The 139,093-nt window shown below is 32.3% G+C and overlaps 2 protein-coding genes across 13 annotated transcripts; both read left to right on the plus strand.

The window, feature by feature from the left end:
- The first annotated feature begins 63,029 nt into the window (after positions 1-63,029).
- Positions 63,030-71,827, plus strand: LOC112294259 (uncharacterized). Of its 6 annotated transcripts, none has more exons than XM_090244006.1 (8): positions 63,030-64,688; positions 65,722-65,808; positions 66,142-66,339; positions 66,504-67,229; positions 67,465-67,661; positions 68,058-68,184; positions 68,410-69,693; positions 70,222-71,827. In XM_090244006.1, exons 3-8 carry the CDS (start codon positions 66,181-66,183, stop codon positions 71,278-71,280), a joined length of 3,552 nt encoding a protein of 1,183 aa, XP_090100132.1. In that variant the 5' UTR covers positions 63,030-64,688; positions 65,722-65,808; positions 66,142-66,180; the 3' UTR covers positions 71,281-71,827. The 6 variants fall into 6 exon arrangements, with proteins under 6 accessions (XP_090100132.1, XP_024400315.1, XP_024400316.1 ...); XM_024544547.3 differs by having other exon boundaries at positions 63,030-63,423; XM_024544548.3 differs by having other exon boundaries at positions 63,030-63,325.
- A 2,052-nt stretch (positions 71,828-73,879) lies between these two features.
- Positions 73,880-119,926, plus strand: LOC112294715 (dynein-1-beta heavy chain, flagellar inner arm I1 complex). 7 transcript variants are annotated; one of them, XM_090244007.1, is made up of 73 exons: positions 73,880-74,495; positions 74,882-75,282; positions 75,439-75,555; positions 75,719-75,964; positions 77,082-77,201; positions 79,475-79,750; positions 79,888-80,202; positions 80,369-80,587; positions 80,939-81,076; positions 81,283-81,528; positions 81,673-81,816; positions 82,239-82,361; positions 82,635-82,724; positions 84,470-84,811; positions 85,060-85,224; positions 85,393-85,680; positions 85,923-86,068; positions 86,622-86,700; positions 87,451-87,551; positions 87,817-87,876; positions 88,208-88,358; positions 88,518-88,676; positions 89,010-89,108; positions 89,223-89,485; positions 90,564-90,732; positions 91,590-91,736; positions 91,883-92,050; positions 92,478-92,609; positions 93,552-93,755; positions 94,012-94,185; positions 94,706-94,821; positions 95,381-95,546; positions 95,982-96,122; positions 96,455-96,645; positions 96,847-97,049; positions 97,268-97,449; positions 97,599-97,958; positions 98,078-98,278; positions 98,687-98,881; positions 99,042-99,194; positions 99,599-99,894; positions 100,935-101,079; positions 101,244-101,420; positions 101,703-101,813; positions 102,034-102,210; positions 102,528-102,737; positions 103,123-103,257; positions 103,379-103,594; positions 103,741-103,884; positions 103,991-104,173; positions 104,307-104,533; positions 104,901-105,110; positions 105,340-105,562; positions 106,895-107,200; positions 107,480-107,584; positions 108,282-108,397; positions 108,526-108,631; positions 108,879-109,079; positions 109,442-109,615; positions 109,945-110,010; positions 110,410-110,544; positions 111,548-111,892; positions 112,311-112,522; positions 114,027-114,141; positions 114,356-114,538; positions 114,923-115,063; positions 115,298-115,436; positions 115,965-116,086; positions 116,917-117,117; positions 117,363-117,554; positions 117,698-118,377; positions 118,523-118,841; positions 119,452-119,926. In XM_090244007.1, exons 2-73 carry the CDS (start codon positions 74,968-74,970, stop codon positions 119,686-119,688), a joined length of 13,653 nt encoding a protein of 4,550 aa, XP_090100133.1. In that variant the 5' UTR covers positions 73,880-74,495; positions 74,882-74,967; the 3' UTR covers positions 119,689-119,926. The 7 variants fall into 7 exon arrangements, with proteins under 7 accessions (XP_090100133.1, XP_073396123.1, XP_090100134.1 ...); XM_073540022.2 differs by having other exon boundaries at positions 73,880-74,450; XM_090244008.1 differs by having other exon boundaries at positions 73,880-74,450; positions 74,885-75,282.
- Positions 119,927-139,093: the final 19,167 nt, after the last annotated feature.

Below are 139,093 nucleotides of genomic sequence, written 5' to 3' on the forward strand. Positions count from 1 at the left end.
ACATTGTTTGAAGTTTAGATTTTTTAATATATATAACAAATAGATATCTTTTAATAATATTTTAAAAACTCAACATCCTTATAAATTAAGTTCTAATATTGCAATTATAGTAAAAAAATAAATTTAAAAATCTTGTATAAATTTAAAATTTTTGAATTAGAAAATGTTTTGATTTTTTAAGTTTTTTTAAATATCATTTTCATGTAACATACGTGATTCTTTGTGTAAAATGTCAAGATTTGTTTTTTTTATTTTTTTTATTTTTTTGAAGTTATATTTAATGTACAACATTTAAGAGCTTGTGACTACTTTATTAATAATATACATTTATTCAATACACTTATTATATCCCTTGAGATATTTATATTAATCTCAAAGTTTAAATATTTAAGAAAAGAAAAATAAATATCTCTAATATAATTTGATGGAATGTTTTTCTATCGCTATAATATAGTCTTTCTACTTCAGTAGCAAATCAGAGTTTAGAGTTAATATGTTTGGTAGGTATTTAATATAAATAAAAATCAGTACATACAAAATTTCTCATGTCAATAAAAATATTGAAAATCACCACATAAAATTACTATTAAATTAAAATATAGTACTTAAAACTATTATATGCTAATTATTTCTGATTATTATTTATTCTACATTTTTTATTTACAAAAGAGTCCTATTATGTGCCTTTGTTAAAAATCTATTAATTAGAAGTATGTGCATGTTTCTTATTTATCCACATATTATTAGAAAAAAAAATTATTTTTTTAAATTCAATATATAAGTTTTTAAAGCTTATTTTTAAAACAATCTACTTTATAAAAGTCAATATTTAATTCTATTCCATCAAAATCTCTTCTTTGTAATGTATGTAGAACTTGTTCTTAACATCTAAATCTTTTGTGTTTTTTTATAAAAATGATCTTATAACTTTTAAGATTAAAAGTATGACATTTCAAGGCTTTATAATCTTTTTAATAATGTTAATAGTTCTTTGGGCAATATTCTTAAAGTATATAAGTAAATATGAAAATAAAATAAGTAATATTGTAGAAGATATTACTTTAGATAAGCTGCTATTGATTAAAGAGTTGGCTCTTGGTATGTAAGAAGGCCAAAAGATAAAGTAGATGAATAGATAAAAGATCTTGAGAGTATAAAGAATATGCTAAAGTCATATTTTTATTGTAGATAAGATAATAATGGATAGTCTCAATAGAATGTTGAATGGATGTATTTATCAAAAGATAGAAATTATCTATTAGGGCAATAGCCACCACCTATAAGTAACGGATATTGGAAGTGAGAGATATCTTACTCCATACTTTCTTTGTGAGCAACCTTGCTCATATTATGTATTGATGACTTCAAAGTTTTTTTTCTTCAATAGGTTATGGACCCACTCACCTTTAGTTTCGAGTTTTGAAGTTCTTTGAAGTCTTTCTTGTTGAGAGGAGTAGATCTTTTGGTAGTTGCTGATATTAGGATTTGATATCTTCTAAACTTCCTTTTGCATCTAGTTATTGATGTAGTTTTGCTCTTACAAGTTGTTAAGTGAATTCATTATTTTAAAAGATATCAATCACCTTAGGTTGATGTTATAGAACATTGGTGATGTGTTTTTTTGCTATGTTATATCATTGATGCATTAATATTATGGTTTTGTGAATTAAATTTCTTAAGAGATTTTTTTACAATAATAAAAAGATATTTATGAAATTAAAAGTATTTTTGTGAGTTTTGAGAGTGATTAAATAGTAAAATCCATTATTAATCCACAAAAGAAGCATTTTAGATTTCTAAGGCAGTAAGACCTTCTTGTTTATTTAGTGAATTTTATCTTCTTTTTTTTTTTGATTTTTTTTTACTCTTCTTTATTAGACATGGCTTTAAGTGAAGGTGAGAGTTTGAAAGTAATTAAAAAGTTTAGAAGTGACAACTTCTACTATTGGAAGAAGAAAATAGAGCTTTTGTTAGCTTCATTGGACGTTTGGAACATTGTGGATGAAAGTGAAGAGCCTTCAAGTGACAATGCTGATATCAAAATGAAGAAGGAGTACAAATGTTGTAAAAAAAAGACTTTTGGCATGATTTCATCAAATTTGGATGATGCTAGTTTTTCATATATAATTGCTTATAATGGACTAGCAAAAGTATAGAAGATTCTTTGTAACATCTATGAAAGTAGAAACCTTATTAATATTTTATAGATAAGGAGGAAGTTCTTAATGGTAAAGATGGAAGAAAGAGATGACTTCATGACTCATGTTAATAAGGTAAAAATACTTGCAAACTAACTAATAGTTATTGACAAGTGAATTGAAGATAACGACATTATGTTTACATTATTCATGAATCTTTCAAAATCCCACAACTACCTTATTGTGGCATTGGAGTCTATCAACATGAACAAACTTACAATAAATTATGTCATATTAAGGCTTATCCATGAAGTGACCAAGAAGAAAGAAAAAGATCTCCAAAGTGATAATTTGGTTCTATTTTTAAGACAAAAAGTAGCTATTTTCATCAATGTGATAATTTAAAAAGTAACATAAGAGATTATCATATTTATAAAAAATTAGGTCATTTTTTTAGAAATTACTACAAAATCAAGAAAAGAGATAGAGAGAATACAAATAATATTTGTGATAACTTCGATGGAGATGACTATGCTTTCATGGCAAGTGAAGGAGCCTCCATAGATTCTATGTCCAAGTGGATTAAAGATTTGGGTGCTATTAAGTATATGATACTATACAAGTGTTCATTTGACACTTATAGAAAATTTCAGCAATCAAAATTTAGTTGGGAGACGATGGCATAGTACAAGCCATTGGAATTAGATTCATTGTTGTAGAAGTTTTTGTGAATATTAAAATCAAGAGAATTAAGTTGAAAGAAGTCTTATATGTGCCAAAAATGAAGAAGAACCTCATTTTTGGTATGTAAACTTATATCACATGGTTGTAAGATTCAATTTGATAAGAATGGATATTTTATAAAGACATTAGATGGACAACATGTTGCCAAAGGCCTTAAAGATGGCAACCTCTACTTCATCAATTATAAAAAGGTGAATGGAGTAGAAGTAATAGCATTTGCTGATTTTTCTCAAGATCAAAACAAGTTTGGAATTTCACATCAATGACTTGGTCATTTGAATGCCAAAAGCATGAAAGAACTCCAATCTATAATAAGTGGCTTGGATCTTGGTCAATTTAGCTAAAATGCCTTTTGTTGTTTGCCTTGTATACAATCTTCAATTTAGCCATAATACCTTGTAAAGGTTGTATATAAGGCAAATAATAAATGGCTTTATTTCTAAGAAGAGTTACAAAACATGCTACCAAATTATTAAAAATTGTATATTTTGATATTTTGTAGACCAATGAAGATACCATCAATAGAAAGAATAAAGTGCTTTATCATATTTATTAATGACTTTTTTTTAAAAAAGTATGGATTTATATCATTAAAGCCAAGAGTGAATGTTTTTCAAGGTTTAAGGAGTTTAAGACTCTTATAGATAAATAATATAAGTGCAAGCTTAAAGTATTGCACACAAATAATAGAAATGAATATATATCAAAATATTTTGATAAATTCTTAAAGATTCAAGGTGTTACAAGATAATCCTTTACTTCCTACACTATACAACAGAATGGAGTTGCTGAAATAACAAATTATATCATTGTGGAAATGACAAGGGGTATGCTTTATTCACAAAACCTTGGACATGAATATTAGGCAGAAGTAATGGTAAATACCTTGTGTACAAAGAATAGGTGCTCAACAAGTGTATTCACATCAATGACTCTATAAGAAGCTTGGAGTAGCAAGAAACCTTATATTTTACATATGAGATTTTTAGATGCATTGCTTATGTAAAGATACCAGATTATATGAGGTCCAAACTTAATGCAAAAGATACAAAATGAGGGTTTTTTGGATATTGTAAAGGTATCAAGGCATATAGACTTATGTGTTTAGAAACTAAAAAGATTATTAAGAATCGTGATATAGAGTTTTTAGAGCATAAGAGTACTTATGAGTACTTAGAGATGTATCTAAGAAAGAGTAATAGTATGTATGTAGATACATCTTTAAATTTAGTAAAAAAGAAGAAGAAGATGATGATGTTGATAATGGTGGAAATTTAAATTAAGATGAAGAGCTAAAGAAGATAGTTCATAGTATGCCTTCAATTCATAGAACTAGCAATAAAGACAATGAAAATGTTGAAGATGATGGTGATAATGAAGAGTACTAATCTTTGAATGTAAAGAAACAAATTTTAAGAAAAAAAAAGCTTACAAGAAATCTTAGAGTAAAAAAAAAGGTGAAACTTCATCTAGTAAAAAGAGATATCTTTTGAGAGATAGAAAACAATTTGGTGCATGATAGAAGAACCATAACTTTCTTCAAATAAATGAAGAATATGCCAATGTTGTACTCTTTACTGATCCATTGAGTTTGTATGTTAGAATGAAGTCTACAAATGCTATAAAGTAGAAAAATGCTATAGAAGAAGAGTAAAAATCACTCATAGACAATGGAATATAGGAATTGACTCAACTTCTATTAAATCAATCTTTAATTGGTTGTAAGTAGGTATTTAGAACCAAAAAAGATGTAATGGACAATGTTGTGAGATACAAGTCTAGATTAATTGCTAAAAGCTACTCGTAAGTTGATGGTATTGATTTCAATGAGATATTTTTTTTCTATGGCCAAATTTACGACCATTAGAACCATTATTACAATTGGAGCAACAATAGAATTTGAAATGCATCAAATAGATGTGAAGATAGCTTTTTTCAATGAAAATCTAAAAGAAGACATGTACATGGATCAACTTCAAGGATTTGTAGAAGAAGGCAAACAACTTCTTCTTTGTAAGTTGAAAAAAGCCTTATATGGGCTCAAACAATCTTCAAAGACATGGTATCAATGTATTGATATATTACTTGTAAATGAAGGATTTGGAAGGAGTGAATTTAATCATTCTTTGTATATGATGTAATTATGTGAATTCATATTAATTAATATCTTTTATATTGATAATTTGATCATCTTAATCAATACTAAAAAAATGATGGATTGATTGAAGGTAAAGTTAGAAAAAAAAAATATGAGATGAGTGATTTGGAAGAGCTTGATTATTATTTAAAAATGGAGTTTGTGAGAGATTGTGCTAAGAAGACTATTACAATGAGCCAAAGTAAGTACATTGAAGAAATATTAAAATGATTCAATATGAAAGAATATAATCCTATTGAAACATCTTTAGAGGCTAATTTGAAGTTGATGAAGCTCATAGATAAAGAGTATGCTAAAGTTGAAGGTCAAATACAAGATATTTCCTACAAGATAGTAGTAGATTTACTTATGTATGCAATAGTTGATACAAGGATAGATCTTACATATACAATGAGTATTTTGAGCCAATACATGTCAAAAGTTGGACCAATCCATTGGACAACCATCAAAAGAATCATGAGGTACATAAAAGACACTTTGTATTTCAAATTGTGCCTTAGAGATAATAACATTAGTTTGCATGGTTATTATGATATAAATTGAGATGGAGATGTAAATGATAGAAGATCAACAACGAGATATGTATTTTTTTTTATTGAAATGGGAGTTATCTCATGGAATTACAAGAGAGAACCTACATTTGTAAAATCAAAAATGGAGATGGAGTACATGAGAGCAAGCTATGATACAATGGCGGCAATATGGCTAAGATAACTTTTAGAAGATATTGAAGTAGTATAAATAGAAGCACCTTCAATGGAGTATGATAATTAAGGATGTCTTATATTTGCAAAGAATCCAAAGCATCATTCAAGGACCAAGCACATTAACATTCAACATTACTTCATAAGAGAGAAGATTAAAATGTGAGTGATTGATATAAAATATTATGCAATAAAAGACATGCTTGTTGATTTGTTGACAAAGGTACTAGTAAAGAATAGACATCACATGTTAACAAAGGCATTAGGATTAAAAGCCTTTGATCAATAGCAAAGTGAGAGTGTTAAAATATATAAGTAAATATGAAAGTAGAATAAATAACATTGTAGAAGACATTACTTTAGATAAGTTCCTATTGGTTAAAAGATTGATTCTTGGTATGTAAAAAGGCTAATAGATAAAGTAGATGAACAAACAAAAGATCTTTAGAGTATAAAGAATATGCTAAAGAGATATTTTTATAGTAGATAAGATAACAATGGATAGTCTTGGTAGAATTTTGGATGGATATATTCATCAAAAGATGAAAATTGTCCATTAGGGCAACAGCCACCACCTATAAGTAATGGATGTTGGAAGTGAGAGATATCTTATTCCATAGTTTCTTTATAAGCAATCTTACTGATGCTATGTACTGGTGACTTCAAAGTTTTTTTTTTTTTTTAATAAATGTAACTTTATATCTATAAAAATGAGTCATAAGTAATTTTAAACTTGCATCTTAATAAAGTTGTTTAATATTTATTCTTTTTAATACAATAAAATAATCTTTTATGTATTTTAAATATTTTTAATAATAAATAATATACTTTTTTTACTAAATATATAACATCTATAAACAAAATATGTTCAATTTGGATTTTTGTGTGATATCATGTAAAATAAAAATACCTTTATTTTTCTTTAAAAATAATTTTATAAAATTTTGTGTAACTTCCAAATTTTTTGACTTTTCTTAAATTTAAATTACTCAAGAATTATACAAGAAGTAGCATAATTATCACCATTTGTTTATTATTTTTAACAAAGTTAGATGTACTATACATATATTTTATATTATTAAATATAAAATTTATTTGTCTTATCTTTTCTATTCCATCCATACTAAAAAGAAATGTTATCTTTATATTATTAAAATATAATTTTATAATTCTTGATAAGTATTATTTATTATGAATTATTAGTATATTCTAAAAATATATCTACATATATAATCAAAGGTATTAAAAAATTAGTATTATAATATTAATATATATAAATATATATGTAATTTAAAATCATATTTATTATTTTTATTATTTTTATTTTTTTAATATCTTTTAGTCCAATTAATTTCATATTTTTTGAATTTTTTTTAGCAATAGTATGTTGTTAATATTGTACAAAAAGAAGCACTCATAATAAAAAGAGGGGACTCCATATAATAAAAGATAGATGTCTACACAATAAAAATGGGATATCAAAAATTGTAGTACTATATATATTATATCTTATTATCTATTCAAGAAAAACATGTCTCTCTTAAAGATCTTTATTTCAATTTTGATACTATAAAGGTTAATACAACTAAAGTGCTTCATTTGATAATTTGATAATTAACAATTCTTGAGATAAATTTTTTAGTTTTTATTTTTTTATATTATAATTTTTTTCTAAAAATTAATTATTCAACTTGTTTCTTCTTAATTTATACCACCTTATTGCTAATAGTTTGATTCTTGGTTTTGATAGAAGTTGCTTATAAAACACAAATTATAGTACTAACATATTTGCTAGAATTTTAGATGGCTTCTGTATATATATATATATATATATATTCAATAATAATATTTTTATATCAATGTATGAAATATTCCAATTTATTTCATTGCATCTTCTATCTGAAACTTCTTCACTTTAAATATTTGATTATTAATTATTTTAACAACAAGTGCTGATAAAATAATTAGTCTTGATATTACAATAAAGTAATTATAACTCATTAGTAATATTAAATAAAGATTATTCTTTTCTAAAAAATTTTGAATTAATTTTTTTTAAAGTTGTTTTAGTTAAATTTTATTATCTTATGATGATATATTATTTTTCTTATAAAATCTCTTTTTTGGATTTAATATCTTTTGAAAATTATATATATATATATATATATATATATATATATATTTTGAATACAATAATTTTTCTTATTATTATATAATTTTTTTATCAATTGCAAGAAAGTTATCTAATTATCTTGATGATAGCAAATAGTATGTTATAAATATGATTTTAATATTCTATTTATAAATTTTTTTTCTGTCAATATGAAGATGAAAAAAATAAATAAAACTTAATATTAAATTTTAATATTTTAATAAATATATTTTCAAATCTTAATATGAAATTAGAATTTTTAATTAGATATTATATTAAATAAATTTTTATGATATAAATAAATGTTACCTAAGAAAAATCACATATATCTTTATAAGTAATAATGTCTTTATAAAATATAAAACATATTATTTTGGCTAAATAATTAGCCATTAAAAATAAAAAAAATTTGAAATTAATATATTTATAATAAAATCCATGATATGTGTAATTGAATTTATTATAAATATATTAATTTCAAATACATCCATTTAATACATAATCAAGACCACTATCATGAACATACATATTGATATTAGTAATAACTAAGATAACAAGAATTAGATAGAAATAAAAATAAATAATTTAAAAAATATCCTATAGAAAAGCTTCTTAGAAGATTCATAGATGCAAATTTGGCTTTACAAGTATTTGTAGGTGATTGATAGGTTGAAAAGTTGATCAACAAGTTGGCCATATATTGCACATATTGGCTACTTGTGGTATAAATTGGCCATGTTGTACACATATTAAAAACTTTCTTTGCAAGTTAGATATGTGTCCCACAAGTTTAACATATATTGGATAATGTATAAAATATTGCCATATAACTCTTTATTTAGATAGTATATATAAAAGCAAAAATAAGGCCTTTTTCATTCTCTTCAATATCTTCTTTGTATTCTTAACTTAACTTAAGAATCTTTAGTCACTTTTAATTTAATAATAGCTATTTTAATTTCTATCTTATATCTATTTTTGATTTTTTTACTTTCTTTAGTTAAGTGTTGCAAGAGTGTATTACTATTTGGAATTTTTTTATGATTCATATCTTTCATAGTTTATTAAAAATACTAATTTTTATAACTTTTATTTTAGAATTAATTAAATTATTTTATATTTTATTTTTATGATTCAAAGATTTCAAACTATCTATCTTTGATTTTTTTTTTTTTTTTTTTTTTTTTTTTTTTTTTTTTTTTTTTTTTTCTAATATTGATTCTATTCTTAAAGAGAATAGACTATCTTTCTTTATAGAAATTTTTATTTGGTGTTAGAAGTTATAAATTATCTTCTTCTAATTTGAATAGAAATTCCTTAAACTTGTATATTATATAGATAAAAAAAATTATATATGACATACTTTGTCAAAGTAAAAATAGATTTATATCTATTATAAATTCCTACAAGCTTTTTAAGACTTATATGATAAAAATTTCACATATTACTAATTTCAACTACAAAAGTGTTATTTCTAAGTACATGGAAGAAATTAATATTAAAATCTAATTTCTATTCTAAGAAATTTTTCAATTGAAAGAAGTAAAAAAATCTTATAAGTGAATCTAAAAAGTCTTCTTTGTATCTTTAATAAAAAAAATCATAATTTTTATATAATCTAAAGTCATATATAAAAATATTTATAGCTAAATTTAAAAATATTATTTTAAAAAATATAGATAATTCCTACTTTTATAAAAAATAATTAATAATTAATTACCATTTATGTTTTTGAATTCTAAAACGTAGCTTTGAATGTGGATTAAAACCATAAAATTCTTATTAAATAAATTTAATATGGATTAAAAGATAATAATATATATTTTCTTTAAAAATATTTATAAAAAAATATATTAAAATAATTTATTACTCAAGCCATTACATGCAACAATTGACTTTTGAAAAGACATCAAGAATAAAGATTTTGTTGAAAAAGAACAAGTCAAATTTTGAAAATAATTTCTAATTTTTTAGAAACTTATTTACTAAGGCCAAAATCTATGCAAATTGATACAATATATTTTACATCTCTTGTGAATCATCAAATTAACTCACTAATTATTTTAGGAAAAAAAGATGCATTTAGAATGCTTAAAATCATAATATATGATGAATAGTGTAGAAATCCTTAGACAAATAGAAAATTAGAATGTTAGTTGTAGAAATAGAGTCTTAATAAGACTTAGAGGCAATTATCTTAGTTGGTTTAGTATTTTTACTTATTATTGAGTATTAAGGGTTATTTATTAGAATAAATATTTACATTTTCCTTCTATTTATATGTATTACTTATAAAAAAACTATAAATATTAGTTAGGAGTTAGAAAAAGCATCAAAAAGAATTTCATATTTTTTTAATTATTTATATAAAAAATAAGATTTATAGTGGACTTAAATTGGTTTTACTATTATAAAAAATTATTAAAATAATAAATTATATCCTAAAATTATTATTTATATTATAAAATAATTACAGAAACTTTTAGAATTTATTTAGAATTTATTTAGAACTTTTAGAGCAATTTTTAAGACTTTGGTAAAAATGAGTTTTATTACCTTAGGAGCCATTATGAAGAAATGGAGAAATATTTGAAGGCAAGAAAAAGTCAACAAGCTAATTGGATGTTTTTAAAGACCATGGTGAAGTCAAAAATACAAAAATATTGGATCTACTAGTAGAAAAAAGGAGGACTGGCAGTTAGTGTGGTTGTTGTAAGAAAGAAGGTGCTCAAATCCCATATAGATTGTAGCACCTTAAAGGTAGTTAGGAAGATAAGACTAAGGCCTTGTGGCCTCTTTTAGATATCCATATACATTACATGTGAGCCTTGGTGAGGCTCAAAACCTTGATCTATAAGTAAATTATGATTGAGATAAAATATTTTTATTTATTTATTTATTTATTAATTTTAAACCTTTACAACTTATTCATATTAATTTAGATTTATATGTTTCTTATATCATTAAAAAGATAAGAAAATTATTTTTTTATTTTTATTTTTTATATTTTAAATAAAAATTCAATAAATAGACTATAACTAAGTTTTAGATTGTGTAATTACTTGATTTTGTTTATTTCATTTTTTTTTTAAAATATTTGATCTTCTTTTTTATTACTATTTTCTTCTTTCACTTTAAAGCACCAATTACAAATAATTCTTAATTAAATTCATCTTGTAATTTAGGTTGAGGGATAAAAATTTACCTTCACATCTCTCACTGAGTAAAAGAAAGATTCTAAGTTATCTAAAATAATTGTGTTTGTATTTCGAAGAATCAAAACACACTATTTAAAATTATTCAAAGAAGTAATGCAATCACAAAATAAGAAGTATGGTTGCCAAAGAAGTCAATGTATTAGTATTTTAATACATATTGTCTTGTTTAGAAATGCATCAAGCACGTGGTTGTCGAAGGTAATGTTGTGCTTTACAAATATCCAAGAAATCCTAATAGATTTCACCTATATAAGAAAAATAAAATTTTAATTTTATTCAAAAGTACTTAAAGAAAAATATTTTTCTCAAAAACACTCTTTTTAGTAAGTTAAACCACACATAAATCCCAATTGCCATATTACATTTATAATTAGGTAATTTTGATTTTTTCTTGCAAGCCCTAATCCTACTTAGTGAGCTTTGGCGAGCTATAACTCTTAATTTGATTTTCTACTTGATTCAAAATTTTGCATACAAATGTCACTATAAGCCTTCTATATACTCAAAAAAATTCAATCCAATCCAACTTAAAAATTCTAAGAATAAGTCCAAAAACCACACTAATGTTACTTGGCTGCCAACTTAAAAGTTGATACAAATGTTCCAATAGCAATTTCTCCTTTTCCAACTATTAACTTCAATTCAAAATTGGTATGTAACTTAATATTGAAGTCTTCTAGTACCATGCCAAATTTTACCTTGATCTTTAAATATCATAGAAATCCTATACAATTCCAAACTTCCAACTTCTAATATCCTCTTGTACCAAAATTCACATATCTCTCAATTTCACCATTAAATTAACACAAAATTTTACATACTTTTAGAATATCCAATTAACCAAATACTATCAAATTTTGAATTATAAATGTGACATCAATTACATAAACTAGCCAAGAATGCTAGCACTAATTGTATTTCATAAATCCCAAATCACTAATATAAACCTTGACTTTGAATAACAATTGCAAAGTCATTCTAAATCTCCTGAAAACAAGCCTTATATCTTTGAAATTAGCTTGAATTTAGCTCCCAAATTCTAATTTCTAAACTTCAAATGCCCTCCTACTTTGTCCTAGGCAATCATTTTAGTAGCTAGTGATTTGATCCACAAACAATCAATCCTTAGGTATCAATCTAACCTATTCTAGGAATTTTTTTAATCCACCCTTATTCCCAATTTAATCTTAGTATCAACCATACTAATTATTTATCTCTTTTAACTTGGTTTTATCAATTTATGGCCTTTTTAAGGTAGTAAAAGAGTTTCTATAGCCTAGAAGGTAGAATTATTAACCAACCTTTAATCTATCAGCAATTAAGACAAGAAAATGAACTAAGAGATTTTATAAAAGCCATGTTTAAATATTTTAAATTATAATTGAACCAAGATGATCAAATATTAATTAAAAATTTATTTTTTGATTATATTTTTACCATATAGTCATGTTACAATATGACATTGGTGTCATATTACTTGAAGTCATATTTGAAAATACATCAAGTACTTGGGTTTAGAAAGTAAATTATTTTTGCAACAATAAGTCCTAACAATTCTAATAGAATTATATATAAATTACAACTAAAGCTAAGAATCATTGATTAAGCCCAATTAAATTTTTAAATAAATTATAAAATAAACAAAAAAACATCCTAAAGAACTTCTAAAAAAATTATAACATAATAATAATGAAATATTAAAGAAACCTAAATAAAATTAAAAAAATAAAAAACAAAAACCTAAAAAAAATCCATAAGAATCTTAAAAAATATTTATAAAATCTTAAAGAAATCCAAAATAAATTAAAAATAAAAAATGATCCTAAAGTAATCTTAAATAAATCTAAAAGAAATCTAAAAGAAATCTTTAAGAATCTTAAAAAATCCAAAAAAATCCTTAAGAAATCCAAAGAAATCTTTAAAAAATTCTAAATTCTAAACTAACTTTAATTAGATTATAAATCTTAAATAAAACCTAATAAAATTCTAAATTCTAAATTCTAAATCAAATTATAATAAATTCTTAAATAAATCCTAATCAAAACCTAATCAATTCAAATCAATCCTAGTACACTTCAGAACCTCAAAATCTATTGATTAAATTCTTGAACTTCTTTAAAATTTTATATATCTCTCATCTCTTATTTAACAATAAACACAAAAAATTTGAATAAAATTGAACCTATGAAATGGAAGAAAAACGTCATAATCTATTCAAGTATTGGTTGATCTCCATATTTGACTTTAATATTGATCTTTTAGTAGCAATAATTCCTAATTGAAGTATTAACTTGCTCTCAAATTTTGCAAAAGTCTTTGAAATCAAGTCAACTATTAGTTCCAATAAAAATCACCTCAATCCAATAAGTAGATTATTACAAATCTTAGATTATCTTACTAGACCTAAAAATCCTATTTTAGAGATTCTAATCTACTTGAACTTTAATAACTTCTAATCTACCATCTAATTAAGCTCAAATTGATAATATATATTAAAAAACTACATTTATAATTTTACAAAATTTTACTTGTAGATCTCTTACAAAACTCATAAAATTATCCAAATTATTAATCCTATTTTATTTTACAATATTCAAAGTCATCTAAAACAATACTAATTTTGTAAAATTCTTATAAGGTTATTAGAAACTCAAATCAATTATAATCAATACTTTGAGAAATTTTATAAATTCTTCTTCCAAATTCCACTCTTTAATTTGCAAAAGAACCTTGAAGTTGCCATAGGTATGTGGTTTTGTGTCTTGGAATTTGATTTTGACCTAGATTGATAACTGGTCCTTTTTAGGTATTAATTTTTATCTTCTTAAGATATTTTTTATTAAAATCAATTCCTAACTTCTTCCTACATATATCTATATCTTTTATTTTTCTAATCTATCTTATTTTGCCTTATTTATGGTCCTATAAAATAAATAAAAGTCTACTTTCTAAAAATAATTTATTACAATATTTTGAAATAAAATCTTCTAAAATATATATATATATATATTTTTTAATTTTTTACCTATTAATATCACGAATATATACATTTATTCCATAGTTATTTATATAACTAAATAGAAGTAGATGAATATAGATTAATTTCATAAAGTCTTCTAAGAAAGCTTTATAGAAGCTTCATAGACACGGTTTTGACTTTAGATGTGTTTATAGGATAGAAACTTGGCCAATAAATTAACCACGTGTTGGTAGCTTATGGGACAAGTTAATTCCATGTAGTAGCTTACAGAATAAGCTAACTATGTGGTGGATACATAAATAACTTGCCTTGTAAGTTAAGACATGTAACTAATAAAGTCAACACGTTTTGGAGGTCCTATAGGACATCGCCATGTAGCTGTCAAGGACAAGAACTCGATGAAAAAATAGTTCAGATAAGTAAGCCTTCACTCAAAGAAAAGTAACAAAATATGAATAATAAGTATGTATATTGAAAAGAGAAACTAGAATGGCTATTGCCAAAAGACAAGAAAACTAGAGACCCTTGAAACTAGACTAGAAGCAAGAAAGGAGTTGACAAGAGTGAAGAAGCCTTCACTCTTGTCTCTATATATACTATCTAACTAAGGGCTACGTGGCGACGTTCTATAGGACCTCCAATATGTGTTGACTTTGTAGGACACATGCCTTGACTTACAAGGCAAGTTTTTCTACGTGTGGGCCACATAGTTAGCTTGATCTTCAAGCTAACAACATGTGTGGCACATGGCCAACTTGTTGACCACGTTTCTAATCCAAAAAGTCAATTAAAGACACCTATGAAGTCAAAGTAGCGTCTAGGAAGTTTCTAGGAAGCTTCTATATTAAATATTATAGAATTAACTTACTTTTATCTATTTTTATTTACTTCTACCTATTTCTATATGTAATTGTTAGCTTACATGATTATGGCCATGACATTACCCCCCCTTCTAGAGACGAGTTCTACGAGGAGCGGTCATCATATGTTGAGGAAATCTATGATGCGACAAATTGTATTCGCCACATACTCTGATCTCTGTTCTCTTCGAAGATGATTGATAGGGCCTCTCAACCATCGGTAGTGTCCCATACCAGGGCGGGAAGACCACCCAGTTATTTGATCATTGTTGAGGCCTTCGTAACTTCCTTCGAATAGAATATTTGGAACACCATCAGGAGTTGTTCCTACCTCTAGCAAAATCACCAAACATCGGGAGTCCCTTCCCAAATCGTGATACCAAACGCGTTGTATCTCACCATCTATTCGAGGAAGAACATGTCGTTCTTGAAGATGTTCATCTCGATTGCGTCGTCTTGAAGGTTGTGACAATCGTAATGTCTCATCCGACAGGTCAGCAAACAAAGGTTCTTGAGTTGAATCCGCTGGTTGTTGGCTCTCCATCTAATTAGCGTCACAAATGTAAAGAAGTTACAAACAAGGATAGGAAATTGAATGTTATCTTGCCTCAATCTTGTCTCTTTTATAAGAGAGATTTTCATCTTGGTTTCGATGGATGTCGTTGATGAAAAACTTTGACTTTAGCTGATGCATTTGCTAGATTCCTGGATGGCTCCCATGTGCGTTCACTAATATCATATCCGTGCCAATGAACAAGATATTCCAGCTTATTTCGGCGCCGCCTTGAGTCTAATATCTCTTCCATCTCAAATTCTTCATTATTATCTACTTCTATAGGAGGCAGTGGCATTTGTCTTCTTCCTTGTATATCCACTGTCTTATATGGTTCAAGAAGAGACACGTGGAATACAAGATGGATCTTCATTGACTCCGGTAGATATAACTGATATGCAACTGGGTTGATCTGTTCAGAAACAGAAAAGGGGCCAAGCCTACGATAGTCCAACTTGTCACAAGGTCGAGTAGTCTTGATATTGCGATGAAGTAGCCATACCTTATCACCCACATTGAGTTGTGGTTGCTCCTTACGATATAGATCTGCATTTATCTTTTGTCGTTCTTGAGCTTCCTTCAATTGCGTCTTCATTATTGAATGTAACTCTGACAATCGATTTGCCATATCTTCTGCTACAGGATTATCAACTTTTGAAAAATCAAAAGTATCAAGTCGTGGATGATAGCCATAATTGGCAAAGAAAGGTGTTTGTTGCGTGGAAGAATGTACCGTATTATTATAAGCAAACTTTGCCAATGGCAGAAGGGTTGTCCAATCATCTTGTTGGTAGTTGATAGTATACCGTAAATATTGCTCCAAGACTTAATTTACGCGCTCTGTTTGTCCATCAGTTTGAGGATGGAAAGCCGAAGATAGCTTTATGTCCACTTTTAAAATCTTGAAAAGGATCCTCCAAAATCTTGACACAAATTGAGTTCCCCTATCCGATCTGATATCTTTAGATAATCCATCATAGCGATAGATATTATCAATGAAAAGCTTAGCTGTTTCTTCACCTGTGATAGATTTTGTACATGGCACAAAATGTGCCATCTTGGTGAAACGATCTACTATCACAAATATAGAATCATGAGATCTTGAGCTTGGAAGATCTGTGATGAAATCCATAGAAACAGAAGACCATGATTGTTCTAGTATAGGTAATGGCTGAAGAAGTCCGTAAGGTCGATGACGAGGAATTTTTGATCTTGAACAAATATCACATGATTGTACAAAGTCTTTGACTGACTTGCACATTTGTGGCCACCAAAAATCTCTTGATATGAGTTCCAAAGTCTTATTATATCCAAAGTGCCCTGCTGTTGGAAAGTCATGACGTGCTTGAAGAACACGTAAACGTGCTTCTCCTTCTGGAACATATAGGCGTCCTTCAAAATATAATAGATTATTCTTGAACTCGAACTTAGAAGGATCATGAGACTTGGAAGAATTATTCTCGATATCATAAACAAGAGGGTCTGAGGACATACTGGACTGGATTTGCTTGAGAAAAGTTGAATCAACAGTCAATGTTGATTTCATTGCTCGGAGATGAAATTGCTCCGGTTTCAAGAGGACCATTCTTTGTTGCTCAAAAGCTGCATCTCTTTCTTTTGGTGCAAAATAAGAACGTCTAGATAGGGCATCAGACAAACCTTGTTGTTTTCCTAGCCAATAAGTGATAATGAACTCGAATCTTGACAAAGACATACTCCAACGAGCTTGACGACGATTCAACACGCGTGCTGATATGAAATACTCGAGGTTCTTGTGATCTGTATACACAGTGACTGGACTAGAAGCGCCTTCTAGATAATGACGCCATTCTTGAAAGGAATCCACGATCGCAAGAAGTTCTTTATCGTGGATCTCATAATTGATCTCGGCTGCTGAGAATTTTCTTGAATGAAAAGCTATCGGATGAAGTTTGTCATCTGTTCCCATTTGTGATAAAACTGCACGCAAGGCAAAATCTGATGCATCTGTTTCCATAAAAAATGCCTTGGAAAAGTCAACACGATATAAGACTGGTGCAGAGACAAACGATGTCTTCAAGGCTTCAAATGCTGCTTCCGCTTCTTGATTCTATTGGAATTTATCTTTACTAGTCAAGCGTGTAAGTGGAGCTGCAACTCGTGAGAAATCTTTGATAAAGATTCGATAATAATTAGCAAATCCCAAGAAACATTGGACATCTCTTACTGTCCTTGGAATCTTCTAATCCATGATTGTTTGGACTTTCTTAGAATCCATCATGAGACCATCATTTGAAATGATGTATCCTAAAAAGTCAACTTGAGTAGTGTGAAATACACACTTTTCCATCTTGGCGTACAATCCTGCATCTCTAAGTTTTTGTAATACTTGACGAACATGTATTTCATGTTCTTCGACGTTCTTAGAATAGATCAGGATATCGTCTAGATAGCAGACGATAAAATTGTCTAAGAATTCACAAAATACATCATTCATGAGATGTTGAAAAGCAGCTGGTGCATTCGTGAGTCCAAAGGGCATGACATTATATTCGAAATGTCCATACCTGGTTCGAAATGCAGTCTTCCATTCATCTCCTTCTTTGATCCGTACTAGATTATATGCTCCTCTTAGATCTATTTTTGTATAGATCTTAGCTTGATTCAACTGGTCAAGGAGTCCTGATATCAAAGATAATGGATACCTGTTCTTGATTGTGATCTTATTGAGTCCTCGATAATCAACACACATTCGTAAAGATCCATCTTTTTTCTTTACGAATAGAATTGGAGCTCCTGCTGGAGATTTTGAATGGCGTATGAAATTCTTCGCTAAATTCTCATCAATATATGTCTTGAGTTCAGCCAACTCATCTTGCGATAAACTGTAAATTGGTCCAAATGGTGGCTGAGTTCCTTCCTTGAGATCGATTGAACAATCATATGGACGATGCTCAGGAAGAATATCTGCATTCTTTTTCTCAAAAACGTCTTGATACTCCTGATATTGACTTAGAATGCTACTTGAAGTCTTTACGTTTTCAGAAATAGGTGCAGCATAAATAGCAAAAGTTGATCCTTCTTTTTCTGCGTGTATAAATGCTTTTGCACCTATCAGTACGGGTTTTACTATACTAGACTTATAATTTTTTACTTGGTTGGTAGAGCTATTAATAACACTTTAGAAAAAGTCAAGTTTACGCGAATTCCAATCTATTCGAGGGTTATATTTTTCTAGCCAGGATAAACCTAAAATAACTGAATTGGACGGGGATTTAATTATGTTAAAAGCTATGTAGCTATCATGACCGTCTATTGTTACTTTTATAGGATGAGTTTCATGAGTGACATCTCCAGAAGACAAGGGACGACCATCTATGACTTCTACATGTACTGGTTTAGGTTTCTGTACAAAGGGTATTTTACGACTTTTAACAAATTGTTCATCTAAAAAACATGCTAAGGCTCCCGAATCTAATAAAGCAGAGGCTTTGTAATTCTTAGGTCCTAAATATAAGTCTATTATAAAACAAGGAGAGGGTTCTGAGGAGAGGATAGGACCTTCATTAGGAATTGTACAAGGTTCCAGCTGCACGGTCCCTATTGTAGCTGGACGAATCCGTTTTCCGACATGTTGTTTTCTTTGACCGTCGTACCCCTCATTTTATAGTTGCGTCTTTTCTTTGGACAATGTTGAGCAGTGTGCTTAGGTTCTCCGCAATATAAACATAATCCTTCTTGACGACGACGAATCTTTTCTTGCTCAGTTAAGGGTTTAAAACGTACCGCGTCAATTTACATGTCTTCTACTTCCAAATGTACGTTTGGCAAAGATGTTGATGTTGCCATTGAGTAATAACGTTGAGGTTCTCCTGAATGATTCTCGGATCAAAATTTGAAAAGTCGATTATCACATTTTATCGCAAAATCGATTGCTTGACTCAAAGTTTGAGGATCAGGTAAGTTGAGCATCAATTTCTTTACTTCGTATTGCAATCCATAAAGAAATTGACTGATGAATGCAGCATCATCCCACTTGATGTCAATTACAAGTTGTCGAAATTATGAAGCATACACTGTTACTGAGCGATTTTCTTTTCGCAGAATTTGGATCTTATTTGTTGCAACACGAGTTGCATCGTGTTCACTATACATAGATCGAAACTCCGCCAAAAAAGCTTCCAAATTGTCCAATATTAGATTTCGTTGTTCAAGAAAAGACGAAAACCACGATAATGTAGAACCAGAAAGTAGAGTGCCAATAAACCTGACTTGTGATCCTGGAGTTGGATAGCTTTGTGGTTGAAGTTCAATTGCGAATTGTACTTGATTGATGGACCCTCGAAACTTTGATCTCGTACCATCAAATTTCTCAGGTAAGGCAATTCTTGGTTCTCTAGTGCTTATAGGGTGTTGTACAATTGGAGAGAGAACGTGATTTGTTGTAGATGTTGAAGCAGCTCCGATCATCTCTATATCCCCACTTTCTGCTATTCTTGTTCTTTCCTGTGTTGGTGAATTGAGTTGATGCATCGCAAGCATTAACTCCCTCATTTGCTCTTGCATTTGTGCCATTGCACTCTTCATTTCAACAAGCTCTGCCATAATGACACTAAGAAGAAAAATTTGTTTGATATTGCTCAAGACAAAAGAAAAGAAAGACTTGATAACAAAGAAGATACTAAGAACAATATCAGTTTAGAAGTGGGTAATCCGCAAACTTCTAATACGCTTATGTCTTGTCAAGAGAAAGGGGTAATCCACTCTTACTCAAGAAAAAACAAAGCTCTGATATTGTAAGTGTACTCTTGTCAATCTGTCAAGGACAAGAACTCGATGAAAAAACAGTTTAGACAAGTAAGCCTTCACTCAAAGAAAAGTAAGAAAATATGAATAATAAGTATGTATATTGAAAAGAGAAACTAGAATGGCTATTGCCAAAAGACAAGAAAACTAGAGACCCTTGAAACTAGACTAGAAGCAAGAAAAGAGTTGACAAGAGTGAAGAAGCCTTCACTCTTGTCTCTATATATACTAACTAACTAGGGGCTACGTGGCGACGTTCTATAGGACCTCCAATATGTGTTGACTTTGTAGGACACATGCCTTGACTTACAAGGCAAGTTTTTCTACGTGTGGGCCACATAGTTAGCTTAATCTTCAAGCTAACAACATGTGTGGCACATGGCCAACTTGTTGACCACGTTTCTAATCCAAAAAGTCAATTAAAGACACCTATGAAGTCAAAGCAACGTCTAGGAAGTTTCTAGAAAGCTTCTATATTAAATATTATAGAATTAACTTACTTTTATCTACTTTTACTTACTTCTACCTATTTCTATATGTAATTATTAGCTTACATGATTATGGCCGTGACAGTAGCTCCTAGTTAAGAGTATATATGGAGGCAAAAGTGAAGCCTTCTTCACTCTTGTCAACATCTTTTTAGTCCTTAGTCTTATTTCAAGATTTTCTAGTCTTCTTGACTTTGGCAATAGTCATTTTATTTTAATAATATATCATTTTTGAGTGACTTTCTAGTTCTTTTTAATGACACATGAGTGCATTGAAGATTTTCTTTCTTCGAGATTCATGTCCTTGATAGTTAGACGAGAATACTAACATATTGTTTTTGTCTTGTTTTAGAAGTGAGTAGATTACTTCACTTCTATTGTTGTATTTTGAAGGTTGTAGACTATCCATATTTATATATATATATATATATATATATATATATATATATATATATATTTAACACTAATCTTTTTTTTAAAGAAAGTAGATTATTCTTTTTTGTAGAAATTTTTATTAGAGGTTGCGGATTATTCTCCTCTAATTTAATTTTTTAAATTTATTTGAATTATCTATAGAAGAAAAGATTATGGATGCTATTCTTAGCAGAAGTGAGAATAGATTTATAACTATTGTGGAGCTTCATGAGCTTTTCAATATTCTTAGGGCAAAAATTTCAAGCATCATCAATGTCAATCAAGGGAGTACTACTTCTATATCTATGGAAGAAGTCCAGAGTCTACATCAAGAAGTTGTACAGTTGAGGGAAACAAGTCAATCAACCTCACAACCAAATTCAAAGAATCTTGCATCTATAAGGTCAAGAGAGACAAGAATTAGTATGCTTGAAAAGTTTGATGGAACAAGATCAAAATTACAAGGGTTTTACAACAAATTAAGCTCTACTTAAGGTTACATCCTTTCCAATACGTAGATGGATTTAGTTAAGTCAGCTTTATAGACACACTTCTATCTAAAAGTACTCTTTTCTGATTTGCACCTTTGATGGAAAAGAATTCATGACTTCTTTATGATTTAAATTTATTCTTAGAAGTATTTATAAGTATATTCAGAGAAAATAATCAAGAATGAGTAGCAAAGACCAAACTCTTATCTTTACAATAAGAATCATAATTAGCTACTACATATGTTGTTCAATTCCAAAATCTTGCTTGGGACATGGATTAGAATGACAAAACGCTTATCAATCAATTTTAACATGGATTGAAGGATAACATCAAAGATTTGTTATTAACAATGCCGAAAGCAAAATCTTTGGAATAATTTATTGCTCAAGCCATTACATACAATAATCAATTATTTAAAAGGTATTAAGAACAAAGGCATTGTTAGAGAGGAACAAATCAAATAATAGTGGCAACTTCTAAGTTTTCTGAAATATATTCATCAAGGTAAGAACTAATGCAAATTGATATGATATATTTTAAACCTCTTATAGAATAAGAAAAGACTCAATGTCACTAAAAAGGTTTATGTTTATATTATGGAGAAGCCAAGCACAGTGCTCAATATTGTCCAAAGAAGCATCTCAATTACAAAATAAGGATCACAATTACCAAAGAAGATAATATGTCAAAAAATGAGTTTTTTCAGCTACAATAGGAATTATGTGGCTGGAATCATGTCTAATATCTAGTAAAGGTTCTATTTTTTTTCAGTCTGCTGGCCTTGTTTTATAATAAATGTGTATTTAGGACCTAAAAATCACAAAATCTTTGCTTTATTAGATTCAAGAGCATCAGCCTATTTTATAGATAAAGATTTTGTCAAAAATCAAAAAATATCTTTAGTCTAGAAGTCATAGATGGTCGTTTATTGTCTTTTGAAAATATTATGTATGAGACTGTTCTTTTAGATGTAACAATTAAAGATCATAAAAACATAGTAATATTTAATACAATAAGATCTCCCTCCAATCTGATTATTTTAGAATTATCATGGCTAAAAAAATATAATCCTCAAATAGATTGGATTTCTCATAATCTTAATTTCTTTGGTAGTATAATCTAAGATCAGATTAGTAAAATAGAAGTACATAAGTTTAATAGATTCAAACCTTTATTAGTAGGTGCGAGAGCTTTCATGCATACTGTAAAAGAAGGATCATCTTTTGTTATATATACTACATCTATTTCTAATGATAAAAAAATATTAAGTAGTATTCTTAGCCAATATTAAGAATTTTAAGACTTTTTGAAAAAAAAAATGCATATATTCTTCTAGAGCATCAACCTTATGATTATTCAACTGATCTACAAGAAGGAGCTCAATTACCATTTGGACCAATCTATAGCTTGTCGCAGAATGAGTTGGATGTATTAAAGGAATATATTGATGAAAACTTGGCAAAGAACTTAATATGTCATTCTAAATTTCCAACCAAGGTTCTTATCTTATTTCTGAAGAAGAAAGATGGATCTCTATGAATATATGGATTATCAAGGACTCAATAAGATCACCATCAAAAATAGGTGTATTTTGCCTTCGATTTTAAAATTTTTTGATGAACTCAATCAAACAAAGATCTATACCAAAATAGATCTACAAGGAGCATACAATTTAATTTATATTAAAGAAAGAGATGAATGGAAGACTACTTTTCGAACTAAGTATAGATATTTTGAATATAATGTTATACTTTTTGGACTCATGAATGCATTAGCTACTTTTCAATATCTTATGAATGATTTTTTTTGTGAGTTTCTAGATGATTTTCTCATTTGCTATTTAGAGAATATTCTAATCTACTCTAAGAATAGAGAAGAATATGAAGTTCATATTTGTCACGTATTACAAAAATTCATAAATACAAGATTATATGCCAAGTTAGAAAAGTATGTATTCCACACTACTCAAGTTGACTTTTTAAGATATATCATTTCCAATGAAGGCCTTATGATAGATCCCAAGAAGATCCAAATTACCATAGATTGGAAGATTCTAAGAATAATATGAGATGTAGAATATTTTTTAGGCTTTGCTAATTACTACCAAATCTTCATCAAGAATTTTTTTCAAATTATAGCTCTACTTATATGTTTGACTTGTAAATACAAACTTAAGTGGAATAAAGAAGTAGAAGCATTATTTGATGGTTTAAAGAAGGATTTTACTTTTACACCAATCTCGCATTGCATCAACTTTTCTAAGGCATTTTTTGTGGAAATAAATGCATCGGACTTTGTTATGGATGTCATATTGTCACAAATAAGAACAGATGTCAAAATCTACCTAGTAGCTTTCTATTTCAAGAAATTTTTAGTAGCCAAGATTAATTATAAGATCTAAAATAAAGAGCTCTTTATAATTGTGGATTCATTTGAAGAATAATGTCATTATCTAAAAGGCATTTGAAGTCCAGTCACCTTGTATATGGATCATAAGAACCTAAAATATTTCATGTTAGCACGTGATTTTAATCATTGTCAAGTCCATTAGAGCATGTCTTTATCCAAATTCAATTTCAAGATCTTTTATTGACCTAAAAAATAAGAAGGTCTATCAGATGTCCTTTCTAAATATTCTTATCTTACACAAAAAGAAGGAGATGCATCTTTTGATCAACAAAAAATAATTCTCTTTAAGTTCAAGCATTTTCATCTTTAAGTAATAAAATCAACATTTACTATTGATTCAATCTTTATCAAGAAAATCCAATTAAGTATGTCCTCTGATCCTCTTGTTCTTCATATTAAGAATCTAAGTCTCATGATATTTTAAAGTTTGAGTTCAAGAACAACCTTCTCTATTTTGAAGGATGCTTATATATTCTAGAAGAGAAGCACATTTACATGTTCTTCAAGTACATCATGACTATCGAGCAACATGATATTTTAGATACAACAAGACTTTAGAGCTTATATCTAGAGATTTTTGGTGGCTAAAAATCTGAAAGGTGATAAAAGACTTTGTACAATCATATGATACTTATTCAAGATCCAAAACTCTTCGCCATTGATCTTATGGATTTCTTCAACCATTTTCAATTCCAAAACAACTATTGTCTTCTATTTCTATAGATTTTATCATAAATCTTCCAATCTCAGGTTCATATGACTCCATATTTATAATCTTAGATTGCTTCACCAAAATAGCATATTTTGTACCATATACAAAATTCTATTTCACGTGAAGAAACATGTAATTTTTTCATTGACAATATCTATTGCTATCATGGATTGTCAAAGGATATTATCTCGAATAGGAAGATTCAATTTATAGCAAGGTTTTGAAGAAACCTATTTAAGATTCTAAAGATACATATAAAGCTTTCTTCAAATTTTCATCCTCAAATTGATAGACAAACAAAACGAATGAATCAAGTTTTGGAGCAATATTTGAGGTGTACCATCAACTATTATTAAGATGATTAGACAACTCTTTTGCCATTGGTAAAGTTTGCATATAATAATTTGATACATTCTTCTACTCAACAAACACCTTTCTTTGCCAATTATGGTTATCATCCACGACTTTATATTTTTAACTTTTCAAAAGTTGATAAACTTGTGGCGAAAGATTTAGCAAATCATTTGTTAGAGCTACATGCAAAAATGAAGATACAATTAAAAGATGCTCAAGAACGAAAAAAGACCAATACGAATGCTTATTGCAAGGAGCAACTACAATTCAATATAGGTGACAAGGTATAGTTACTTCATCAAAATATCAAGACTATTTACCTTTGTCATAAATTAGACTATTGTAGGCTGAGACCTTTTTCTATTTGTGAATAAATCAATCTTGTTGTTTATTGATTACATCTACCAAAGTCTTTGAAGATTCACCTTATATTTTATGTATTTCTTCTTGAGCCATATAAGATAGTGAATATTTTGGAAAGAAGAAAAATGTGACTTTTCTTATAGATAATAATCAAGAGTTTGAGGTGGAAGAAGTCTTAGTTTCAAGATGGTGATGAAATAGGTTAGAATATCTTGTTCATTATATGGTGTCGTAATGTAATACAGATAATAAGTGAAAGGGTGAAAAAAATATCATATTTTGAGGATCTCACTTCAAAAATATTTTAGCAAATTATCTTAGAAAAATAGTTATTAGTCAAAGGATAGAAAATTTAAAGGTGCTAATACTGCCTATTTGCAAATTATGCTTCTATTTACTTTGTAAGGCCATAAATAAGGCAAAATAAGCTAGATTGGAAAAATAAAGAATATAGGCATATGTAGGGAGGAGTTAGGAGTGCAAATTAGTAAAAATTACCTCAAGAAGACGAAAGTTGATACTCGAAGAGGACTTGTTATGAATCTGGATCAAAATCAAATCCCAAGGCACAAAACCATGCTGTGATAGTGATTCAGGGACTCTTTGGCATATTGGAGAAAGGAATTTGATAGAAAATTGAATAAGGTTTTTATAAGTGTTGATTTTGGGTGATTTGGAGTTGTTATGACTTTGTAAGAGCTTTGCAAAGTCAAGGTTTGTTTTGGATGATTTGGATTTTATGAAATAAAATAGAGTTTATATTTTGGATAATTTCAAGAGTTTTGAAATAGATCTATAGGTGAAATTTTGTGGATTTATGGTTATAGTTGTGTTTAATATGTATCGTGAATTTGAGCTTGATCTAACGGTTGAATTGAGGGATATTGAGGTTTAAGTGGGTGAAGGTCTCAGAAAGTAGAATTTTAGGTCGAGTGGGGGTTTTTGAGATTTCTTGCAATCTATTAATTAGATTAGAGTAAAACTTACATGAGAGGATATTAGACTTATTTTTCTATGCATATAAGAATTTTGAGGTCAATCGATTGGTACAAAAGAGAGATATTGGCTCTAGAAGATTGGCATCAAGTTTGGAGAAGGAGGCCGGCCAATATCCGAGCACATTTTTGAGAATATCGTCAATTTTGTAACTCCGATCCTTATCAATTTTTTTGTGCTTGTTTTTAACTTAATTTTTTAGAAGTGTGCAAAATTTGAGTTAAGATCGACGGTTTATTCATTAGTTATTGAGGTTTAAATCTATTGTAGGAATTATTAGGGTTTGGTTTAGGATTTGATTAGGATTTGGTTTGGAATTTAGGGTTTAGATTAGGATTTGATTTAGGATTTCGGATTTTTTTAGGGTTTGATTTAGGATTTAGGATTTGGATTAGGGTTGGAATTAGGATTTAAGATTTGAATTAGGATTTGATTAGAATTTGATTTAGGATTTAGGATTTAGTTTAGGGTTTAGGGTTTGATTAGGATTAGGATTTGGTTAGGATTTAGAGTTAGGATTGAATAAGATTTGACTAGGATTTTTTTAGGATTTGGAATTGATTAGGATTTATTAGGGTTAGGATTTGTCTAAGATTTGACTAGGATATGTTTAGGATTTAGGATTTGTCTAGGATTTGATTAAGGTTGGATTAGAATTAGGATTTGGTTAGAATTTAAGGTTTATTTAGATTTTTGTTAGGGTTTGACTAAGTTTTCTTTAATATGATTTTATATTTTTTTAGGATTTCATTTCATTTCTTTTATAACTTCAATAAAATTTAATTGAGCTTGTTTAATATTTGATTATGATTGTTAATATTTAATTATAATTTTTCTACAATCCTATTGGATTTTTAGAGCTTTTGCTATAATTTTCTTTAATCTTCCACAGTCAAGTGCCCAATGCATTCTTAAGCAAGACTTCATGTAATACGATAACAGGTACGATATTAGTAAATACACTTGAAAGATATCAAAGAATCTTATTAATGCAATAAAGAGAGTTGAAGCCTTTCATCAATAAAATCCATCAAAATCAAGATAAAGAATAGTAAATTTTTGCTATAAAAGAAAGAAGATCAAAGAAAGATAATATTCTATCTTGTATCTTTCTTTGAAACTTATATGTATTTGTGATGTTAAGAAGATGGAGAACCAACAACTAGCAGATTCAACTCAAGAGATTTTATTTGCAAACTTACTAGATGAGACATTGCATTTGTTACAACTTTTAAAATGATAAAATTGAGATGAAGATCTTTAAGAATGACATGTCCTTCCTCGAATAGATGGCAAGATACAATGTGTTTGATATCACGACCTTAGAAGAGACTCCCATTGTTTGGTACTTTTATTAGAGGTAGGAATAATTCCTGATAGTGTTTCAAATATTTTCTTTGAAAGAAGTTACGAAGGCCTCAATAACAACCAAATAACAGGGTGGTCTTCTTACCTTGGTATGAGACACTATCTATTACTGAGAAGGCCTATCAACCATCTTCGGAGAGAACAAAGATTGGAGTATGTGGCAAATATAATTTGTTACATCTTAAACTTCCTTAACATATGAAAACCCCTCGTCGTGGAACTCATCTCTAAAAAAGGAGGTAATATCATGGATATATACATTTATTTCAATAGTTACTTATATAATTAGGTAGAAGTAGATAAATATAAATTAATTTTATAAAGTCTTCTAGAAAAGCTTTCTAAGAGCTTTATAGACATGATTTTGACTTTAGATATATTTATAGGATAGAAACTTGGCCAACAAGTTAACCATGTATTGATAGCTTATAAGACAAGTTAACTCCATTGTCGTATTGTGACACAATTATATAGTAAAAATATGACTAAAAATATTTTTTTAATTAATATTCTATTGTATTAGTTCAATAAGAATTCAATATATTTTAATAAGGCTTTTATGAAAGCCTCTTAGGCTATTTTCTTATCTTAATAGCAAGTAGATAAAAGTTAATAAGTATTTTTACCTTCTAAGATATAGAAATTCTTTTACTACTTTAGAAAGGCCATAAATTGATAAAATTACATTGAAAGAGATAAGTAATTAATATAGTTGATACCAGAATTAAGTTGAGGATAAGATTGGATTAAAAAATCCTTAGGATAGGTTAGACTAATACTCAAGGATCAATCATTTGTGAGACAGGGTCAAAATCAAACATATAGCTACTAAAACAATTGCCAAGGGCAAAATAGGGATTCATTCAAAGATTGGAGATTAGAATTTGAGAGGTAGGTTGGAATTTGTTCCAAAGAAATAGGATTGGTTTTAATAGGATCTTCATAGGCTTCGAAAGATGTAATTAATAAGCAATGGAATTGATTTGTTCACAAATAAGAAAAAGTCTTAATTTACAATAGTCCAACTGTCACAAATTTAAAATACTGACTAAAAATCTAAAAGAGAAGTTCAAGAAGAGTCGGCAAGAACTAGATTAATCAGATGAATATAAAAAAAATACTAGACAGGTGAGCTAGAGCTTCAAGAGGTGTATTGTCGAGTCTATGGATTCCCTCAGTCTCGGTTCCTATATATACTATAAGCTAAGAAGCTTCTCAAGCAGCTTCTACGAATTTAGAAGCTTCTCAAGAAGCTTCCACGAGCTTGAAAACTTCTCAAGTAGCTTCTACAAAGTACAAAGCTTTTCTAGAACCTTCTAGAATCTTTTACAACTTTCTAGTGTATGTCCTTGACATCACTCCCCCTTTTAGCTTCGAGGTTTCTAAGAAGCACTCATATTGCAAGTCAGTACCAATGTAAGAAATTAAAATTTTTTCGCATAGTATTTGTAATATACTCCAATTATTGTTCACACGGCAAGTAATTCATTGGTCCTTATAACCAATGATAGTGTCCTATGCCTTTGATTTTCGACCAGGCATGAACTTTCGTGTCTTCATTGTAAAAATGCCCTACAAACATTCCTTTGGGAAGATCACCATAAGCAGGTTTTATCTCAAATACAATCACTAGTGACTTATTACTAAATATCCTCTGTCGTCTTCATGGTACAAGTGGTTCTTCATTTCGGGGTCGTCTTCGTGAGATACTCGATTGAGAGGACATAATTGGTATGATATCTATCTCTTGACTATCCATATCAGACCAAAAAAATAAGTACTAAATATGGAAGAATGGACTCAGGTTATAGATTTATAGTCTCTAATTATGTCTTTTAGAGGTTCCTTCTCCTCCTTCTTTGTAAGGCTGAGGATAAGAGGCTTCAAGGAAAAAGGACTTCACTGAAAAACTTTCATCGAAAGGATTTAGATTTCTGAGGATAGTGTTGATGAAACTCCTGTATCTTTTGCGATGCATTGATGAGATTTTCCGCTGGTTCTCATGTATACTTATTGATATCATAGCCGATCCAATGCAATAGGTACTCCAATTTCTTCCACTTATGCTGTGAATCTAGTACCTTTTCCACCTCATATTCCTCATGGTTTTCAATTTCAATACTAGGTGGCGGACATTGCACTCTTCCAGGAAAAGATGACTCTTGATAAGGCTCCAACAAAGAAACATGAAAGACTGGATGTACCTTCATAGCAGCTGGTAAACCTAGACGGTATGCCACTGGATTGATTTGCTTATGGATAACAAATGGTCCCAATCTTCGATAGTCCAACTTATCACATGACCACTTAATTTTGATATTCCGTCGAAGCAACCATATTTTATCTCCAGTTTTGAAAGTAAGTGCTTGATTTCAAAATTTATCTATAGACGCCTTGTAAGCTTCTTGGGTGGTTTACAATTGAAGTTTCAATGTAGTTTAAAGCTCTGATAGTTGTTTCACAAATCCTTCAGCTGTCAGATTGTTATTGGTTGATGGACTCAACAAATCAAGCTTTGGATGATACCCATAGTTGAAAAAAAATAGTGTTTGTTGAGTCGATGCATGAAAGGTGTTATTATATGTAAACTTGGCTAATAATAGATATGTAGTCCAATCATCTTGTTGATAGTTGATGCTGCATCGTAAATACTATTCCAAAGTTTGATTCATCTATTTTCTTTGGCCATCAATTTGAGGATAGAAAGTCGAAGAAAGCTTGATATCCACTTTTAATATCTTAAAGAGAGATCTCCAAAACTTTGATAGGAATTGGATTCTTCAATCTGACATGATATCATCTGATAAACCATGATATCAATACACACTATCAAGGAAGAGCCTTATTGTGTCTTTGCTTGAAAATATTTTTTTGCAAGGAACAAAGTGTGCCATCTTTGTAAGCCGATCTACCACAACAAAGATGCTGTCAAATGAATTTGATGGTGGCAGGTCTGTAATGAAGTCCATGAGAACTAAAGACCATGGCTGACGTCGACTAGGCAATGGCTGAAGAAGACCATAATGGCCATGCCGAGGATTCTTGGATCTTTAACAAATGTTATAGGAGAGGAAAAAATCCTTGACATCCTTTCACATTTGGGGCCACCAAAAATATTAAAAAATAAATTCCAAGGTCTTATTGAATCCAAAATGTCCTGCAATTGGAAAGTTGTGTTGAGATTAGAGAACTTGGACTCATGTTAGTCCCTTTGGAATATATACAACTGCTCCTCAAAGTATAAAAAGATCTCTTTTCACCTTGAACATGTAATTATTGACACGTTACATGATATCGAGGGCTACAAAATCTCCTATAGTTGTAGTAAGTACTTGATTGAGGAGGTCAGCATCAATTTGTACTATAGCACAACAAAGCTTGAATTGTTCCGACTTCAATAATATTGTACATTGTTGATCAAATGCTGCTTCTCCAGCCTTTGGTACTAGATATGATCTCCTTAAAAATGTATTAAATAGTCTTTGTTGCTTCTCAGGCTGATAAGTAATAACAAAGTCAAACTTGGATAGCAACATATTCTATTGAGCTTGACAATAATTCAAAACCCGAGGCGACATGAAATACTCTAAATTCTTGATATCCGTGTATATAATTATCGGATACGTAGCTCCTTTGAGAAAGTGATGCCACTCTTGGAAAGAATCCACTATTACAAGAAGTTCTTTATTCTGGATCTCATAGTTGATCTCGACAATAAAAAACTTCCAAGAGTAGAATGCAACCAAATGAAGCTTCTCGTCTACACCTATCTGCAAAAATACAGCTCTCATAGCAAAATCTAAAGCATTAGTTTTTAAATAGAAGGCCTTTGTAAAGTCTGAATGTACCAAGATTGGAACCATAGTAAATGCTATCTTAAGATCTTCAAATACTTTTTCCACTAGAGGTCTCCATTTGAGCTTGTCTTTACATGTCAACCAAACGAGTGGAGCAGCAACTTGAGAATGATTCTTGATGAAGATCCAATAGAAGTTAGCAAAGCCAAGAAAACATTGTACATCTTTAATCATCTTTAGAACTTTCTATGATACGATTGCTTCCACCTTCTTAGGATCCATCTTCAAGCCTTTCGTAGTTGCAATGAATTCCAAAAATTCCATCTTAGTTTGGTTAAACAAGCACTTCTCCAACTTGGCATAAAATCTTTGCTTGCGGAGTTTTTTCAAGGACCAGACAAACGTGTTTTTCATCTTCTTCTATATTCTTGGAAAATATCAAAATATCATCTAGATAGATGACAACAAAACTGTCAAGGTGCTCCTGTAAGATGTCATTCATCATGTGTTGAAAGACTGCCGGAGCATTGATAAGACCGAAAGACATGACATTATATTCAAAATGGCCATACCTTGTATGAAAAGCTATCTTCTATTCGTCTCCTTTCTTGATTCGCATAAGGTTATAAGATCTCTTTAGATCAATCTTTGTAAAGATCCTTACACGCTCAAGTTGCTGTAGAAGACCTGATATCAAGGATAATGGATAACGATTCTTCTTTGTCACCCTATTGAGACCTCGATAATCCACGCACATCTACAGCGAGCCATCTTTCTTCTTCACAAATAAGATTAGTGTCCTAGCTAGTGACTTTGAATGATGTATGAAGTTCTTGGCTAGATTCTCATCAATGTACTTCCGCAACTCCACTAACTCCATCTACGATAAATTGTAGATTAGGCCAAAAGGTGGTTGTACTCCTTCTTGTAAATTTATGGCACAATCGTATGGTCAATGCTCCATTAGCATGTTGACGTTTTTAAATAAGGGTTTTTTGATTCGAGATCTTCTAACAGGCTTACTCTCGAAATGTTCTGTAGGAAATGTCATCCTTCATAACCTCCAATCTATGGATGGATTATACATTTATAACCAAGAAAGACCAAGAATAATAAGGTTTGATGGAGTTCTAATAATATTGAAAATAATATAACTACTATGGTCTTTAAATGTCATCTCTACAAGTTCTGATTCATGGATGTCACTACCAAACAATAAAGGTCGTCCATCTATTACTTCTATATGAACAGATTTAGATTTTTATACTAGAGGAATCTCATGACGCTTAGCAAATTCTTTGTCTAAAAAGTAAGCAGATGCTCTTGAATCTAATAATGCTAAGGTTTTTAGTTTCTAAGGGCTAAAAGATAGAAGAATGGTAAAGTAATGGACAGGCTAAGCGAAAAGAGAGGAACCTGATTGTTATTGTGGTATTGAATTATTCAGCCACACAATCCCTATTATAACTAGACATCTTTATTTTCTTGAAAAAATGTGCCTCTGGTCTTGACAATGCGTCGATTTTGCTTCTTGGGATAGTTTCTAGCTCTGTGGCCTTCTTCACCACAATATAAGCATAATCCTTCCTCTATACGTCACTTTTTTTCTTCTAGAGTTAGGAATTTGACACGTATCGCGTCAATTTGTATGTCTTCTACCTTTGAATGTGAATTCAGGCTGCTTACTGACATAGTTGGAGCGTGGTGAACTGTATGTTATCTTAAGCATTGATCTAGGTGGCGTTGGAATAGATAGTAATTGTACTTCATAGCTTGGCTAATGGCTTTGTTGAGCATTCGTGGATCAAGAAGAAATAATAAAAAATTCTTTACGTCGTTCCTCAAGTTTCAATAAAATTGATTCATCAATGCTTCCTCATCTCAGTTGATATTGCACGCAAATTATTTGAAATCTGATGTATAGCGTGTCCCTTGTCATAGCGATTGGATCTTTGTTATAGCCCATCGCGTCTTGTCATGTTTGCTAAATGCTTTTGCAAACGCATCCAAAAAAGTTTCAAAGTTCTTCAAAATTGACGATCTTTTTTCAAACAAAAGAGCAAACTATGATAAAGCTTGCTCTGTGAGCAAAGTTCCAACCAGTCCAACACGTGACTCCTCCATCGGATAGCGTTTGGGCTGTAAAACTATTATCAATCTAATTTAATTGACAAAACCTCGAAACTTGGAACGCGTACTATCAAACTTATTTGGAAGGCTAATTCAGGACTCCTTTCATTGTAAGACCAATAGTCCTTGTTGAACTAAAAGCAAAGCTGCTTCTCTTGGTGTTGAAGCTTGAGGCTGGTGAATCCTCGATTATGCCATTCTAGATGTTCCATCATTATGAAGTCTTACAATGATTCCTTCAATCTCTACAGTTTTCTGTGATAACATAGCAAGAGCATTCATAATAGTGTCCAACTTGGACTCCAAACTTTCAGTCATACTAATATCTTGACCTCCGGCCATTCTGACAGAAGGAAAGAAATGGCTCTATAAGAAGGCAGTATTGGTTTAGAGGAGGGTACTCTGCAACCTCTAAAATGCCTTAAAATCTTCAAGAAGAGGAGTAATCTACTCTCTCCAAGAAAGATAAGACTCCAATATTATAATAGAAGAAATATCAGTTTAGAGGAGGATAATCCGCAACTTTTAAAATGCCAGCACCTTCAAGCAGAGGGATAATCCACATTCTAACAAGAAGAAACTAACTCTGATAAGAAAGATGAGTGTAGTCTCGACAAACTATCACAAATTTAGAATACTAACTAGAAATCTAAATAAAAAGCTCAAGCAGAGTCGATAAGAACTAGATTAATCAGATGAGTACAAGAACAATACTAGAGAGGTAAGGTAGAGCTCCAAGAGGTGTGATGTCAAGACTGAGGATCCCCTTAGTCTCGATTCTTGTATATACTACAAGCTAAGAAGCTTCTCAAGCAGCTTCTATGAATTCGAAAGCTTCTCAAGAAGCTCCCATGAGCTTGAAAACTTCTCAAGTAGCTTCTACAAAGTACAAAGCTTCTCTAGAATCTTCTAGAATCTTCTATAACTTTCTAGTGTATGTCCTTAACACTAACTTATCACAAGGATTAGTAGTCTTGATATTGCATCAAAGTAACTATACCTTATCACCTATATTAAATTATAATTGCTCCTTACTATAGGCATCTGTATTGGTCTTTTGTCATTCTTGAGATTCTTTTAATTGTATCTTCACTGTTACATGTAGTTGTAATAAATGATTTGCTAAATCTTCTACTGTAGGATTATCAACTTTTAAAAAGTTAAAAGTATTAAGTCATGGATGATAACCATAATTGGTAAAGAAAGATATTTATTGAGTAGAAAAATGTATTGAATTATTGTATGTAAACTTTGTTGATGGCAAAAGAATTGTCTAATCATTTTGATGAAAGTTGATGGTACACCTCAAATACTGGTCTAGAATTTGATTCACTCATTCTCTTTACTTATTAGTTTGAGGATGAAAAGCCAAAGAGAGCTTTATATCCACTTTTAGAATCTTGAATAGGATTCTTTAAAATCTTGATACAAATTGAGTCTCCCTATCTAATATAATATCCTTTGACAATTCATGATAGTAATAGATATTATCAATGAAAAACTTAGCTGTTTCTTCACTTCAAATAGATTTTATACATAGTACAAAATGTGCCATTTTGATGAAGCGATCTAAGATTACAAATATAGAGTCACATGAATTTGAACTTGAAATTAAAAGATCTATAATAAAATCTATAGAAATAGATGACCATCATTCTTCAAGTATAAGTAATGGTTGAAAAAGTCCATGGGATCGATGATGAGGAGTTTTTGATCTTGAACAAATGTCACATGATTGAACAAATTCTTTTACCACCTTCTATATTTGCGGCCACCAAAAATCTCTGAATATAAGCTCTAAAGTCTTGTTGTATTCAAAATATCTTGTTGTTGAAAAGTCATGATGTACTTGAAGAAGACGTAAATGTGCTTCTCCTTCTACAATATATAGGTGTCTTTCAAAATAGAAAATAGTTTTCTTGAACTCATTTATATTTTTAGAATAGATTAAAATATTATTTAAATAATAGATAAAAAAATCATCAAGAAACTCACAAAAGATATTATTCATTAGATGTTGAAAAGCAGTTGGTGCATTTGTGAGTCCAAAAGGCATGACATTATAGTCAAAATTTCTATACCTAGTTCAAAAAACAATCTTCTATTCATTTGCTTCTTTGATGCAAACCAGATTGTATGCTCTTCATAGATTTATTTTTGTATAGATCTTTGCTTGATTTAGTTAATCAAGAAGTATTGAAATTAAAGGTAGATGATACATGTTCTCGATGGTGATCTTATCAAGTCCTCAATAATCCACACATCCACAAAGATCCATCTTTTTTCTTCACAAATAAGATAGGAGCCCCGACTAGAGATTTAGAATTGTATATAAAGTTCTTAGTTAAGTTCTCATCAATATATTCTTTGAGTGCAACAAATTCATTTTGAGATAGGCTATAGATTGGTCTATATGGTGGTTGAATTTCTTCTTAAAGATCGATAGTACAATCATAAGGACAATGCTCTGAAAGAATATCTGCATTTTTTTCTTAAAAACGTCCTATAAATCTTGATACTACTAAAGAATATGACTTGAGTTTTTTTCACCATCAGCAATCGGCATGGCATATATAATAAAAGATGGCCCTTCATTTGTAGCATGCATGAAAGTTCTTGCACCTACCAATAAGGATTTGGATATATTAGACTTATGGATTCCTACTTGTCTAGTACGACCTTAGGCTAAACTATGCAAAAAATCAAGTTTGTAAGAAATCTAGTCTATTTGAAGGTTATATCTTTCTAATCATGATAATTTTAAAATAATTGGATTGGAAGGAGATTTAATTATATTAAATATTATTAAACTATTGTAACCACTAGTTGCTACTTCTACATGAGTAGTTTTATATGTAACATCCTTAAAAGACAATGAATGTTCATCTATTACTTATGCATGTACAAGTTTGATTTTTTTAGTTAAGGACATATCTTGTTTTTTGACAAAGTCTTCATCTATAAAATAAGATGAGGCTCTTGAATCCAAAAAGGCTAAGACTTTGTGATTTTTTGGTCCTACATAAACTTCTATTATAAAATAAGGTGAGAGATTAGAGATGAGAATAAGACCTTTACTAGATGTTGTATATTATTCCAAGTGTACAATCCCTATTGTAGTTAGAGCAATTCGTTTTTTGACATATTATCTTCTTTGGCAATTGTGCTTTTCATTTTGTAATTGCATTGTTTTTTTGGACAATGTTAGGTAATATGTTTAATTTTTTTATAATATAAATATAAGCCTTCTTGACATTGTTGATTCTTTTCTTGTTCTATGAAAGATTTAAAACATACCGTATCAATTTGCATTGATTTTGATGTTAATGAATAAATTTCTGAAAACTTAAGATTTGCTATTGTTATTTGATTTGTTCCTCTCCAGCCATATCTTTCTTCTTTACATCTTTCAAATAATTGATTGTCACATGTAATAGCTCAAGCAATAAATTATTCTAAAGATTCTATCTTTGATATTGTTAATAACAAGTCTTTGACCTTATCCTTTAATCCATATGAAAATTAATTAATAAGGACATTGTCATTCCAATCTATGTTGCATGCGAGGTTTTGAAATTCAGCAACATATATGGTGGCTAATTGTGATCCTTACCGTAAAGATAAGAATTTGATTTCTACTACTCTTTTTCAATTATTTTCTCCAAATGTGGTCGTAAATACTTCTAAGATGAATTCAAATCATAAAAGAATCGTGAATCTTTTTCTATTAAAGGTGAAAACCAAGACAGAGCTTTTTTTAATAGAAGTATACCTTTAAATCCAACTTGAGTAAATCCATCAAGATATTAGAAAGGATACAATCTTAGATAGAACTTGATTTGTTGTAAAAATCCTCAAAATTTTGATCTTGTGCCATCAAACTTCATAGGCATACAAATCTTTGTCCCTATCATACTTGTAGAAATAAAACTCCCTGGATTTGGTTGTGAGGTCAATCTACTTGTTTTTTTCAATTGCTTAACTTCTTACTACAGATTCTGAACTTCTTTCATAGGCATAGGAAAAGTACTTCTATGATTCACATTGGAAATATGTGAGATTTTTACTCTTAGAGTATTGACAAGTTCATAAAGATGTACAATAGTTGTAAATCTATTCTTACTTCCACTAAGAGTAGCATCTATAATCTTTCTTATAATAGATAATTCAAACTAATTTAAAAAGTTAAATTAGAAGAGGGTAATCCAAAACTTTTAATAAAAAATTTCACAAAGAGGGATAATTCACTCTCTTTAAGAAAAATTTCAATATTAGAAAATAAGATTTTTTTTTAAAAGATGGATAGTTTGTAACCTTCAAAATATAATAATAGAAGTGAGATAATCCACTCACTTCTAAAATAATATAGAAACAATATGTTAGAACTCTTGTCAAACTATCAAAGATATGAATCTTGAAGAAAGAAAATCTTCAACACACTCTTGTGTCACTGAAGAGAACTAGAAAGTCATTCAAAAAGTGATGTAATATTAAACTAAAATGGATGTTGTCAAAAAACAAGAAGACTAAAAAGTCTTGAAACAAGACTAAGAACTAAAAAAGCATTGACAAGAGTGAAGAAGGCTTCACTCTTGCCTCTATATATACTCTCTAACTAAGAGCTACATGGTAATATTCTATAGGACTTCTAATATGTATTGACTTTGTAAGCCACATGTCTTAACTTGCAAGGCAAGTTGTTTATATATACTCCATATAATTAACTTGTTCCACAAGCTATTATATGGTGTTAATTTGTTCCACAAGCTATTATATGGAGTTAATTTGTTCCATAAGCTACCAACATGTGGTTAACTTGTTGGTTAAGTTTCTATCCTACAAATACATCTAAAGTCAAAACCACGTCTAAGAAGCTTCTCTAGAAGACTCTATGAAATTAATCTATATTTACTTACTTCTACCTAATGTCATGGGATAAGAACTCGATGAAAGCTAAAGAGTAAGTGAGACTTTTTTCAAAAAGAAATAGGACAAAATAGAAATATGTATATTAAGAAAGAAACTGGAATGGCTATTGCCAAAATACAAGAAAACTAGAGACCCTTGAAACTAGACTAGAAGCAAGAAAGGAGTTGACAAGAGTGAAGAGGGCTTCACTCTTGCCTCTATATATACTATCTAACTAGAAGCCACGTGGCGATGTTCTATAAGACCTCCAATATATGTTGACTTTCTAGGCCACATGCCTTTGCTTGCAAGGCAAGTTTTCTATGGATAGACCACGTAGTTAGCTTGTTCTTTAAGCTTCCAACATGCGTGGCACATGGCTAACTTGTTGACCAAGTTTCTAACCTAAAAGTCAACTATAGACTCCTATAAAGTCAAAGCAGCGTCTATAAAGCTTCTAAGAAGCTTCTCTAGAAGATATTACACAATTAACCTACTTTTACATACTTTTATCTATTCATATAGGTAATTATATGTATGTCCGTGACATTACCCCCCCTTCTAGGGACGAGTTCCACGAGGAGCGGTGATTATATATTGAGAAAATCTAATATGCGGCGAATTGTATTTGCTACATACTCTGATCTTTGTTCTCTTCGAAGATAGTTGATGGGTCCTCTTAGCCATCGATAGTGTCCCATTCCAGGGCGAGAAGACCACCCTGTTATTTGATCATTGTTGAGGCCTTCATAACTTCCTTCAAATAATACATTTGAAACACCATCAAGAGTCGTTCCTATCTCCAATAATATCACCAAACATCGAGAATCTCTTCCAAGGTCGTGATACCAAACGCGTTGTATCTCACCATCTATTCGAGGAAGAACATGTCGTTCTTGAGGGTCTTCATTTCGGTTGCGTCGTCTTGAAGGTTGTGACAATCGCAATGTCTCATCCGGTAAGTCAGCAAACGAAGGTTCTTGAGTTGAATCCGCTGGTTGTTGGCTCTCCATCTAATTAGCGTCACAAAATGCAAAGAAGTTACAAACAAGGATAGGAAATTGAATGTTATCTTGCCTCAATCTTGTCTCTTTTATAAGAGAGGTTTTCATCTTGGTTTTGATGGATGTCGTTGATGAAAAACTTTGACTTTAGCTGATGCATTTGCTAGATTCCTGGATGGCTCCCATGTGCGCTCACTAATATCATATCCGCACCAATGAACAAGATATTCCAGCTTATTTCGGCGCTGCCTTGAGTCTAATATCTCTTCCACCTCAAATTCTTCATTATTATCTACTTCTATAGGAGGCGGTGGCATTTGTCTTCTTCCTTGTATATCCACTGTCTTATATGGTTCAAGAAAAGACACGTGGAATACAGGATGGATCTTCATTGACTCCGGTAGATGTAATCGATATGCAACTGGGTTGATCTGTTCAGAAACAAAAAAGGGGCCAAGCCTACGATAGTCCAATTTGTCACAAGGTCGAGTGGTCTTGATATTGCGACGAAGTAGCCATACCTTATCACCCACGTTGAGTTGTGGTTGCTCTTTACGATATACATCTGCATTTATCTTTTGTCGTTCTTGAGCTTTCTTCAACTGCGCCTTCATTATTACATGTAACTCTGACAACCGATTTGCCATATCTTCTGCTGCAGGATTATCAACTTTTGAAAAATCAAAAGTATCAAGTCGTGGATGATAGCCATAATTGGCAAAGAAAGGTGTTTGTTGCGTGGAGGAATGTACCGTATTATTATAAGCAAACTCTGCCAATGGCAGAAGGTTTGTCCAATCATCTTGTTGGTAGTTGATGGTACACCTTAAATACTGTTCCAAGACTTGGTTTACGCGCTCTGTTTGTCCATCAGTTTGAGGATGGAAAGCTGAAGATAGCTTTATGTCCACTTTTAAAATCTTGAAAAGAGTCCTCCAGAATCTCGACACAAATTGAGTTCCCCTATCCGATATGATATCTTTAGGTAATCCATGATAGCGATAGATATTATCAATGAAAAGCTTAGCTGTTTCTTCACCTGTGATAGATTTTGAACATGGCATAAAATGTGCCATCTTGGTGAAACGATCTACTATCACAAATATAGAATCATAAGATCTTGAGTTTGGAAGATCTGTGATGAAATCCATAGAAACAGAAGACCATGGTTGTTCTGGTATAGGTAATGGCTGAAGAAGTCCGTAAGGTCGATGTCGAGGAATTTTTGATCTTGAACAAATATCACATGATTGTACAAAGTCTTTGACTGACTTCCACATTTGTGGCCACCAAAAATCTCTTGATATGAGTTCCAAAGTCTTATTATATCCAAAGTGCCCTCCTGCTGGAAAGTCATGACGTGCTTGAAGAACACACAAACGTTCTTTTCCTTCTGGAACATATAGGCGTCCTTCAAAATATAATAGATTATTCTTGAACTCGAACTTAGAAGAATCATGAGACTTGAAAGAATTATTCTCGATATCATGAACAAGAGGGTCTGAGGACATACTGGACTGGATTTGCTTGAGAAAAGTTGAATCAACAGTCAATGTTGATTTCACTGCTCGGAGATGAAATTGCTCCGGTTTCAAGAGGACCGTTCTTTGTTGCTCAAAAGCTGCATCTCCTTCTTTTGGTGCAAAATAAGAACGTCTAGACAGGGCATCGGATAAACCTTGTTGTTTTCTTGGCCGATAAGTGATAATGAAGTCGAATCTTGACAAAGACATACTCCAACGAGCTTGACGACGATTCAACACGCGTGCTGACATGAAATACTCGAGGTTCTTGTGATCTGTATACACAGTGACTGGACTAAAAGCACCTTCTAGATAATGACGCCATTCTTGAAAGGAATCCACGATTGCAAGAAGTTCTTTATCGTGGATCTCATAATTGATCTCGGCTGCTGAGAATTTTCTTGAATGAAAAGCTATCGGATGAAGTTTGTCATCTGTTCCCATTTGTGATAAAACTGCACCCAAGGCAAAATCCGATGCGTCTGTTTCCATAAAAAATGCCTTGGAAAAGTCAACACGATATAAGACTGGTGCAGAGACAAACGATGTCTTCAAGGCTTCAAATGCTGCTTCCGCTTCTTGATTCCATTGGAATTTATCTTTACTAGTCAAGCGTGTAAGTGGAGCTGCAACTCGTGAGAAGTCTTTGATGAAGATCCGATAGTAATTGGCAAATCCCAAGAAACATTGGACATCTCTCACAGTCTTTGGAATCTTCCAATCCATGATTGTTTGGACTTTCTTAGAATCCATCATAAGACCATCATTTGAAATGATGTATCCTAAAAAGTCAACTTGAGTAGTGTGAAATACACACTTTTCCATCTTGGCGTACAATCCTGCATCTCTGAGTTTTTGTAATACTTGACGAACATGTATTTCATGTTCTTCAACATTCTTAGAATAAATCAGGATATCGTCTAGGTAGCAGATGACAAAATTGTCTAAGAATTCACGAAATACATCATTCATGAGATGTTGAAAAGCAGCTGGTGCATTCGTGAGTCCAAAAGGCATGACATTATATTCAAAATGCCCGTACCTGGTTCGAAACGCAGTCTTCCATTCATCTCCTTCTTTGATCCGTACTAGATTATATGCTCCTCTTAGATCTATTTTTGTATAGATCTTAGCTTGATTCAACTGGTCAAGGAGCCCTGATATCAAAGGTAATGGATACCTATTCTTGATTGTGATCTTGTTGAGTCCTCGATAGTCAACACACATTCGTAAAGATCCATCTTTTTTCTTTACGAATAAAATTGGAGCTCCTGCTGGAGATTTTGAATGGCGTATGAAATTCTTCGCTAAATTCTCGTCAATATATGTCTTGAGTTCAGCCAACTCATCTTGCGATAAATTGTAAATTGGTCCAAATGGTGGCTGAGTTCCTTCCTTGAGATCGATTGAACAATCGTATGGGCGATGCTCAGGAAGAATATCTGCATTCTTTTTTTCAAAAACGTCTTGATAATCCTGATATTGACTTGGAATGCCACTTGAAGTCTTTACGCTTTCAGAAATAGGTGCAGCATAAATAGCAAAAGTTGATCCTTCTTTTGCTGCGTGTATAAATGCTTTTGCACCTATAGGTGTGAGTTTTACTATACTAGACTCATGGTTTTTTACTTGGTTAATAGAACTGTTACTAATGCTCTGAGGAAAATCAAGTTTACGAGAAATCCAATCTATTCGAGGATTATACTTTTCTAACCATGATAAGCCTAAAATTACTGGATTAGAGGGAGATCTAATTATATTAAAAATTACGCAACTACTATGACCATTTATTACTACATCTACAGGAAGTGTTTCGTGAGTTACATCTCCAGAAGACAACGGACGACCATCTATGACTTCTACGTGTACAGGTTTAGTTTTTTGTATTAATGATATTCTATGACATCTAGCAAATTCTTCATCTAAAAAACAAGATGAGGCTCCTGAATCTACCAAGGCAGAGGCTTTGTAATTATTAGGTCCTAAACGCACATCTATTATAAAACAAGGAGATGGTTTTGAGGAGAGGATAGGACCTTTATTAGAAGTTGTACAAGATTCCAGCCGCACGGTCCCTATTGTAGCTGGACGTACTCGTTTTCCGACATACTGTCTTCTTTGACAGCCGTACTCCTCATTTTGTAGTTACGTCGCTTCTTTGGACAATGTTGAGCAGTGTGCTTAGGTTCTCCACAATATAAGCACAATCCTTCTTGTCGACGACGAGACTTTTCTTGCTCAGTAAGAGGTTTGAAACGTACCGCATCAATTTGCATATCCTCTACTTCCAAAGGTATGTGTTGAGGAGACGTCGGTGTTGCCATTGAATTGTAGTAACGTTGAGGCCCACTTGTGCGACTCTCGGATCGAAATTCAAAAAGTCGATTGTCACACTTCACAGCAAAGTCAATTGCTTGACTCAATGTTTGAGGATCAGGTAAATTAAGCATCAATTTCTTTACCTCATATTGTAATCCGTAGAGAAATTGACTCACAAGTGCGGCATCATCCCACTTGATATCAGTTGCAAGTTGTCGAAATTGCGAAGCATATAATGTTACTGATCGATTGCCTTGTCGCAAAATACGGATCTTGTTGGTTGCAACACGAATTGCATCATGTTCTCCAAACATGGATCGAAACTCCGCCAAAAAAGCCTCCAGATTATCCAATATTGGATCTCGTCGTTCAAGAAAAGATGAAAACCATGACAATGCTGAACCTAAAAGAAGTGTACCAATGAATCTTACTTGTGACCCTGGAGTTGGATAGCTCTGGGGTTGAAGTTCAATCACTAGTTGGACCTGATTGATGAATCCTCGAAACTTGGATCTGGTACCATCAAACTTCTCGGGCAAGGCAACTCTCGGTTCTCTAACACTCGAAGGGTGTTCCATTCTGGGAGAAAAGACATGGTTTGGTGCAGATGTTGAAGCAGCCCCAATCATCTCTATATCTTCACTTCCTACCATTCTTGTTGCTCCTTGTGGTGGTAAATTGAGTTGATGCATCGCAAGCATTAACTCCCTCAATTGTTCTTGCATCTGTGCCATTGCACTCTTCATTTCAACAAGCTCTGCCATAGTAGCACTTAGAAAAGAGAAGATGTCTAACAACGCTCAAAACAAATAGAAGAGAGGAATTGATAACAAAGAAAATACTAAGAACAATATCAGTTTAAAAGAGGGTAATCCGCAACTTCTAATGCGCTTATGTCTTATCAAGAAAAAGGGGTAATCCACTCTTAATCAAGAAAAGACAAAGCTCTGATATTGTAAGTGTACTCTTGTCAATCTGTCATGGGACAAGAACTCGATGAAAGCTAAAGAGTAAGTGAGACTTTTTTCAAAAAGAAATAGGACAAAATAGAAATATGTATATTAAGAAAGAAACTGGAATGGCTATTGCCAAAATACAAGAAAACTAGAGACCCTTGAAACTAGACTAGAAGCAAGAAAGGAGTTGACAAGAGTGAAGAGGGCTTCACTCTTGCCTCTATATATACTATCTAACTAGAAGCCACGTGGCGATGTTCTATAAGACCTCCAATATATGTTGACTTTCTAGGCCACATGCCTTTGCTTGCAAGGCAAGTTTTCTATGGATAGACCACGTAGTTAGCTTGTTCTTTAAGCTTCCAACATGCGTGGCACATGGCTAACTTGTTGACCAAGTTTCTAACCTAAAAGTCAACTATAGACTCCTATAAAGTCAAAGCAGCGTCTATAAAGCTTCTAAGAAGCTTCTCTAGAAGATATTACACAATTAACCTACTTTTACATACTTTTATCTATTCATATAGGTAATTATATGTATGTCCGTGACACCTAATCATATAAGTAACTATTGGGATAAATGTATATGTTTGTGACATATATTCAAATATACACCTTCTTTCTTTGTTAATATATTAGTATAAAAATTTATATCCACATCATCTTTTAAATCAATCATATCTTTTTTATTATAATACCTTATTCTTAATAACATATTTGTGACTTAATTTTCTTTCTTTGAAATATATTTAAATTTTAGATTTATGGATTTGATATATGCTATCTAACTTAACATAATAATATCAGGAGTTGAACAACTTATAATCATGTCCAATAAATATAGGCAATTTAAATCTATAACTATCAATGCACCAATGAAGTACATTTTTATTTTTATTTTTTACAGCCATTACTACATCCCATAAGTCTCTTTTGATTTTTGCATACATCTTTTCTCTAGCATTCAAAACCTTTGCTCCAAATCTTACTATATATCTATTTCTTTATTCATCATCTTATCTAACTGTCTAACCTATTCCAATTGGACTTATACCAATTATTAATATCACAAGCCTTCTACATTTATAATTTATTTTCTTCAAAAATAGAGGTGAAAAAAGAATTTCTTTTAATTTTTTCATAACTTTTTTTTCTTCTTCTTTCTGTTGAATTTTTTTTCTTTTTTAATAATTTTTACAATGGATTTGTTACATATATAAAATAAGGTATTTATATATGATAGAAAATACATGCTCTCAAAAAACTTCTAACTTTTATTGCTATCATACTATAATTATTTATAATGTAAAAAAATTAACTAATATTTATAAATATTGATATATATTAGAATTTTTAATAGGTTAATTTAAAAAAAATTGATATAAGAAAATTTATTTTGAAGTTAACTTATTTTGATTATAGTTTTTAAATTATATAGAATTTAGATATTTAATATTAAATTTTAAAAAAAGATTGAAACTCAAAAATGAAGATCCAAACTTCCAAAAAGCTTATTTGGAGGGATGAAAGTAAGGTATGGATGGATGAAGGCAAGAGGTGAGGATCTTCATCTTTATTTGTTGAAAGACATATCAATAGGTTCTTAGGAGTCTATCTACAACCATAACAAGGATTTTGGTAACTTCAAAAAGAACAATTGAGAATCAAAAATAATAGTTGTCAGGTTTAGGATTTGAATTATAATTTGTATACAAATTTTAGATGGTTTGAAGTTAGAATAATGAAGTTATAGCCGTTTGAATTTAGATATCTTTTTTAGATATATTATTACTCTTTTGAAGATAGAAGGAGTTGTACAATAGCTTTTGGAGATTGAAAGATGTGGTTATAAGAGTGATTTTAAGACCTATATCTTTTTTAAAAGAATTGCTATATTTGAAGTTTATGTAAAAGAATTATAAAGCATGCAAGACATCACATGTAATTCAAAGGCAATAAGTGAGTTGTTTTATTAATAGTAATGGTTGGAATCATATTTTGAATTTGTAAACAAATTTTTAGCTCAGAATTTTCAAAGATGTGAATTATTAGGTTAAAAATCTATATATAAAAATTTTATGGTATTTAAATACTTTATTTGTGAGATATGAAAAAAAATTGCATGTGGATTTGTATAAAGAAGGATTTGAAACTATTATTAGGATTTTAGTGATATCTCAAGATTCATAATGAATTTATAGCTAAAATTTGTTTTGGTAGTTATTTGAAGTATATTAATATTTTATATAAAATATTAATTTGTTTGGATGGTTTAATCGTGAGATATGAAAGAATTTGTTTGAAAAAAAATTATTTTAAGGATATATAAGGTTTTAGAATATTTTTATCACATTTTGGATGTTCTTTGGTATTTAGAACTTAAATATTGATGTAATTGTATCTATAAGGATAATTTTATATATAAAGTTGGTACTTTTTTATCTTGAAATTTGATTGAGAAATTAGTGATAGCTAAAAGTCCAATGCTTTTTTAAGGTAAATTCTCTTACCTTTGATATATTAATGCTTTCATTGAGAGAACCTTGAGGCACTAAATTTCTCAATAAATTAAGATGGAAGATCAAATCTTAAGATTTTCAATACCAAGTAGAATGAGATCCTATAATTTATTCAAGATATTTATTGAATTTATGAAAGAAAGGCAACATGTACATGACGAGGATAGAAACACCACCAAAGTTTTATAAGTAGCAATGGATAAGATTAGAAGGTTTGTTAGAAGGAATATCATTAAGTTTCGAAGGATTTATACATGTAAAATAGAAGTGCATCCAATTTCAAAAATAATGATGATTACCACCTTTAATTTGGCAATAATACCAAAAATCAAAGAGAGAGTATAAGAGTTGCATATTGAGGCTATATCATAGAAGAAATTTGAAGAACTCTTGAAAAATGAATTTTTTAAAGAAGATTTAGAAAAAATAACAAAACAGATCTTTTTGAGTGGATTGAATATAGGCAAGAGAATCAAATAGCTTCAAATAAATTAATTAAGAAATTTGAGACTAAATTTGAATAATTTCTATGACAAAAGAAATAACTCTTGAAAACAAAAAAAACTAAGTTATTCTTATAAATAACTGATGAATACTTAGAAGATAAGTTATTCTTTTATCTAATAAATAAGACATCTAAGAGTTATTTTATTAATAATTTGAGGCTAATAAAAGTCATAATAGATCTTGTGACTAAGCAACAAAAGATTAAGACTTGTGGTTTAATATCAAGACTAGAATCAGTGTGTACATTTCAAAATCTAGTACTACCTCATAAGGTGGTCAAGATTATGAAGGTTGACAATCTTCAAGAATTGATCAAAGACATATAGAATTTTAGAGAATAAATGATTGAGTTGAAGAAATCTTAGATGGAAAGCTCAAAAAATATAATTGAAGATTCAAAAGAATTTGTAAAAAGATATATGCAATGTGACAATCCAAACGAAAAGTGTGATAACTATGATAATTATAAGGCTACAATCAAGGGATTTTGTATATTTTAAAGAAGATAGGATAAAACTCACAAGATCAAATGAACCTTTGAAGACTAATTTTAATAAAGATGGCATGAAAAAATTGGTGGAGGAATAAATATCAAAATGTAATGCTATACCCAAAAAAAAAAAAAAAAAAAAAAAAAAAAAAAAAAATCTTACTCTATTATAGTTAAGTAAAAAATAATTAAGACTAATTTCTTATTAACTACTAAAGCCATGATCAAGGAAGTTGAAGCTATCTAAAAAATGACTAGATGGAGTAATTCAATTGATATTATTAGTATTAAAGTATTTTTATGTGAAAACAAATATGATGATGATTTGTATGATGCTATGGTTGAAAAAAAAAAGATGTAGAGCTATTTATAAACAGGATGTTGAATTGTCAAGGACAAGAACTCGATGAAAAAATAATTCAGACAAGTGAGCCTTCACTCAAAGAAAGGTAACAAAATATAAATAAACAAGTATGTATATTCAAAGAGAAACTGGAATGGCTATTACCAAAAGACAAGAAAATTAGAGACCCTTGAAACTAGATTGGAAGCAAGAAAGGAGTTGACAAGAGTGAAGAAGGCTTCACTCTTGTCTCTATATATACTATCTAACTAGGGGCTACGTGGCAACATTCTATAGGACCTTCAATATGTGTTGACTTTGTAAGACACATGCTTTGACTTACAAGGTAAGTTTTTCTATGTGTGTGCCACATAGTTAGCTTGATCTTTAAGCTAACAACATGTGTGGCACATGGCCAACTTGTTGACCACGTTTCTAATCCAAAAAGTCAATTAAAGACACCTATGAAGTCAAAGCAGCGTCTATAAAGCTTCTAGGAAGCTTCCATATTAAATACTATAGAATTAACTTACTTTTATCTATTTTTACTTACTTCTACTTATTTATATATGTAATTACTAGCTTACATGAGTATGTCTGTGACATTACCCTCCCTTCTAGGGACGAGTTCCACGAGGAGCGGTCATCATATGTTGAAGAAATCTATGATGCGATAAATTGTATTTACCACATACTCTGATCTTTGCTTTCTTCGAAGATGATTGATAGGGCCTCTCAACCATCGGTAATGTCCCATACTAGGGCGAGAAGACCACCCAGTTATTTGATCATTGTTGAGGCCTTCATAACTTCTTTCGAATAGAACATTTGGAACACCATCAGGAGTTGTTCCTACCTCTAGCAAAATCACCAAACATTGGAAGTTCCTTCCCAAATCGTGATATCAAACGCGTTGTATCTCGCCATCTATTCGAAGAAGAACATGTCGTTCTTGAAGATCTTCATCTCGATTGCGTCGACTTGAAGGTTGTGACAATCATAATGTCTCATCCGGCAGGTCAGCAAATGAAGGCTCTTGAGTTGAATCCACTGGTTGTTGGTTCTCCATCTCTTGAACATCACAACTACAAAGAAGCTACGAACAAGGATTGAAAGTAAAATGTTGTCTTGCCTAGATGTTGTTTCTTTTATAAAGAAGGTTTTCATCTTGATTTTGATGGATGTCATCGATGAAAAGCCTCCATCGCCTTTGCTGTATTTGCAAGATTCTTTATTGGCTCCCATGTACATTCACTAATACCATATCCGCACCAATGGACAAGATATTTCAATTTATTTCGGCGCCGCCTTGAATCTAAGACTTCTTCTACTTCAAACTCTTCATTATTGTCCACTTCTATAGGAGGAGGTGGAGCTTGTCATCTTTTTGGTATATCCACTGTCTTGTATGGTTCAAGAAGAGACATGTGGAATACTGGATGGATTTTCATTGACTCCGGTAGATGTAAACAATATTCAACTTGATTGATTTGTGTAGAAATAGAAAATAGTCGCAGCCTTCGATAGTCTAACTTATCACAAGGATGAGTGGTCTTGATATTGTGACAAAGTAGCCATACCTTATCACCCAAGAGGAATGGTCGTTGTTCCTTTTGATAGACATCCGCATTGACCTTTTATTGTTCTTGAGCCTCTTTTAATTGTGCCTTCATCGTTGCATGTAGCTTTGATAAATGAATCGCCAAATCTTTCGCAGTAGGATTATCAACTTTTGAAAAGTCAAAAGTATCAAGTCGTAGATGATAACCATAATTAGCAAAGAAAGGTGTTTGTTTTGTAGAAGAATGTACCGTATTATTGTAATCAAACTGTGCCAATGGCAAAAGAGTTGTTCAATCATCTTGTTGGTAGTTAATGGTACATCTTGAATATTGCTCCAAAACTTGATTAATACGCTCCGTTTGTCCATCAGTTTGAAGATGGAATACCGAAGATAGTTTTATATCCACTTTTAGAATCTTGAAAAGAGTTCGCCAAAATCTTGATACAAATTGAGTTCCCTTATCTGATATAATATCCTTAGGTAATCCATGATAGTGATAGATATTGTCAAGAAAGAGCTTAGCTGTTTCTTCACTTGTGATAGATTTTGTACATGGTACAAAATGTGCCATCTTGGTAAAATGATCTACTATCACGAATATAGAATCATAAGAACCTGAGATTGGAAGATCCGTGATGAAGTCCATAGAAACAGAAGACCATGGTTGTTCTGGAATGGATAATGGCTGAAGAAGTCCAAAAGGTCGATGACAAGGAATTTTTGATCTTGAGCAAATATCACATGATTGTACAAAATCTTTAACTGCCTTCCACATTTGAGGCCACCAAAAATCCCTAGATATCAACTCCAAAGTCTTATTATATCCAAAATGTACTGCTGTTGAAAAGTCATGATGAGCTTGAAGAATACGTAAACATGCTTCTCCTTCTGGAACATATAGGCGTCCTTCAAAATAGAGTAGGTTGTTCTTGAATTCAAATTTAGAGGGATCATGAGATTTAGAAGAATTATTCTTCATATCATGAACAAGAGGGTCTGAAGACATACTTAACTAAACTTGCTTTAAAAAAGTTAAATCAACAATCAATGTTGATTTTATTGCTCGAAGATGAAATTGCTCTGGCTTTAAGAGAACCGTTCTTTGTTGCTCAAAAGCTGCATCTCTTTCTTTTGGTGCAAGATAAGAACGTCTAGATAAGGCATCCGACAAACCTTGTTATTTTCCTGGCCGATAAGTGATGTTGAACTTAAATCTTGATAAAGACATGCTCCAACGAACTTGACAATGATTTAATATGCGTGCTGACATAAAATATTCGAGGTTCTTGTAATCTGTATACATGGTGACTGGACTGGAAGCACCTTCTAGATAATGATGCCATTCTTGAAAAGAATCCACAATTGCAAGAAGTTCTTTGTCATGGATCTCATAATTGATTTCTACCGCTGAGAATTTTCTTGAATGAAAGGCTATTGGATGAAGTTTGTCATCTGTTCCCATTTGTGACAAAACTGCACCCAGAGCAAAGTCTGATGCATCTGTTTCCATAAAGAATATATTGGAAAAATCAACACGATACAAGATTGGTGCAGAAATAAACATCGTCTTCAAAGATTCAAAAGCAACTTCTGCTTCTTGATTCCATTGGAGTTTGTCTTTACAAGTCAAACGTGTAAGTGGAGCTGCAACTCGAGAGAAGTCTTTGATGAAGATCCGATAGTAGTTGGCAAATCCCAAAAAATATTAGACATCTCTTACCGTTTTTGGGATCTTCCAATCTATAATAGTTTGAACTTTCTTAGGATCCATCATAAGTCCATCATTTGAAATGATGTAACCTAAGAAATCGACTTGAGTAGTATGGAATACACACTTTTCTATCTTGGTATAGAATCTTGCATCTCTTAATTTTTGTAACACACAACGAACATGAAATTCATGTTCTTCTGGATTCTTAGAATAGATCAAGATGTCGTCTAGATAACATACCACAAAATCGTCCAAAAATTCTCGAAAAATATCATTCATTAGATGTTGAAAAGCTACTAGTGTATTTATAAGTCCAAAAGGCATGTTGTTGTATTCAAAATGTCCATACCTAGTTCGAAATGCAGTCTTCTATTCATCTCCTTCTTTGATACATACTAGATTGTATGCTCTCCGAAGATCTATTTTTGTATAGATCTTAGCTTGATTCAGTTGATCAAGGAGTCCAGATATTAAAGGTAGTGGATACCTATTTTTGATGGTAATCTTGTTGAGTCCTCGATAATCAACACACATCCACAATGATCCATCTTTTTTCTTCACAAATAGATTTGGAACTCCTACCAGAGATTTTGAATGGCGTATGAAATTCTTGGCTAGATTTTCTTCGATATACTCCTTGAGTTCAGTCAACTCATTTTGTGATAAACTATAGATTGGTTCGAATGGCGGTTGTCCTCTTTCTTGAAGGTCAATTGAGTAATCATAGGGATGATGTTCCGGGATTGTATCTGCATTCTTTTTTTTGAATACATCTTGAAATTCTTGATATTGGCTTGGAATGCCACTTGAAGTCTTTTCACCAGTAGAAACAGGTGTGGCATAAATAATATATGGTGATTCTTTCATAGCAGCATGCAAGAAAGCTTTTGCACCTATAAATATGAGTTTAATTGAACTGGACTTATGACTCTCTACTTAATTAAGTACACTATTAGTTATACTTTTAGAGAAAGTAAGAGTTTGAAAAATCCAATCTATTTGAGGGTTGTATTTTTCTAACCATGATAAACCTAAAATGACTGGATTAGAGGGAGATCTAATGATATTAAATACTACAAAACTATTATGACCATTGATTATTACTTCTATATGAAGGGTTTTGTGAGTAATATCTCCAGAAGATAATGGACGACCATCTATGACTTCTACATGAATAAGTTTAGTTTTCTTTACTAAAGATATGCTATGTCTTTTAGTAAATTCTTCATCTAAAAAATACGCTGAGGCTCCCGAATCTAACAAGGCAGAGACTTTGTAATGTTTAGGTCCTAAAATAATATTTAATATAAAACAAGGAGAGGGCTCTAAGGAGAGAATAGGACCTTTATTTGATGTTGTGCAAGGTTCAAGCCGCATGGTCCCTATTGTAGCTGGACAAACTCGTTTTCCAATATATTATCTTCTTTCACAGTCATACTCCTCATTTTGTGATTACGTCATTTCTTTGGACAATGTTGAGCAGTGTGTTTTGGTTCTCCACAATATAAACATAATCCTTCTTAACGACGACAAGTCTTTTCTTGCTTAGTAAGAGGTTTGAAATGTACTGCATCAATTTGCATATCCTCTACTTCTAAATGTATGTATTCAAGAGGTATTGATGTTGCCATTGAATTATAGTAATGTTGAGGTCGGTTCTTAGATCGAAATTCAAAAAGACGATTGTCGCACTTCACATCAAAGTCAATTGCTTGACTCAATGTTTGAGGATCAGATAAGTTGAGCATTAATTTTTTTACCTCATATTGTAATCCGTAGAGAAATTGGCTAATAAGTGCAGCATCATCCTACTTGATATCAGTTACAAGTTGTCAAAATTGTGAAGCATACAACGTTACTGATCGATTGCCTTGTCGTAAAATATGAATCTTATTGGTTGCAACATGAATTGCATCATGTTCTCCATACGTGGATCGAAACTCTGCCAAAAAAGCCTCTAGATTATCCAATATTGGATCTCGTTGCTCAAGAAAAGATAAAAACCATGATAGTGCTGAACCTGAAAGAAGTGTATCAATGAATCTAACTTGCGATCTTAGAGTTGGATAGCTTTGGGGTTGAGGTTCAATCACAAGTTGCACTTGATTGATAAATCCTTGAAACTTGGATCTAGTGCCATCAAAATTCTCGAGTAGGTTAATTCTTAGTTCTCTAACACTGGAAGGATGTTCCACCATAGGAGAAAGGACATGGTTTGGTGCAGATGTTGAAGCAGCTCCAACCATTTCTATATCTTCACTTCCTGCCAATCTTGTTGCTCCTTGTAGTAGTAAATTGAGTTGATGCATCGCAAGCATTAACTCCCTCAATTGCTCTTGCATTTGTGCCATTGCATTCTTCATTTCAACAAGTTCTGCGATGATAACACTTAGAAAAGAGAAGGTGTCTAATATCACTCAAGACAAATAGAAGAGAGGACTTGAGAACAAAGGAAATACTAAGGACAATATCAGTTTACAAGAAGGTAATCCGCAACTTCTAATATGCTTATATCTTATCAAGAAAAAGGGATAATCCACTCTTAATCAAGATTAGACAAAGCTCTGATATTATAGGTGTATTCTTGTCAATCTGTCAAGGACAAGAACTTGATGAAAAAATAATTCAGAAAAAAAAGCCTTCACTCAAAAAAAGATAACAAAATATAAATAAATAAGTATGTATATTCAAAGAGAAACTGGAATGGCTATTACCAAAAGACAAGAAAACTAGAGATCCTTGAAACTAGACTGGAAGCAAGAAAGGAGTTGACAAGAGTGAAGAAGGCTTCACTCTTGTCTCTATATATACTATCTAACTAGGGGCTACGTGGTGACGTTCTATAGGACCTCCAATATGTGTTGACTTTGTAGGACACATGCCTTGACTTACAAGGTAAGTTTTTCTATGTGTGTGCCACATAGTTAGCTTGATCTTTAAGCTAACAACATGTGTGGTACATGGCCAACTTGTTGACCACGTTTCTAATCCAAAAAGTCAATTAAAGACACCTATGAAGTCAAAGCAGCGTCTATAAAGCTTCTAGGAAGCTTCCATATTAAATACTATAGAATTAACTTACTTTTACCTACTTTTACTTACTTCTACCTATTTGTATATGTAATTATTAGCTTACATGAGTATGTCCGTGACATGAACTTAAAAATGAGAAGATGTCTCTAAATAATAAAGAAGCTTCTAAAGAGTAGAAATCAGAAAAGATACCTTCTTCAACTCATCTTAGTAGTACTTCATTTCCAAAAGAGTGATAGGAGAAGAACAAAGAGAAGAAAAAAGATGACACAAGTAAACCTTAAGATAAGAATCTTGCTTATAAGCTTCAATCTAAAATTGAGACATCTACAGATATGAAAAATATTTTAAAAGAGAGGATCTTGGATGCCAAAATAAAATTTACTCTAAAAGAGGCTCTTGCTATAACCAAGAATGATTTCTATGAATTGATCATCAATGAGATAAAAAAATAAAAAAATAAAAAATAAAAAATAGATAAAAGCTGAAACCATTATGGTAGATGCACTGAATAATCTGATAATTATGGATGAAGAAAAAGAAATAAGGTAAGTATTTGCATAATTTGCAATGCAAAAGATTAGAAATAAGACTAATGTAAGAGACAAGGCTTCATTTAAATATATTGAGGCTATAAAAGTACATCAAATAGAATGCATATTTTTAAAATTTATAGAAATAAAGAAGAATATATAAGATGCATATATAAACTCTTGTTCTAAATGTGATAATGGTGAAATAGGAGGTAGTAGCTATTTAGTTCTTTATTAGAGTAGAGCTACTATAGAGACATATGTGACATTGGGAGACTTTAAAGATTCAATTTTGGCCTTAATTGATCATGGATCTAAAATCAACATCATGTCAAGGCGAATATATGAAAAGAATAAGTAGCCAATTAATATCAATTATGGTTAAATAATTAGAGCTGCAAACAATCAATTAGGTTATTAATATGGAGCTTATCCAGCTATAAAGACTAAGGTTGGAGATGTGGAAGATGAACAAAAATATTTCGTGTAAAACTCTGCTACATATCCAGTAATACTTGGTCAATTCTATATTATATCTACAAAAATGGAAACTAGAGACTTAGATGATGGTTCATATCATGCCAAGATTTATAATTGAGATAGAAGAAAAGTTATGTAATTTATTATTGTGAAACCTATCCATGAAAGGCACAAAAAATAATTAAGAAAGATAACTTTGGAGTCAAAAAACAACTTTGTGGATTTCTAGAAAGCATTCTTCTAAGATGGAGATACATGGATACAAATGAATCATCTACAAATTTTAATATAAATAATATAAATCTTGAATTTTTAAACTTAATTAGTAATGGATTTGTGAATGTTTAAAGGATTAAAGATTTATATTCTATAAATAAAAGAAGTATGAAGAAACAAAAAAAAAAAAAAAAAAAAAAAAAAAAAAAAAACTTAAAAAAACTTAAAAAGAGAGAATTTAGTTTCAAATGATGAAGCTATAGTTGGAATAATAAAAGAAATAGATTTAGATGATGATTTGATAAAAAAATTAGAAAATTTAGATATAAGCATAGATAGAGATGTTATAGTAGAAATATATTTAAGAAGGACTTATAAGAAGTTAAAAAAGATGATAGCAAATAGTATGCTTGCTACAAGCTATGGATTGAAATATGAGGCTAAATTCAAATTAAATGTAAAACTATGGTAAGAAAGATAAAACCTATAGCTACCCAATTATCAATTGATACTATAGAATATATCAAGCAAGTAGTTAAAGAGCGAAGTTTAAGAAAGAGATACAAAATTGGACATTAATTTATTCAAGAATCATTAGCTAAGTTGAAGATTAGAGGATGTGATTTCTTAGCATCAATGGAAGAAAATAATAATTCATATAGCTATAAATAAGATAAAAAAATAAAATAAAAAATAATAATATAAGCATCTTTAAGAAAGAATCAAAAAAAAAGTTGTAAAAAAAAATATTTTAAAAAATTAGGAGTTGATATTTGGAGAGGACGAATTATGAATCAAGATTGAAATTAGACTTCAAAATAAAAAATTAAAAATCTAAGGTAATTCTAGAGTTATTTTTTAATTAAAATATATATATAAAAAAAAACTTAAGTAGATTTTTTTTGGAATTGGTTTCAAGTGATTTGGATCAATTTTGAATTTTTAAGAGCTTTTAAAAGTTAAAAATATTTTTAGTGATTTTGGATTTTAAAAAATAAAATAAAGTTTAAATTATATGAAAAATTTATAAATATTATAGCAAATAGATATATAGAATTTTTTAGATTTATAAATATATTTTATAAATTTAAGATAAATCAAATGATTAGATTAAAGAATATTAGAATTTAATTGGATTAAAAAATTAAATATTTAATTATTAGGATCAATAAGAGTTTATATCATCTTAAGCAATTTTTTAGTTAGATTAAACCAAAATTTTGTCAGAGCATAGTAAATTTAGTTTTTAATAATGTTTTCAATCTTAAAAATAAGTGAATAATTCAATAAAGAGTTATTGTTGCTATAAGATCAACATCAAGGTTAGAAAAAAAAGACGGATGACACTCAAGAAAATTAGGAGTTCTTTTTTTTCAATTTATAATTTTGATTTTTTTAAAACTTTGTGTAATTTTTATTTGATTGAAGACTAAAATATGCAAGAAGTTTTAGTAAATATCAACAATTTACTTTATAGCTATTGAAGATTTAAGACTACTATAGAAATTTAGTTAGGATTTACTTATGGCTTGATTAGAGTTTTTTTAGGATTTTATTAAGATTTGGTTATAATTTGATTAAAATTTTATTAATTTTTTTTAAATATTTTATTAAAATTTTATTAATTTTTTTTAAATATTTTATTAATATTTTATTAGAAATTTTTTAATACTTATTTAAAATTTACTTAGGACTTACTTAGAATATTTTTGTATATTTTTAATATTTTTTTATGATTTCTTTTGGATTCTTTATAATTATTTATGATTCTTTAAAAAATCCTTAATATTTCTTTAGAATTATTTTAGAATTTTTTCAAGATTTTTTAAAAATTAATTAAGATTTAATTAAGATTTTAAAGATTTAATTAGGATTTATTTAGGATTTTTTTAGAGTTGTTAAGATCTTTGTTTGTTACAATTTTTATTTTATCTTCTAAATCCAAATACCTAGTGCATTCTCAAGCAAGAAAACACATTATATGATAGCACTGATTTTCTTCAAAAATATGCCATTTAACTCAATTCATTTACTTCAAATATGGCAATTTATAAAACTTCTTAAAAAAACATATAAGTACATGAATTTTTAGTCTTAAGATCTAACATTTTTCAAATAGAAAAAAATGGTATAAAATCCATGTAAAAAAATATTTAGGGCATATAAAATTTCAATTTCTTACTTTAATAGCAAATAATTGTCATATTAAAGTTAGATGAAATATTTATTGAAGGGCACTACTTGGATTGTGGCTTGCAAATGGTTGACTTCGGATTAATTTGGTACCTTATACCAAGTGCCTAAAATAAAATATGTCTCACATAAAGAATAAAAAAATAGTAAAAATTACATGTAGTAGCCAATAAAGAAGTAACTGTGAGAAGTGTTTGATATTTAAAATAAAACCACTTTCATAGTCTCAACATCAAAGAAGATATAAAAAAGGAATTACTCAATCCATGGCAAGAATTTTATTGGTATTGTTAAACCAATAGTATTGAACTTATACATTAGATGTTGCCTTAATGATTAATTTAGCCTCTTTCTTGGTAAGGGCAATAGATGTAGTAGTCTGCTTAGCAAAAGCTATTAAGAACCATAAACAAAAAAAAAAAAAAAAAAAAAAAAAAAAATCTCCATCTATAATAATTACATCTTATTATAAAAGGGATTTATATATAAAATATTAAAAAATTAAATAAATATAAAATAAAAATGAAAAAAATTAACAATGATTTAAGGACATAATACAAAAATAAAAAGTCCTATAGAGTGCATAAAAAATGTAAGAAAAGTACAGATATGTTGCTTATTTTTATACTACTATTGGCTTATAATAATTTATGTTAATCTAGTCTTTTCATCTCCTTCTTCTTTCAAAGTCAATACTTGCAACAACTAAAAGAAAATAATAATAATAATAATAATAATAATAATTACATAAAAAATTCTACTTAATGAATTAGAAGATTTTATTCTAATACAAGTTGCAAAAAAATTGAAGTGGACGAAGCCGAACACAATGCACTAGTGGCTACGACAAACTTACATAAAATTATATGAACTTACATGAAACCTCAAAGCTTGGACATTATTCCTTTCTATTTGACTTATAACAATTGTTTCAAATCCTACAACATTATATTAAGTCTATTAATGTATATCTTAGATCTACTATCACACTACTACACCTTGAATCTTACAATCCAATACAAAGATAGCTTCAAATTATATAAGAAAGAAAGCCACAATTTTTCCAAAGAATATTGAGAAATTTTTAATACTTAAAATAAAATCACTTTTAATATAAAAAAAAAGATAAAAAGAGAATTATCTAGCCAATTCAATCTTATCAATACTTATCAAAATCCTTTAATCTAATACAAAGATAGCTTCAAGTTTTACAAGAAGAAGAAAGTAATGGATGCCAATTCAAAATAGAGAGTACAAATCAACTCAAAATATAATTCAACTCAAAATAGAAGAGACAATACAATGATAAGTACAACATCTTACACCAAAGCTATAATTGTGGTAAGTAAAGAAGCCATTATTGTGAGTCTTTAGGATTCCAACAATTCAGTCTCAATAACTTGATCTTTAGCTATACTTAGGATTCCAACCACTTTGTATTCTTTGTATTCTCTATATTCTCTTCTTGTGTATAGAATTTATAATAATTTAAAGTTATTATAAAGTATTATTATAGTTATTATTTTATTTAAAGAAATAATTATATATAATTTATTTATATAATTATTATATATTATACTTAATAATCCATATATATATATATATATATATATATATACTGTAATTATCATTTTACTTATTCTATAAATTCTTTTTAGAATAAATCTGTATAGGGAGATTTGAACGTAGGGAAAGACTAAGTACATGAGTTCTACTTGTTAGGATCATACAATTAACTATATTCTCAATCACTGAAAACACCAAAGAATACTACAATGCTTTCCACTTCCTAATAGTACTTTACAATCGCTGATAACAATAAAGCGCAACTCTCACATTGTCTTAAAAGACTGCTCCAAATACATAAATTCCATCCAACATCAAAAATAACAGACTTCCACTTCAAACAATCTGTCTTCACATAATTTTTGTAATTATAGACTTCTTCTGTCAAAACACACACAACTCTCAATAAGCAATAATTATAATCTTCCATCCATTAACAATCTCTCACAAAATCTGATATATATATTATTTTATATTTTTATTTATTAAATTATGTATCTTTTTAAAAATTTAATGCTCTATAATACATATTTGATAACTATTATTTTGCAAGAGGTGTAAATTTAATAAAACTACAAAATATTATAAACGTACTTTGTCATTATATTTATTTTTTTAATTTATTTTTTCTTATATTAATAAGTCTAATATTTTAAAAATAAAGCATCTTTGAATAATATAATTTTAAAGGGAATTAAATAGAATATAAGTTAAAACAAAAATTATGAAGTTAATTCTTTTTATATTAATTCTTTTTCTTCTTCACTGATAAAAATATAACTTACAATTAGTTATTCATTCTTAACTATAATTTCTTATTAGTAAATACTTATTACAAACAAAAGAATTAGAAAAAAAATTTTAAAAATTAATAAAAGATTTTTTATTCTAAATAAATAAAATCTATATATATATATATATATATATATATATATATGTGATATTTAATTTATTAAAAGAAATTAATTTTTTATATATTGATATATTATTTTATAGAATTTATAATTATATATTTTTATTTAGAAATAGAGTATTTAAGCAATCTATATTTATTAAAAAATAAATAATTATAAAATCTTATACTTATAATACTAAAATAATAATTTTAAATTTTATTTTTGAATTTTTATAATAATACATCTAACAATCTATCATTATATTTATAAATTTTTATACTAAGAACAAAAAAAATAAATTATTTTTTATTCTATTTTTAAAATAATTAGTAAAAAAATAACTTCTTATTTATTCTTAGAAATTTGCTAGTGCCACCACAATTTTTGCTAATGACACCACAACTTACTATCTATTACATGCCATTATAGGTTTTGTTAATGCCACCACAAGCTATCATAAACTTACATTACATACTACAATGCATTTTATGGAACACTAAAATTTAAATTCATAATAGATAAATTTTAAATTCTTTGTAGATGTATACTTTAATATTTTCTAAAGTGCATTATGATGTTCAACACAAGTTTAGGAGAACTTGCAGTGGTATTAGAATTTTTTTTAATAGCATATGGTAGATGGCAAGTTGTAGTGTTAGTAGCAAAAATTATAGTGGCAATAGCAACATCCTAATATTAAATGATATTTAAAATATATATATTTTTTTGTAAGCTAATTAAATTATCTAAAATATTATATATATTTAAATTTTATTTTTTTTATTACAAGAATATATTTAAAAGACTTAATATATTATACTAATAAACTAAATTATATATGCACTAAATTCATAATATATTTAAAACTTACAACTACAATAATAGATAATAAATGATTTATAACATATATCTATAATAAATAATAATAATAATAATAATAATAATAATAATAATAGTCATGTTTTTGAACTCATATAATAAGATAATTTAAAATTTATATAAAAATATACATTAATTAATAAATTATAAAATTCAAGATTTTTTAATCTATAGGAATTTTAATATATATATATATATATATATACATACATATATACACATATTAGAAATATTTGTAGATTAAATAAATTATATATTTTTTAAATTTAAAAATAAATAATTAATTTAATTTTTTTTTTATTATTTATCGTTGACATAAGATATAAGAGGCATGTGGTAAATGATAGGTTGTGGTGGGAGTAGCAAAAAACATGGTAACATTGACCATATCTTGTATATATATATATACGATTTAAATCATCTCATCTATAAATATATAACTATTAAAATTTATTATTAAAATAATATGATTTTATAAATTATTTTAATATATATTATTTTAAATACATATTATTTTTTATTATTAAAAATTATAAAAAAATTACTTTTATTATAATAAATAAAATTTTAATTTAATATTAATTTTTTTAAGAAATATATATATACATATATTAGAAAAAACTTATGTAGTTGGGTATAACAATCTTTGAGACTTCTATCCATTTTTTTCCTTATTCATCCATATTCTTTCATACCCATGTTCATCCAATTTCCATGTTTGGCTAGTGAAAAGGCTTCTTTGTTTCTTTGTCTTGTACCCAATATATTTTATATAATAGATAATTGATTTAACCTTCAAATATTATACACATTAAATATTAACAAGTTTACTTCTTTTTCAATTAAATTGTCATCTTAAAAATGAGTTGCACATCATATTGACTGCTTCAATTAACACAATTTTTTATTTGTATACACTCACCATTAAAATTCATGTAAGAGACTCATTGAAACAATAAATTTACTTTATTGCACCTCTCATTTTCCATTTAGAAAACATTTAAAAGTAAACAAAAACAACATTGTATAGAAAACAATCCAATTTATTTTATTATTGACTCAAAAGAAACAACATACATCTGCAAATATTAAATGAACTCCCAGCTCACCACTAGCCACCATTAGAACAACAAAAAAACAAACAATGCACACAACCACCCAATCAACCAAACACAATGCATGAAACAAACAACTTAAAAAAATAAAAATAAAAACACTAAATTTCTGGCAGTCGACTTCCAAGAAGTAAACAATTCAAACACCATTAGAAAAAATCCCTCACCCAGCTTCATAAATTGCCAACACCATCACAATGTTCTACAACAACAAAATAAACAACACATGGTCCTCAAGTAAAGGTAGCAGTTTTACCCCACTAGAAGTAGACCCATGGATAGATACTCAAACATCCATCCAGAGGAGGTGAGAGTGTGAAAGGCATTATCATGCGACTACACGTGAGAGAGGGGGGACATAACTGAGCAGTAGTACCGCACCCCAGCAAGCAAAGGGAGAGAGGGAGGGAGGCTTCATGTCTGGAGAGGGAAAAGAAAACAGAAAGAAGGGGAAAGAGAGGGGGAATCAAATCCTGCACCACTACACCATAACCCCCCCATTCCCTGCAATGAATGTGTTCGGTAGTTTGTTGGTTGACACCCACTTGTGTGCTCTTCTTCCAGGCTCCGCAGATCGGACCCACATGCTCAATTCTATGTCCTTTTTAGCCCCCCCCCCCCCCCTCCCCCTCTTCCAAACTCCCACTAGTGGTACCGGTATTCTGCTTCTGTCCCAAGCTTGTGACAATTTGGGAGGATGCAGTCCGAGTAGCGGCACCAGCACCGTCGGAGACCGTGCATGCATGCCATCCCAAGTAATGGTTTCAGCTGTAGCTGCCTGTGATCCAGATTGTGTGTGTGCACTTTGCTGCTTCGCTGCTCTTGCTGCCCTGCATCTGTAACTTGGCGCAAGGTGTGGTTTTTTTAATGCTTTTTTGCTTGTGTGTAGTGCTTCCTGCCCGTTAGGTTACGTTAGCATGGCCTTCCCCGTTGTCATGTTTCTAGTGTCTGACAACAGCGACTTAGCTTATATGCATTAAAACAAGGCCTGTCAATCGGTGAAATTACTGATGCAATGTGTGACTTTGTTGGTGACTTCTCTCATTTTCTGTGCTCATGAAGACTTGTGTGTTTGCTTTGTTTTTGTTCTTTTAGCTTTAGTGCATCGAAGGTTTGGTGTGCTCATATACTGATCTATTTTTTTTTTCTATTTTTTCTGTCTTGCAAAAGAGTTTGTCTGCTTCGTGTTTTCTTGGCACGTTAACACCGTGCTCTTCTGGTTGTTACACTCATGGATAGATAGTCTCTTCTTTTCGTATCCATGGTCTCATGTCCATGGGATCTTCTGACCAGCACAGAAAGGGAGCATCTTTCCTCGTACTCACTTCATCATGTCAACTGTGAAATGAGGGCAAGCAGTGATGATTCCTCATGTTCACCGCAGAGTGATTTGTAATTTGTGAGCCTCGACTTGGGAACGCTGGGTTGCGGTTTTAGGTTGAGATGCGAGCTTTCTTGGCGTTCTTTCTTTCAGGTTGTCTTTCCTGCAGGTCGAAATTCTGGGCATCTGTGCTGCTTCCAGAGGGTTGCTGTATCATTATTTCATGTCTTTGGTCCACGCCCGCTCATGTCTGAATTCGTGTGTTGTGGAGGACCTTTGTGATGTCTGTGGTGGGGCAATAGACTCAATCGAGCGTAAGGAAGCCATTCAGTTCACCATCATTGTCACAGCTTGAATCTCCGGAAGCTCCATTCTGGATTGCTTCGATTGAATTAAATAGACTCAGTTTCTTGGTTGTCTTTCTGTGTCTTGACTTGTTTGCCTGGGGTGTGAGCCTTCCTTTGTTTACAGAATTTTTGTTGTCGTCTTCTTTTTGCCAACTCTAATGGACTTTTACAATCGCACCATAAACCACACCTTATGACTTAAGGAGTAAAACTTAACTCTCTTTGTAGAGCAATTCATGGGATAGGGGGTCAAGGATTGGGACGTAGAGGATAGAAAAGTGCAGGAAGGTCGGGGGAGTGGGATCAAGAAAAGTGGTAGAGTTTAGATTTCTTGGTGCGAACTCAGGATGATTTGTGGGGACCCAATCAGTGTACTGGGCGTATTTCCACCAATCGACTCAACTCTCCCTCGACGCTGTCGAGTTTCCAGTTTCGAGGAACCAAATCCAGGCATTTCCTTGCCCCGTTAGTGCTTTGCAATCTATCCTGAGTGACACAATTGACAATGTCATGTTGCACGTTGACACTGATTGAGCTGTTTTCCTTGTGCTTTTTCACCTCACTTGCGCACAGATGATTAAAAACGATGTGGAACGTTGCCCAGCTTTTTAACTAGTTGCCGTGAAAATACATTCTCGACAGTATCCCTTAGATTTCCCCAAGTGTAATCACGAAAAGAAATCAGTTGGTGACCTCAATTTTGAAATACATATCCTTTTTCAAGAAAACTTGGTCTTTCTTAATTGAGTTTTTTTTTCTCTTCTTTTTGTTTTGGCTGTTCAACATCGTTGTAGAGCTCAGTAGCTTCTTAATTAAAATTTCAGCATTTCTTCAAGTATAGCCATTGGCGCCATGTCATGATGATCTTCCTGGTGAAGTCATGCATTTTACTGGCGTTGGTTCGCAAAGTTCTATATGAATGTGCTTTATTGAGTCTACGGGGCCGAAACGTGTGCTGTAAATTGACCAAAGCACTATTTTAGAAAACAAAAACTGTCGGATGATCTTGGCTGTTAAAGGTCGCCGGACAAACTTGGTTTCTCTGTCTTGAAGTCCTCCGTGAAGTTCCTGCAAGATAAATGACTACACTTTTTCAGTTGCGTAGCTTACAAACAACTGAATTCATGAAAAGAAAGTGTCCGCTCAAAGGTTACTTCGTTGGTTATTTACTTACTGCCTTGATCATGGTAGTGACTTAATATTAGTAGTTAATGTATAGATTAAGATAAATAATAGACGTGATAAATCATATGGGGTGTTCCGTTTCATCTTATAAAAGGAACTAGTTTGTGTCCTACGTGCAAGAAGGACTTGCAGTAGATCGTCACGTTGCACCATCTAGGAGTGCTATCATAGTAGTACCATCACGAGTTGCTTGTGCATTCTACCTCACCTGTAAATCTCAACATGTTGCGTAGTTGATGTGGACTCCTATGATTCATTTTTCTAATTTTAGCTTTTCGATACTCCTGTTTGTATGCAGGAGCAGGTCTAGATATCATTTTTTGCCCCGTCTCACACAGATACGCACTCCTGTCGCAAATCAAGAAAAAGACCGCAGTTCATGCAGGTCCGTGATGGAAGGAAGAAGCGAGTGGGCGGAGAGAATCTGAATTTTCCATTTGGATTTGATTTGATGTATGAACTTCGTGATCCTCGGTTGACGTGGGGCGGGATCATTTCAATTTTCATGATCGATGTACCAGAATCAACCAATTGAGATTGTAGGCGTCATGTATTAATAAATAGTTGAGAATTTAAAGGTTAATTATACATGTTACAGCCTTGAAGCATGCTGTATGTTAGCTGCAATTTGGAAGCCTCTATGATCTGCATATTACTCAGTTGTGATTGAACTGCAGTGCTGACTTTCGCCATTGGTTATCTGCGTTGCTGATTTCAGTGAGCATTCATATCCCTCAATTCAACCTGGTACAGCAGCATGGACAAGATCCCACATGGCTTTCGTCCATGCTTGTCATGCACTAGATCTTGTTACCAGGAGCATTGGCCTTTACAAAGCAGAGACACATTTCGGTCTCCATGTTTCATGAGGGCCTTGTGCGATAGCAACCTTGCTGCCATGGCTACATGTTGGATGGTGAGTTGTGCAATTCTAACTACGATGTTGATTGGTATCAAATGCTGCCCATTAATTAGTATAAATAGATGATTAAATAAGAAATAAGTATGTCTACCAGTATATTGAACTGGAGATCGCTTCGCAACGATCACATTTGACGTTATACCCACTTCATATGACAGGTAATTCCGTCAGCTTGGCTCAAACTACATGGCGATGAAGTAGGTAACTCGGCTGTATTGCATGGGCCAAGTGGCAACACCTGGCAGGTTGGTGTTGGTCGGCCAAAATGGGTAGCATTTAGAGTCGGATGGCGAACATTCGCTGCAGATAATGGTTTAGAAAAAGGCGACATACTCGTATTTACTTTAATAGGCAAGTCCGAGTTTGCGGTGAGAATATTTGACAATAAAACAGGCCTTGAGAAAGAAAGTGCTCTGACAGCAACTAATACGGGCTGCTATGATAGCAAATCACCCAGTTCGTTGGGAGTCAAAAGGAAACAAAGAGATGATGACGAAAATGCAGCTGAACTGAAAAGGATTTGTGCTCACAACAACGGGGTCCAGCTTGTTCACAATGATCAGTCAATCGATTCCACCCATACCGAAAAAGTCTTGCAACAAAGACGGGCAAAATCATCGACCTTCAGTTCAGCTGCTGCTCTAATTTCGTACGGAGAATGTGCTTTGCTTGATTTAAACTCTCAACCGCTGTACTTACACCAGAACCCAACTAGTGGTAATGGAAATTTTTTCCCAGAGATTGACCATCAACTCCTGGATGCTGTTGTTGCTCGCACGTTTCAAGGATATGCCTCCGGTATTGTATACCAACCTCATCCAATCAGTATACGCTCTCAAGATGTTGGCGAAGAATGCCATGTCCAAGGACAATCTAAAGCTCAGGTAATTGACAGCTTCATAAAGTTTTTTGAGTAGAATTCTTGTCAGTTAATTTCTTTGAGTGTTCAACACTTCTCATTTTCACCTGGAGAGTTTTCAAAAAAATTCCTCTGAATATATTGAAAGTAACCACTGTTTGCCTGCTCTTTACGATGCCACTGGGTCACCGTAGCGACGCTGACTTATCTGCCTGCTTTCAAAAAGGCAACAACAGTGCTGAATGGTAAGTTTAATTCAGGTGTGTGGATCAGGAGGATTGGGACCGGCAACACGGTTCGCTTCTCAAAGAAGACCAGTAATGGATGCCAGAGAGAGATCCACAGAATTTCCTCACCGACAAAACAATAGCCCAACTGTTATTCCCTCCCATCATCGTAGCCAGATACTGGATTTGAACAAGGAGCATTTCTCAGATGATGTCGTTCCTCACATGCTGTAAGTCGGATCAAATTTTTTAGAGCATTGAGCAACGAAACATGTGACGAACCAGTGCAAGGCATTTTTTTTTTTTTTGTTATCATAAATGTAGAACAGGTCTAGATAGGTAAGGCGCAGAATCACTTACAGAGTATTGAGATCTGCTTTAGGATGTGCAATTTCCTTTATTCTTCTTTAGTATATTCATCGCTTTGGTATTCGTTTTTGAGTTCAAATTACAATGAAAGTGTGATTTTTTTTTCCCAGACTTGGTATTGGTTTTCAGTCTTATAAGGACATCGCATTTTAATCCACAGAAAGTTAGTCGGGGCTCAAATTTAATGCTGAATCGGACCATCTACGTTTGCAAGGGTGCTCGAATGTGACAGTCTGATGCACATGCCGTTGTTACAGGTCGCCGGATGTAATATTAGAAAGGGAGAAGGCCCTTGAACTTGCGCGTCGAGCTCAGGAGAGCATTGATAGACCCTCTCATTTAGTGGTTCTGAGAGCATTCCATGTTCATGGACGTGCGTTTGTGGTGAGTATTGTGTTACCTTCCCATTTCATACTTCTCACTATTGTAAAATCTGGCTGCAGTGACTAATTAGCACAATTGCAGGACTTAACCTTAAAACAACCGAGACACAATTCCAGTTTGTGGAAGCCAGAGTCCTGCCTGCCTGGAATGATTAGCCTTTTCCTATCCTGTGTGATGTGTTCATTTCCAGTTCACCATTTAATGTGTGTTGTTTTTGCATGACAGCGGTTCCCAGTTACTTTTGGCAAGCAACATATGCCAAGAAAGACTGTCTCAATGCACCTGCTAGATTCACATGGACATCGGTGGCCGATGACTTGGCTTCGTGACAATGAGACTCACATGGGGCTCACTCGAGGATGGAGAGATTTTTGCCTAGCAGAAGGTCTCTTAGAAGGAGATGTATGTATCTTCGAGCTTATTGAGTTGAATAAACTCACGTTGCTAATTCACGTTTTCCGATCTTCGGAAACAAGAGATAGTAACCATGTTATCATTACAAAACCGAAGAGACCTGAATTATTGCAAATGCAGCATCTATCTCATAAGAAGTGTTCCGACCGAAAGAGGAAGGTGGTAGACAAGGGGGATGGTCGAAGACAAAGGAAGGCGGACTCTTTGGCAGACAAAGACGCACTACCAACTAGCTCAGAAGGACAATATCCGTGCACGCCTACGAAGTTGGCCTTGTACAAAGCGTTTCATAGAACGACGCACACAGATTCTGTAGGACCCAGTAGAGTATGCAACAGACGCCAGGATTCATTTGCAGCAGGATCTGTGGGAAGGGAGCGATTGAAAAAACTGTCATTGTGGGCTTCAAAAGTGCAAGGCGGCATGTACTCAAGTTCAAAAAAAATTAGCTGTGAATCTGAAAGTGTTGCAGGCACAAGCTTAGAAAGGTGCTGCAAGGACGATGAAGAGTTGACAGATAGCGTTATGAGTAAGACCCAAGATGCTACCTTCAGTGAGATTCTATGTCAGATGTCCTCGGGTTGTGTCGGTGCGAATAACTCTAGGAACTGTCGAAACTCGCCTGGATGGGTACGCACCAGCACATTGAGCACTGGGCTGATCGAAAAAGACGAAAAATCATCTGCTGTTGAAAGTCGCGGGTTTGAATGTCAGCATTTTCATGAGCAGGACTGCACTAGAAAACGTCACCACATAAACGCTGCACGGAGACATGAAATTAGAGGAGGAAGCGGGAAGCTTGTGTCTAACACGTTCAAACATTGGGCCAAGGCACGTAAACGGTGCGAAACTTATGGAAAAACAGAGGAAACAAGGACATGGGGTTGGAAGTGGTATACACCCGATTACTCTGTCCTTAGGAGGAGAATGCAAGTTTTGAATCGGAACTCTAGGTTCTACATAGCATCCAGACGGACTCCTGTGACAGATGCGCAGAAGGAAGCAGCAAAAGAAGCCGCCCTTGCGATGAAAACTGAGAATCCTGCTACTATGGTTGTTCTGAAGAGCTCAAATGTATACAAGACATACATTGTGGTGAGTATTTCTCTGCGAATACCCTTTTGTAGAGCACATTGTTGACAAGCTTGAATGTGACAAAATGTTCATTATCAAGATTGGTGTAGCTGTGTAGGATGGATGATGAGCTACTTGTGTGAGTGCATTGTTTCGCTTGTGTTCGTGTAAGCGTAAGGTTTATGCCTTGTCGCATTATACCAATCTCATTACTTGGTATACCTTAGGCACTCGCCGTTTCTTGCTTCTCCGCCCAAATTATTTGAAATTGGAATTGTTTTGGGACATTTTCAATGGTGTCATGCGATTGTGCCAGTAGGGGGTATACATTAAACATTGATAGGCACTGCTGATTCATTTACTAATAAAAAACTTGGTTGTAATGATGCCTATGTATTTGTAACCCGTATATAATCAAACCTGGAGCTGAACGTATCTTTGATGTCTTTTTTTTGTGGCCTGATTCCTGTGCAGTAGAAAGCTAGTAATATTTAAATACGTGGACATAGAAATAGAAATCAACCCTGCGTATGGTTGCATGTGGTGCAGGAGATTCTGCCAGAGTTTTGCCGGCAATTGTCACCAAACGAGAGGGTTCACATCTTCCTCAGAGACGCGGCTGGAAACAAAACTAGAGTTCTTCTGACTCAAGAGGCGCTCACCAAGGGATGGAGACAATTTTCCCTCGAACATCTTCTTGAGGAAGGGGACGTTTGTGTTTTCGAGCTCATTGATACTTCACGGCGGACGATTCTCGTCCATATTTTCCGTGTCGTAGATGTCGACTACATTAATGGGAACTACAGAAACCACTACCGCATCATTTCAGCAGGATTCCAGCGCACGCAAAGACCGCTGGTTAAGTGTGGGCTGAAGATTCAAGCCAATGGCCAGGTTGTAAACGAAGTTGCAACTAAGTTGTCGTTCCAAGCTCGTCGAAACAGTGTTAACCGGAGCCTGTACCTCGCAATACTGAAGACGAGAGACAATCTAAGAAAACCGAGACCTGTTGAAGATGACAACCCATATTATACCAAGGAGCACATGGATCTCAACCTTGACCTTGACACTTCCACAGTCCCTCCACCAGCTTTAAACACTCTTTGGGACTCTCCCAGCTGCACAATGTCGACGAGTTGTGCCTCCCGTAGCCCTGTTTTGAAACTTTACCCGGAACTGGATTCTGCACTAATGATTACGAAGAACGATTCCTCGCAGCTATGCCCAATGTCTGACAGTCTTTTGAGGCTTCCTGTTGTTACTCCTCCTTCCAGTGGGACTGCCCTGGCCGACATCTGTGAGATCAGCTCTTGTAAAAACAGGCAACAACAGACGATGCTATACCCCGAGAACGACACCATGGTGGGGATGCCTCTTCCTCTTCCTCCTGATGAGGACGATTCCGAGCCAGAAGAGGGCAACTACTACCGTGTTGTCCGCATCCTCAAAAAACGATACTTCGACAACGAGAAGCAGTATCTTGCAGAGCTAGATGGCCCTGTGGTGCAGAGCGATGGCTGCAGAGGGGTCCGAGAATACGACGACATGAAATGGTGGATTCCAGAGAAGTCTTTCTCACCAGGTTTCACAAGCTGCTATTTGCGTTGAGCTGCACATTCTACACTGCAATATATATATATATATATATATATTTGTGTCTGTCTCTGTGTATGTGTGAATATATATATATATATATATATGCATATATACTGTTCAGACTACTGCACAGCATAAGAGAGTTGTGAGAGAGTAAGATCCACGTACATAACATGTTCAATAGAGAGTCACCAATAACCCACATCAGAAGCAGGAGCTTTAACAGCCCATCGGCATCAGCAGATACGTTCTCATGATACAGAAAATTGTTCATTTTGATCCTATAAACAAATGGGTTTCCCTTCAAGAATGTCTAAATGACATCTTTCTTGACAACCAGTGCCCCATGAGAACCTTTTTATTTTTATAGTGAATAATACATCATGAATGAGTGTAAGTAGAACATATCAAGAGGAGACTTACAAACAAAGAAACGGAAGGAAAAAGAAAAAGAAATCAAAAACCAAAAATCAAATCAAATGAGATGTTCAGTTGTGTCAAATTCTGCTTTCGCATACTGTATATTTTGTTTTTGCAATGGTATATTGCGTTGAGGTTTAATTTTATTTACTAGTGTAATTATATTTATAACTTTAATAGATGGTGGTACGAAAATTGTGATTGATTTAAATGTCGCAAGTATACAGCTAATGCTTCACTAATCATGTTGTAAATAAGGTTATTGTTATTTTATTTGAAGATCAAACAGTAGTTTTATCTACACAGACCAGAAATATCTGTTAGCCTTACTAAAGTTCTTATTTACCATGGATAGTACGACTTGAATGTCACCTAAATTATAAAGAATGAAACATATTATGACATACTTAATCTTAATTTATATTCTAACAAAGTAAACCTCAAATCTATATCTACATCTGTATATTTGAACATTTTAAAATTTCAAAATAACATTAACAAAATCCAAAGAGATATACGTAAAAAAAATAAAAATAAATAAAAATAAAAATAAATCAATCGAATGAAGAAGAGGGGAAAAAAAAAAAAAAAAAAAAAAAAAAAAGAGAGAGAGAGAGAGAGAGAGAGAGAGAGAAAAGAGACAGATGAAAAGAATTTAAGAGTATGAGGTATTAAATGGTTGCAATTTAATCAGACAAATCTGATTTTGACCACACAGAAAGAAATATTTAGATTCATGTTTCCCTTTTTATTTACAATTTTTGTGTTAAGAACATGACTTGTAAGCTTTGGCATTATTATTTTTTGAGCCACTTCTACCTGAACCCATAATGTAATGCTATTAGATGTTTTGAGGGGTTCCTTTGCCTTTCATCTCAATGAAAATAAATATGTTTTTGATAACCGCATTTGGATTATTGTCTTTGGCTTCAAAGCCATACATGTTAAAATAATAATAATAATAATAATTTTTTTTTCAGCAAAAATGTTTTCCATGTAGGTGTTTTAAATTCAAAGAGATAATCTAATAATTTAAGATTCAAAAATTATAAATGCACAAAAGCAAAAATTTTCAGAGATTCATAACCTCAAAAGAATAACAAAGTTAAAAAAATTGTTTTAAAGAATGAATGGTGAAACTTTTTCAGCATTAAAATTTTTAAATAAAAATATTTTTAAATTTTATTTGGTTATATATATATATATATATATATATATATATATTTATATATGTGTGTGTGTGTGTGTGTGTGTGTGTTTATTAATGTAATTGCTATGCTTTTAAACGATCTTGAAAAGATTCTTCTTTAGAGATTTATTTCTTCTTAATTTTTACTTTTTATATTTACAAATTATTTCATCACAATATAGAATTTTCTATTTGTAATTACAAAATCATAATGATAATAGACTTTTTACTTTTTCACCAAATATTCTTAAAATATACAAAAATTCAAAATAATCAATTTAAGATAGAGATATAAGAGATAAATAAATTAATAAATTCTTTTAATACTAATTATCAAATATATAGATAACAAGAATATAAGTTTTAATAATTCATTTAGTGTAATTTTTTATATAAAACTTTTAAAAAGATGTACAATATTTTGGTCTTTTTTAATGCAAATTCTTAAATAAATTATGAAGAAAAAATATAGACTTTTGAACTTACTACAAACAAAAATTTACAATAATTATGATAATTGTTGCTAAATTAGAACTGATATAGTTTCAAAATATGGACAATATTTGAAAGTCTTTCTAATCTATTGTCCTACTTGCACTATATTAATTTTGCTTTAGAAAGCAACTTCGCACCTTCACTGGTGGGAAAATTAATTTTATTTTTCTCTATTTTGACTTACCAGGCTTAATTTCACTAATTTCTAATCTTATCCTTTACGTCCTTTATTAGTAGAAATGTGTGTCATATATTTCTCAATAGAGGACAAGTAGAATAATGACTTCTATTTATTCAAAAATAGAAAATAAATTTTTACATAAGCGACATACAGATAAATTTTCAATAATAATAAATAGGTAGTTATTTTTATTTAAAAATCATACTGAAAAATAATAAAAATTCCTATACATTTACATAGACACACACACACACACACATATATATATATATATATATATATATATATATAATTTGTTTACTTCAAATTATACAAATTTTGATGTTTGAAATGTATATAATTGGTGGCATAAATGGCAATATGGATTAACAAAGGTGGTCAAGCCTCTGTTTCAATTACATGTATGGAAAGTTAAGTGAATATTTTTACAATATTAATGGACTAACATTTAAATCTCATTTTACTTTCAACAGAACCACAAGTTTGATTAACCAAAGTACATGTAAACACCACAAACACAATTGTGTTCAGGGTTGATGTTTTCAGCAACTTTTCATGCCATTGAGTTGCTGAGAATATTTTCCCAACATGAAAACATTGAACTTCATGAATTAGGGTTAACATTAACCAACATTCTTACAAGACACATTTGGCACATATTCAGCTTTGATAATGCGTTGCATGGAGTGAGTCTGTCTGATGGGTTATTATTCATGAGATGACGGTATCAAGGGAGACTCAAGGGCATCTTCAATTTGTTCTTACAGCGAATGAATCGCTACATGTGGGTATATTTAACAACCTGTGGTGACAAACAGCACAGAACACAACAATCAAAACAACAAATAAGAGTTAAAAATGATTCAAGTCTTTCTTCTTGCTCAACATTCAAATCATGTAACTACACGAATTTTTGATCAAGTAAACATGAAATTGACTGAAGTGAGTGCGAGATACAAAATAGGATTTGAAACCGTGCAGCAGTTGCATCCCCGCCTCTCTATTTAGTTATTGATCCATTTTTTGTCCTATAGTTTTGGTCTTCAACCTTCTCATCTCCCACAGGGTTTGTTGCAAAAAAGTGTGATCAAAATATAGTTATTTTGGTAAACTTCACGTGTACCGTAAACTGAAGAGAATGGACTATGAGACTGTATAATTGGCATTGTGACAACAACAAAAACAAAAAAAGAAAGATATGCAGCACATGTGATCAAAATAGGTTCACAAACGAGCATGGATCATGAACATGTCAAAGACAGCTGGTTTGTGGAGTTGTTCGGTGACTGTTGTCGTGATGGTGTTGGTGTTTTTGCTCTGTGTTGCAGCAGATTCGCAGCATGAGAACCTGCAGATGCAAAGTGACAAGGGAGACAACTCGGTGAGAGTGCGGAGTTGACAGCGGGACTTAGACATGACCGCGTCGGAGATGGAACAATCCACCAGCTTCGTCGAGGTAGCGCCTCCGGGTGCAGCCGACGAGGTTGGCCTCGCGCGACGAGACACAAGGCAACGGATTGAGGACTTGGAGCTGGTGGCGCAGTCGCCAGAGATCGCCTGGATCCGACACCAGATGGGGCTGATCCGGAGCGGCTGGGCCTGGAGCACTGCCCACGCCCAGATCGCTTCCGGCTTCCTACGAAGCCAGACCAGTGGACGGCTTTTCGCGAGACGCGACGAGCACGCGGGGCTGCAGTTGTCCACCACCTTCCCACGCCAATGGAATGAGGTTGTCCACACCCTATCGATGCCAGTTTCTCGGTTCCATTCACAGTTCCAAGCTCTATCGCTTTGTTAATATGTTTGATAAATTGATGTGTCCATTTACCAATGAGAAAAGCATTAGATCCCGCAAATGCCAACCCTCCCCCCCGTTGGAGTGCAGGTTTTGGTGCTGTTGCGAGATCCTGCAGTGCCCGTCTCGATGGAGAACATCGACAAAGCCATTCAGTGCCAGCTGCTGCACAGCAGTCCCAGCGAGAGCCTGCTGCGCATCCTGAAGGTCAGAGCTCAGTCAATCCCGCAGTGGCAATTGCTTTGCCAGTGGTGATGCCCCCACATACAGATCAACAACAACACTCTAATATACTACATATATATATATATATGTAAATACATATTCATGTGTGTGGGTGTGTGGGTGTGTGGGTGTGTGGGTGCTGCAGGACATATACGTGCCGCTGGTTTTCGAGAACGAGGCAGCGCAAGGAAGTGTGACGAAGGACTTCAGGGAGGACTTCGGCAAGTTCATGGCCACATTGACGGAGTCCATTTATGAGGCCAAAGGGCAGACTTTGCTGTATCTTCCTCCGCTGCACTACAGCGGGTCCATCAAAGAGCAGGCCCAGAACAAGGAGCTCACGCAGCGCCTCGAGCAAGTCATCATCCGGTGGACTCGCCAGATCAAAGAGGCATGTCGCAAAACCCCCTCCCCCCCCCCCCCCCCCACACACACACAGAGAAATCTGGCTCTGAAATACCGTTTTTTCTTCACAGTTTTGATGTTATGCCTTTGTTAGGGCATGTAGCGTGTGCCCAGTTGCGAGGTTTTTAGTTTCTGTGCAGTACTCTAACTGCATCCTGTGATACGTTAATCTATCTTGTATAAAAAATGTGTTTCTGTGTGTGTGTGTGTGTGGATGAGCCTTTTTTTATGTATGTGTATGTAAGCTGAATCTATCACTTCGTTACACTAGTTGAAGACCCGGTCAGAAACGGAAAAAAAACATAAACAAAACAATAAATTGCTCAACTTGGTTGTTACGATTTGGGTTGCTATTTCTTTAATCCCTTCTTGGCGTGACACGTAAATCCTATGAGTTGTTGTAAATTTACACACAAATTTACAACAAATTTCCTTTTATCTATATATATATATATATATATATATACATTCATGCTTCTTAAGTGGAAGATAATAGACCTAAAAGTGTGGTATCTTATTGGGTAGTAGATTAGAGACAATTGATACATTTGTTCATCTTTTTTTTCATTTCTTAGATACTTAAGTGTAACTTTCATATTAGACAAACCAGTTATATATTCCTTAAAAAATTGAAATATTCTTATAATGTCATATCTCACAAGAAAAATATAACCAAGAGAATACTATAACAGGTATAACTTCATCACACTTGAACTGCCTAATTGTGTAAATCTTTGTTTTACACAAATGCCAAAATTATCAACATGTTTTTGTGTATAATAAATGAATTCACTTTTCAAAAGCAGGTTACATTTACATGATCTTTACACTGTTTTTATTTTTTATTTTTTAAAATTTAAAGCATACCCAAAGATTTGGATATGCCTTAACATAAAACAAAAACAACAAGTCCTTCAATTCGTACCAAATATTTTCATGAAACCCAAAGCTAGTTTTTCATTAATTAAGAAGAACATGGAATCATTATGTTAGAAATAAGATTGAAAAGAATTTCTTTTTTTCTTTTTATTTTTTGTGTGGAGATGCTTTTTATAAAGAGTTGTAAATCTAATATTGAGAAGAAGAAGAAGAAGATGTTGTAGGTAATTAGAAGTAAAGGGGAACATGGTGAAAATGAAGACATGGGGCCCCTTGCGGAGATTGAGTTTTGGCGCCAACGAAGCCAAAACATGAATGGCATTTTTTCTCAAATCCAACAACCGGTATGAATATTTCAATCTTTACTTGCTGTTGTTTCATTACTCGATTATATACTGAAAAAAAATAAATCTGTGCATAAGATTTAAACATAGATAAATGCACATAAATGCATGTATTTTAGTTGTAATAAAGAGTTTGGAATGATTTTACATTGGTTGAAATATATAAAGTAGTAAATATATATATATATATATATATATATATATATGAATTGCATATCCACCAAAGAAATTATAATATGTAATTATATTCATGTACTCAGAAAACTGATACAAGTCAAATAACAACGTGGAAATGAAAAAAGTAGTATAATCTGAATTTGCACTGTTTGAACGATAAAATCAATAAATGATGAGTATTCTCAATAATAAGTATTGCTTTAATCATAAGTTTAATTATATATATATATATATATATATATATATTCATCCTAAAACACTTAAATTTTGTGAATTTTAAAAAACTAAAAGTCATTCTCATGGTCATTAACCGAAATTATGTTAATGAAAGTTCTAATCACAAATGTTAGAATCCCAAAACCTGTTATACTGAATAAGTATTTATCTGTGCATTGAAAATTTTACATTTGAGAAAACATGAATTTTTGTAACTTGCTTAGGTTTGTTGGATCAAAGCAAAAAAAAAACCATTCAATATCCTATTTTCTTTTTTTTAACTTTATACTTTTATTTCTTTAGCTTTAAAGATTACAGGATGTTACGTTTTTTCTAATTCAAATACTAAACATGATTAATTGCCTTTAAAATGTTTGATCTTTAAAACTACGAATTAAATTATAAACCAGATTAATATGATTATGTTTTACTTATTTGGATACTGGTGTCCTAAATTTTCTTCATATTTGCATCTTTTAATCTTCATTCAGATACAACTTGTTATAAATTATTCAATAATCAGAGTAAATATCCCCTTAATTAGATATTATTTTATCATTTTCAAATATGAAAGGTAATAAATATATGTATATATAAATATCATGAAAGGTTATATATAAAAGGATATATATAAATACATATATTTATATATATTGAAAACAAAATTGAAATCAAAGTTCCAAGCACATTTTTGTATTATTATTAGTATTATTATTATTATCGTTTTTTATTCTTTTTTATTCTTTTAAAGAAATCCATGTGCAGAGTATGAGCTCTGGTTATAAATGAGGATTCCCTGAAAAGATGTATTGCAAAAGAAAATATCAAAATTTTACCAATCATAAATATAATGTTAATCGTTGTTTAAATTTACACTGGTGAACATCAGAATACTCAGTGTGAATTCCAATGAAAAGTTATGATTATTCGAAAAATTATTTTAGTCTCTTTTGAAAATTATTTGATATTATTGTAGTATTTTTTTAAAAAAAATTAATATGAAAAATATATAAAAAATAACAAGTAATAAGTTTATTATTTATTACATAAAAAAAGTGTATCATAAATGCTCATAGTACTAAGTAAATTGTAAATGATTTTAAAATTTGAAATGATTATATTTTCTTGAATTAAATCTTTTTAACTTCACTCTTTGCATTTAAATCTCAATTTGTTAATTAAATCATGAGTTCCGTTCTTTAATAGATCTCATATCATCTTTGGAAAATACCTTTGTTAACTAGTTGCTCCAAAACCCATTTCCTCCACACCAGAAATAGATGGAACCAAATCAATTAGAACCTACCTTATTTTGAAGTTATATATTTTTTATTCAGTTCTTTTTTCGATTTTCATTCATTTTTTAATAAAAAGAAGAAGGTTTCTGACGTGCATACTTCAAAAATACTGTGTCCCTTCCAAATACTAATATTCATTAAAAGATCTTCAAAACCATAATAGCTCCAAAATTTTCATATTTGTAAATTCATGTTTCATTCTTTAATAATGATTATAAATAAATAATTATTTCTCTGTATAAATATATACCTACACATGTACACACATTTAATAATTTATTTATACTCATTCATTTCTTTTTATGTTTGCTTATATATGTATATATATATATATATGAACATAAGTGATTATTTATTTATTGTATTTGATGATTATAGTTATATGTGTATGTATAAATGTAACCCTAAACCTATATTTTAAAATACAATAAAATAAATAAATAAATCAGCAAAGGACATCCCGAGAGATATATTCATCCATATACTCATGTATTCATCCATCACCCCATCCATCCATCCGTCTGTCGGAGTGTGCCGCGTCAGATAAGATGACGAGGGGTGGGGGTGGGGTGGGCCACGTAGGAAACGAGGAAGGTGCTGACGGTGCTGGAGAGGTTCCGGTCGTCCTACCTGGCTCCGTTTCTGGAACTGTCTCACAGGATCGAGGAGGAGGCTGAAATCGCCGAGGACAACCTCCAGTACCTGGCTGTTCTGGAACAGCCCTGCCATGTTCTTGCTACCTGCCCCATCCGCGACATCCCTCAGTGCTACCCACCCATCCTGCGCGGAATCCGCATGATCTGGACCCTCAGCTCTTTCTACAGCACCTCCGACAAAATCACTACCCTCCTCTGCTTGGTTGGTGCCACCCACCCCCTCCCCTCTTCTCCCCCTCCACGTCAACCCTCGTGTCCAAAACGTAAAAGTTCTCATTGCCACGTCCTCGTTTCCTCTACGATGAGGATGGTAGTGAATAAAGCCACGTCGGCGTCCAGGTCAGCAACGAGATCATAAAGCGGTGCTGCGCGGGAATTCCGCTGCGTGACGTGTTTGACGGGGACGAGGAGAGCAGCCGCGTGGCGCTGAGGGAGAGTATCCATGCCAACGTGGCATGGAAGCACCTCTACTCCACGATGCTTGACAACGTGGCAACTGTCGGATTTGCGGGCAGCAGAAAACCTTCACACAGAGACGACGCTGCTGCCCCTGCAGCAATGAAGGAGAAGAAACGGAGAGTGTTGGACTGGAACAGTAAAATCATTTTTGCACCCGTGGAAGCCTTTCTACAACGATGCCAAGACATGCTCGAAGTATGTGTGCCCCACAACCCTAATTCCATGTAATTCACAGAGTTTCAATGACGAGGTGGTGGTAAAATAATAATAATAATAATCAATTATACACACACTCATATATATATATATATATATATATGTTAGATTTTTTATTTTTTTATTTTTTTCATGGCTTTGTTAGGTTTGTGATGCCCAAAGCCAATTTTCAAGTCGGGTGAGGGTTCCATCTTTTGCGGGAGCTCAAGGATTGGAAGTGTCCAAGTCATTGATGGATGCCCAAGCCACATTCAAAAAACTTGCAAAAGAGTTGCACTCATTGTCATACAACTTGTTGGATGTGAAAGTCACAAGATGGCACACTGACTACCACAAATTTAAGGCTGCTGTGGTGGACTTGGAGGTAGAAATATACTAGTCACCACAAAATATATATATATATATATATACATACACATATATAATACTTTTATTAATATGAATGTTTTTCATTTCACTTAGTTTTTAAGTATTTTTTATTTTTAAAAATAAACTTTATTAATTTTATTGTATCATAGTATTTAGTAGAAAAGACATGTGATTGTGACTCTTTCTTCTTCTTATTCTACTTTATTCTAATTGCTTCTATGGAAAATTATTGAAGAGTAGGAGGTTTTGTATAGTAGATGAGTCAAAGAATATATATATATATATATATATATATTCATTTTTTTATTTATTCCATAAATTTTCTACAAATTAAAATTGTGTTTAGATTATGGTGAAGAATGTGATGCTCATGGCACTCAAGAATGCAACCTCATTATCAGAAAGTATAGAGCTTTTGGAAGCTTTTAAATTGATGGCATGCCGGAATTCTATTAGAGTGTGTGTTGAGAAGATGACATCAATGGTACATTAAGCTTCTACCATATAATAAAATCAAGATTCAATTACAATTGTTTAAAATGGTAATAGAAAAGAGTTGCCTACTCACTCACATGTAATTGTTATTTGCACATTTACACACACTACAATACAAGTTCATGACCATGAGAAGTATCCAACTATTTTTCAAAATATGAATGAACAAGTAAATGAAAGAATGGGAGCAAGCAGGTGTTTGCAACTTTCATGGGAGAGCTAACCACAATGAAGAGGCAATTTGATCTATTGCGACGGCGGCCATTAATGGAGCACACGTTCCCGAGGTTTGCTGGGGGGGCCATATGGGCACTGCATTTCCAACACCGCCTCACAAAGCCCATGGCCTTGCTCATGGATACAACCCCATACTTGCTGGAGAATCACTGCAGCCCCGACTTTGGCGCACAATGCAACCTTCTTGTCACAAGCATTGAACAAGTTACTACTACTTTCTCTCATACTTACTCTCTCTTTGCTTATGTGGCATCCACCTTGCCACCTCATCACACAAAAGTATTTGTAAATCTTGTCTCATATGGATGAATGATAAATGATGAATGATAGATGGATGGATTTGTGTAGTATGTTCAAGGGCAATATGTGGAATGGATGGAGACCTTGGATTCTAATCTTGAGAAGCAGGTTCAAGTTGCATTGCTTGAATATGTTGGTGATGATGTTGTTCAGCTCTGCTCAGATGCTCGTGTTTTGGCTCTCTTCAAAGAGGTGAAGCCATTAATTTTTTTTTCTAATGATATGGCTCATGCCGTGCTTGAAGCTTTTAAAATGTACCTCTCTAAGCATAGATTGAAAATAAAATTTCATGAAACAAAAGAAGTATAAATAAGTCAAGTTTGATATTTTGTTGTAAAGTGTATGGAGAATGTTGTATATTGAGTGGCTATTTTGGACAAAGCATTTGAAAAAAAATAAAATTGTTATGTGAAGAAAAATCATAATAATTTAAAATTCTTCATCTCCAAAATAAATATGTCTGTATGTCTATCTATCTATCTATATTGAATAATAATAATAATAATAATAGTAGTAGTAGTAGTAGTAGTATCGATTCAAAGTATATACATGTTTAAAAAGTTCAAGAATTTTTTTTTTACATCATTTAAATTGTTGATGACATGTTTTTGTAGGTACATTATTGGCAAATACTAGACTTCAAAATACCTTGGATAGCATCCAAATTTGTTGAGCAACATCACGACTATTTGGTGGTGTTTGGCAATGTTTTCCAAGTGGCGAGGGATTACAATAAGGTTGTAAATTACCTATTTGATAATATGTTACATGCATATGACAATGCTCATTGTAATGCATAAAAATATTATCAGCATTTTCACTATACATAGAAATATTCATGTCCTAAAATTTGATAAAAATTCATTAACTTTAATATCAAAATTTCATTAACAAGATCATAATTTCTTTTTAGAATTGAATGATAAATTGTGGTTAATTAATTCATATGAATGTCATAAAATTTATCAAGTGGAATTATAATTATCTTGTCCCAACTTGAAAAATGGCAGTTGCTGGGGAACATGGATCTTGTCATGAGAGGTTTGATGAAGGATTGTGTGATGCAAATAAATGATGCATTGCAACCCAGTATTCAGCAAGTAAGCATTTTAAACACCCCCTATTGAATATATATTGTTGGAAGAAACTTCATGAAACTTATAATTGATTTTGCATGCTACCACCTCTTAATTTCACCATGTTTTTGTTAATTTTTGTGATAAAACTTGCAAAGATGTATTCAAAATTTTAAACTTGTTGACAACATGATTCATAAGATATTAGAGCTGAAAAAAGAGTACTCATCAAACCTTGAAAAGTAATATTGATACTTCAACAAAATTTTAAAAAAAATTAAAAAAAATTAAAAATTACGCTCTTTCTTATTTTAATGAAACATATATTGTGTCTTTTTAGAGGATGGTCAAATCTTCATGTAATTGCATTGGCCTAACAATCACGTAATTTTTTTTTTTTACTCATGAGTTTATTTTAAAGAATGAAAATGAATCTATTTAAAGTAGGAAATTTAGAGTCTGAAAATTTTTATAGAATTTTTTTTAAAAAATATTAATAAAAATTGGTGTTAAAATTGAATTCACATGTTTCTCTTTAAGAAAAAAGTTTGCATAATTTAATGACAAGATCAAGTGGTTCAGCAAGTGAAATAATAAATTTCAATTCTTTTTGTGGTTTATAGTATTTTAAGTACTTTATTAAAATTTTCCTGAAGCCTCTAGTCTTCTTTGTTGTTATTCACTTCTTTTCTCTTTTTTCTTTTTTCCTCTATTTTTTTGTCAGAAATTTTACTTAACAATAAATATAACATTTGGCTTACCCTTGCTTAGATGTAAAATCAGACTTGAGAAGCTTTCTTCTATCAATTTTTTTTCTTTGATACTCTTCTATCCTTGCATAAATGCCAAGTTTTTCTAGTTTTAATAATATGTATGTAGTAATATTGAAATATTGCAATACTGCAATATATATATATATATATATATATATATATTTTCATGAAAAACTTTGTTTTGTAACAATAAAATATTTGATTTGCAACTAATTTTTTTTTAATGACTTATTGATGACTCATGACTTATATGACTAATGACTTAAGAAGAGTTCACAAATAATAATATGTGTTTTATAATATAAGTGTATGGTTTCACACACAGAGAATGAGTTTATCATTCAAAATATTTAATTAACAAGTGAATTCAAAAAAGGGTTTTATGCTCAAAATTCACATTCATTATCATGAGTTGTAAATATGAATTAATAGTGATTACTTGTCCAAAGTTATAACTCTACTTTATTCTGATTTATGAACATTATTGGTTTAAGTCTCACACATGTCTAATTGCTTCAAAATAATTCTTATGTGTATAAGTGTGCATTGACACACACACTCTTAACAAAGGTTCTAATCCATTTCTTAACATCTATAATTAACTAAATAAACAAATAAATAGGACTCTTTAACCCAACCTTAACATTTGGAAACCTCAAAATGTAAACTTCCAGTGTATTTTCAATTTTTTTTTAGTTAGAAGTACATACAGATAATGTTATATCAAAAATGTTTCAATTATTTAATAGTCCACAGAGTTAAATCTGACACCTCAATGACATCTGGTTTACTCTCTTTTAAAAATAAAAATAAAAAACATCACTTCTACATGGAGCTATGTATATATATATATATATAGATGTGTGTGTGTGGGTGGTAGAATTGAATTCTTCCAAAATGAATTGCACAAGTGTGTGCTTGATTTGTGTTTTGTGATTGTTTTTACAAGTTTTTTTAATGAAAAAATTAAGTCAAATTTTGGGGGGGGGGGTGCAGCTCACATGGATGAGTCCGAGGGATGACATCCACAACTTCCTTCTAAAAGTCCGCATTAATTGCTCAGTGATTGAAGCCTTAATCCTCCATGTTGAATCCTCAAGTGAGAAGGTTAGTGCCATTTGCCATGACATAAGCATCAGCTCTTTGATCCTTCTCGAGAAAAAAAGGGTATACGAGATAAGTGAGTTTGAAGGCATCCAAACCAAGTATCAAACCACCATGTGCGAAAAATTCGAAAGGGCCTTTGTCTCTTTGAAAGACATGGTGGCCACTTCATATTCTAAATGCGCTAGTGACACGGAAGACATTTATGTTGCATGGGACAAATACTGTGAAAGGGTGGGACTCCTAATTATTTACCCTTTGTATTTCTTGTAGCATTTAGAGTAAAATATATTTCTTAAGAAAAAAGAAAAAAATAAAGAAAGAAAAAAAAAAAAAAAAACACAAGTGCATATTGGAAATATATTGTTTCAATTATTGGTATGCTATTTCACACATTTCCTTCAACTCATATCACAGTTTGCTTGTATTGAAAAAAGTCTAACAATTTTATTGGTTTGAATTGGGTATAATTGACGGCTTAGATAGAAGTGGAATTGGAGGGTGCATTACGTGAAGCAACCATGCGATCTCTCGCAGAGCTCGCAAAGGTGGTCAGCCCCGAAGCCAAAACTCTCAACCCATTATTCAAAACATTGTCTCTGCTGGATAAATCAAGCCACCATGTGAAAATTTCCCCATCCCTACAAGTAATTTTTCACCTCCACACCTCAAATCCAAGCAAACATTTTAAAAATTAGCAGCATATGGTAATAATGATGTAATTAATGAACAAATGCATGTATATTGAAATGTATTTGTACCTTTCTTTCTTTCTTTGCTATTTATATGTACTTAATTCTACAAATCAAATGTAGGAATTCATTGAAATGGTTCAAAAAGTGGCAAGAGATCTAATAAGTGTGACATCAGTCATACCCCGACTTCGTGAGAATCAACCCTCTGTGCTCACCATGTTTGTTCAAGGAGCAAAAGATAAGTCATCTATGCCATCCGGGAAAGATAAAGCGCTGTCCGTGGGGGTCGGGAGTAAGAAACCTCTGACCACATCTTCCACAACTTCTTCCTCACAAACAAGCAAATCCACACCATTGACAAACTCCACTAATTCCTCCATCTCTAAAACTCTACCAAGCTTCTACGAGGTGATGCCATAACTTTTTCCAATACCTCTTGTCTTGTGCTATATATATATATATATATATTACCTTCTATACATAATATAAAATAAAATTAAAACAATATTTATGTGTTTTATTTTAAGTATTTAATTTCCACACGAAGAGAGTAAGAATTCATGTTTTCTTCTTTTGGATTTTAATTTAAGAGTTTTTTGGAGATGAGTTTTATGTCCCTTCCAAGGATCTTAATATTTTTTGTGTTTTAGGTCATTGCTCCAGAGCAAGACAACATCCTGAATGTTATAACATCAAGCATGCTGAACATCAATGATAGAGTTCATGCCCTTTTGTCATCTTGGGAGAAGAAATTCAAAAGCATTTGGGATCAAGATAAAGATGCATTCATCAGAAGGTACATTGGACCATATCATTTATTTCTTCAAACATTTTTTTTGTGAATAGGTTTGTAGTTTTACTTTTAATAAAAGTTGTAAAAGTATGAAATGTTTAGGGCCTTGTTATGCAACAGAATGTTGTGTTACAGAATTTTAAGGAAGTTGGGGTTTGATAGTTGTATTGTAGCTATGAAAAATGATAGAATTACAAAATTTTAGATACTATATCCCTTGTGATTTTTTATGAATATACATATATATATATATATATATATATATACATGTAGTTTCAACAAAAGTCAGTGTATATGAATGAAAACTTGTAAACATTGAATAAGTTTTTTCACAAAATGTCCACTTCTAAGTAAGTGAGGAGAAGGATTAAGTAAGCTACTTGATATATTTCAAACTTTAAAATAAATTATCTCACTACTGCACTTCATTCAAGTTCTGAGAAACTTTGTTTTAAAAAATCACAAAAAAAGAAAGAAGAAATTATGAACAAATAAACAAATAACATGTGTGTTTGCATGCATTCAGTAAACTCAAATAAATATTAATGGAGTGCAGATATGAACGTGCTAAAAAACCTCTTTCATCCTTTGATTTTGACATCATCAAATACAAAGACTATATAGAGGATGTGCAGGTAAAATTACCATTATCACGAAATATATATATATATATATATATATATATATTTATAAAAAATAAGAGATCAGTCGATAATTCATCGTTGCACTAAATTTAATTTAACTTCTTTTTAATTGTTATGTTGTTTATCTGAAGGAAACATTATTCTGTTCAGGGTTTCTTTATGACACATTTTGGTAGTGTAGTATATGCATGCTATAACATGTCTACTTGATAAATTTCTCAAGTATACATGTACCCAACAAAACACAATTCTAAAATAACTTGAAACCCTTTAATAGGTGGTTGAAAACATGATAAATGATGGGATATTTATAAAAATTGACTTTAGGGAAATTTGTATTGATTGGATTCTATAATATTGTCATACATACTGTGATAAAATGCAAACATTTTCAATTGAATTTTTTCTCTTATTTCATTTTTAAAAGGTGTTATAATAAAATGACAATGAGATTTCTCAAAAGTTGTTTTTGTGCATTTTTAAGCAATTTTTTTAATAAAAAAATTGTTATTGAACTCATAATGAACTGATTTGTTTTGCTATTCTGGACCAGAGTAAACCATGAAATGTTATTGAATTAGCCTTAAACTGTTGATAATTCTTTTGTTTTTTTGTTTTTTATTTTTCTTTTGAAAAGTTCCAACATGTTTTCATTCCATGCCATACAAATAATTCAAATAACCCATCAGCTTCTATCACATGACTTTTTATTAAAAAAATAGTGCAAACATTATTTCCCAGGGTGAGGAGACCATATCCAATATGCGATACCTGAGAATTGAAAATGGGATTCTAAAACACACAATAATTGAGCATTGTGAAGCATGGATATTTAAATTTGAGTAAGTGTACATAAATCAAGTCCTTTATCCTTATAAATTTAGTACTTCACATTAACATTTAAAAAAAACAAATCTACATGTATTCCATACTAGTTGTTTTAGACTTCTTAATGTATTCTAGAAATGCAAAACAATTTCATAAATCTGCATGCGTTAATGTTAAATCCCCCAGAAAAAATAGTATTAAGTTACATATCAAATTTTGTTATTGTGGTATTAATTTTATAATGTTGGATGTATCTTTCAACCAATATCTGAACACCAGGTCATTACTACATCAAATTGCTAAAAAGGAACTCTATTCCATCTACTCATATTTTGAAAAGTAAGTACCTTCACTGTGGAAAATAAAGATAAAAATTAAATAATGTATTTTAATCTTTACTACTGCTATCCTGTTAATGATCATAAAGCATAATGAAGGTCATGTAAATTACTGTTTTCCATTTGTCTGAAGAATTATGTTCGTGATCTGAAATGTTAGAAAAAATAAAAACAGAGTAAATTTATTTTTGATCTACATTGAAAAGTACAATTTGAAACATTAGAGCTGAGCCCTACTAATATTCCCATACATCTATATATATATATATATATATATATATTTGTATATAAGCACATGTTCAAAGTATAAAAATAGTGGTGGATTAGTACAGGAATAAAGAAGATTGCAACAGGCCACCAGGTAATTTAGCCGAATTAACACAAATTGCTCAGCTGTGGAAGTCCATTTGTGATGAGCGTAGTCAAATGGAATTGCGTTTTGATCCCATGAATGAAAAGTTCAGAGTGCTCAGCAAATTTGAGGTAAAACCCAATTCAACCTTCTCCCTTCAAATTGCAACAAGTGCACAAGTCTTGAATGGACTGTTTTGTAAGATATTTCACTAAACCCACATTAGCTTTACGGATAAATTATTTTAAAAAAATAAATAAAAATGTGGATGTATGTGTTTGTTCATCCAGGTGCCACTCAGTGATGAGGAGAGGGCTTTACTAGAGAGGCTCCCAAATGCATGGGAAGAGTTCAAAGGTATGCTTGTGGAGGTGGAGTTGAAGCTCGAGAATGCCAAAAATAGCTTCTGTGATACCCTTGAAAACATGGTTGTTAGCTTTGTAACTGAGGTATGTTGGAGTTTGTATATGTTAATTCAAAATGATCTTACCATCCATGTGATGATAGATTTCTCCAAAAAGTATCTTTCACTTGTTTGCTGTTTGAAATTCAATTGTAAAACCCTAATTCCATTTAATAGATTCTTGTGAAGTGGTGTGTCTCCATGTTTGCTCATACAACCCATGTCCACTTACACTTCAGTACTTTCTCTCCAACTACACAATGAACTTGCTACAGTGAAGCCAGTTGGATGAACTAGTTCACGGTCAGATTCTGCAACATGTGCAGTGAATGAGAAAAAAAACATTTTAATTTTTTGCAAAAATTAATGTGGGAAAAAGGTGGTGGATGCACGCCAAGCATTTGTGGAGCACATGCCCATGGACAACACAATGGGAACCAATGAAGCTTTGCAATTTGTCACGGAAGAGCGAGCAAAGGTAAAACTCCACACAAAACTTCTTCATTGCCTCTATATATATATATATATATATATTAATCTCTTTTTCATTAAATAAATAATGAGAATAATGAGGTGTTTGAGGTGATGATAGGTGGAGGCATTTCAAAAGCGGGCCATTGAGCTATGGGGAGGAATGGCCTTGTTTGGGATGGAGAAGTTGTCAAACAAGGAGAACATCCAAACTGCAAAAGAGCTTGACATTCTATTGGAGATGTGGAGTTTGAAAAAAGAATGGGAGGATGCTTACAACGGATGGAAAGGGGATCTCTTTAGCGAGTTGGATGTTGGCTCCATGGAAACCGCTGCCCAGCTCTTCAGCAAACGACTCTTCAAAGTTGCCCGTGATTGCAAAACGTATGTGGATTTCATATATACACACACACACACACACACATATATATATATATATATATATATATATTCTAGCAAAAACCTACGCCATTGAGCACTAAAATCTCTAGCATATCCATCCATTTTCTTGTTCATACATGCCCCCTTGTTTCCATGTTCCATCATTCTCATATTCCTGCATTTACCTTGTTCTCTACTTTATGGTCAATTAGAAGACTTCTATGTCTCTTTGTGTCTGTGTGTGTGTGTGTGTATATATATATATATATATATATACATATACATATATACATATAGTTATGGTGGATACAATGAGGTTATAACACTAAGTACAAATGTATAGACTAAATCAAATAGTACTTATAAAAAAATTTACACTACAGAAGCAGAATATAATCATATCCATTGTAGAGTGTAAGTTATTTTTTTAGATAAGTAGAAAGTTAGATCTTTGAGAAAAGATATGGAAGCATTTGAGACTAAAGTTCTGTTCTAGGCCATCCACACTATGCAACTTGTGCTTTTGCTCCTCTTAGGTCTTTAATTTGTGTAGATGTGTAAAATTTCAAAAGAGTGTTAGTGTAGGCCAAATCCACTCATGGGGGTTGATGAGCCACCATTGATAATCTTTTTAAAGCTATGTAATGTATGTTTGAAAATTAAAAATCCAAAGGGAGACAATGCATGACTGTTATCAGAAACAAAATAATTAATTTCAGATTAAAATCCACATTTTTTTTGAAAAAAATTGGGTTTTCTTTTTGCTAGAGAGAAATTGAATTTTTATGTTCTTCCATACAGTTTATCTGTGTCTTGAGTGTAGATTTTTATTTTTTATTTTCTATTATTCTAATTCGATTTTGTGTGAAACAATTTTATTGTACAAATTTTTTTAATGTAAAAAAAATCTATTGGAAAAGAGGACGATGTTAAATGAATTGATGAATGAATCATTCTCTTTTATGAAATTGAACAGGAGTGAGTGAATGAATCAATGAATAATGGTAACACAATTTTATTTACATTAGGAGTTTGTATTAAGTGAGAAGATGTGGATGGATGGGCTTTTTTCTTATGATAGATGGATGGTGTGGATAAAACTCAAGGAGACCATTGACTCCTTCAAACAAACATTGCCGTTGACGGTTGATTTACGGAACACGGCATTGCGGGAGCGGCATTGGATGAAGTTGATTGATCATGTTGGCCAGTTTTTTGACCCCAGCTCAAACGACTTCACTCTTGCCAAAGTATGTTTGCAAAGCTCAAACTCATTTTTCTCTTGTAGCTATTTCTCTCAAAGAATAAAGCTTTACAATTAGGGTGTCTACAAAATTCAGATTTCCATCTAATTTTTATTGTAGTTTTCTTTTTTTTTCCTAAATTTATTTGAGGAAGCATTTCCAATAAAAATTTTAATTTTAAAAAAAGGATAATGAATTAAAATTAAAAATTAAAAATTAATAAATTCAAAATGAAAAATGAAAAAAAATAGTGAAAATGTAATAAATTCAAAATTCAAAATTCAAATACAAAATTAGTGAAAATGTTGAATTCTGACAAGAAAACATGTTTCAAAATATGTCAGTTTCATTATTTTCAGGTTTTGATGTTCTTCATCAAATATTCAAGTTGTCCATCATGTGTTTATCTTCTCTTCATTTGCCTTAGGTTTTTTGTTTTTTTTTTTTTTGTTTCCCTTCTTCCCTTTCTTGATTGAAAAAACAACAACTTAAATGTACATTCTTTGTGAGGTCCTTAATTTAAATGCAACTACAAAAAATCTAAATTTATGTATGAATAAATCTTCATCCAAATTCATTTCATATAGAATTATTTTTATTTTCATTACACTTACATTTATTGATTTAAAAAAACCTGCTCTTCCAGAATAGTTGATTTATTGCATATATATATATATATATATATATATATATAAATGTGTGTGTGTGTATCTACATAAAATTGAAGTAATTCTACTCATAATTGAGAAGTAGTACCCATTTGTTTTTGTGTATGTTAAAAACAAACTCATAGTATCAAAAATTTCAACTCTAATAACTCAAAGTCATATTATTTGTGACCATATAATGATTTTTTATAACAGGTAGCAGAGTTGCAATTGGCTGTGCATGCCGAATACATACATGATCTTAGCATTGCAGCAACAAAGGAGTTGGCCATTGAAGAAGCTCTCACCAAAATCAAAGATGCATGGGGTGTTCAAAAACTTGACATGTCTAGCGAAAAAGGAGTAAGTATTTCTAAGATACAATTCAATTTGTCATTCATTTACCATACATTTCATGATCAATATAATAAATTAGCCAGTTATGAAATGAGACTATCATATTGTTCCTATAAAGATGGAATTGATGGCCATTGGATTAAATAATGTAGATATGGAAGTTGAAAGGAACGGAGGAATTATTTCTACTTTTGGAGGAGCATAGAGTTATATTATCGTCCATGAGGTCAAACCGATACCACTTACACTTTGCCGTGGAGATTATCAAGTGGGATAAGGACCTTGCATTGCTTTCCGAGATGGTTGAAATGATAATCCAAGTAAGTTTTCAAATGGATGAAATGAAATTCACCCTATGTACTTAAGAAACATTGAAAATATTTTGCAATGTATGAGATAATGTCTTTTTGCTAATAAATGAATACTTTGGGTAGTTAAATGTTGTAATTACAATGGTGTTGAGTCAATGGTCATTGTAAGATAATTTAAATTTTTTATTTGTTCAATGAAAGTATTACAAATATGCGCTCTTTTTGCACTTGCATTTTTTTTTTTTTTTTTTTTTTTTTTTTGTCTTCTTTGTCTATTCTTTCTAGTGATTTTTCAACACAAAATAATCTTCTACACATTTTATATTTATATTTTGACAAATGTGTTGTATTTTCTGCTGATTTACTTTTAAACCACAATATTCATTTCAATGATTTTAGGCTAGTTAACTGTTTAATTATTTGATTCTTTTTGAAGGTTCAAAGATCATGGGCATATTTAGAGAGTATTTTTGTTGGATCAGAAGATATTCAAAAGCAACTTCCACATGAAACAAAATTGTTTGAAGGCGTAAATGCAACTTTCATCAATGAAATGCTTCAAACTCATGTAAGCTCATCCAGTCTTTATACTACTTCATTCACACTAGAATCCTAATTCTTTTATGAGAAGAAATCAATCATGTACTCACGTCTCTTTTCTATTTTTTTTTTATAAAATAAAATACAAGTAATTCTTATCATATTACATTATGTTTCTTTTGTTTAGTAATTTTTTATTTTTTAAAATAATATTCACCATTTTTTCTACATTTTAAAGCTAAAAATACTAATAGATGGGTGTTTTTTTTTCAAATCATGTTTAATGACTTCATGCTTATTGATCTGACCCAACTAACTCTTACACTTATGCTTGATCACCCAAAACTAATGATTGTGTAAGAACTCAATATTAAAGTTGATAACTATGCAAATGCATGACTCATCTATTCTTTGATTTATTTTTAAACAAATTTTTATAAATGATTTTTTTTTTTTTTTTTTTTTTTTTTCCTGTGTCAAATGTTTTCTTTAAAAAAATTGCCATCACCTTTACACCACCTAGCAACATGACTGATATTCAAAAGAACAAAGTATATTCAACAAGGCATAATCTCATGTTCAGATATGAGTATCATATTCCGATGAAAATTCGTTATAATTTTACAAATCAAAAGTACATAATGTAAATGAATCAATAAAAACACATCTATCAAAGATATTAATCTACAAAGACATGTGAGTAAATTTGAATGTAATTGGATTGCTCAGAGTATGCTAAGAAGCTGATGAAAAATAAAGTTCAGCACCACCTGTAATGTTACTCTGGGGTTTTCTATAATCACTCATCTTTCAACAAAAAATAAAATTAATAGATGTGTTGTTTTGGAATATGTGTATATTTCAACAACATCAACAACAACATCAACATCAATAACAACAACATCAACATCAATAACATCAACATCAACGTCAACATCAACAACAACATCAACAACAACATCAACAACAGAACATAGGAAATGCTCACAAGGCTCTGTGCAGACCAGGGCTGTTAAATGTATTTGCAGGGCTGGACAAAACACTGGAGAAGATCCAAAAGTCATTAGATGACTATCTTGAGCTCAAGCGCCAACAATTCCCTCGCTTCTACTTCTTATCAAATGACAACCTTCTTGACATCCTTGGTCTAGCCAAAGACCCCCAAAATGTCCAAGTACATGATAAAGCCAAAACTTAAATACATAAAATAATATTATGAGTTTATTTATTTATTTATTTATTTATGTAAGGGAATATTAAATAGGTGCAGGCTTTTACTAAATCAACCCACCCATGATGAATGTATATATATATATATATATAGAAATGGGTATGTGTGTGTTATTTTTCACAATGAAAGAAAAGAAACTTTAGTTATTTGTAACGTTGTTGTTGTGTGTGTGTGTGTGTGTGTGATATTTTTCAAAAAGGCTCATTTAAAGAAGTGCTTTGAGGGGATAAAGAAGCTGGTGATGGAGGGGCCATCACTAGCTGAAGGCCGCAAAGCATATCAGACAACAGGCATCATCTCCCCCGATGGAGAGCACCTTCCATTGATGGCCCCCATTGCCCTTGATGGACGACCTGAAGAGTGGCTAAATTGGGTATCATCCTCCTCCACCCAATCAATTCCCTTTGCATATATCAACAACGTTTTTTTTTTGTGCAAACATAGATGTTATAAAAAAGGAGAATGGGTTGGTGAATGCATACCAAATCATCTTAAATAAAAAGTGGAACATGCCACTTGTATACTGTTTGCAGTGTGTAATAAATTAAAGAGAAGAAGGAAGTTGTATACATCAATGAAAGTGTTCACTTGTTCAAGAAATTTAATGTAGCTAGAGTCTACAATGAGTGACAGGGCATAGTAGAAAAATGAGGAAAAAATTGGCTTCAATAGAAATCTATCTATAGCATTCCATTCTATTCTTAAATTGTGGTTTTTGAGTGCATTATCTCAAGGTATTAGTGATGAGAGGAATCATTGTGAAGTTTCACACTTTTCATCTCACAATTTCATTCTTTTCCTTCACATAACAATGTGGACAATACTTACCAGCAGGAGTATTTATGATAAACAGTTTTGCAATTTGTTGGTTGTGTGTGTATTGATATGTGTAGGTCGAGGAGGCCATGAAGTTGGCAGTGAAGGTGATACTATTCCGTTGTTATGTGGAAAGCAAATCCCCGAAGAAAGACAAATGGGTGAAAGACTTCCCAGGCCAAGCTGGAATCAGGTATTTTTCCAACTCAATACCACTGCTCTTGAGAAGGAAAGGAAGTAAAGTAAATAACTTAAAATAACAAATGAAAGAATGATCTTTGAAAGAGATGAAATGTATTTGTAGATTAACATCTATGCATTTTTTAACATTATTCTATCTTGTGGAAATACGATAAAACCATTGTGTTTGAAATGTTGGATACTTTTATTTGACTCTTGCAATCATATTTTTGTTCTACTTATAGATTCAGAAGTTCAAATATAACCACAGCATCAGCTGAATCTTCCATCAAAAAATTTAATCTGATTTTACTTTTACACAAAATTTAAGGTCCTAGAGAGATCTTCATTTAATTAATGAAATGCAATTCATACATTGAGTTCATTTGAGAGCTTTTTATTAAGAGAATACTTCACCTTGCATGAATAATTTCTTAATGTGTATTGTATTCCGGTGTTGATTTTATTATTTTATTATTTTTTTCATTTTTCCTTTTTCTTTTGGTTTTCTTGGTGAGTAAGCCTTGGGAGTGGGGTGGTTTGTTTTTTGTTTTTTGTTTTTTTTGTAACAGTGCTGGGCAAATGAAGTGGACAAGTGATACAGAAAAGGCTCTTCAACAGGCAGCTGCTGGCTCAAAAAATGCAACAAAGAAGTTGTACAAAAAATGGATCAGTTACTTAAATAAACTCACTGCTATGACTCGTGTCAAATTGCATGTGATTGATCGCAACAAAGTGGTAATTCTTTGTTACAACCCATACATGTGTATACTTTCTTTTCTAGATAAATCCCTTTTCTACATATGTGTAAATATGCTCATAAATAAATAAGTAAATATTGAAAAATTAAGAATACATGCATTATTTATGATAAACAAATTTTTGGCATTTGAGAGGACATAATGACAATGTGAGGCTTGCTTCATTATTGAGGTTTTCAATTTGTGGTGAATGTCCACCAAATGTTGAGAGTAGTAACATTTTCTAATAATATGTGTTTATGCCATTCATGGTTTTATATATATGTAATTCATAAAAAAACTGTGTTGAAACAATACGTTTAGAACATTCATGAAATGGACATGATAATGAGCCACCATTGGAATCCATGACCCTTCATCTACTCATTAGAAGTAAGAGATGTGGGATTTGCAATGTTGGTTGGTGTTGTAGACGTCACTCATCACAATTGAGGTGCATGCACGAGATGTCCTCGAGAAGCTGATTCGAGTCCAATGTTCAGCTCCCGAAGAGTTTGAATGGTCATCTCAGTTAAGGTTCTACTGGGAAGATGACACTTGCACAATCAAACAGGTGGACTGCCACCTTTTTACTTCACCAAACAACTCAAAGTTTCCTTTTATCATATTGTTTTATGGCATCACACCATGAAAATTAACACATTTTAAACCTTAATTTGTGATTGCTGTATGAAATTTCTAAATTGTTGCTAGTACATTGTAAAACCATATTAAACCATTGTGTGTGTGTGTGTGTGTGTGTGTGTGTTATCTCCTCCATTTTATTTTATTTTCCTTGCAATCATACATGAAATAAACGATGGATTCTAATTCTACAACCTTATTTATCTTGCATTTATAATTTTCCATTCTAGTTATGTAAAAAAATTAGCTTTCAATATTCAGGTTCTTTCCAAATTCATCTATGGCTATGAGTATCAAGGGAACAATGGGCGTCTTGTGGTAACTCCTCTCACGGATCGTTGTTATATCACACTTGGTGCTGCTCTCTTCACACGTCGCGGGGGAAATCCGCTGGGTCCTGCAGGAACAGGGAAAACAGAAACAGTCAAGGACTTTGGCAAAGCACTTGCTAGGTTTGTGCAATACACAAAAAAAATTAAAATTAAAAGTAAAAGAACTTGAGATTTACATTCCTATGCACACACTTTTTGTTGTTCTTGTTTGTTCATTTGATTTATTTTTTTTATTTTTTATTTTTTTTGTTTACTATGATTCAATGTGTCCTAATACTTGTCCAAACAGATCCCATTGAAATCAGTGTGGAAATAGTGCAGGTATGTGATTGTGTTCAATTGCTCTGATGGAGTGGATTATAAGATGACGTCAACCATGTTCTCAGGGTTGGCGCAAACGGGAGCATGGGCCTGCCTTGATGAGTTCAACAGAATTGAAGTTGAGGTCTTGTCTGTGGTTGCGTCTCAAATCTTCGCTATCATGCAAGCCATCAAAGCCGAGCTCAACCGGTTTGTATTTGATGGTATTTCATTCTTTCTTCTTTCATTTGTTTAAAAATAGTGAGAGAGGGTGTGAGAGAGAGAGAGAGAGAGAGAGATTTTGGTTTGTTTCATGCAATTGAATATCTGTAAGTAAATTGACATGGTTTGTGTACTTTTTGTCATCTATGTATGAATAATTGAAATTTGATGTAATTTTTTATGATTTTATTACAACAAAAAAGGGTGTTTGGATTTGTAGGCATAGAGATGCAATTGATCCGGACATGCGGGATATTTGTTACAATGAATCCTGGATACGCGGGGCGTAGTGAGCTCCCAGAGAACCTGAAGGCCATGCTTCGACCGGTCTCCATGATGCTTCCCGATTTCACCATGATTGCAGAGAACATGCTTTTTAGTGAAGGCTTTGTGACTGCTAAGGTCATTTTCTTTGCTTTCATCACCTAGATATGAACTCGGAGTTTCCTAAATGGTTGAAAGTAGTATCATATTGTACTGGGTCCCTAACAAAATAAAATAAACACGTGTTGTATTAATATCTTATTGAACATTTGTATGTTTCTTTACAGGTTTTGTCCAAGAAGGTTATTGCTATAATGGAACTTTCTCAAAGACAATTGTCCAAGCAAGACCACTATGACTACGGGCTTCGGTCGTTTGTCATTCCCATTGCAAGAGCTGCCGGAAGGATGAAACGAGTGGAACCAGATTTACCTGAGGATGTCATTTTGCAACGGGCCATGAGAGACCTGATCAAACCAAAGCTTATTTTTGCCGACCTCCCATTGTTCAATGCATTACTCTCAGATTTGTTTCCGGGCGTTGAATTGGTGCCCAAAGAAGCAGATGATCTTAAACGAGCCATTGAGTTCCAGCTCAGATCAGCTGGGATGCAAATTGTTGCCCCCTACGTCAACAAAATTATTCAGGCAAGTTTGCTCATATTCTCATCACACTTCCATTATATATATATATATATATATATATATATAAAATTGAAAAATTGAATGAATGAATAAATAAATCTGAAGTAAAAGTAATGAAACAGACATATGATTGCATGGTATACCGGCATGGAAATATGCTTGTGGGCCGAACTGGCTCTGGGAAGACGGTGGGGTGGAAAGCTCTTCAAGGTGCTTGGGGGCAACTGTGTGCAGAGGGACTTGAAGGATGGGTTAAAGTTTGGGTGTACATCATGAACTCATTGGCATTGTCCAATGATGAAATTTATGGGGCTACAAGTAAGGTAACTTGCACATGTTTATTTTTTATTTTTTAATAAAAAAAAATGTTATGAAAGAAGCCTATGCAAATTATAAACACTTGGAACCAGTTGATGTGATAGAAATGCCCATAAATGCATGTTTTCAACTCTTGTTTTTAAATCTAGTTTTCTTGCAAAGATTTTGCAAGTTACCCTTTCACACATGGACTAAATCAATGTTTCATGATGAATGTCAAATTCAAAATGTTGTAGTTTTCTTTCAACGTCAAAACGCTTAAGGGAACAACCTAGTGTGTAAAGTTCAAAAGATACATACTTTCACAAACAAAACCAATACCTTTATATATATATATATATATATATATTTACACACACACACACACACACTCACAAACTCTAATGAATTGATGATTAACTACTGATGTTCAGCTCACCAATGAATGGGTGGATGGAGTATTGGCACGCATTATGCGGGATGTCTGTGCTGATGAATCTCCTGATCTGAAGTGGGTCATGTTTGATGGACCTGTTGATACCCTGTGGATTGAATCCATGAACACACTCTTGGATGACAATAAGATCCTCACACTATTGAATGGGGAACGTATCAATATGCCGAGCCAAGTATGTCAAAATATAGACATAAAATACTTGGCTTGGCATGAAATAGAGTATAAAATTGAGATGACATGCATGCACCTTCATGTTTGGAAAGAATACAAAAAAAAATGCCACCTTGATTAAGATTGAATTGACATAAGGCATGTGGAAATGTCATTCTCAGATTCAATTAATGTTTGAGGTGGAAGACTTATCTCAAGCTTCACCAGCCACTGTGAGCCGTGCAGGCATGATATTTCTCTCCTTGGAAGATCTTGGGTGGTGGCCATATGCGGAGTCGTGGATTGAGCGGCGGACTGCGGATGGAGCTCATCCTGTATGATTGGTATTCTTGCTTTGTTGTAAATATACAAAAAAATGTATCAAGTGGGAGGTGGGAAACATCAATGTTTCCTATAAAAACCATAATCTATTCGAATGCATCACAGGGAAAGAATAGTTTGGAGAACAAACTTTCACTAGCAAAATAAGTGTGTTCACATGACAAAACCAATGCCCAATATATGGTGTGAGATGAATTGTTAAAATGAGAGGGAACCATTCTCTTACAAATTCAACCCTATTGTCCCAAAATTAATGTGCTAGTAATAGGAAAAACAATTGGCAACATGTGTAAATGCATACATTGTCAAAAGTTTTTCCACCCAACTCATTCTCTTCTTTTTGACACAGCATATTGAAAAGCTCAATGTATATATTATTCTGGAGAGGGGATTGTAGGTGGTATTGGATCAAATCCGGAAATTGCTTGTACAATACATGGATGCGGCAACAGAGGTTCGTTACACATGTGTGGAGACAATCTCGATTGAGGTCCTCAACAGCCTCATGACACTCTCCAAGCTCTTTGATCTATTGGCCGTCCGTGAAAATGGAGTGCATCCAAGTGAAGGGGAGCACTTTGTTCCCACCATCCAGTCCTGGTTTTTGTTTTGCCTCATTTGGTCGGTTGGGGCAAGTGTGGACGAGCCTGGGCGCAACACCTTCGATGTTTGGTTGCGGGACCAAGATCCAAGGTTTACTCGTCTTCTCTCCCAAGGGTTCATATCCACTCTGTTTGATTTTGCCATTAAGATGTGTCTTATCATTTGTCTTTGCCAATGTAATTAGTTGCTGGTCCATTGAATAAACATGATTTCATCAAGTTATCAGTAACTGTTACACTGTTCTTCATAAAAATGGGGTTGTTCTGGATTTTTCTCTATCATGAAGATTAGATTTGGTGTAACTTGTTTTGTTTACTTTTTCTATTGCCATTTAAGAACAAATATATTCATATTCGTTTTTTGATAAAAATTGATTCAAGATCTGGTGTTAGTACTTATGAGTCTTTCTTCTTCTCCTTTTTTGATTTGTTAAAAACTTGGACATGGCTCCAAACCTTCAAAATAAACATAAAACTGCATCTTTTAAAACCTACACTCAGAATTGGGGTTGTCCTCTGGGACCATGTTAAAAGCCTCAATAACATCCAAACAAACATAAAAGTCTTTTAATTTAATTTTTTTCTTTTTGTTTTAATTTTTATTTCTATATTTATAGTATTGAAAATTGAAATAAAATAAAATTCATTCAACTAACATGAATAGGATAATATCTTTCTTTTGTTGGACATGAGTTCATTTTCTCATCTTAAAACCTCTTTACACTTGTTAAATAAATATTTACATACATGTATAATTTTATTTATAAACTTACAAGAAATATTGATGTCTTGCAGCTAGTTAACAACTTATAGTTTTATTTTCCAGTAGTTTCTTGTGCAAGTAGGATGAATGAACCATAATATGTTTAAAGAATAATAGAAGCCAATTTTTTTAAAAATAAACAATGCGTTGTTTAATTACTAGAGAAATAAAACAGATTGAAAGGAACTGGAACTCATGCCTCTCTCTCTCTCTCTCTCTCTATATATATATATATATATACATACATACATACACATAGACATACATATTACAATTTTCAAAATTAAAATAATAATGTTGCTAATTTTACATTCAGCACTTGTTCTCATAGTTTTTTTTGTTGGTTTTCTTCTCTTTTTATCACACAGGTTTCCTGCATCAGGGCTAGTGTATGATTTCTATTTTGATGTCAAGAAACATACATTCACACCATGGGAGGAAAAGCTTGGGGGAATCTATAGAATCCCCGGGGGTGCCCCTTTCTTCAAGATCCAAGTGCCCACTGTTGACACTGTAAAATACATTGTTTTTGCCCCCTCCAAGGACTGCCAATTCCCTCTTAAAATATGTCACCATTGTGATTCAAAAAATGCTTCATGTTCTTCTTTAATGTGAGAAAAGAATCAGATGGGTTTTTAAACTTTCATGCGATTTATTTGTTTATCTTGAATGTTCAGGTGCGGTTCAAGTTTGTAGTGGGAAACTTGATACTTGCAAAGCGGCACACATTAGTCGTGGGCAATGTAGGAGTGGGCAAGACGCTTATCATTGGAACAGTTCTCAGTACCCTTCCTGAAGGCCTCAGCTCCTTCACCATGAACTTCTCTGCACAAACTTCATCCAATAGTTGTCAGGTGCTTGAATCAACCCATTCACTAATTTTATGATACCAACATCCTATTAGTGTGCATTTCCAATCAACTTGACATAATAATATTCATCAGTTCGGACACCTTGTAGTTTCACATTACTTAATTCACATTTTGCATCATACAAGTCAAACTTTTTGTCACCTCTTATTGAATCTAATATACACCATAGTAAATAGAATTGACCTTTCACCATGTACACTAAAATGAATGAAACCCGGATATTTTTAATGTTAAAACCATGAAACACTAACAATTGACTTGTAGGAAGGTATTGAAGGACGACTTGAGAAGCGTACAAAAGGAGTGTTTGCTCCCCCTGGAGGAAAATTTCTCATTTGCTTCCTTGACGATGTCAACATGCCCAAAAAAAGTGCCGTGAGCTTGATCAAACCCTTTTAACACTCCCATATTTATTGATTGAAATACCTAACTATGATTCCATGATTTAAGTTAATAACTCTCAGAAAAATGATAATAGTAATATTATTAAGAAAAATTGAGATTCATGGTAGAATAAGCAATATGGGTTATGTCATTACATGTATGTAAGGTGGTGATGGGAGGGGGGGGAGGGATTTTTTGAGGGTTGGTTCAGTTCGGATTCATGCCACCATTGGAGCTTTTAAAGTTGTGGATGGACAATGGATTTTGGTATGATCGGACAAAGCAGGAAGTGAAGAAAATATTGAACATGCAGCTGCTTTGTGCCATGGCCCCTCCTGGTGGTGGCCGGAATCGTATTTCCCAACGGATCCAAGCTTGTTTCTCTCTGGTAACTTTTTCACAAAAATATTTATTTTATTTATCTTCAATCAGTATAATATATATGTGATTAAGAGAAACATGTACAAATTTTATGTTACATAAATTTGAAGAATCAATCTCCATGGCTAGGTTAGTTGAAGTTTTTATTTGAAACAAGTATTTTGAGTTTTTGATAAGCACAACTGTAAAGAAAAAAAGCTCTGTTTAAAGTAAAAATACAATAAACATGTGTGGCTAAACTGTCAATAGTAAGTTTTACATGTTTCTGATTGTGGGTTTTCATTTGGCAACAAATAAAATGAAAATAACACATCTGAACAAAAGTCGAACATCACAGCTCCAAGTGATAAGCAAATGAAGAGAATATTTGGAGCCATTTTAAATGCCAAGCTGGCAGATTTTGAAGATGAAGTGCGTCTTTTGGGGGACTCGGTGATGCATGTGTGTATTGGAGTTTACAAAGAGATTGTGACCATGCTCTTGCCCACCCCAAGCAAAAGCCACTATGTGTTCAACATGCGTGACCTTGCAAAGGTTATTTCTCCAGTGAAAGAATAGTCAATATTTTATTCTGTAGTTTTTGTCTTGGTTTTATTCTTTCAAAGTGCTTGATAAAGTGATTGATGTTAGATAGATCTTCAACCAAAATATAGATATTTTATGGCATCTACACAATAAGGAAGCTTAGGTATAAGACGAAGAGATAAACAAGCCTTCTCATTGGCTAAAATCAAAGAAATTGTTAACCAATAGAAAGCTTCACATAACGTGCAGAAATATCTCCAGTTTATTATTTTTAAAAAACTTTTCCATGCCCAATGGCATGAGTTTCAGCTAGTAGTGTCAAAAGAGCGGTGATCTTGTATTGATTACTATGAATATTTAGTAAAAATACCTAATCTCATTTTCAAATGCGCAGGTAATACAAGGAATATTGGTGGGCCACAAAGACACTTACCACACCAAACCAAGTTTCCTCAAACTATTCATCCATGAATGTTTGCGCGTCTACGGGGATCGGATGTGTGACGTGCAAGATCGAACATGGATCAAGGTAAATGAACGAATGAACCCACATCTTTCATCCAATTCCGTCGAACATTCCAGCAGAAAGGGAGAGATTGATACCCGGTTATATCGATATATGGGCGTTGACACCCGGATCCATTTCCCAGGACATGTTGAATTCGAAATTGAAGGACTTCTTCAACACCGACTGGAAAACCATCTTCGGCGGCGACAACGTGATGCCGCTGATCAGCAGCTGCATGATGCCGCCTATCGACGACGCGCGCTACGAATCCATCGACAGTTATAAAGAGCTTCGAGAATCGCTGGAGGAGAATCTCCGGGAGCTTCTGACGCAGCCGGGGACGTTCGGCATGAACCTGGTGAGAAAAAAAGCGTTGTCGGCGGCGCTGTGGGCCGGTGGAAATTTCATGCCTCGGCCACGCACGGGGGATTGTGCAACGCCCACCGTGCGAATTAGTGCGAATTAGTGCGAATCTGATGAATTAGAGCCTTGTTGCTGTATCAGGTTATGTTCAAGGACGCAATGGATCATATTTGCAGGATTCACCGCGTGTTGATGCAGCCCCGCGGGAATATGCTTCTAGTTGGAGTCGGGGGTAGTGGACGCAAAAGCTTGACCAAGTTGGCGGCCTTCATTGCCGATATGAAGGTGAGGATGGAGCTTCCTATTGCTTATTCCTCAGCTTGTGTCAGTTGAATCGACGGAGTGTGTGTGTGTGTGTGTCCTCACCAATGATTGGTCCTGTTTGAAATAGCCTTTTCAAGTGAAGACCACGCGCACATATTTCAGTCAACAGTTCCACGATGATTTGAAGCTTCTCTTCTTGGCAGCTGGGATCGGCGAAAACAAGCAACAAGTGGTGTTTCTGTTCGATGACACCCAAGTCATGGAAGAAACTTTCTTGGAGGACATCAACAACATTCTGAGCACAGGAGAAGTCTGAACACCATCCTGCTTTTACACACGCACGCACGCATGAACTCACATACATATATTGAATTATTAAGTTGTGTATCTCGCAAATAAGAAAACCGTGCGAAAACCAAACAACCGAGGATGCGTACGTGTAGGTGCCGAATCTGTTCAACAAAGATGACTTGGCGCAAGTGTTCGACGGGATCCGCCCCACAGCGAAGAACGCCGGCGTTATACAGACGGAGGACGCGCTGTGGTCTTTCTTCGTGGAGCGAGTGCGCAACAACCTGCACGTCGTGCTGTGCCTGAGCCCCGTCTCCGACCTCTTCAGCCGCAGGCTGCTCATGTTCCCCGGCCTCGTAAACTGCTCCACCATTGACTGGTAATATACAAAAACAAAAAAAAATTCTGCGACACCCTGTTTGTTTGTATGTATGTATATATATATATATATATATACGAATGTTAAATAGACCCATGTTTTTACTAAATCGATCTACCATTACGAAGAATATGATAATTATAATGACTGTGGTTGGTTTTCATCGATTTTGGATCCAATAGTGGAGAAATGAAACTAGATGTCTTTTTTTACTTCTTTCTTCATAAATTTTGTAAAAGCCTGGGTCTATTTAACAGTCCCTGTATGTATGTATGTATGTATGTATATGTATGTATATGTATGTATGTACATATTAACACAGCACTGACAATTGTTGTTAAGCAATTGGGTTGGTTGGACTGTGCAGGTTTTTGGATTGGCCCGAAGATGCATTGCATGAAGTGTCCATAAAATTGTTGGAGAATGAGGAGAATGTTACCGGAGTGACACGGACCAACGTGTGCAAATTGTTTGTCATTATCCACAAATCGGTTGTTGACATGTCCGCAAAAATGTATGCGGAAGTGAAGCGCAAGAATTATATCACACCAACTAGTTATCTGGAGTTTGCTACAGGGTACATCAATACTACTTTCTTTTCTTTTCTTTTTTAAGAATTATTTCCATCTTTCAAAGATTTTAACCAAGAATTTATATAACAATTTTTTTGCTAGTTTTCATTTATTTATTTGTTCATTTATATTTTAAGATGCTAGATAAGTAGTATTATTATTTTGTTATGCTGAATTATTTGTAATGTGCACAAGAATTGCCTTGTCTTTGGGTTTTATCTTTCTTTCTTTCAGGTACCAAACCCTTCTCATGGAAAAGAAGAAGCAACTTCAAACCCAAGCTCAAAAGCTTCGTGGGGGATTGTCCACATTGAATGCCACACGAGAACAAGTAGCGGAAATGCAAGTAATTTGTCAAGACAAGGCAGTTGTGGTGGCAAAAGCTAAAAAAGAATGCGAGGAGGTGCTTCTGGAAATTATTTCGGAGAAGCGCACTGTGGATGAACAAGAATTGAAGGTGTGTATAATACTGATTTTATGCCTAATTCATTATGAAACAAAATACTTATACTGAGTGCAAAAATGGCACAACTTGAAGGCACGTTAAGACAGTAAATTATGCTAATTATTTCTACAAGTTGTGGAGGTTTTAGAATGACAACGAACTTGCTCATGTGGCTTTTTAAAGGAAATTAATTGAAGATTTGGTTAAATATTTTCTTTAAATCTATGCAAAGTTTACACAATTACTGTTGGCTGCTTTCATTTTTTTGTCAATTTTTGTTGAATTCAAGAGATAAATGTTTTTACTCATTTTAATTTGATCAAGTGAAGTTGAACACAATTTTTTGTATATGAATGTTTACATGAATCGTTTTTGAAATCTATCGTTTTTGGGTCCATATTGCAACTCTAATCAAGTATTTTTTTAAAAGATCACTCATAACATTTTAATAATAAAAAAATTTAAAAACTTAGCTGTTGGCATTAGGAAAATGAAATTCATAATGTTGGATTCAAACTCATTTTTTCAGCATCTTGTACTTTGATTTATTTCATACTAATAGTCTATAGCATTCTAAACATATCCATTTAACTTTTTCAGTATTCTAATATGTGAGTGTTGCAACTAAAGTGCCTTGTGAGATGCACTTGTAAACAAATCCTACTTTTGTCACTTTCAAAGCTTTGACACATTTAATAATTCATAAGACTGGAAAATTTTACTTGTACACAAAATGTTGCATCCTTGTTTGTTAAGTTTGATTTTAAATTTTAAGTTTTTACATGACTTCCTCACTTTATAAAAGATAGATAAGTCCCTATTCCTTTTTCTAGTTTTTTCTGTGATTTTTTAATTTTTTTTCTTGATATTTTTCTTTTCCACATTATATATGTGATATATATATATATATATATATATATATATATTCTTCTTCTTCTTGACTTGATACAATTTTTGACTCATTTTGAAGATCACAATTTTTGATGGTAAAGTGTTAAAAATACACCTTGTGTTGTTTTTGCTGAAGTGGCTAGTTTTGAGCCTTTCCAACTTGGATCTAAAATTTCCCCAAAAACACTACACCATATTCCACATAGGGAATAAACAAACAATAGAATTGACACAGAAAAAAACAAAACAAAACAAAACAAACAAACAACAAAAAAAAAAAAAAAAAAAAAAAAACACCTTGTTTTTACTCTCTCTTTTTGCTCCTTTTTTATTATTATTATTATTATTATCAGTTTTTTATTTTCCTTTTTATTTCTTTTCTAGATTTCATTTTACTGTTATTTTAACATATTTATGTTTGTGTTTCTGTTTGTATGTGCAATGAATGAATAGGTAAATGCTGAAGCCGCTCAAATAGAGAAAGAAGCCAAGGCTTGTAACATCATAGCAGCAGAATGTCAAGTGGAGTTAGACAAGGCAATGCCAGCACTCATGGCCGCAGAAGCCGCCTTAAATGTGCTCACAAAGAAGGACATGTCAGAAGTGAAGGCATATGCAAAGCCTCCAGCTCTTGTTGAGATGACCTTGAATGCCGTCATGACTGTCCTCAAGAGAACCCCAACTTGGGCCGAAGCCAAGCTGGCTCTCGGCGACTCTCAATTCCTCGACAAACTCATGAACTACAACAAAGATCTCCTTGTACTTCTCTCAAAACTCCAACTTTGCACATGGAATACTAGAAAAAACTCTCTAAGAAAAAAAACTAAAAACTAAAACTTTATAATGTACCATTCAAAAGAAGATGGCAAGAAAGAAAGAAGTGTGTTATGTTGCTAAATGCAACCTAATTTATAGTCCTAACAAAAGATATCAAAATTGGCAATGAACATTTTTAAAATTTCAAATAAATTTCATGCGGGATACTTGCACCTTGTTGTTCTAAACCATGTTTTTGATGGAATGTAATGTTGTGAGCAGAATGATGTTGTATTGGCAAAGATTGGAAAGTTCACAAAGAAAGCTGAATTCAATGCAGATGTGATTGGGAAAGTATCTGGAGCTTGTAAAGGCCTTTGTTTGTGGGTGTGCTATCAAACCATGGATCTTTTGTTGCATAACTTTCCTGTTTATTATGATTTGGATCTAAGCTAATCCTACAATTCAACTCATTCAATTATTTCGTCTGAAAAAATGTTTATTTTTATTATTTTATTTTATTTTTTGAAATGAAAAAAATTCAAGCAGAATGGATCAGAGAGAAATCAGGCCTTTGCTTGGGTGACCACTATCAAGAATGTTTTCTAATCAAAGTTTAATGTTTATCACATTCGAATTCAATTTTCTCACAAAATTCCAAACCCTATTATAATTTTATAATTTTACATAGAATTAAATTAAGTTGGTGTGAATATTCTCTTTCCTTGAACATCTGATCGAAAATAGCACTTTTGAAAAGAAATAAACTGTACTGGCCATTATCAAAACATTTGATTTCTTGTCATAGAATAGTAATTTCTTTTTACATTCATTTGGACATCAAATCTTCAAGAAATGAAACATTTACAGAGATATATATATATATATATATATATGAGAATATGAACGTTTTTTTTATTAATGATATTGAATAAGAGTTAAATGGAATAGCAATCCAAAGAAGCAGAATTCTATTTTCCAAAAGAGCACAGCATCAATTGGTTAGTTTCACAGAAGCAAACTCCTTGTGTGTGTCAAAAGATGTTCTTCCATTTTCTCATGTTTGGAAATTGGGAATGAAAAGGTTGGTGCCATGGAATCCTATGGCTACATTGCAAAAGATGTTACCCCAAAGAAACTAAGATTGAAAGCTGCCCAAGACAACCTTGCAAAGCAAGAGGCATCTCTTGCTCGAGCAAGGTCTCCAACTAAACCCTAAACCCTATGATCATTGAATATGTATATATATATATATATATATATATGTATAATGATTGAAAGAATGGGGTAATGAAAAAAAGGCTTTTATACCCCACTTTTCCATGCAGAGCTCAACTTGAAGACTTGATGGCCAAAGTGCAACTTCTTAAAGACAAATACGATGCTTCCATGGCTGCCAAGGCATCCCTTGAGGCTGAACTTGATGATCTCAATGTAAGCCTCTTAATTTTTGTGAGGTTGCTCATTTTAATTGGATCATGTTCCAAAATGAATTTTTTGCTCTATCATATGAATGCATATATATTTCATTTGAAGGTGTTCGACATATTTCCCATGAGAGTGTTTGAAACACACACTTGAAAATATGCATTGTAATGTTTCATTTTTTGTGAAATATAGAAAACGTTTGTGTGATGTTCCCTACAACAAGAACCAATGTTTTAATAATGTGTGATCTCAGATCAAGCTGTTCCGTGCGGAAAAGCTCGTACTAGGGTTGGCAGGGGAGCGAGACCGATGGGAAACATCCATTGTAAACTTGGAGGAGGGAACAAAAAACCTTCCTGGGGATTGCTTGGTGGCTGCCGCATTCCTCTCGTATGCAGGACCCTTTGCCACCCAATACCGTGAAGTGATGGTTAACCATGTTTGGATGGCTGAGGTGGGTTTTATCTAGATCTTTTATAGCATGGATATGTACATATTATCTACTTTCTCCTTTTTGCAACAAAGAGCAATACAAAGAGTTAATTACACTTCATTAAGAATATACACTCTTGACAAATAAATATACCCATCTTTTTTTGGGAAGTCCCTTGAACCTGCTATGCAACATTCATGCACATTTTTCACTTCTACGTTGTATGTTTCTTTGCCGCAATGGCCAATAGAAAGGTTCTCGGAGAATGCGCTTTCCTACATCAAATTGAAATATAAAGAATGAGATGAGAGTGAGTGTCTTTTTGACACAACATGGTATTTAATAAAAGACTATGTTTCCAATGTAATTTATTTTTTTTGCAGGTTCTTGCACTTGAGATACCATTCACGCATGGATTTACCTTTGTGGACTTTCTTTCGGATGCTGGAGACGTCCGAGATTGGAACCTGCAGGGTCTCCCAGCTGATGCTTTTTCTACAGAAAATGGAGTGATTGTAACTCGCAGTAATAGATGGTCTCTTATGATTGATCCTCAGGTGATGGAAGATACTCATTGTATTTGTTGTATAATCAAATCAATGGAAAATAAAACCAAAAATCCAAATAAATAAATAAATAAATAAAAGCTGCAAAATTGCTTTCAAATTCAATATATTGGCTATTATCTCCTATAAGAAATGAAAGATTCTTTGGTGATCCATTACATTGTCATTAATGATACCATAGATTTCAACAAGGATTTGAGTTTCACCTCACATTCAGGTCTTTGTTGGAACCTGCTATAAATAATCAACTGCATAACTTTTGAATCAATTAAATAAAATAGAAATTTTCTTTTGATGTTTTGTGTTCCCTCTCATGTTAGGAGCAAGCCAAGAAATGGATTAAAAACATGGAAGCAGACAAAGGGTTAAAAATTGTGGATCTCCAGGTACTCACTTGCACACCTGGCACCTGGGTTTCAATTATTTATTGCATCGAAAATAAAAATAAAAATAAAAATAATTTACAAATCTTTTCTACATCTTCCTCAAACATAAAGAATGATATTGTGTTAGTTTCCAATAGGTGAGTAGGAATTTCATGATTGGAATTTGAATTTTCTATCTCTGTAATTCTAAGTGAAATATCTTTTATACTATTATTTTGTAATTCAAGGCCACTCCAACCCTAATGGCAACAACAAAAAATAAAAATAAAAGATTATTTTTTCTGTTCAATTCTACATTGGCGCTCTTCACCATCATTTGTATTGTTATCTTCCTCAAGTTAAGCTTGCTTTTTGTAAAGCAATTGCTTTGATAATTGCTCATTTTTGGAGCTTTGCTAGATGGACAACATGATGCTTATTATTGAAGATGCTGTTCAAACTGGGCATCCGGTTTTGCTTCAAGATGTGATGGAAGAGATTGATCCATCGCTTGAACCCATTCTTATCAAAGCTTTCACTATGCGCTCTGGAAAGGTTGAACATCTTTACACCAGTAGAATTGCTTATTTGACCTTTATGTTTAAATATATTTTTAATTTGCATAAATTGAATTGTTGATGAAATTTGAATTGAAATAACAGTAAAAATAAAATACTAGAAATCTTCTTCTTTTTTTTCTTTTTTTTTTCTTGCAAAACAGAGAAGTTTAGAATATTGAAATTGGAAGATTGAAATCTTTGACAAGATTTATTTTTAATATATTTTTCATTAATAAAGTTGGTAGAGTCTTTTTTGAGGATTCTCATATTAGACTTCACAAAAACTTTGTTAAGTATTTTTGTTTGTTTGGAACTTTTAGTTATGTAGAGTATAAGAGTGTTTTGTTTTGCTTTTCTTTTCTTTGTGCATATATGTGTATGTATGCACTTAGCAATGTGATGCAGAAAATTGAGTGAATTGATGATATTGCCTAAAGAGTGATGTTGTTAGTATTAAAATAAATTGCACAGTTAAAACCCTATTCTTCTTGTCCTACATTTTTATAAAAGTGAGGATTCAAATGTGAATTCAAATTATGCTAAAACACACATGATCTCAGCAAAACAACCATTACTGATAGTAAACATTAAAACCTTAACCACACCATCTAAGTCTCACATTCAAATAAAGCACAACAATAATAGATTGCAAGTGCAGTTTCTTTTCCAACTTTTGATAACTCTAAACCAAGGTCAATTTTAAAACCAGTAAACAAAGCATTGTAACTAAACCATATTCTGGAAGAAATTCTGCAACCTTATCCAATTTAAAAAGTACTACATTCCCAATGTTCTCCATGGAAGTTGTTATAATGCAAAAAAAAATCAAAAACAAAAACAAAAACAAAAAAAACTTGGTCATAATCTTTTTTTCTTTTCTTTTTTTTATTTGTTTTTTTATTTATGAACATATCATTTTACTCTTCCCAATTGAAAGATGTAAGTGTCATTAGAAGGTGGGTAACAAACCCTAAACTTGTGGGAGGAAAGCATGTCAGGTGTACTTAAACATGGGCGACAAAGAGTTGGACTGGAACGACAACTTTCGGCTCTACATGACAACAAAGCTCGGGAACCCACATTTTGCACCAGAGATTGCTACCAAGACAACGATCATCAACTTCTCGGTGAAGGAAGACAGCCTTGAGAAGCAGCTGCTAACTGTGGTGGTGCAAAAGGAGCGGCCGGACCTTGACAAGCAGCGCAACGAGCTCATTGTCACCATCTCCAAAGGGAAGAAGACACAAGCTGCTTGTGAGGACAACATTCTCCGTCTTTTGAGCACCGTGGAAGGGCCTATTCTTGACAACCTTGAACTCATTGCCACTTTGGACACATCCAAGGTTTCTACTTTCAAAAACAAAAACAAAACAAATGAATTTGTGCATATATATACTAGATTGTTTGTGTGAGCTCCAATTAATCTTGTGTTATATGGAATTTTGTGTGAAGTTTGATTGACATTTTCATGTTATGGAGATACCTTCTTGTAATCATGATGATAATGATGATGATGATTATTATTATTATTATTATTATTTGGTTGATAAAAGTAGTAGCAAAATGTGGACAGTGAAAAGAGCCATTAATATCCTTTATTTGCATCTTCATTGTTTGTCTCTCATGTAAAATCCTTAAACATTAAAAAAATCCACTTTTCCTTACATGTGGACTTACATATGGAGTTCTATCGTTTGATTTTGGGCACATGCTTTTTTAATGATCCCATGGCTTCTATTGAATTTTCTTCAAACTGAATAGGTTACATGGGAAAAAGTGAAAGAATCTCTTGAAGTAGCGGAAGTGACATCGAAGATGATTGAGGTTGCAAGCTCTGCATACAAACCATGTGCGGAGAGGGCATCCCTATTGTACTTCATCCTTGTAGAGTTGATCGCTATTGACCCCATGTATCAATTCTCCTTGGAATCCTATGTGGAGATCTTCCTCACTTCCATTGCCAAATCAGCCAAGTATGACCTAAATCCCTCTTTGTATTTATTTTCATTACTATAACCATCTTGTATTAATTTTTTTTACAACAAGGACTGTTTTTTAAGATTGGAGTTTGAACCCAACTTAAAATGAAATTGGTTTTATAAATTTCTTTTTGGGATTCAAACAGAGGTAAACTTCATTAAATTTCACTTTTGTGCATTCAAGGCAAGATTTAACAAGGGTAAGGAAGAATACCATCTGTTTATACATTATTTTTCTATGTTTCTTTATTTGAGATAACTTGTTATTTTGAATCATTCTTAAGTTACAGTGACAAGTAAAAAAAAAAAAAAAAAAAAAAAAACCCATGTTAAACTTCTCACCAACTTCAAATTATATTGAGTCTTATTTCTTGATGAAAAGTGCCTCCATATGCCTCCAATCTCTCTTTTCTTGAACTGCAAGCAGTCTAAATCATTTGTTTGCCATGTGGCTTTCAAAAATTATATTCTTCAATGCATATATATATATATATATATATATGCACTCATACGTATGTGCACAAATAAGATATATGCAATGTTTATAATATTCAAAACATGTTGGAAAGTTCTCAAATTTTCAAACAAAATGTTAGAGACGTGGCCAAAAGAATTGCTGGTAATGGGATATGATCCTATAAAAACCAAAATGACTATAAACAAAAATTATGTACTATTGTTGCAATATTGTCAAACAATTTAACTTTAGATTATATTTCATGTCCACTGTCAAGTGTGTGTTCAATTTATCTAAATATGTTTATTAGAAATAAAACAAAGGATTGATAGTACTTTAGAGTGTGTATTTTTTCTCAGAAAAATTGGTTGATTTGATGTTAAATAATTTATTGTAGAGATTGCTGCAGTGAGAAATTTAACAATTTTAATGCAAAATTGATTCATACCATACCCAAGTTACAAGCTTACAAACAAGACTTCAAACCTGTTTGATGTTTAAAATGGTTGCATTACATTTCTTTTCTGCTGAAAGAGATCTGTTGAAAGTATATGTAGGATAATTGTAGAATATAAAGCGATTTCAAAATAGCAACAACAAATTCAAGTCACCTTTCAAAATCAGATCAATCCATTGTTTAATCCTGACTTCCAATAGCATTCCAAAAGATAGTGATTTGACAGTAAAGATCATTTATTAGATTCAGATTTTTTAAAGTTTTTTTCATTATTCAACCAGTTTATACTAAAACAAACTTTCAGAAAGCACTACAAATATCCAAAACAGTCACTATTATGCATAACAAATATTTGCAATGAATTTTATGGTGATTGTTTAGAGAAAACATGAATATGGTTTTCTTACAGTAGTGGTCATCACTCAAAGAAATTGAACATATTTCACCAATAAACATTGAATAGTAAGGCCAGAATATTCACCCAAACAATTAAAACAAAGTATTAAAGTTAACTTCTTTGTGTTTGTAATACACATGATGTTATTTTTGAACCATGGTTTCTCACAAACACACATCATGTGCAGGTCTGCCAAAATTGCGGAACGTATTAAAAACTTAATTGAGTATCACACATATGCTGTGTACAAGTACACAACACGAGGACTTTTTGAAAAGCATAAGCTAATACTCTCACTACAAGTAAAGAATCCTACTTCAAAGATGCAAATTTTCTCTATATATTCAACCCTACTATCTAAGGGATAAAGGAACACAATTGTCCTAAACTTTCATCCAACAAAGTCACTTTTTGTGGAAAGAGTGGATGTGGATGTGGATGGATGGATGTATTTTGTGTAAATGAACAAATGTGGTGATGGTGATGAAAATTCACGGATGAAAAACGTGTGGACAGATTCTGTCCAAAATATTGTTAACATCAGGGGAGATAGTTCATGAGGAGTGGGCGTTTTTCCTAAGGGGGGCGACAGTATTGGACCGCACTAAGCAGCCTCCAAATCCAGCCCCTGAGTGGATTTCGGAAGAAGCCTGGGACAATGTCACAGGGCTCGCAGCCCTCTCCACCTTTGAGAACATTGTATGTGCTTATCCCTCTTTAGTGGGTATAACAATTATTAATGTGAAAAAAAAAAAATGGGGAATGTTAAATAGACTCATGCCTCTCATATCAATGAAAACCAACCACATTCCTCATGTGTTCCATATTCTTCAACATGCATATGTCAATTTCGTAAAAACCTGGGACTATTTAACATTCTCTTACAATAAATTAATTTAAAATAACATCAAAATGACTATTGGATGATGGCACATTGCACTACAAAGTGTCTCTCAAAGGTTGCTTGCTTTAATCTGAGTTTTTTTTATTATTATTATTTTATTTAAAGAAGAAAAAAAGGAAAATGCTAATTTATGGTATTTAAGTTGGATTGATTGATGGGTGGATGGGTGAATTAAAAAGGTGGCAAGTATGACTGTGGACCATAAGCTGTGGGGGGAATGGTTCAAATATGGGGCACCGGAGGAGCAGGAGCTGCCGGGAGAGTGGGAGGAGAAATGCACCGAACTCCATCGTATGATCCTCTTGCGCTGCTACCGTCAGGTACCCAAAATGTCAAAGTATTATATATATATATATATATATATATATATAAGGTTTACAAGGAAGACAAAGGAGAAGAAGAAAAAATAAAAATAAAATGAGGGAGTTAAGTAAATACAAATGAAAAACAAGAATTGGAGACTAAGGAAAATAATAATGAATGAATTGACTAAGTAACAAGGTGGGGGTATATAATGGAAATAATAAGCAGTGGAATTGAATTTTTATGTCCAGGACCGGATTGTGTTTGCATCCATGACATTTGTGTCAAATGCACTCGGCCAACGATTTGTAGAGCCACCCATGTTGGACTTAGGGGAGTCTTTAAAGGACTCAGCACCACATACGCCTCTCTTGTTCATTCTCTCTCCAGGTAAAGAAATAAGTAAACAAATGAACAATATTTGTCTTAATTTGTTTGCATTCTCACTAAAACTATTATAAATAAAAATTTGTAAAGAAATTTTGAATAAACAATGAAGTGGATTTGAGGGTTTTATATTTATTTTGATGGTTAAAACTTTAGACAACAATAAATACTATTTGAACATTTTGATTCATAATGTTTATCTTCTAAACGTACCAAGCAATATCACTGCATAATAAATATATATATATATATATATATATGTGTGTGTGTATGTGTGTGTGTATGTGTGTGTATGTACGAACTATGAAGTAACTTGTTAGAAAAGCAAGATGAAGTTTGAAGTAAGTTTTAATATCTCAACAGTATTTTGATCTAAAGTCAAAATACTTACACACTATACATATACACACACACACTATATATATATATATATATATACATATATATATATATATATATATAGGTGTGTGTGTGTGTGTGTGTGTGTGTATGTGTGTATATATATAATAATTCTGACCTTGCAACACACAGGAGTTGATCCAACATCAAGTTTGAGACAATTTGCAACACAAAACAACATGTTAGACCGATTTCATACTATAGCCCTGGGACAAGGCCAAGGCCCAATTGCCATCAAGCATATTGAAGAGGCTGTAAGTATCCCCAAACCCTAAAAGTTGTGGTATTCTCATAAGTGCATGTAATGTTTTTGCACAAAATTGGACTTGCATTTTCTTTGGACAAGAAGATTTAGATCTTCTTGACTGAAGAAATAAAACCAAACATAGTCTTAGTGACAGACTCCAGAGTTTTATGAAGGTGGGTGTGTATTAGTACTTACCACTGTTGGATCCTAATTGTGGCGCTCAACAAACATAGTAAAATACTTAGGCTTTTTGAAGTTTAGATTGGTGCTTATTTGAAAGTGTAGGTTAATGGAAATAATGTCCAAGCTATATTTAATGGTTCAATATTGATTATATATATATATATATATATATATATAGATGTATTCCAAGTCATGATTTTGCATTTAAAGTCTCCCAACTCCAAATCACATTCTCATTTTAAAAGATGATTATTTTTACTAATTTTTAAGAATTAAAAATGGTACACCTAAATTTAAAATAACTTTGAAGTGGTAATTTAACTTGTGGTTTTATTTAAGGTAATGTACAAACAATTTATGTTTCATGAATCACTAAACAAAACTACATTTTCACATAGCCATAGCTCTATGAGATGAAATTCAGATGTTCAAAAAACACAATTAATTACAAATACAAATAAAGAATCAATAAATATTACTCAAATGATTCTTAGCCACTTGTTTGGAATTTTAAAACACAAAAAGAATAGTTTTAGGCATGTATATTTTGAGACCCACACAGACATACTTATATATATATATATATGATAGGAAGCCCAAAGTGGATGAGGTTTTAGTTTTGAATGTTGTGGAAGGAATTTGATTGGATGGCAGGCCAAAAAAGGAGGGTGGGTGTTTTTGGCAAATTGTCAGCTTATGACTCGCTGGCTTCCAAAGCTAGAAAAAATTATTCAAGCATTAGAAAAGAGTAATCCCAACCCCGAGTTCAGGCTTTGGCTCTCCAGTGTCCCCAATGACAAATTCCCCATTGGCATCCTACAGCGCAGTGTAAAAATGACCACAGAGCCTCCCAAGGTACTTTGTTTCTCTTGTTCTATGCCATTATATATTCATCCAACAGCACAGAAACCTCTCATTTGGGTGAACAAAATGAAAATGCATCTTCACCACATTCTATATATATATATATATATATATATATAAGAAAAACAAAACTAGTCATTCCACCCCATGAAGCAGATGAATGACCAAGGTTTAGGGCTTTAGGTTTCAAGAGTACATGGGATGGGAATTAAATTTTTTGGGTGTTGTGCAAATAGGGATTGCGTGCCAACATTATGAGGTTGTATGCAGCAACTACTGAAGAGAGCTTCTACGCATGTAGAGCGCAGGACAAGTACCAGAAGCTCCACTTTGCGTTGGCCTATTTCCATAGCGTGCTCCTCGAGAGGCGCAAGTTTGGCACGCTGGGTCTCAACATACCCTACGATTTCAACGATACAGACTTTGAGGCATGCCACCCTGTTTGCAAAGCCCTAAAACATGCAAATCGATTCCTTGTTCAATTCCATTCATCAAAAATTTAACGCTGACAAATAAAAAGTAAAAGTACAAGTAAACGGGTCCAACTGTATTGTGTGACGTGGACGTCCAGGTGTCAAACGACCTGTTGACGACCTATCTGGACGAGTACGAGGAAACGCCGTTCGACGCTTTAAAGTTCCTCATCTCGGAAGCAAACTATGGAGGGCGAGTGACGGATGAAATCGACCGACGGGTTTTGGCAGCGTACCTCAACCAGTTTTACTGTCCATCCGTCCTGTCCTCATCCAATTTCGAACTCTCCTCTCTGTCGGTCTATCACGTGCCCGATGACGGCACCTTGCAAACCCACCGGGAATTCATCAAGACCCTGCCCGGTACAGACCGGCCCGAGGCATTCGGGCAGCATGCCAATGCCGACATCGCGTTTCAGCTCTCCGACAGCCGATCGCTCCTCTGCACCATCGCGAGCCTGCAAGGCGGCGGTGGCGGCGGTGGGGGTGGCTCTGGTAGCGCAGAAGACCTCGTTCTCAACATCAGCCAAGACCTCCTTGTGCAGTGCCCAGAGTCGTTCGATCTGAAGGAGGTGATGGCAGCGAAGGCGTTCGATCCGTCGGCGCTGCACACGGTGCTATTCCAAGAGATCGAGAGATACAACTTGCTCCTGAGTAGCATTCGAGAACAATGCACCATGCTTTGTAAGGGGATCCAAGGGCTCGTCACCATGTCTATCGATCTCCAAGTTCTCTTCGACTCGTTTCTCAAAGGCCGTGTTCCTACCATTTGGATCAAGTACGTGGGTTCTGCTCTATTCTCAATTCCCACAAAACTTTTTTTTAATTCCATCATCTGAAGTGTTTTAGCTCACTGAATCTTCACCTTTTTTGAAGAAATTGTGGTCTCATTCAAAGTGCACCCACCGTTGCGACGGTTGTAGGGCATATCCAACGGTGAAGCCGTTGGGGTCTTGGGCCAGGGATTTGGTGTTGAGAATAGTGGAGCTCCGGTCATGGGTGGACGGCACATACCCGGTTTGTTATTGGCTGGCGGGGTTCACATACCCGACGGACTTCTTAACGGCGGTACTGCAAACCACAGCCCGTCGTAACCTGATTCCGATTGATACCCTGGTTTGGGAGTTCTCGACCGTGTACAAGGACGAGATGGATATCTCCGAGCCTCCAAAAGAGGGTATTTACGTGAAGGGGCTCTTCTTGGAAGGAGCGGGATGGGATCCAGCGAACGACTGCCTCACAGTAGCATTGCAACCATTGCTTTTTTATTTTAATATTTTACATATGATAATTAAAAATATATATGTATACAGGGAAATGTTAAATAGACCCAAGTTTTTACTAAATCGACCCACCCATCCAAACTATGATGAAAAAAAAATTTAAAAAAAGACCTATAAATTCATTTCTCAACTAATGGATCTGCAACCAATAGAAACCAATCATATTCATCGTGATTACCATATACTTCATCAAGGATGGGTCTATTTAGTAAAATCATGGGTCTATTGAACGTTCCTATATATATATATATATATATAAACTAATCCACACAAAGAGACAGGGAGAAAAGGAATTAATGGTAAATGAATTCAAAAGCATTTGATGTAGAACTTAAATCATCTTTAAGTATGTAATAGTGCAGACATGTTTTACACTCAAGCAAAGTTGGATTTAACTAATGTTATTTTATGCAAGTATTAAAAGTTTTAGAAAAAAGGGTTCACTTTAAACTCTTACTATGCAATCAAAATATACTAGTTATGAAAATGTATGCTATCCTCAAGTTTTGAAAATAGTCATGTTAGATGTTTATTACTGATTTTATTGTGGTTTCTTTTTCATGTTCTAGGAACCAAGGCCAATGGAATTGATTGTGCCAATGCCAATATTACTCTTCAAGCCTACTGTAGCAAAAAAGAAACAACCAAAGGGCTTATACCAATGTCCGCTGTATCTCTATCCCATTAGAACGGGTACAAGGGAAAGACCAAGTTATATGCTCATGATAAACTTAAAAGCGGGTGCTCAAGATTCAGATTATTGGGTGAAGCGAGGAACAGCCATTCTTCTTGCATTGGCTACATGACCCCTTTAACGTCTACATTTTACTAGATTTGTGGTAGAAATTTCGGTCTATGGTACAATATTTTTGAGGTGCAATTGCATGTAGAAGGAAATGTAGAATGTTGGTAGAATTCTATAGACTCATTAACTTGCCCATGCTCATGAATGGTGTCAATGAAGATGCAAGTGTTTTTACTTTTTACATTTGTTTCACTTTTTCACTGAAACACAATAAAAAGCTTTCAAAAGAATTCATCTCATGTATGGCTATCTGGGGACTTCAAATCAATTGCCCACTTTTTGTTGTTTAATGTTGTAGTTTTATTTTTGATAACCTTCTTCAAGGCTTTGCTTCAACTATCCTTTTCTAGTGAAACTGTGTTATTATAATTGAAATTATTGTAAACGTTATTATGCTTATTGAAGAATAAATTTAATCTGTATACCATTTAAATTCTACTAGTTAAATATATTTTAAGTTTTATAGGGATGCATTTGAATAGTAAATCTACAATAAACTTATGAAATCGATCATGAAAGTTACATATGAAGTGTTGAGGTCTTTTGTTAAAAAATTTAATGATATTTTGATGAAAAAAATAACATCTTTATCATAGTTCTAAAAATAACAGTAACTGAAACATTATTGACTACCTCATAATATAGTTGATAATTTAATATATATATATATATATATATATGTATATATATTTCTACATAAAGTTATAAACAATCCAATTTTTTTATCATATATTTTTTAAACAAGCAATATTTATATCAAACTCAATATTTTGGTCAAAATTCTCAAGATTAATAAAGACCCAAATATCTTAAGTAAAATAAAATAATGTACATGTTATTTTCCATTGCATATGGGGTTTTTTTTGAGTTAGAAAAGACAACAATAAGTAATATTTTTTTTCAAGGTAAAACAGGTAATGAGAGCTTTTTTGTGTATCATTGCAAGATCTAAGTCACAATGGTGTCTAATTAGGTTCTCAAATCACAGATTTTAAGGTTAATTACCTTTGATTAAAACTTCCAAAGCATGCTGATGTGATGGCAATCTATTTAAGTGCTAGGTCCCACATGTGGTAGGATGTATTGGTACTTTTGAGTTTGTTATAAATGATTTCAGTATGTAGTGTAATATCATTGCCCTGGATATATCCTTTTGTGGTGAATCATACCAACATTGCAATAATAATTAAAAAAACATTTAAAAATAATTGAAAATAGTTGAATAGATGGATGAATTCATGAACAGACTTTAAACGGATGTTAACAAACAAATATACCAAATACACTATTGCCTTTAATATTTATGACATATTTAAAAAATAAAATAATGCATTATTTTTCAAGTTATATTTATCATGTATTTAGTTTATTTACCTGTTTATATTATTAAAATATATATATGTGTTAATGCCAATGTCTTCCATGGCTATCTTATAATTGTATTTTATTTTATTATATTTTTCTTTGTAAAAATTTATTTAATTATAAATTTATTTAAATAAATATTTCCAATATTAAATAGGTTTCAAATTTGACCTTTCATTCAAAAAATCAAAAAGAATTTTAGGACTTTGATAAAGTGTTTGCTTTTATTTGAATTTAAAATAAGTAAATATAAAAAACTAAAACTAAAACACAAGTACATATGATGCTCAATATTAATTAAATTTATAAAAAAAAAAATTAATATTTATTTTTAGAAAATATGATTTGAAAATTATTAGATAATTTTCTATGAAAAATAATCGAATTATAAAGAATCAAGCTGAATTTAAATTTTAAAATCATATACTTGTTTTTTTGTGTTTTTATTTAAATTTCAAAATCATATAAAAATGTGTGCCTATATAGAAAATCAATAACTTTAGAAAAAATATAATACGAATTTTAATTTTTATGAAATTAAAAATTAAATTAAATTAAATTAATTTTATATTAATTAAGTAATTTTCAATCATTAATTATATCATAAACTAGGTATTTTATGAGACTAAACTAAATTTATATTATTTATGTATTTCTTTATTATCTTCTATTATTAAAAGAATGTTTCAAAAATTTAAAGTTCTATAAAATCTTTTTTTAATTCAAAATCATGAAAAATATTTTTTCAGAAGTTTTGTTTTAGGAAATATTAACTTGATTATTTTTTATACAACCATTGTTAGATGTGAAATGAAGAAAGATAATTTTTTATTTATAAATTTAAATTTTATTTTACATCATTTTATGTCTATAATTTTGATTGATAAAACATTCAATTATTAAAAAAAAGATGATTAATATATTTTAACTATTATTTATATTTTATCTAATCTATAGTTATAAATACTAATAGAATGTGTATTTAGTATATTTTTATTTTACAACTAAGTATATTATCTTTTTAATCTTAAAGTCTTAGTTTATAAATTATTATTATTATATATAAAAACTTCTATCTTTAAATTATTAGACTATCTTTTTCATAAATCTAATTTTTGAGTATACTCACTCAAAGATGGTATAATATTAAGACTAGAATGACTATTTCTAAAGACAATTAGATTAGACACACTAATAATAAGACTAAGAACAAAAAAGTCATTGATAAGAGTGAAGAAGACATCACTCTTACCTCGATATATATTATCTAATTAGGAGCTACATGACAATGTTCTACATGACTTTTGATACATAACCAACCTTTGACACATGTCCAATTTCATGCACATGTATCATATGGCCAACTTGTATCATAAGTCACCAACATGTGTAATACATGGCTAGCTTATTGGCCAAGTTTTAAATCTACCATTCACTTATAAACATATATACAGTTAAATCTACATTGATAAATCTTCTACCACAATATATTATCAAATTTACTTTCTTCTACTTATTTTTATCTCATTTCTAAAAACTATATATATATATATATATATAATATTACTTTATAGAATTTTTTTATAGATTCATTTTTTAAATAATGATATATGTATTTTAAATAGAATTATATAATTAACTTGTTTCTTTTAATGTCATTAATAATTTGGATTATTATCATTTTAAAATTTAATTATAAATTAAAATAACCATAAAAAATTAATAATATTTTTAGACTATAGTTTCTAAATTTTTTGTGACACTTATGACTTCTTTGTATTTTTTGAATATTTAATTATAAATCATTTTCATGTAGCTCCTAATTATGATGATTTATAATTAAATTTATTTGATTCAATTGCACAAATAATTTTTTATTTAAAAACTATATTCTTATTACAATCCATAACTATGTCTCAATCCAAATTTTAAACTTCTTTTTTAAAAACATTTAAGGCATTAGTTATTATTATTAACCTTATTAATTATTTTATATACAAAGTTATATTGCTAAATAGAAGCAGTATTTACTTAGGGGGACAAAATAAGAAGTTTTAATTTTTAATTTTTTAAAAATGAGTTGGAGTTTAGAAATCCTTTTAATTTAGCTTTATGCTAGCAAAATAAGTCCAAAGGTCCTAAATGGAAAAAAAAATAAGATGGAGTGCATTTAATTCCTACAATGTACAAGTAGTGTTGTCCTTTGAAGTTTCTAATAGGCCCATCTTAAAAAAAATGATTTTAGAAAAAATCAAAAGCTATGTAAAATAATGCTTTAGATAGCTATAAAAAAATAAAATATCAAGTCTTTCATAATTTTTTGAATTATGATATGAATTGGCATATTTAGGCTTCTGATTGAAAAACGATTTTTTAAAATTTTGTAGCCTCTTCTTACTTAATGTTATATCAAAAAGACAAGACTTCCAAAAAGAACTTTCTTACACCAAGTAACAAACCTTGTAAGACTTTTGAACCATGACTTTTAAATTAAAGTTTGAGATTAAAATTTCATATTCATATGCTTTGGTCTTGAAGTTAGAGTCCTTCTTATCCTGCCATTCCAAAGCCTTTATTTTCTAATCTATAATAATCAAGCCTTTCCCTACCTTCCTGATTTTATGGTATTTTATGGTATTTTCTAGAATAGCTACTTATGGCTTTCAGACTAATTTTAAGAATTATGTCCTTTTATATTTTTATTTAAATTATTCCTTAAGTGTTAAATTAGTTAATGAAACGATTCATTCAAAATTTAAATCAGCCCAAAAAAGATTAACTACAATAAAATTGTAAGTTACTTTTTAAAATTATTTGAATTATGCACCAGTACTAATATGTTTTGAAATAAAATATTCAATCATGTTATGTTTTCAAGAAGTCAACAACTGAGTATATATATATATATATATATATATATATATAACAAACTTATATTGTGAACTCCTTAGGTATATATCTGCTCCATTTTGGACTTTAAAATTTTCAATCAACAGCTTTTTACTAAACATTTTATTATCTAATTAAAACATGCACCTACTATTACATGCCAAATTGAATTTATTTAGCTTCCCAGAAACAAATTGGAATACAAAAGATAAGAAGAAAGAAAAAGAATTGGAGATATTTTAAAATATTATTCATCATGTTTTGATGTTTATAATAATTAAAAAAAATTATTGATTATGTGGCAATGAACATACATTTATATATACACATAATATATATACATTATTATTTTTTAACTTAAAAACTTAAACATCTGACTTTGAAAATATGTAATATGACTGTTCTTGTAATTTCTATTGAAACTTTATTATTTATACGTAAGTTATTTGTTTATATATATATATATATATATATATATTTATTTATACATGAAAATATGTCTGGTTCACATACAGTGTATTTATTTATAAATTTTACTTTTTTAATGCATACAAAATATTACTCATTGTCAACTACTATCTTCTATAAGTATCAAAGGATGCATTTGAATTGCTACATACTTCTTTGACTTAAGCTTCTCCAATTTTTGAACATGATTTGATTATTCAGTAAATTTTTAATGTTATTATTATTTTTTCAGTATTTATATTTTATTACTCTCACAAATTTAAAATTATTTTAAATTAAAGATTTTAGTGATTTTAAAAGAAGAAAATAAGTAGAAACAACATATTTTTGGAAAATAGAAAAAAGAAGATGCAAATAATTACAATAAAATTTTACAATCTTAGTTTTTTAGTGAAAAAAATAAATTGAAATGGAAAAAGAGTAAATTTTCAATGATATTTCTTTGTTAAGACTACACATATGTTTATTATTTTTTTTATAAAAAAGAACAATTTATAATTTTCCTTCTTATAAGCTAACTGGTGAAAACCCAAAATCTTTGAATGTGGGATTCAACAGATAATATTTATCTAAAGTAGACTATTTAATCATGATACATGATAGTAAAATAGAGTTCAATTAAAACAGTTGAAAAAATTGCACAGTAATTATTGTTACCATTAGTTTTGAACAAGTTTTAGGCCTTTCTTTGTTTATGAAGAAAGCATTTGGCTGGTAAATATTTATTAACTTTTATTATTTGTTTTTCCACAACAAAGCTCAAGATTATTTAATGACACAAGCATTCAATTTATTCTATTCATGTGAAAAATATCACTTAAATAATTCTTACCTCTTTGTCAAATTAAAGCATAATTGTTTAAAAATAATTCCCATATTTTGAGTTTCATGATGTACATAGGGGAATGATAAAATGACCCAAATTTTTACTAAAGCAACCCACTCTCTTAAGCATCATTGCACCCTTGGAGCCCCCATTCCTATTCCTAACCATTCCATGTTTCCAACTGTTGCTAGGAATAAGAGCAAAGGGCTATAACATTGGGGATGAGAACAACAGTTGGGAACAAGAGAATGTTTGGTTTAAGGTTGATATCATATAAATTTATGCATTTCACATATCAATTCAAAGGCATAAATATTATTTCTTTTTAATTTAAGGTGATTATTTTGTTTCATGCAAATCTTTGAAAACTGATATCAAAAATGAATATATCTATATACATAGAGACACATACACACACAATAAGATAGACAATCAACAGTTTTATGAAATACACTCCAACAAATACAACAGTTTTAATACAAGAAATACAAGTACAATGGTATGTTGTTACTGAATTCCAAAACTTTTCCTTTGATTGCAAGTTAATTTTTTTGTTGTCATCATTCAATTTCAATTGAAATTAATTTGCTCTAAATTAGTGTATTGTTATTTTCTTTGAAACTTTATTGACTTGATTTCTTAAAAGAATAAAGTAACATCCAATGACTCTTTTTTCTCTTCTTTTTTCTTTCTCTTTTTTCTTTTCTCAGATTTTTGAAATATTAAGATTAACTTTTACTTTCTATAAATATACCCTATAATATTTTAAAGAGAAACCTTGTGAATTTTAGTTTGAAATTTTACACTTTCAAAATTGTGGGTGCACCTTAAGATAACTTGTTTCCACATTTTTCTTTCAATTTAATTTTACTGTTGATATTTAAGATTCAATAAAATTATTATTAAAATAATTTAGAAAAAAATATTACTCAAATGATAAGTTCTCCTCTAATTTGATATAATTGGTAGTTGTTAAGTCCAACTTCTTAATCATGTTGCATTTCTATTTGTTTTAAACTTCTGCACAAAAATTCATAATTTTAGGTCAAATTTCTACCAATGTAACATGTGGTAATAGTTTCATGACTATTTATTTTGAAGTACCAAATGTTTGTGTATGTGGGTGTACATATGCATACATGATTATTTTTTTATACATAATATTGTTACAAGTTGAAGGTAGTTTGAAGATTCTTTGCCTAAAGTTTCATGTAGAAATCTTAGTTTTGAAGTGTCAGGATTTCAATTTATGGGAGCAATTTTCTTTCCAATTTCCATGTCTCTGTGTAGACCTCAGCTTCAAATATGCAAGAGGGCAAAGATATGGTACTGAAAATAGGTCTGAACAATTAAACAAACAAACAAAAAGCCAAAACAATTAATTTATGAAATCTTACAAGGCACTTTAATTTGTTATTTTTAAGGAGAATTAATTCATTATGTATAGAAAGAAGGAAGGGTTGTAGCGAAGGAGAGGGAATGGGAAGGAGGCCATGGAAGGAAACTCTAATTCTACGGGAGGAAGCAAGAGGAGAATTGGAGCAAAGGTCGAGGTGGTGGAACAAGGAATGTTTGAGGCCATCGAGCATTTTTATCTGCGAGTGTTGAATGCCCACATTCATCCTCTTGTCCCCTCATTTCTTTCCCTTGGAAGCATCCAAAAGCGGTATTGCCATTTGCATCCCAAAGCCAACCCCGTGGGCATTGCCAAAGTCCTCAAAGCTTCCACACGGTATCTTTTTTACCCAACTTGATAGTGTATGTATACTAACTAACTATTTAACTAACTAACTAACTAATAATATATATATATATATATATATTGGGGGGGGGGGAAGGCAATGGTACACTTGTGTGAATCATTGCATACAAATATCTTGGAAGCTAGAGGGATCAAACTAGCTTTAGATTATATGGGTTAAGATATTTGGATACAATTTTGTATTATGTAAGATTTTTATGTTTTGAAAGATGAACTGAAGAAGAATAAATAAATAAATAAATAAATAAATCAATAAATATACATGTGAAAGAATTTATGTGTCTTGCATGGAGTATATTCGAATATTGTGGTAATACTTTGCAGTTTTTTTATATGTTTATTTTGAATTTAACTTGAGCGTAATTCATGCTGGAAAAGCTGAATATACACAAATTTTTCAGAATGGAATTTTCATATGTAATTGTTGTAATATCAACATGAGATAGAATCATACCAGAATTGTGTAATTTATCTTTAATCAAAAGATTTATTATGTTAAAGCTATTAACAAATACCTGTGCACAAAAAGATTTCCACTTATATTCTTGATATACCATAAAGAGATTTCGAATATGAATTGAATTGAAAAACATAAATTTAATTTATGTAAATCAATATAAAGAGATTATAAAGGTATTAATTTATATAAATCAATAAGATTATCAATCTCAATAGCATAAGTAGATATAAAAAATAAAAATAAAACCTTCTCATTTATACACATTTAATATTTTTGAGCAGTCATTAGTGACAAGAAAACCAGTTACATTGCAGCAACAGATCAAGGTCTTAGTAAATATGATTAAAAAATACTTCATTTTCTCACTATAACACTATTTACAGAAATAAATAATATTGGTATGCTTAAGGTCAAACAAAATCTTATTGAATGTATAGTACTTTGTGTTAAAAATACATAAAACATATGTTTTTCTATTATTCCAATTGATTAGAGATATGAATTGTAATGAAATTAATATGATTTTTGTGTCAACTACTAATAGCATCATTTTATTCTGAAAATTACATTAAAATTATTTATTGCCAAAACATAACCTAGATTCAACATTAAATGTTTATCTTGAAAATAAGCGTGGTAATATACTTGTGTGTGTGTGTAAAAAACTTAATCATAAACGTTTTTATGGCTTGACTATTATTATTATTTTTATTATTTATAAATATTCTACATTACATTGTATTCGATTGAGTGCATAGATTTTGCTACAGATTGTGGTATTCCAATACATGGCTATGTTTCTTCAAGCTTAAACAAGTTCCAAATAAAATTTACTGCCCTATATTACTTAAAAATCTGAGTCAACTTCAGAGCAATTTTTACACTATTTTTTTTAATTCTTTTATACTATGTATGTATGTGTGTATGTAGCCTTATGTTTGTTTTAGAATAGAACTTGAATGTGCATTTATCAATAAAACCAATGCAAATTTTCTTTTTTTTTGTAAAGAGTTAGTTTCATATCTTTTCTATTCATCTAACTCAGAGCAATTTTTACACTACTTTTTTTTTAATTCTTTTATACTATGTATGTATGTGTGTATGTAGCCTTATGTTTGTTTTAGAATAGAACTTGAATGTGCATTTATCAATAAAACCAATGCAAATTTTCTTTTTTTTGTAAAGAGTTAGTTTCATATCTTTTCTATTCATCTAATTGAAAACCACAGACAAAGTGAATTGTTAATTATGTTTCAAAGATGGAGACATAAATCATCCCACCTTTTCTTACACACATTTGAAACATAAATCATATCATTTATTTTTATTTTTTTATTTTTTATTCTCCTTTGCCCTTGCAAGTATTTCTAGTGGGTGGAGCAGACCTATTTTCTACAACCACCAAGAGGAGCCAGAAGCAATTTGTGGTGGTGGAAACAAACTCCTACCCATCTGGGCATAAGTCGATGCCCCTCCTCGACGAGGATGTTGAACAAGCCAACTACCAGATGCTTCTTGAGAAGTCCCTCATGCCATCTCTCCGCTTGGGCACCTTCAATGGACACCCATTGCCTGAAGAAAAATTAGTTGTTCTCTATGATAAAAACAAGATGGAAGCATCTGGATATGTGGCCACACTTGCAGATTTAACTAATGAAAGTGTTTATTTGGTACCATGCTACTCCGAAGATGACAACTCCAAAGTTTGATCACAATCTCACACAATCTTTTTCAACATCTATATATTAGGGACATAGTCCTTAGAATCTTTTAGAGACAAGTTTCTAGAACCTTCTAGAAGCAAGTCTTTGGAACCTTCTAGAAGCTTCCTAGTTGGTGGAAGTTACTTGAGAAGTTTCTTAAATAAGAGTATATATTGGAATTGAGGTTGAAGAGTTCTTCAGTCTCGACAACACATCTCTTGGAGCTCTAGCTCACCTCTTTGGTGTTGTTCTTGTATTCATCTGATTAATCTAGTTCTTGCCAGTTCTTCTTGCACTTCTTGTTAGATCTCGAGCTTGTATTTCTATGTCCGTGATAATTTTAGTGTCCGTGACAATTTGTCTAGATTGAATTCACCTCAGATATCAAAGCTAGTTTCTTCCTCATTAGAGTGTGGATTATCCCTCTACTTGAAGTTGTACTAGCGTTTTAGAGGTTGCAGATTATCCTCCTCTAAACTGATACTTCTTTTGTTACAATATTCGAGTCTTATTCTTCTTGAAGAGAGTGGATTACCCCTTTTCTTGAAGCTCTTAAGGTGTTTTAGAGGTTACGGAGTACCCTCCTCTAAACCAATATTGTCTTCTTGTAGAGTCATTTCTGTCCTTCTCTAAGAATGGCTGAAGGCCAAGACATTAGTATGATAGAAAATTCGGAGTCTAAGTTAGATGCTATCATGAATGCCCTCGCTACGTTATCGTAAAGAACTGCAGAGATTGAAGGAGTCATGGCAAGGCTTCATAATGATGGAGCATCTAGGATGGCACAATCCAGGTTGCACCAGCCTCAAATTTTTGCACTTGGAGAAGCAACTTTTCCTTAGGTTCGACAATCACCATTGGTTCTACAACATAAGGAGCCCCGAGTTAGCCTTCTGGACAAGTTCGATGGTACGCATTCCAAGTTTCGAGGATTTGTCAATCAAATCAGGTTGATAACAATTTTACAGTCCAAACGCTATCCAACGGAGGAGTCATGTGTTGGACTTGTTGGAACCTTACTTACAGGGCAAGCTCTATCATGGTTTGGTCCTTTGTTTGAGAAATAATCGTCCATACTAAAAAACTTTGAAACTTTTTTGGAGGCATTTGTGGAAGCATTTGGTGAACACGACAAGGTTCGATGGACTACAACAAAGATCCGATCACTACGACAAGGGATGCGCTCTACATCAGTCTATGCATCGGACTTCAAGCAATTAGCATGTGACATCAATTGGGATGAAGAAGCATTGATGAGTCAATTCTATTGGAATTTAAGGGACGATGTGAAGGATGTGCTGTTAACTCTTCCTGATCTGTGAATGCTCAACGAAGCTATTAGCCAAGTTGTGAAGTGCGATAATCGCCTATTCTAACGTCGCCAAGATCAATGCTCATGATAACATACGATTTGCCACGCCCCAACTATGTCGGCAAGCAACGTGAATTCACATTCAGAGGTAGAAGACATGCAAATTGATGCGGTACATACCAAATCCCTTACTCTACAAGAAAAAAAGTGGCATATAGAGGAAGGTCTATGCTTATATTGTAGCGAAGAAGGTGACAAAGTTGAAAACTGCCCCAAGAAGCAAAATTGACGCACTGTCAAGACCAAGGGCGCATTTGTTCAAGAAAACAAGGATGCCCAGCCACAATAGGAACCGTGCGGCTGGAAAGTAAAATATTGCAACAACAACCAGGTTCCTTTCTTTTCACTCAATCTGCCCTTTGTTTTACAATCCCTTTGTTTATTGGCCCTCAAAAACTAAGAACCTTAGCATTACTAGATTTAGGAACATCTGCTTATTTTTTAGATGAAGAATTTGTGAAGTGTCATAAGATCCCTTTAGTACAAAAATCCAAACATGTTCACGTTGAGGTCATAGATGGGCGACCTTTATTGTTTGGTAGTGTCACCCATGAATCATAACCTATAGAAGTAACATTTAAGGGCCATAGTAGTTATATTATTTTCAATATTATTGGAACTCCATCAAATCCTATTATTCTTGGTCTTTCTTGGTTGGAAAACATAACCCATCCATAGATTAGAGGTTGCAAAAGATGACCTTTTCCACAAAACCATCTAAGAGCAAGCCTAGTAGAAAACTCTAAATAGAGAAATCCTTATTCATTGGAGCAAGAGAGTTTGTAAGATCGTCTAAGGAAGGCACACCGTTTGTCATTTATGCGGCTCCAACTATCGAAGAGAAGATCTCGACAGCAAGTATACCGGAGCAATATAAGGATTTTAAAGATGTGTTTCAAAAAAAGAATGCTGACATGCTTCCGGAACACCGACCATATGATTGTGCGATAGACTTACAGGAAGGAACACAACCACTTTCTGGCCCAATCTACAATCTATCGCAGACGGAGTTGGCAGAGTTACGGAAGTACATCGATGAGAATCTAGCCAAGAACTTCATCCGTCATTTAAAATCATCAGCTGGGGTACCCATCTTATTTGTGAAGAAGAAAGATGGTTCATTGTGGATGTGCGTGGACTATTGAGGCCTCAACAAGAAAACAAAGAAGAATCGTTACCCATTACCCTTGATTTTTGGTCTCTTAGAACAACTTGGACGTGCAAGGATCTTTACAAAAATTGATTTAAGGGGAGCTTACAACCTTGTACGAATCAAGGAAGGAGATGAATGGAAGAGAGCGTTCCGTACAAGGTATGGCCATTTTGAGTATAATGTCATGCCTTTTGGTCTTACCAATGCTCCAGTGGTCTTCCAACATATGATGAATGACATTTTTTGGGAGCACCTTGATGATTTTGTTGTCATCTACTTAGATGATATTTTGATATTCTCCAAAAACAAGGAAGAGCATAAAAAGCACATTCATTTAGTCTTGGAGAAACTACGTGAGCGAGGACTATATGCCAAGTTAGAGAAGTGTTTATTTCACCAAATAGAGATGGAGTTTTTGGAATTTGTTGTGACTATGGAAGGCTTGAAGATGGACCCCAAGAAGGTGGAAGCAATCGTGTCTTAGGAGATTCCGAAGATGGTTAGAGACATACAATGCTTTCTTAGTTTTGCTAACTTCTATCGAATCTTCATCAAGAATTACTCTCAAGTTGCTGCTCCTCTCACTCGGTTGACATGTAAGGATAAGGTGAAATGGGGACCTTTAGCGGAGAAGGGGTTTCAAGACTTGAAGATGGCATTTACTATGGCTCCAATCTTGGTACATCCAGACTTTACAAAGGCCTTCTATTTAGAAACTAATGCTTCGGATTTTGCTTTGGGAGCTGTACTTTCACAAATGGGAGAAGACAAGAAGCTCCATCCAGTTACATTCTATTCTTGAAAGTTCTCTGCTATTGAAATCAATTATGAGATCCACGATAAGGAATTTCTTACTATAGTGGATTCTTTCTAAGAATGGCGTCACTTTCTTGAAGGAGCTACACACCTAGTGATCGTATACATAGATCACAAGAATTTGGAGTATTTTATGTCGACTCGAGTTTTAAATTGACGTCAAGCTCGATGGAGTATGTCGCTATCTAGGTTTGATTTTGTTATCACTTATCGACCTGGAAAGCAGCAAGGACTATCCGATGCCTTATCGAGGAGATCGTATCTTGTACCAAAGGTTGGAGAAGCAACGTTTGATCAACAATATACGACGTTGTTGAAGCCATAGCAATTTCGACTTAGCGCTACTATTGTGCTAATTGATGCAGACTTCTTGAACCAAGTACGTGCCGTGACCATTGAAGATTCAATAGCCATTGATATCAAGCAGCGTGTCAATGATGAAAAGTTCAAGGTGGAGGCAGATCTTTTATACTTTGAGGAGCGGTTGTATATTCCAAAAGGACCAGCACGACTCCGAGTTCTTCAATCTTGCCACGATTTTTCAGCTGCGGGATATTTTGGATTCAATAAGATCTTGAACTTATTTCTTGAGATTTCTACTGGTCCCAAATATGGAAGGATGTGAAATATTTTATCCTCTCTTGCGACATCTGTTCAAGATCCAAGAATCCTCGGCATCACCCTTATGGACTCCTACAGCCATTGCCGATTCCACATCGACCATGGTCTTCAGTTCTATGGACTTCATCACAGACCTGCCATCATCGAACTCATTTGACAGCATCTTTGTCGTAGTAGATCAGCTTATAAAGATGGCGCACTTTGTTCCTTCCAAGAAGACATCATCCAGTGAAGACACAGCAAGGCTCTTTCTCGATAATGTGTATCGATATCATGGACTACCAGATGATATCATATCAGATCGAGGAACCCAATTCGTATCAAAGTTTTGGAGATCTCTCTTTAAGATACTGAAGGTGAATATCAAGCTTTCTTCGGCTTTTCATCCTCAAACTAACAACCAAACGAAACAGATGAACCAAGTTTTGGATTAATACTTACGATACAGCATCAACTAGGAGCAAGATGATTGGATCGCATATCTATCGCTAGCCAAGTTTGTACATAACAACACCCTCCATGCGTCGACTCAATACACACCATTCTTTTCCAACTATGGGTATCATCCGAAGCTTGATTTATTGGGTCCGTCAACAAATAACAATCCAACAGCTGAAGGATTTGCGAAGCAACTATCAGAGCTTCAAACTACATTGAAGCTTCAATTGCAATCCGCTCTAGAATCCTACAAGGCATCTGCAGATAGATTTCGAAATCAAGCACCTACTTTCAAAATTGGAGATAAAGCATGGCTTCTTTGACAGAATATGAAGACCAAGCGACCATGTGATAAGTTGGACTATCGAAGATTGAGACCATTTATCATTCAGAAGCAAATCAATCTAGTGGCGTACCGTCTAGAATTATCGACTTCTATGAAGGTACATCCAGTCTTTCATATTTCTCTGTTGGAGCCTTATCGAGAGTCGTCTTTTCCTGGAAGAGTGCAATGTCTGCCACCTAGTGTTGAGATCGAGAACCATGAGGAATACGAGGTCGAAAAGGTACTGGATTCATGGCGAAAGTAGAGCAAGTTAGCGTATCTTGTTCATTGGTGCGGCTACGACATTAATGAGCGAACATGGGAACCAGCTGAAAATCTCACCAATATGCCGTAAAAGGTACAGGAGTTTCATCAACAACATCACCATAAACCTAAGCCGATTCGACGATAGCTTCTTGGTAAAGCTTGCTCACCCAAGAATATAAGAAAAAGGGAGAGCACCACCAAAATTCGTAGTTGATGTAGTTAATTTCTCCAAGATAAAGTAGAATTTTTTCAATAGCTATAGTTTGATCTTCTGATATGGGTATCCAAGAGATAGATACTATGCCAGTCAGATTATCTCAACTGACTAGCTCATGAAGGCGACCCCGAGATGAAGAACTGCCTATACCATGACGACAACGGAGAATACCGAGTAGCCAATCACTAGTGATTGTATTTAAATTCGAGCCTACTTACGATGGTCAGCCAAAAGGCGTGTTTGCAGGACAATTTCATAATGAGGACATGAAAGTTCATGCTTGGTCAGAAGTCAAAGGCATAGGCCACTACCATTGGCTTCAAGGGCCAATGAACTACTTGCCTCGTGAACAACACTTGAAGTTCACAACAAACGTTATGTGACACATCTTCATTTTCTTGCATTGGTACTGATTAACAACAACATTGCTTCTCAGAGACCTCGAATCTAAAAGAGGGGGTGATATTAGGGACATAGTCCTTAGAACCTTCTAGAGACAAGTTTCTAGAACCTTCTAGAAGTAAATCTCTGGAACCTTCTAGAAGCTTTTTAGTTGATGGAAGTTGCTTGAGAAGCTTCCTGGTGGGTAGAAGATGTTAGGAACATAGTCCTTAAAACCTTTTAGAGACAAGTTTCTAGAACCTTCTAGAAGCAAGTCTCTGAAACCTTCTAGAAGCTTCCTAGATGGTGGAAGTTACTTAAGAAGTTTCCTAAATAGGAGTATATATTGGAATTGAGGTTGAAGAGTTCTTCAGTCTCGACAATACATCTCTTGGAGCTCTAGCTCACCTCTTTGGTGTTGTTCTTGTATTCATCTGATTAATCTAGTTCTTGTCAGTTCTTCTTAAACTTCTTATTAGATCTCGAGCTTGTATTTCTGTGTTCGTGACAATTTCGGTGTCCGTGATTCTACGTATTTGATAACATTTTTTTCATTTTTTCATACAATAAATTGTAATTGATTGATGTTGTGAAAAAAAAGATCTTGTTTAAAATGACATGAAGATTAGATTCAGTGAAGATGGAGTGCTTAAAATATACACCTTTAGTATCATGAATAATATTCCATCCAAAACCACCTTTGATAAGAACACTATTTTCCACAATGGAGTTGAAATGGAAGAGATTTGGAAATCCGTTTAAGCTGCATTCCAATATGTGATCCAATGGCCATGGACAAGGATTCCTCCAATATGCACACCCTAATCTTCAACCTGGTGTCGTATTACGTGCTATCATACTTGAGAATGCATTGGGCATCTGGCTGTGGAAGATAAAATAATGTTTTGCAAGTATCTGGGTAGGCTAGTAGGTTTCAACCATCTAAATACAACTATTTTGGATTTCAATGTAAAAGCTTAATCCCATTACAAAATACTTAGAAACACTATTTTTAATAACTTCAAGAAATTATAAGTACGAATCTTTTGTTATTTGTTAGTTTTATTTTATTTTATTTTATTATTTTATTTTTATTTTTAATCCTAATCCTAGACAGCAAGCTTTAGGAAGCTGTAATTCTCAATATGACCGTCCGATGGTTGTAAACTTCTACCACTAGTGTCTTTGCAAGCCTTCCTAATGCTCAAGAAGTTTCAATCAAATCTAACTTACAAGTTGCAAGAAAACACTGTTAATCTACACTGATGTATTTTCACCGCCGCCTAGAAGTCCTCGATTTATGATGCCAAGTCACCTTATTCCAGTTGGTAGATCTCCAGATATTACAAAAACCCTAAACAACCCCAATCTGCTAACTTTTGATATATCTTTATACTAATGGTCAAATATCCTCTATCTGTTCTGTCAAATTAACACAACTTTTTGCATGCACTCGACATACTCAATCCTCTAGACACCTCTAAATTTCAACCGCAAAAGTTTTTCCAATTTCACAAAACAATCAAGAGTATTAGCCTTAATTTTATTGCAAAAAAAATCCAAATCACCAATACAAACAATAACTTTCATCAATGATTGCCAAAGTTCTTTCAAATCCTATGAAATCCAATTCTACACCTTTCGAAGGAGCTTGAAGCTAGCTCCTTGAGTCCAAAATCTTGATCTCTGAATGCCCCTTTCCTTATCCTCTCCTGCCTTTTAACTCCGTGTGGTTCCCTTTTCTCCTACCTTGGGCTCCAAATTAGAATAGTCGACGGTGCTTCCCTCGAAATGAAACAGATTGAAATGGAACGGAAGCCACCGTTGTCGTGTTGTAACACGAGTATACAGTGAAAATAAAAAGAAAGGGGAATTTTATTAATATTCAGTTACCTCGAATATTGGGAGCATCGACCAACTCCAGTACAAATACTGAGTGGTCAGGTTCAGTCACCCCGTTACAGTCAGCCGGGGCATACTGAAATGCTCCGTTCGATTCTAATAACGGGAGTTAGCAGGATGAGAAGGACCAATTCACACGACGAGTTTGAAGAGCCAATTAGATCCAATTTCGAGAATCCAATCCGGGTCCTCTTACCCAATATGAGACCTGTATTGGTGGGGCAACCCAATGCAGTCTAGTTACGGGAAAATCCGAGTCTTACTACGGACCTCACCCAATCTGACGCGAAGACCAATTTGATCCAATTACGCGAGCATCCAGGTTACTACGGGCATCTTACCCAATATGGAACCTGAATTGGTCAGGCGACTCAATGTGGTCCCGATTACGGGGTTCGATTCTGTTTCGGGCTGTCCTGTTCTTTGTGCCGTTTCAGGGAACGTTGTTTTCGGTAAATGGATTTCTTAAAGGTAAAAACGGAGGAGAAAGCTTGATGGCAAGAGCCAATTTCGGATCCAAGCTTGAGGTCGGAGCCAATTCCGGATCTAAGACGGAAGATTGAAGAAATTCAGAGGATAAGGTTAGGGGGGAATCGGGGGGGAGCTAGTTTTTCAAGCTTTTGCAAGGTTATCAGTTCGGTTTTTCATTGGAGGTTTTTGAAGATCAAGGGAATTAGAGAGAGGAGCTTCATGCTTCGGGTCGGGGAAGGAAAGACATAGAATTTGGATTTTTCTTCTTCATAGAGTTTTGGGAAGACTGAGGCAATTGCTGCTGAAGTCAGTGTTGTAATGGTGAATCGGGATTTTTAAATGAAGTGGGTTTGAATACTCTTGACTGTTTTATAAAATCGAGTTACGTCTGTGATTGAAGGATTAAAGGGGTGTCTATAGGATTGAGTATGCGGAGTGAATGAAATTTATTGGGTTAATCTAACAGGACAGTCAGTGGATACAAGATCGTAAGTACAAAGGAGTATTGAAGATTAACAGTTTGGGTTGTTCGGGGTTCTCTGTAACGTCTAGAGACCTATCGGCTGGGGCAAAAAAAAGACTTCGACAAGCAGTCGAAGAGCATCCGTATAGATTTACGGTACATTGTTGCAGTCGTTTATATTCCAGCAGTCAGAAACTGATAGACTGCTTGACTATCGGCGAATCTCCATACTACCTTCTACAGCCAGACGCCCGGCGCGTTCTCGAGCAGGAAAGCACGTAATACGACATAAGTGGTGAACCCGACGTGAAAGCTTGAGGTAGAAGGTATTGGATTTCGGTTGATTTTATCTTTATTTTTATGGAAAACGAAAATAAAAATTTTGAAGGATTTTTGGGAGAAGTTTCTGGTGGGGAGTCTTTTAAAGGACAAGGTATGCAAATAGATCCGTCTATTGCTAGTTTGTTTCAAGCCTTCTCATTGTCAATACAGCAACAGCAAAGCAATGATCAAAACGAAGCTTTGGCAACTAAAGCATTGCAAGCAGTGGTCAATAAAATTGATCAATTTGATGGGAGGAATATTTCAAGGTATTTAAGATGTTATGTTCGTGAAATGGAATTAAATCGGGTTTTTGAGAAGAAAATGGTTGCACTATTTGGACTTACTACGATATCGGAGATAAGGGACCACATTACATCGATTACGGATCGTTGTGGGAATTCATGGGAGGATTTTTCACATGCATTGAAAGACAAATATTTCTTGGAAGATGCTGATCGCGTTACTAAGAAGCTGTTTCTGGGATGGATTGAATGGCCCAATAAGAATTTGCAAGCAACAGAGCTACTAAGGAAATTTGAGAGGCAGTACTCTCAATTATCGTAGGTAGAAAAATTGACATTGGAGCCGAACAAAGTTGATCTATTTCTTCAAGCTGCTAATGGAGAATTGCAAGAGAAATTAGAACCCCTTCTTGAAGACAAAGAAGAAGATGAAGGATTGACAACGAAGTGGAAGAACGTGGAAGATGCGGTGGGGTTGCTTACAAAAAATGAAAGGAAGAAGGATAGGAGCAATATCTCGAAAACAGTACAAGCACCCAAAGCTCCAGTACGTACAACACCACCGACAATGCCTGCAGTTCAACCTTCGACATCCTTGTCAAAGAAAGCAGATATGGGTATGGAAGAAATTATACGAGGAATGCGAGATCTTTAAATCAAATTGGCAAGACTTGAAGAGAATACTTCTATAAACAATTCGAAGAATGTTTCAAAACAAGGATATGTACAAAGATGGATTTGGAGTGATGATGCTTCACACACTAGAAAAGATTGCAATGAATTTAATAATATGATACGGCAGGGAATTATTTGCTGGAAAGATGGGAAGATAGCATTGAAAGATAGGGAGGATCTTCTTCAAACCAATTTTGGCAAAGGAGAAATGAGAGCATTGGTTCAAGATTACTTAAAAGAGCATGAAACAGTAGTACGAGAAAGTG

This window comes from Physcomitrium patens, chromosome 17 (genome assembly GCF_059467195.1).
Source record: "Physcomitrium patens ecotype Gransden chromosome 17, ASM5946719v1, whole genome shotgun sequence".
In the NCBI taxonomy this organism is placed as follows: domain Eukaryota; kingdom Viridiplantae; phylum Streptophyta; class Bryopsida; order Funariales; family Funariaceae; genus Physcomitrium; species Physcomitrium patens.

Excerpts from the sequence above, each read along its gene's own strand:
- LOC112294259 (XM_090244006.1), top strand. The coding sequence starts at position 66,181 with ATGGACAAGATCCCACATGGCTTTCGTCCATGCTTGTCATGCACTAGA. Across the intron at positions 67,230-67,464 it reads AAGGACAATCTAAAGCTCAG|GTGTGTGGATCAGGAGGATT; the intron begins GTAATTGACAGC and ends AGTTTAATTCAG. Across the intron at positions 68,185-68,409 it reads TTCATGGACGTGCGTTTGTG|CGGTTCCCAGTTACTTTTGG; the intron begins GTGAGTATTGTG and ends TTTGCATGACAG.
- LOC112294715 (XM_090244007.1), top strand. The coding sequence starts at position 74,968 with ATGACCGCGTCGGAGATGGAACAATCCACCAGCTTCGTCGAGGTAGCG. Across the intron at positions 77,202-79,474 it reads TTTCTCAAATCCAACAACCG|GAAACGAGGAAGGTGCTGAC; the intron begins GTATGAATATTT and ends TGGGCCACGTAG. Across the intron at positions 108,398-108,525 it reads GCATCTCTTGCTCGAGCAAG|AGCTCAACTTGAAGACTTGA; the intron begins GTCTCCAACTAA and ends TTTTCCATGCAG.